Source organism: Platichthys flesus, chromosome 18, assembly GCF_949316205.1.
Source record: "Platichthys flesus chromosome 18, fPlaFle2.1, whole genome shotgun sequence".
NCBI lineage: Eukaryota > Metazoa > Chordata > Actinopteri > Pleuronectiformes > Pleuronectidae > Platichthys > Platichthys flesus.
Genome location: NC_084962.1, coordinates 770,617 through 914,795, shown reverse-complemented (window position 1 = coordinate 914,795; position 144,179 = coordinate 770,617). Strand labels below are relative to the sequence as shown.

The 144,179-nt window shown below is 40.8% G+C and overlaps 7 protein-coding genes across 7 annotated transcripts; 2 read left to right on the top strand and 5 right to left on the bottom strand.

Moving 5' to 3' along the window:
* Positions 1-5,284: 5,284 nt before the first annotated feature.
* On the top strand, positions 5,285-8,008 carry gjd2b (gap junction protein delta 2b). Its single transcript, XM_062410803.1, has 2 exons — positions 5,285-5,701; positions 6,953-8,008. Exons 1-2 carry the CDS (start codon positions 5,631-5,633, stop codon positions 7,794-7,796), a joined length of 915 nt encoding a protein of 304 aa, XP_062266787.1. The 5' UTR covers positions 5,285-5,630; the 3' UTR covers positions 7,797-8,008.
* Positions 8,009-27,043: 19,035 nt separating this feature from the next.
* On the bottom strand, positions 27,044-35,658 carry stxbp6l (syntaxin binding protein 6 (amisyn), like). Its single transcript, XM_062412116.1, has 7 exons — positions 35,466-35,658; positions 34,248-34,415; positions 32,400-32,530; positions 31,485-31,812; positions 31,313-31,411; positions 28,662-28,819; positions 27,044-28,540 (listed from the first exon to the last, which is right to left on the bottom strand). Exons 2-7 carry the CDS (start codon positions 34,399-34,401, stop codon positions 28,517-28,519), a joined length of 894 nt encoding a protein of 297 aa, XP_062268100.1. The 5' UTR covers positions 34,402-34,415; positions 35,466-35,658; the 3' UTR covers positions 27,044-28,516.
* Positions 35,659-42,208: 6,550 nt separating this feature from the next.
* Positions 42,209-68,747, bottom strand: ddhd1b (DDHD domain containing 1b). Its single transcript, XM_062411959.1, has 13 exons — positions 67,416-68,747; positions 57,640-57,834; positions 57,236-57,364; positions 56,407-56,554; positions 56,199-56,308; positions 53,975-54,081; positions 53,377-53,633; positions 49,486-49,561; positions 48,717-48,866; positions 48,372-48,436; positions 47,644-47,822; positions 46,100-46,357; positions 42,209-44,857 (listed from the first exon to the last, which is right to left on the bottom strand). Exons 1-13 carry the CDS (start codon positions 68,218-68,220, stop codon positions 44,673-44,675), a joined length of 2,664 nt encoding a protein of 887 aa, XP_062267943.1. The 5' UTR covers positions 68,221-68,747; the 3' UTR covers positions 42,209-44,672.
* A 183-nt stretch (positions 68,748-68,930) lies between these two features.
* Positions 68,931-80,109, top strand: cgrrf1 (cell growth regulator with ring finger domain 1). The gene is made up of 6 exons (XM_062411961.1): positions 68,931-69,119; positions 69,806-69,942; positions 71,292-71,469; positions 72,327-72,474; positions 72,708-72,815; positions 76,897-80,109. Exons 1-6 carry the CDS (start codon positions 69,016-69,018, stop codon positions 77,230-77,232), a joined length of 1,011 nt encoding a protein of 336 aa, XP_062267945.1. The 5' UTR covers positions 68,931-69,015; the 3' UTR covers positions 77,233-80,109.
* psmc6 (proteasome 26S subunit, ATPase 6) lies at positions 79,170-87,488 on the bottom strand. Its single transcript, XM_062411960.1, has 14 exons — positions 87,331-87,488; positions 86,822-86,901; positions 85,662-85,701; positions 85,494-85,546; positions 83,748-83,815; positions 83,164-83,278; positions 82,805-82,892; positions 82,591-82,652; positions 82,368-82,491; positions 81,968-82,029; positions 80,724-80,844; positions 80,555-80,635; positions 79,643-79,714; positions 79,170-79,558 (listed from the first exon to the last, which is right to left on the bottom strand). Exons 1-14 carry the CDS (start codon positions 87,413-87,415, stop codon positions 79,440-79,442), a joined length of 1,170 nt encoding a protein of 389 aa, XP_062267944.1. The 5' UTR covers positions 87,416-87,488; the 3' UTR covers positions 79,170-79,439.
* Positions 87,489-94,664: 7,176 nt separating this feature from the next.
* serinc1 (serine incorporator 1) lies at positions 94,665-114,427 on the bottom strand. Its single transcript, XM_062410844.1, has 10 exons — positions 114,276-114,427; positions 113,641-113,802; positions 111,352-111,545; positions 111,112-111,191; positions 110,478-110,615; positions 104,972-105,141; positions 104,539-104,629; positions 103,970-104,111; positions 96,468-96,692; positions 94,665-95,743 (listed from the first exon to the last, which is right to left on the bottom strand). The coding sequence occupies exons 1-10, from the start codon at positions 114,312-114,314 to the stop codon at positions 95,605-95,607; spliced, it is 1,380 nt and encodes a 459-aa protein (XP_062266828.1). The 5' UTR covers positions 114,315-114,427; the 3' UTR covers positions 94,665-95,604.
* Positions 114,428-114,903: 476 nt separating this feature from the next.
* hsf2 (heat shock transcription factor 2) lies at positions 114,904-142,723 on the bottom strand. Its single transcript, XM_062411265.1, has 12 exons — positions 142,559-142,723; positions 142,097-142,205; positions 141,266-141,393; positions 135,040-135,164; positions 134,389-134,464; positions 133,585-133,646; positions 132,765-132,843; positions 132,452-132,585; positions 127,648-127,929; positions 123,259-123,361; positions 121,114-121,180; positions 114,904-119,567 (listed from the first exon to the last, which is right to left on the bottom strand). Exons 1-12 carry the CDS (start codon positions 142,649-142,651, stop codon positions 119,224-119,226), a joined length of 1,602 nt encoding a protein of 533 aa, XP_062267249.1. The 5' UTR covers positions 142,652-142,723; the 3' UTR covers positions 114,904-119,223.
* Positions 142,724-144,179: the final 1,456 nt, after the last annotated feature.

Here is a 144,179-nt window from a genome sequence, read left to right as displayed (position 1 = left end):
CATCAGATCAACTTCAAATTCAGATGAGTGTCATCACAACAAGATGGAGATAAAAAATGATTGAGGGATTTTTTTTTTATCACACCGTGTGACCGTGGCATGGCGTTAAAAATTGGTTACACGCCATCAAAACACGGGCATCTGTATCTCGGACATACATGTTCCAATCAAGTCCAAACTAGACATGTAAGACAATAGTCCCCGCCTGATGACATCTATGCATAAATGATGACTTAAAACCGCAGCGCCCCCTGGTGGCAACAGGAAATGTCTTGTTTTTTGCTTGTCTTACACTTGGATGAATTTCTCCTCATCCACTGACCTCAACCATGTCAAACTGTATCAAATGGGTCCCAAGACATTGACAATGAAGACATAAGATTACCGTGACTTTTCGTCAAACGCCATATGAATGGCGTGGCATTAAAGTTCATCAACTCGCCGTGAAACACGAAATTGCTGTAACTTCAGTGTTCATGATTCTATCTCTCTCAAACTACATGTGTGTAACAGAAGCCCCCCCCTGAAGATATTCATATGGTTTTAAGAAATGGGCGTGGCAAAAAAACTGACCAGCGCCCCCTATAGGGCAACCCCGGCACTACGATGGCCGACATTTATACAAATCTATCGGGACATGTGTCGTTTCATAACAAACAAAAAAATATCTTGGATAGGTATGCTTGACCAAACAGGGAGGCCGCCATTTTGGATTAAGTGGCCATTTTTTTTCCATATTCCACATTTTTACTTGATGCACTTGTCCCAGGGCTTTCATCAGATTAACTTCAAATTAAGATCAGTGCCATCACAACAAGATGGAGATAAAAAGTGATTAAGAGATTGACCTTTCGTCACACCGTGTGACCGTGGCGTGGTGTCTTGAGTTTGATTAAACGCCATCAAAACACGAGGTTCTGTATCTCGGACATACATTGTCCAATCGAGTCCAAACTAGACATGTAAGACAAGGGTGCCATCCTGATGACATCTACACAGAAATTATGACTTGAAATTACAGCGCCCCCTGGTGGCTACAGGAAGTGACATGTTTTATACTTTGATGAACTGCTCCTGGCTGATTTACAATATACAGCTCAAATCAGATCAGTCAAGTCATTAGATCATGGTCAGAATTGTGACGTTTCCTCAAACCGTGTAAACATTGATGTGCGGCGAAGGATTTTCCTTCGCCAAAGGACACGATGTTATCATAACTCCACTGTGCATTGTCCTATCACTACAAAACTTCTGTCACATGGTCAGAGTCCAAGCCTGAACAGCTCTATGTGTCAATATTTCCTCAGTGTCATAGCGCCACCTACTGATTCGCCAGGAAACAGGAAGTACTTTGTTAATCCACTCTGCATTATCCAACCGGCTCCAAACTACTGACCTATGATCACAATCCTGAATAGAACAGCTCCACATATAAATATTAGTTCAGGGTCATAGCGCCACCTACTGATCAGTGTGAAAATTAAGTTGTGTTAACATTGTCCAATTGACACAAAATTGCTCACGCTACATCAGAGCGCCTACATGAACAGATATATATGTCTGTGCGTAATAATAGTGATGGCGCCACCTACTGGCAAACCTACTGCCGCAGAGCGCAAAACGCATGCAACGTGGAGAAGTGCATGCTCGATCGATGATGTGCGCTTGGTCATCGACCGCTCTCTCCACCGACCGCAACAGGCTTCAACGTGCGGGTGCTCGGGCCCGCAAGTGCTACAACGTAGCCCTAGTTATTATTATTTCCCTTTGGGGGGCTTTTTCAGGGTCTAGACATGCTCAAAAAGTTATGAAACTTTGCAGGAAATTCAAGGTCTGCGGATATTTTAGTATTCTGGAGTAATTGGAATTGGGCGTGGCAAAATGGCTCTACAGCGCCCCCTGGAACCAGCCCCTAGGTTTCCACATAACGGATTTTCATCAAAATCTGGATATAGGTGTATCGTGACCAGTCATGAAAAAAAGTCTCATGGAGCATTATGAAAAACGCAACAGGAAGTCCGCCATTTTGCTTTTAGTGGCCATTTTGGCAATATCCCACATTTTTACTTTTACGTACTTGTCCCAGGGCTTTCATCAGATCAACTTCAAATTCAGATGAGTGTCATCACAACAAGATGGAGATAAAAAATGATTGAGGGATTTTTTTTTTATCACACCGTGTGACCGTGGCATGGCGTTAAAAATTGGTTACACGCCATCAAAACACGGGCATCTGTATCTCGGACATACATGTTCCAATCAAGTCCAAACTAGACATGTAAGACAATAGTCCCCGCCTGATGACATCTATGCATAAATGATGACTTAAAACCGCAGCGCCCCCTGGTGGCAACAGGAAATGTCTTGTTTTTTGCTTGTCTTACACTTGGATGAATTTCTCCTCATCCACTGACCTCAACCATGTCAAACTGTATCAAATGGGTCCCAAGACATTGACAATGAAGACATAAGATTACCGTGACTTTTCGTCAAACGCCATATGAATGGCGTGGCATTAAAGTTCATCAACTCGCCGTGAAACACGAAATTGCTGTAACTTCAGTGTTCATGATTCTATCTCTCTCAAACTACATGTGTGTAACAACAGCCCCCCCCTGAAGATATTCATATGGTTTTAAGAAATGGGCGTGGCAAAAAAACTGACCAGCGCCCCCTATAGGGCAACCCCGGCACTACGATGGCCGACATTTATACAAATCTATCGGGACATGTGTCGTTTCATAACAAACAAAAAAATATCTTGGATAGGTATGCTTGACCAAACAGGGAGGCCGCCATTTTGGATTAAGTGGCCATTTTTTTTCCATATTCCACATTTTTACTTGATGCACTTGTCCCAGGGCTTTCATCAGATTAACTTCAAATTAAGATCAGTGCCATCACAACAAGATGGAGATAAAAAGTGATTAAGAGATTGACCTTTCGTCACACCGTGTGACCGTGGCGTGGCGTCTTGAGTTTGATTAATCGCCATCAAAACACGAGGTTCTGTATTTCGGACATACATTGTCCAATCGAGTCCAAACTAGACATGTAAGACAAGGGTGCCATCCTGATGACATCTACACAGAAATCATGACTTGAAATCACAGTGCCCCCTGGTGGCAACAGGAAATGTCTTTTTTTTTGCATGTCTTACACTTGGATGTATTTCTCCTCATCCATTGACCTCAACCATGTCAAACTTTATCAAATGGGTCTCAAGACATTGATAATGAAGGCATAAGATAACTATAACTTTTCGTCAAACGCCATATTAATGGCGGGGCATCAAAGTTCATCAACTCGCCGTGAAACACGAAATTGCTGTAACATCAGTGTTAATGGTTTTATCTCACTCAAACTACATGTTTTTATCAAAATCCCCCCCCCTGAAGATATTCAAATGGTTTTAAGGAATGGGCGTGGCAAAACAACTGACTAGCGCCCCCTAATGGGCAGCCCCGACACTACGATTGGCCGACATGTACAAACATCGTTTTGGGCATGTGTCTTTTTATAACAAACAAAAAAGTCTCTTGGATAGATATGCTAGACCAAACAGGAAGCCCGCCATTTTGAATTCAGTGGCCATTTTAGCCATATTCCACATTTTTTCTTTGATGTACTTGTCGTAGAGCTTTCATCTGATCAACTTCAAATTCAGATGAGTGTCATCAAAACAAGATTAAGAAAAAAAGTCACTAAGGGATTTTTTTCCATCACACCGTTTGACCGTAGTGTGGCGTCAAAGTTTGATTAAATGCCATCAAAACACGAGCATCTGTATCTTGAACATACATGGTCAAATCAAGTCCAAACTAGACATGTAAGACAAGACTCCCGGCCTAATGACATCTACAAAGAAATCATGATTTGAAATAACAGTGCCCCCTGGTGACTACAGGAAGTGACATGTTTTATATTTTGATGAACTGCTCCTGGCTGCTTTACAATATACAGCTCAAATGACCTCAGTCAAGTCATTGGATCAAGGTCAGAATTGTGACATTTCCTCAAACCATGTAAACATTGATGTTTGGCGAAGGATCATCCTTCGCCAAACATAATTAAAGTTTATTTAGGATAATTAAAGTTTATTTAGGAAAAATATTTCCCATATGGTTGCTGTGGCTATATAGGTTGTGCTAACTTTAATATCGACATCCCCGTTGTAAAGTTTTAGGGAAATGAGGACTTATGGGAACCAATGAATTTGGGTCTGTACTGAACTCCTGACAGCTTTTCACATAAAAAATAGTGATTAAATAAAAATGGAATTGTCCTTGAAACATACTTGAAGTTGAGACACAACCCATCGGATCATTACTCATCGTTAGTGTAAGTCCTCAGTGTGGATGGCTGTGGTCTCTTACCACTTTCCAGCAGCGATGGATCAAAAAAAATCAATTGATTGATTGATCAACCAACCAATCATCAATCATCACATTTTATTTGTATAGCCCATATTCACAAATCACTATAATGAAACAAGCAGGAGTGTGAGATGGCAGGGACCTCCCTCAACAAGAATTACCAGAATCAATCAAAATAACTCCTGCACGTGCTGTGTCCTGTGCCTGTGGCGGCACAAAGTCTGTCTTGTCTGTGTGTGCACATGCAGTTTCTATGTGTTGGATTTACTGGATGCTGGAATGTATGTATATGTTAATATTTAATGTTTATTGGTTATATATAATAGAACTTATCTAAACAAAGTTTCAAAGTGCTTCAAACAAAAGTCCATGGCAACAATGAATAATCTATTGTTATAAAATATATTCATAGACATACAATGTCATTCCTTGATGCATAGACAGGTATTTGTATGTGTCCTTACCAAACAGGCAACTGTGAGTAGTGTATTAATGGGATTGGCGTTGACTGATTTATAATACAGGTTGTCCTCTAAGTTGTTCTATATTTGGAAATGAAGTGAGACAGTTAAAGAGATTACTTTCTGGAACTGAGTTTATCCAATACACCTCAACCTACAGCCAGCTGGAACAAATAGCTGTGTAAAGAAAGTCTGTCCTCTCTACGGAGCCCTGAAAGGTGATGTTTTCATCTGGTTCTCAGAATATATTTATTTAAATCATCTTATATTGGTGGTGTAGGGGCTCTGTGCTTCTCTGGTAACTAGAATTAGTCTAAATTATTTATTCGGACATAATCAGGCTAGGGCGTGGATATGAGCTGACATTTCTTGTTCATTATGTTACATTTTACAGCGCAGTTTTCCTCTCGGGGGTTGGGGAAGCGGTGGATGGATGGATGGATGATGGATCAGGATGGATGAATGAATGGGTAGCTGTGCGTCCCTGGCCTCCACAACACACGAACCAGTGTGCGTGTGACGCAAAGGACTCTACTTAAAGCGGGATTAGCGCTGAGCCGTGCGCTCCACATTGCGCTCAGTCTCACACGAGCCTGCACAGGCGCAGTGAGGTCGGCGCTTTTCAGATCCTGGAGAGGGTGAAGGACAGGAGCGCTCGGGCGACCCGCAGAGCTGAACAGTGGGACACACACATGCCTATAGTGGATAATCTCGGCGCTCCCGGACTCTGAGAGGTAAAATTAATAAAATCATCCTTTTTTTATTGGGTGAGATCCTCTCCGAATGAGCAGCCATGGGGGAATGGACCATATTAGAGCGTCTCTTGGAGGCGGCTGTCCAGCAGCACTCTACTATGATCGGAAGGTAAGACAGAGACAGAAACTTTCTCTCTTCATGAACAAGTCAAGTGATACAATTCAGCACAGTGTCAGCCGAGTGAGGAAAAGCGCAATCAACATCAACCCCATGTAGTTTTTCAAACCAATGGTTGAACAACATGAATTGAAAGCAGCAGGGAATGCGCCTATTTCAGCACCGGACAGCTCAGTCCCGGATTAGACAGCCCGATACCTGCTCTCCGGTCTGCCTGTTGTTTAGACGAAGTGGCTTCATAGGGTTCATAAAGCATTACTGCTTGTTAGACAATTTACAACACATACATTTGGTTTGGGAATTAACCTTTTTGCTGGTCAAACGGTTGAGGAAGTGAAAAGTATTTATTATATCACTGGTTAATGAGTGATTTATGAACCATTTTGTGAAGTGATATATAAGCCTTTGTTTAGGACTGATAATGTCTATTTTCCAAGGTCTGAAACTTTTTCAAATCTTGTCCTGATTTTTAGACTTCAGTGCAACACAGAGAGCAACATGTCTTCTTGTGTGAATGACCACATAATGCTTTGGTAATACAGTTAGAGTACAGCCTGCACTCAGCAATGACACAACACTAAAAGCAGAAATAATGTTCACTGAGATGAATAATCTCTGTTAGGGCCAACACAGGTAACACTTGTTATTGGGTTATTCTCAGCACACACATGCTAATTATTATGAGCTAAACATGCTAAAGCACCAAATCCTACCAAACCAGTGATCTTTAACTTTGTGTCTCTGCCTTCATCTACTGTCATGGCAACTCTATCCTTGTTGGAGCTCTAAAACCAAATTATGTCTGTACTTGAAAACCCTACATGATTCATTTATTTTTGTTTCTGTGACAAAATCAACTAAGAGATAACAAAATATATAAATGTCACCCTTTTTTCTGCATTGCTGTTCTGTCATCGCCTCCTGGTAATACTGACACGAGACAAAAACTTGCAATTGTAGAATTGTCAATTTTAGTATTAACCTACCTCCATTTGAAAAATAAGGTCCTGCCTTTCAGCTGCACTCCCATTGAAGCTCACCAGGTAGCTACAGTCATAAAGCAAAACCATGCTTGTGACATATGACAGGGCTTAGCTAGTGACCAGAAGAGACAGGTTCACATGTATATTCAAAAACATTATATAACATTTCTGGGGGGCTTGTGTCTTTGAGGGTGATCTACAACAATAATAAAAACTACTGTAAAAGTAAATGTGTTTTTGCTGCTGATTTTTTCCTCAGGATCTTGTTGACTGTGGTGGTGATCTTCCGGATTCTGATTGTGGCAATAGTTGGAGAGACCGTGTACAACGATGAGCAGTCAATGTTTGTGTGTAACACCTTACAGCCAGGCTGCAACCAGGCCTGTTACGACAGAGCTTTCCCCATCTCCCACATAAGGTACTGGGTATTCCAGATCATTATGGTGTGCTGCCCCAGCCTCTGCTTCATCACCTACTCTGTGCATCAGTCTGCCAAGCAGAAAGAGCGGCGCTTCTCCACAGTTTACCTCTCACTGGACAGGGAGCACGATTCTATGAAACGAGATGACAGCAAGAAGATCAAGAACACCATTGTGAATGGAGTGCTGCAGAACACTGAAAACTCCAATAAAGAGGTAGAACCCGACTGCCTTGAGGTCAAAGACATCCCCCACTCAATCCTGCGAACTACAAAATCAAAAATGAGAAGGCAGGAGGGCATCTCCAGGTTTTACATCATTCAAGTGGTTTTCAGAAATGCACTAGAGATAGGGTTTCTGGTTGGTCAATACTTCCTTTATGGATTCAACGTCCCTGCAGTGTATGAATGTGATCGATACCCTTGCATAAAAGATGTAGAGTGCTATGTTTCCAGGCCCACAGAGAAGACTGTGTTTCTGGTTTTCATGTTTGCAGTCAGTGGTGTTTGCGTGGTTTTCAACTTGGCAGAGCTCAACCATCTCGGCTGGAGGAAGATCAAAGCTGCTGTGAGAGGAGTGCAGGCCAGGAGGAAGTCTATTTATGAGATCCGGAACAAGGACTTACCCAGGATGAGTATGCCAAACTTTGGGCGAACTCAGTCCAGTGACTCTGCATATGTGTAATTGTCTGCCACACAAACTGCACATGAGGAGGCTGCAGGACAGCTGGTTGGAAACTAGTTATGGAGAATGGCAAACAAACACATTCGATTTAACAATTCATGTTATTAATAACACATTAATGTGAGAGAGGTGAGATAAGAGGTGAGAGATTTCCCAAAAATATGTGATGTCTTTCAAAACTCTTTGGATTAAAGCAAACTGCTTGAGATGAACATGTGGATCTCTCCCCTGATTGCAGACGGTTACATTTTGTATGGTGATTCATTAAGACTGGATAACCAACATCATGTTGAGCTTGGCCGGATATCAATTTTATTGACACTCTGTCTGTTGTTAAGAGATATACACAAATGTTTGTCAGTTTTCAGCAGAGTCCCTGATAACTTGGTGTTTTCTTTCTTTGTAAAGTGCTTCTTTAAAACTGCTACTCTGCAGGGTCAACGCTATGTTGACACCCTGATATTCCGATTTACAGTCGTCATTCTAGTTTATTCTCAAATGTTCTGGATAGGAAAGAGCTCAGTCAAAAACTTCACAGTGAACCAATAATTTAGACAACTGGGTACTGCACTGGAAAATGATGCACCTTTTTGAAAGTTGGGGATCACATGATAAACTAAAGAAGGTCAAGAAGGTAAAAATCTGCACAGCAGATGATATCATGTCTTTTACTCCATATTATCATTCATATACTATGATATATTCTGCCTCCAATGCAACTTGACACTGTCTTTACCAATTCCATGTTCACATAGTGCTTGTAAACTGGTAATATCAGTAAGTGACAAAAGCTATGATGGTTTACTATACCTACCGACCACTGTCAAAACTCCACACTCACTATATTTAACGCAGGTATTTGATAAATGTCTCGGACATGGCAGAGTTCCTAAAGACCCACCTGCCATGATAAAGCTATTGGGGTAGAATTCATTCAGGTCAATGAACTAAGGTTCATGTGTAGAGTAGTTGAGGTGCTCTTTGAGCTGGAATATAGGATCTGACCCCAAACCATGGAATACATGCTTTTGGCCATGTATTGTATCAGAGTAGTTTTCTGACACTGAGTATAGTCTTGCACTAATAAGCCAAATGAAAATGCCTATCCACTCTGAGCTTAGATGGTGTTTTAGTCACATTCCAGCAGTTCCCAACACTGCTTTCACAGTAAAGCACACAATCTTGTAGTTGAAGGGTTAGACTGTCCTTTGGATATAATACATTACGCACATGATCTGTCTCATCTGAAATATCTATCTCTCATTGTTCTGGATGCCTGTTATCACACCACTGACCTTAACCCTAATAATCACTGTTTTGGTGGTGCGTGGAAACTAGTCATCACTTTTTCTTTTCTGTCTTTCATTTGTGATGTTAATTATTTTCATGTCATCAAGTGCCATAAATGTAGATAGATATATAGACACCTTTATCCAGAGATGTGAGAAAAGACATAGTTCCACTGTGGATTATCATGATATCCTCTTCCATCTGAACAGATGTATGGAAATGGTTTGTTACTGTCATCTTGAATTTCTGTTTCCAGCCCAAATTCTTACCATGATTACATAATCCAGGGTATTATTTTAATCTGGACCCGATTATGATGAAGTAAAGCATAACAAGTCAGGCAACGCTTTACTGAAACTGGTGCTACCAAGTTGAAGTTTTATCTAAAGTATGTTTAACAACTATGAAAGAATCTGTAATAAAGACCAAGACATACGAACAAGATTGTGTGGTGTTTAGTGCAGTCGCCTACAAGGTCAGAAGTTGAGCATAAATAAGACAGCCTACACTTACATGGAGAGATTAAGTTTTTGACATTCTGAGCTGAAGTGGCCATGTTGTTCTTGTCAACAAATTACTTTATGGCTTCTCTAGTCTGTCTGCGGATCTCAGTTCCAAGCCCACTGAACACATAAATATGTAAAGGCACCTTACAAATATATAGTTTCACTTCAAATAGACGCTCAGTGATGTTTTTATCAAACAGGAGGAAAACAACGCCTGTGCTGATGCTTCTAGGAAGTTGGACATACACAATGTAGGATATACATTGTATGTGAATGTGTGCACGTGAGTGATGTACCATGCAGGGTGAGTGGATAACTTAGCAACTTTAAAAAGAAAAACTGGAGGACAGATGCTGACATGTCAGTCTGAGCTCCAGCAAACATGCAACACACCCATTCACACACATTGTTTGATTGATGGTTTAGAAAAAAAAGTATTAAATTGGGGTTTATCTTCAACAGTTTTACGACTGTCAGATTGGATTATCAATTTCTAATATTTCCATGATGACACAGGAATATAGGCTACACTGGTACCGATACGTCCTGCTAAAAATAACACTCACATTCTCTCCTTACACTTTGAGACGCAGATTCTTTATATCCAAAGTAGTAAGACAGAAGTGAAGGCTAAAGCCAGGAGTGATCCACTGTGACAAGTCTGGATTTGATGTCAGCACTTTGTTCTCTTTGTACTTTTATTTCTATTTATATCATCAGGACTGAATAAAGAAATTGTTCACTGACATTCTGTTGTAATTTATTTATTTCTGTTCTGTTTGTTCAAACAGAACAAACAGAACAGATGTCTGAAGACAGCACATTTGGTAGATGTAGATGTGCATGTGGGTGTGTATGGCTTGCGTGTCAGTTCTATGGCTACAGGGAAACCTGTGTGTCAGCACTGTGGATGGATGGATGAATTGATATTTAATTTGTCCTTTTCTACTTCACTTGTACTTGTGCTTTATCTGTCTGTTTGTGACTCTTCTCCCTTCGCAGACACTCATCATCATCACATTTACAATTTAAAAGCACCTGTATCTGTATGTGTATGTGTGCGTGTGTCTGTACAAACCATCTTTTGAGACAAAGCCACTGAGCATAAATATTCATGTCCAACAGCAGCTACAATATACATTCAGAATCAGTGGCTGTGCCTCTCAAAAACAGCATGGAACTGCGTTGAGTGGTCAACTGGTTTTGCAAGAAGCTGTTAAACCACCTTAGCTCTCAGTTGAATTCACCAAGTTGAAATTATGAACTTGACTTTGAATTTGAGCATGCTTCTCTGAATGGGCTGCCAGTGACCTGCACTTTATGTCTGCGAGTTGCTGGTGTGGAACAGGCCTCAGTACAGCTATCTGTCTCTAAAACCACAGCTGAACAATATATCTCTCAAACAGCAAGAACTTATAACCAATGTTTTGCAACCCACTGTCATAGATTCACACAGGGTAATCTTTTTTTATCTCTTTAGTAATGCGGACAAGGTTGTGATAACTCTTTGTGTGCTTTAAAATGTGTCTGAGTTGACCACTGTCGAACACTAAAGTGGTAACCTGGTTGCACTGTAGAAAGGCTGTAGGTTAGCATCTTAACCACACATACCAAGCCAACACAACCCCCCAAACACATCCTACGAGCCAGGCAGGTTAGTGGCTGTTCCAGCGATGCTGCTAGCGGTAGCACCTGCTACCTATTGTGGAGCAATGGCGGTAGTTGTGCTAGCAGTCTCTTGGCTCGATGGTTCATCATCCTCCTTGCTGACACTCACAGGATCAATCTATTTTAAAAGAGAATCTCCTCGGTTTTTGGGAATGCTTGTCAATTTCATTCGTTTAGACCTGCTGCAGTATCCTCTCAGTGATTTTTTTCTCTCAAAGACAATCTCTGATAAAGTTAAACAAAGGTAAATTAATTCACACATTGTCTCTTGAGAGCTGGCAGCAGAAAGCGGTGAAAGAGGCAGCTGCAGGTGCAGATCGACACTTTCCTCAACAATTCACAATTCGCCACCCTAGCCAAATTGCCGCCTAGGCAATCAACTAGTTCAGGGTTCTGCCACCTTTACTATCAAAAGAGCCATTTTGCCCCCTCTTCCACCAAATAAAATTTGTCTGGGGCCGCAAATCATTATTAATAAAACAGATTATGAAGTGATATATAAAGTCATTCTCAGTGTTGTGCCAATTCACTGCTAAAATGACCAACGTTCATTGGTTCAATTTTTTGTTGGGATGATTTAGGTGACAAACTTACGATCATATGTTCATTTATAAATCAATGGTGTCGGATCATGTCTGCGTGTCGCTCTGCTCATTTTAACACTGACTCCTGGCTGTGATCATCACGTCTCGTGGTGTACTGAGCACGAAATGTTGACAAGTAATTGTTCATGATATTTAAATGCAGTCTATTATACTCTGGAGCGAATCGTACAAACACTAAGTTGCTTTATGTACTGACCAGGTCCTGATAACTAGTGATGAGTGTTTATTAGTTCAAGTGAGAGCAGAGTGGAGGAGAAGGATAAAACTCCAGCTTGGTGCAAACAAGCCCTAGCCCTGCCCTAGTTTACCTATATGGATACGCCGGCAGTGCCGCCCCCTCTTGTTTTTTTCCCTTACTGTTGAATACACTATCACTGCTAACCTTATCCATGGTTATTCAATCATTTAAGTTCAATCTATCATTTAAGTTCTTCCTGTCAACTACAACATACATACATACCTACTTCATAGATTTTGTGACAGAGAGCTTTGTTCCATTGGCAATATGTTTGTCTATGTGTGTGTGTGTGAGTGTGTGTGTGTGTGTGTGTGTAATTGTCTGTGTTTGTGTGTGTGTGTGTGGGTATGTGTGTGTGTGTGTATGTACTGTATGTGGAGGACAGGGAGGTGTGTTGCAATACGTGGTCTCGTGTTGTATCCTCTGTATCAGACCAGAACGGTGGCCTCCACAGAAGCACAGGCATGACTCATTATACCGCGGAGCTCAGAACTTCACACCAGGAGCATGAGTGCTCACACGGTGACCTACTGCACCTCCAGCCACCTGGCAGAAGAATTATCCCTCTGTAGCTTTGGATTACAGGTTGCAGAGGATTTGTGAACACTTAAGGTTAAGGGGAATAAAAGGTGATAGTATTTTTCTATATTTGATTGGTCTATAAAATGCTGAAAATAAGTTCATGTAAAACTCAATGTACAAAACAATGAAAACTAGTTTCCGTGTAAACAGACAGGACATTTCTCAGAAGACAAGGTTATTCAGAGATTCTAATCCTGATTGAGCAACACTAAATGGATTAGAAAGCACTTTAGGCTACTACTAATATTGATAATGTCACACTAACATCCTATCTTAACCACACACAGGTCTTATTGGGCTTGGCGTGTGTGTGTGTGTGTGTGTGTGCGTGCGTGTGTATGTGTGTGTGTGTTTGTGGGCATTATGATATTACTTTCAAACTGTTTCACAAATAAAGGTGCAGCATGAAGGATTTAAGGGGATCAATCAGCACAACTTTTGTATTTGTGTTTTCAGCAGTGCATAATCAGTTAAAACTAGGAATCATGGTTTTTGTAACACTACAATGACCCTTTATACCTACATCAGGACAGGGTCAAAGCATAGCCTGCCAACCTCCTATCAATGCCATTATATATAAAAATTGGCTGCAGTTCATGCAGAGGGCAGCCTCAAATTAGTCCTCAAAGAATTGTGGTGAGTGAAGTTATTTGTGCAGCTATTTATATAAACCTGTATATACATAGGCACATATTTTTTTTCTGTCAGGATGAGTTATGCAGGTGTACCCAAAATATAGAAGCAGAGTTCAGGTAGCAAAACAAACGGTATTTTAATAAACCAAAGGGTCTTGCGGAGTCCAGAATATTCACAAATAGAAAGACACTGGGTACCAGAAAAGACCGAAAAGGGGAACAAGGTGATGGGATCAACAGGAAATAAGATGAACCACAGAAAGAAGATGTTTCAGAAAAAGACATTGATGAGTCAAAGACAGTGACTAGAGATTGACCACAAACTGTCAAAGACAAAGGGAAGCAAAGAGCCTTAAATACACAGGAAACAAGGGACTTAGGGGCAAAACAATTAAATTACACACACAAACCAGGTTCAGTCTTCAGGTTCAGGCCAGAACCATGACGTTTTATATTTAAGTATTGATTATATATCAAAATTATATGTAAAATACGAGTGTCCAAAAGGTAATTTAAACTGTGTTTTAAGCCTAAAAGACAACAAGAAGTGGCAAAGCTAGGGGCATAAGCATTCCAGACACTCCCTGAATGCACCTCGTCAGAAGATATCAGAGGAGTTTTAAGCTTTGCAGAGCACATAAACCAAATAACAATGTTACATGCATCTATTGCATCTGTCCATCCTGGGAGAGGGATCCCTCAGTAATCCTCATAAGCTCATTCAGCTGGTAACATACAGCTAAAGTGGAGGACTGACAATGATGTTATTCTACCATTCTTTTATTACATAATTATCATTGAATTTAAACAAAATCAAAAAGTTTAATATTTAAGCGTGGTCAGACTTGACCTCTGGAGGAACTCAAGAGAATTGGGACCTGACTTTCTCCACAGGTTTCCTTTCACAAATTGAGAATGCAGCATGAGATTATCCACCCAGACAAGCGCACGACAGCAGTAAATCCTCCAGAGGATTCAAGTGAGGGGTGGTGCACCAAGCAGAGGTAGAACAATACATATTAATTCTGCTGCAGAGATAAAAGGTTTTTATTTGCAGCACATCGACACCAGCGTCACTTCTTATATCCACAAACTCTATCAACATCTTTGTTGGTGTCTGCAATCAGTATGCCACCAGCTCTTCATCCTGAAATGTTTTTATTGAATTTTTTTCATTTATGCATCTGTTACATATGTTAGAAATTCAACCCCTCCACTCACTCACAGTGAATCCTGCAGAGAAGGTTTGCAGGAACTCGGGAGGCTCCCAATCAGACATTTGCTTCAGATATGACAGAGTATATGCTGAATCATAACATATTACGGTGGAGACCTTAAAATTATACAGAAAACAAGCAGTTCCCACAATCAGCAAGCACTTCGGTCATTGAAAATAAATTAGTCATTAGTTAATTCATTAATTAATTAATTACTATACTGATTGGGGTTAGGAAGAGAGGACAGTTGGGTGGAATAGAAGGTAGAGAATTGTAAGGGGTAAGGGCAAAAACAGTTGTGTTATCATCATATTAAATGCATTTTTGGAGCATTTACTCTCAGTAATTACTTGAATTATTCCGCAGACTTTTTCACTCAGTCCATTCTAAGAAATATGTTATTGAAACTTCTCTTTTCCTACTTCCTGGGCCGTATGAATCTTCTCTCAGCCCCACCAAGCTGATACCAGTGCAGCCGCCCCAACACCCCCGCCGCTCTCTTATCAGAGAAGCCTGCTCAGTGAAGGTCTTTTAGAGAAAACTTAAACATCTCTTTGCTTCATCCTTAAATAGATTTTGCACTCCTGCATGTTACCAGTCTTTTCCTAAATTTCTGAGTCTGTTTTTATGCATTATTAAAATCAATTTTAAGTCCTTTTCTTTTAAATGTAATTTAACCTAATATGTTTTATAAAATCTTCTCTTATATTAAATCCATTTTAACACTTGATTTTTTAAATATCTATTATACATGTAAAGCAATTTGAGCACATTTTTGTATTTCTATACAAATTAAGATGTATTATTATCTATGAAATTATCTACCAGTATAGTCGGAGCCTTAAAGGCCCATATTCAGCCCCATAAATGTGTGCATTTTGCAGAGAGCAGACTGTCAAGCACATAGTTTCCAGGATAGGATGCTCTGTCATGTCGTTTGTGGGGGCCTGAAGCTGCTTCTTTCTCCTAAGAACCTGATGAGCAGAAAAAATAAGAAACTGGAACCACTACGGCCAGCTGTGGCTGAAGGGTAGAGTGGTCGTCCTCCAACCTGAAGGTCGCAATTTGATCCCCAGTCTGACCCATCTACATGCCGAAGTGTCCTTGGGCAAGATGCTGAACCCCGAATGGCCCCCCAATTGAATAACAAAGCACTGTATGAATGTGTTTGTGAATGGGTGTAAAAACTGTACTGTAAAGCACTTTGAGTTGTCCTCAAGACTAGAAAAGCGCTATATAAATACAAAGCCATTTAATATTGCAGCATAAAGGTTTTGGCTACAGTGAAGATTATTTGATGATCTACCTTGTGTGTCTCCCTGCAGAACATTTTCTGTTGTCAGCATGGCACCATTACCAAAGCTGCACCTGTGGAGGAAAAAGTCACATTAGTGAAATAACAGCATGAAAACTTGTAATGTGTATGTGACGACAACAATAGGAAATCACTTATTATGTAACCACACGATTATACACATAATGCAATTAGCGTTATGTTTAAACCATATAAAGCAAATGGCATCATATCAAATACAGTAACTAAGCGTTTTGTTACATAAACTGAGCTTTTAAACCAAACATTATTAGGAACTGAGTGAACTATACCTGCATGCAGCAGTTTCAGAACTTCGTACTGAAACCCGGGACATACTCCTACATTAGCCGACTGTCCTGCTAAAACGTCAACAAACATGAGACAGTGTAATTTACCGTTCAGAAACATTGTTTTGTAACCAACTGTAAATATGTGGCTGGCCTTCCATAGCTGTATCCGAACAATAACAATGTGACTCTCAGCTGTTGTCGTCGCCATTCTTGTTTACCGGGGAGTTCGTCAATGCTCCAGAATGAGACCAATGATAGGCCTGGTCATGTCTCACTCAAATTGTAGTCAGCCAATCAGAAAATGGGCTCATGAATATATAATGAGGCAGGCGAAAACAGCCTGTTCTGTCTGCAGCTCCAGAGAGAGGCATAGGACAGGACATGGAAATACACATTGCAGCAGTCCTAGGGGAACCAATAGTTCCAATTAAGTCCCAGAAAGGAGTAAAATATAGTCCCTTTTAACAGTTTAACCATTGCAGGTTAAAACTCCCTGACAGGACAAACTAACTAATTCAAGAGAACAAATAAAGGTGAGCCATGAAAGGACTGTCTGATGTCCCTTTCATGGCTAACCCTAACCCTAACCCTTACCTTGTTCCCTGGTTTTCTGAATTTTCCTGCACCCCAGCTGATTTCTTTCCTTCTTGGACTGACTTTATGTGTGACCCCTTAGATTCCGAGAAGAGGATGTAAACTGCCTCATCTTAACCTAAAACAGCGTCTCTGAGTTTTCAGAACTGTTGCACAAACACCATACTTATTTTAAGTCACTACTCATTATATAATAGGTTTCAGTGGTGCACCGCATCCTGTATCACATTGTAGCAAGCGACTTTGCCACTGGGGTCCCCCAACAACTAGACTCAACTGTGACAATTAACTCTCCCTAAAGCTGGAGGTGCTCTACGAATCACCACCATGGCCACACATTATATTACAAAGACTGGATATTGGCTCTAGCTGCTGTTCAATTGATTTGGGTTCAAATAATTATAAAAGGAGATCATTTCAATTTTAACTCGTCCTCTTTAAAAACCATGGTTTCATATGATGGCCACACACAGACAGACGAACAAAGAGTGACTGTGTTTGTATTTGTTGTTGCGGCAGCACATGTCCTCATCCCAGAGTCTGTGTGACATCACAAGTCATCCTGTTGACACTTTAGTTTCGAGGTCACTCCTCAATGAGATGGGCTGTCTCACAATGAGATATCTTCAGTGACATCCCAAGGTGCAATGTGCTGACACCTGCACATAACAGTCGTCTTTTCTATTGTGTCTTTTATGTTTAAAGGCGTAATACCATTTATTTCAATTGTATTGGATTTTATTGCAGCACTGTTTATCCCTGAAACTCCCAAAATGTTTTGTGGACTCAAAGGCTTCACCCACCCCTCCAACGGTATAGTCCCTTTAAGTTCATATCAATACAGACTGTCTGAAAATATATTAACACGTTTGTTTGTTTTCTGTCCTCTGTGAAATTTGGGCGATTTAAACATTAAATATTTCTATCATATTAACATTATGTTTTAGGCATCTTTAATACTCTAGGTCAGGGGTATTCACCTAAAATTGAAATAGGTCCAGTTAGAGAACATTTCTTGAAGCAAAGGTCCGGAAGATCATAATGTCTTACTATTTAGTGTGATATTTATATTAAGTAGCCTAGTAGTTGTATCAACATCTGCAAGTACTCATTACCTGACTGTGAAATCAAATGAATTCAGTACGATTCAAAAACTTTTTGAAAATAAGTTTTGGTACGTAGCGTAGAACTAAACATATATGTATGATTGCAGATATTATTAATGTTCTCTCATTAACTAAATTAAAGTAGGTCTGCATTTAGAAATAAGAGAAACTAAATAAAATGTTAAAATTGTGCATTTTCAAATAAAGGGCTTAACGTCAGAAAAACCAAATAAAGGGAGCAAAAGGTATAATTTCAGTTTTTCTGTTTCACATCTCGTCAGGTTTTAAATCATAACCTCATGACAGGTTAGTGCTAGGCAGACTAGTGCTAGGCAGACTATCACAAACCCCAGTGCTGACAAACTTAAAATGATAAAACTTATTTTAGCATTTTCACAATTTTTAATGAAATCTGATCAAAAGAGGTGTATTGCTGCCCAGTGGTTAACAGCCTAAAAGTCAGTTTTGGTGAAATTCCTCTGTAACAGGCTTTGTCCTTGTTTCATCTGGCTCTGTCCCTAGATAGCGGGACCATTAGACGTATTTGGGATTGATGTTATTCAAAGCACAGAGTGGGATTGTGTCTGGCCTCTTTAATCTTCCAGCAGCCAGCAGCATGTGTGGATTATGGGATTTACTATCATTGTTTTCAGGTGAAGTAGGACAGTGGTTTGGGACACTGGGACAAAAGCCTGCATGATGGAACACTGTGCAGTCGTTTTATTTGCTGTCTTCGCTCTGTGGCTTTTTCTCCTCAGTATGATAAAAACTCAGAATTAATGATATCTGTTTTAATATCTGCCAGCTGCTGATTTCAAACATAAAATCCTTTTTATTTTTTATTTTTTTGTGATCTCACCGTCAAACAAATAAGATGAATTTCTTTGGGAAAACTTGGTGTAATATGTTGATTTACTTTTTCTGATTAGGATTAGTAGACATTATTCGGTATGTTAAGTACAGGGCAGGTTAGGGTAGGGTTTATCTAGCCTGGCATAAAGACCGTAAGGATCCAGCAACAGCAGGCAGGCACATCCCTGTCTATCCATTATACTTCACTATTTCCATCTGTCTCCCTCTCTCGCCCCTCCTCCATTCCCTCTTTCCCTTCAATCCACATCCCTTTGCCTCTCTGTGTTTGTGTGTGACTGTTGGAAATGGCATTCTGGCTTCTTGTTGCCTTTGCAAAAGAGCTTGTTTCTGATCAGCTTATCAGCTCTCCTATACTCTGAAGTATATAAAGGATGGCTCATCAACACGATTGATCATTAACCCATGTGGTACAATGCCTAAGCCAAGCTGTGAACCCATATTTATGTTTGGTAAAAACACAAAAGTAGCTGAATAGCATGTGATTGTATTGACATTTACAGGAGCATATACCTATAGTGTATGCATACACTTTTGACCTTTTTTCTTTTTCCTAATTTCTCTCTCATCCTTCTTCTCTGACTTTGTTTTTTCATTTGCAGTGTTGGATGAATGTCAGGCTCGGATAGTTACTCAATGTGCAGGTTACTCAATGTGCTCTTAAAAAACATGATGGTGCCGTGGACAGCTGCTTCGGTATGTTGGTGGTAATTCAGTGTTTTGCCTAAGAACCGGGAGCTCTTTCACTAGAGAGATGCTCATGCACATCAGGGTTATACCTCTCCTGTTTTGCATTTTATTTTACTTTACTTTTTAAATCTTTTTATTTTATGTATTGTTTTTTTCTTATGTGTAGTACTTATTGTGTTTTAATGTTCCATGTTCATTGTATGCACCTTCAACCCAAACATATTCCAGGTAGGTGTGAACCTACTTGGCAATAAAATACATTCTGATTCTGATTCTAATTTATTCAGAAGTTTATTTTTCCTCGTTGTCACTAAGTACTTAGTGTGCCCTCCTGGTATTGGCCTCAGGGTGGACCTCATCTGATCCTAAACCAACTAAGTTTAAGCAGTGTTCCTGCTGTCTGCTCTGAAAAACATACACAATTGTAGTTTGTGTGTGCGTGTGTGCGCATGTGGGTGCACGTGTGTGTCTGTGCATTCACATCACATGTTGTTGGTTAATTTTCGGTAGCAGTAGCAGCTTGGCCAAACTGCCTCTATCACAAGCAGGCTGGTGTTGTTATTCATCCTTTATAACAACATGAAATCTACTATAAGTTGGGCTATTGAAATAATACTTGTATAAATATATGGAATTATTTATAGAGCCAGAGTTAAAATAATTAAAGTTAAGTTGAGAGTTTAACACCATGGGCACTTTTATTTAAAGTTGTTCACGATATATTTTTTTTAGTAGACATTAATATGGGCGGCTGTGTCTCACGGGTTAGAGCAGTCGTCCTTTAACACAGTGATTTTCATCCAGTGTGCCACGGCACACTAGTGTGCCGTGAGAGATCGTCAGGTGTGCCGTGGGAAATTATCTAATATCACTGAATTAACCATTGTCTAGTGTCTGTGCTGTAATAAAGAGTGGCAGATAATGTAATACTCTTCTATTCCAGTGGGTGGCAGCATACATCCTATTGCCTGTAAAAAGACCATAGAGTTATTGCTGCACGGTACAGGTGGCAGTGACAGTGATAGTGATGGAGAAGTTTTTGTGAAGGGAAAATGCCACTGCCGAACAGGGCCTAGACAAAATACTGACCCAGATGAAGGCCCCAGTATGATTGGTAGACAAAAGAAAAAAGACAAGACAGTGAACTCGAGGCAATACAGCGAAAGCTATCTTTCATTCAGATTTACTTTCACCGGGGATGCGACGGCACAGACTCCGCTGTGCTTGGTGTGTGGTGAGAAGTGTGATGGAAATTAATCTTGAGATTTGAAATAATGAATTTCTCAGACTGGAGTTGCCATTGAGTCTTTATAATAGTAACCTCTGCAGAGTTTACACAACAAGCACGGGTGCTCAGGATGGAACAACTGGCTGCAAGTGTGAAAAAGCCAGGAATTATACAGAGAGGCGTTTCACAAGACAATATGAAAAACAGAAGACATGCCAGAACTAATACAAAGAGGTGCTTCATAAAACGTAATAAGAAAAAAGATATGAAATCCTCCCCTGTGTCTATCTGCTGTGTCCGTCCGCTGTAGCAAACTCCCTGTTTGCCAAGGCCACAGCAGTGGGAAACCTGGTCAGTTGAATTTTCCCTTACACTCCCCCATTTGTCAAAATAAAGTATATCTAAGGTTGAAAATATCCAGTAAAAGCGTTTAAAATGAATGCTAGGAAGTAAAATTGATAAGTCCATAAAACAATCAAATTTCATTTTTATAGACCATTCACAAATCACAATATGTCTCATAGGCCTTTAACATGGTGTGACATCTTCTGCCCTTAACCCTCATAAAGTGTAAGGAAGAAAACTACTAAAAAAATAAACCTTTTCACAGGGCAAAAAATAAGTAGAAACCTTAAGGAGAGCCACATGTGAGGGATTCCTCACCCAGGATGGACTGAAGTGGTATGTATATATTATTAAGTATGTACAAACTTCATAAAGTAACACATCAATCTTAAAAATTCACAGAGACTTAAATGAATGCATCATAAAATATGAAGTTGAAAGGATAATTGCAGTAGTTGTTTTTGTCTAGTGAAATCACTAAGAAACACATAAGCAAGCTTGAGGGAGAAAATAACATAAAAATAAAATAAAAATGAAATATAAAAAGAGTAAAATAAAATTTGAGTATCGTCATCAGAATCATCTGTGCTGTCAGTGTCCAGGTAGGGAGGGATGGGGAATAAGTTACAGATCAAGGGGACCTGAATCCCTTTTATGGGTCTGAGAGGACACTGTAGGAAAAGAGGACTTTGTTAGATCTTCAGATACATTTACAGGAGTGTGCTTAGACAAATGAATGGGCAAAACACTAATCAAGGAGATCATGAGTAACACGAAAAGTGAGCCTCTGAGGCCACACAACCCTGGATGTCAAAATGGATGCCATGGTTGTGTCCTTGTTTTCAAAATTATAAGCAAACCAGTACTGGCTGTCCTTGTGGACAGGAACACAAAAAAAGTCTACAACGGAAAACCACGCTGCATAAGGCGCAATTTGGGAAAGCGGCGTGTATGGTTGGGAACAGCCTTCAAATCCTGCACAGACCGCCACTCAGTAGATGGACCTTTGTCTCTGATCTTCTTAACTGGGAACAGTGGAGTGCGGACCAGTGAATCAGGGCAGGGGACATTTACACCAACCTGCAAAAATTCAAACCCAGGACGTATCCCCTCCACTGCTTATTGTCTGAGTGGATATTGTCGTTTGTATGGCCTATAATTTGATTTTGCAGTGATTTTGTCAATGGATAACAATTTCTGATGAGGCCCACATCATATTTGTCCTTTGCCTACATTGTTTCAGGCAGATCTGAAAGTAAAGGAGAAACATCAGAGGAGCTGAACAACATTGCATAAGAATGAAGGTGATTTTCAGAAATGAGCGTGTGGCTGGAGAACAGTAGGTTTGACACATTTTTAGATCAAATGCACTCAGACTGGGGTAATACATTACGTCAGGCGTGGTTGTGGGTTGCCAATCAACGGCAGCCTGGCATGATCTGACAAATGGGCCTATGTCTTGCCACTGGTCATCGTGGGACTTGGAGAGCGAGATGTGAGGGCTTGAATTTGAGATGCAAATCAGTGCCAACTGCTGGTCAGTAAGTGAGACGGTAGCTGCACTTCTGGAACCAGACCAAAAAACATTGGACACTTTCAGAGAATCATCAGAAACAGGCAAAAACAGAGATTCATAAACAAGATCTGCTGTGTCTGTCCCATGTGAGGTGCAATGCAATGAATCAGTGTGCATGAAATCAGAAAAAGTGGTGACAAGAGAGTGTGACGTGGAGAGCAGATCAGTGAAGGCATTTATAGGAAGTTGCAACTGATATGCAAACAGCTGCTCATGTCTGGTCTATGACATTGTGAAGATGGGTGAAAAATAATTGTGTGTGACCGTCACTCCATCAGAGGAGGATACTGAATTGAGGCCTAACATAATCATCAAATCTCTTCCTAATATATTAATTGGGCAACAGGTAGACAACAGAAAATCATGTTCAAACCTTATGGGATGTTTGTCTAGCTGAGCGGCGCATTTGAAAGAATATAAAGCAACCACTCATCTCAGAAGATGTGGGATAATCTGACATCCTAAAACACAGAATAACCTGCACCAGAGTCAACCATTACATTAAGTTTGTGACCGTTAACTTGGAGTTGAGGCATTTCTTAAAGGCATTACTATTGTACTTAACATAAAAAACACAAAGTTGTGTGTAATCTGGTGTGTGTGTGTGTGTGTGTGTGTATATGTGTGTGTGTGTGTGTGTGTGTGTGTGTGTGCGGCTAGTAATGCAAGCTGATACTTCTTTGCAGTGGCATGTATTTGAGTGTGTGCTGGAGCTGCTGTGTGTTTTTCACTTCCATTTCTCTGATCCTCGGCGGGTAGGCTGGATGTCTCCTCCCCGTCTGCCCCCTCCTCACTTTCTGCAAAGTTCAGTCGGCAGTGAAAGTTATTGTCTCCCCGTCTCCTCACCGTTGGGGGCAGTTCGTTGCCCAGTGTCCTTTTTCTCTGCAGATGAAACACTCATCTTTGGGAATTTTTGGTTGTCGAGAGAAGCTTCTCCCACGGCCACGTCCACGCCCCTCTCTTCCTGGTTCAGTGAAGTTGGCTCTGCTATCAGTGTTATCTTGTCTGCTTGGCCTTGACAGGGTGGACACAGCCTGCATCATAATGCTGTGTTGATTAAACAGGACAGTCAGACTTGTGAGGAAATCTCCTACGATTTCGTCTGGTTGTTGTTTGCACCCCGTTATTTTGGACATTTTATTATGGAAGGCGGTCCTCAGGGCGTTGAGGAGTGTATTGAGAGCCTTGAAGTATGTTGCATTACCCGCATCATCCCAGTCTGGTGGAGTCAGACGGATATCTCCCCCACAGTGCGGACACATCTTTGCAAAGTCAGTAGGGCCTAAAGATGAGGAAGAGGTGGCGTCATCATTCAGTCCTCCTGCTGCCCCGTCTCCATAGACTGGGAGAGCGGTGGGTGACGTCTGAGAGGGGTCTGAGCGTTTATTGGTGGAGTCTGGTCTCTGCATATCATGTGGAGGAGGGTTTTGTCGTTGGTGAGGAGAAAGGCAGGCGTTGAGAAGAGGACTGCCACACCCTTTCAAAAGGAGAATACAGAGATCTATATGATTACTTTTCAACATTATTTTCAACATTATCACTTTCCTTCTTGTCAACCTTAGCCATCTGTTTAAATGATCGTTTTCTGTCCCTACACTCTGCCTCTTTTTTATGTTATGTTTTGTTTTCTCGAGGAGTTTCTCTCTTAAAAGTAAAAAAATTAAATGTCAACGCTAAATGACCCGTTATGAGGAAAAGCAAAGTCTCTTGACAATATTGGAAGAAATGTCACACTTTCCCATCCGTGTCTTGCAACCACAGAGTCCACAATAGGACCCTCTGGGCTTTGGGGTCCTTGACTTCCTTTGTTACCCTTCCTATCTGGTCTATGAAATTGGCTTATCAACAAAATTCATAACCTTATTAATTAGCTGTGTGAAAATGGACTTATCAACAGTTTTCACAACACTCTAATTTAAGACGTGGACGTCTCCACGAATCCTTTTGTCTTTCTCCGGCAAAAAAAGAAAAAATGCCTTTAACTAGAATGATTGCCACGAGATAGGTCAGATTAACATTAATAATCCACAATAATCCAGAGAGAATGACTAATAAACACGTTTCAAATAAAACCATTTAAATGTATTATTTCTTATGTTTGATTTCGTATTTGAGAAATCATCTAAACAGTCGTGAAAATCAGAATTTCAACATCTCACCCGATTAAAGATGACCAAAGAGAGGTCTTTGGATCCCTGTGAAGAAGGTCCAGAACCCCAGTCCCTTCGGTCCTCTTGTCTCTTAAATGTTAGAGGTAGAGGGAAAGAAGATTTCTCTCCCGGGTGGCCAGCCACTGAAGACTTCTGGGGTCCAGACGATCTTTCAAGGGATCCTGTTCGTGAAGCCAATTTGTGATGGAAATTAATCCTGAGATTTGAAATTATGAATTTCTCAGACTGGAGTTGCCATTGAGTCTTTATAATAGTAAGCTCTGCAGAGTTTACACAACAAGCACGAGTGCTCAGGATGGAACAACTGGCTGCAAGTGTGAAAAAGCCAGGACTTATACAGAGAGGCGTTTCACAAGACAATATGAAAAACAGAAGACATGCCAGAACTAATACAAAGAGGTGCTTCATAAAACGTAATAAGAAAAAATATATGAAATCCTCCCCTGTGTCTATCTGCTGTGTCAGTCCGCTGTAGCAAACTCCCTGTTTGCCAAGGCCACAGCAGTGAGAAACCTGGACTGTTGAATTTTCCCTCACAGAAGCTATCCAATAGCGCCATGGTGCCGAGCAAGCTTAAACGCCATCTCCAAACGAAACACCCGTCCGTTCAAAACAAGCCGATGGACAATTTTTTATGCCTACGTAAAAACAATGAGAAACAGGCAACTAGTTTGAGAAAAACCACGAAGGTAAACGAGAGAGCCCTCAAAGCTAGGTACATTGTCGCTGAATTCGTAGCTAAAACAAAAAAGTCCCACACTGTGGCAGAAACATTAATACTGCCAGCTTGTAAAGCCATTGTAAATGAGATGCTCTGCCCTGACGCGGTCAAGGATATGGCTAAAGTGCCTCTCTCAGATAACACAATTGCCAGACGTATTGATGACATGTCTGCAGACATCGAAATTGTTGTTTTGGAAAAGATGCACATCAGTAAGAAATTTGCATTGCAACTTGATGAGTCGACGGATATTAGTGGACATTGTCAGCTCTTGGCCAACGTGCGATTTGTGGATGGAGAAGCCATCATAGAAAACTTCCTCTTGAAATCTTTCGGGTCACATCGGAATATCTGGACAAAGGAGGACTTATGTGGGAAAACTGCACAGGTGTCTGCACTGATGATCGGGCACACCAAAGGCTTCATAAGTAGGGTCAAAGAAGAAACCCAGATGTTATTGTTACGCACTGTTTTTTGCACCGTGAGGCCCTCGTTGCAAAGACCTTACCAGCAGCTCTAGCTCCTGTGCTGGATGATGTTGTGCGCATAGATAGATAGATAGATAGATAGATTACTTTATTCATCCCCGAAGGGAAATTAAGTCGTCATAGCAGACGGTATATTTGAATACAATAAAATACAATACAATAGAATAAAATAAAAAATAAAAATATTGAGGTAGGTAGAAAGAATAAAAACAGAAACACAAGATAAATAGGTAGATAAGGTGCAGTGGCAAGATGATGGTTATAGTACTGATGATATGATGGTAATGTTATTGTTAGACAGTATATAAAATTGTACAGTATATATAGTATATAATATAACATAATACATATTTATATATGATAGTAATTATACCAATATAATAGCAGTATATAATAGTAATGGCAGCAACAGTATATATATATATATATAAAAATAATAGTAAATATAATTATAATAATAACATGTACACATGCATAAATATGTAGATATAGACTTATATATACAACAAATATACAAAGAGTATGATATAATATGATATGATATTTAGTAGGGGTATAAATATTAGTATTTGACTATACAATAGATAATATAATATACTATGAGTGTAAGAATATATTGACAAAGTGTGCAAAAGACAATATTATTGTATAAAATGATATATAGTATAAAAATGGTTTATATTAACACATATCACATATGATGTGGAGTAAGTGTTCCAGTATATGGAGCGGAGTGTTGTACAGGGTACACAGTGCAAGGAGACAGGTATATTTAGTGCAGTTCTGTGAACTTTGTGAAGAACTTTCTGTGAACTTTTCAAAGACGCAAAATGCGACTTTGAAATGTCGCATTTTGTGTCTTTGTGTGAGGAAAATGGGAGCGGTGCATAAAGTCTTATTGCTCCACACGGAGGTCCGTCGGTTGTCGCGCGGCAAGGTGCTGGCCCATGTGTATGAGCTGCAAGAGGAACTTAAAGTATTTCTGACAAATGAGAGGTCTGATTACTTTGCTGCTTGCAACTGATGAGTGGTGTGCAAAGCTGGCATACCTGGCTGATATATTTCATCATCTGAATGAACTGAACACAGAAGAGAAGTTGTCATTTTATTTCTCTTCAACGTTCACAGAATGCCTTGACTGGGTTAGGGACCCATACAGCTCAGCATCAGTTGCTGGAAAGGACATGACTTTGAGCAAGAGGAACTCATTGAACTGAAACAAGATCATGGTTTAAAGCTAAACGTTTGCTGATCTTCCTTTGAACAGTTTTTGGTTATCTGCTGCCAAGGAGTCCCCCAATCTGGCCAACAAAGCTATTTGGACATTGCTCCTGTTTTCCACAACATATCTGTGTGAGCTGAGCTTTTCAAGCTTGACTGCGATAAAAACTAAAAACAGAGAGAGACTGAGAGCTGTTGAGGAAGAGCTTTGTGAACTAATCTGTTCAAATCTAGTCTATTGAGTGATTGGATTAAAGTCACATTTTTAAAACTGTTCATTAAACAAAATAATTTAATGAAACTTCATCAGTCACATTTCAACGATGTTTCTGTCAGTTGCTTTGGGATTGTGTATTTTTAGCTGCTTCAGCAGCTCCTGGTGGCCTCAACAAGAACAGCCAATATACAAGTCCAGTCTTATATAACTGGGTCAATGAAAGGAGTGAGATAATTATAAATAGGTTAATAGATCAGAGACATATACATTATGAGCATTAAAACTGTATCCAAAAGCAATGAAAAAACCACAAAAGAGAGGTTTGGTTAGAATATATTCCCCTTTATCAGAATACCAAGGGACAAAAAGTTAAAATCCCAAATACACCACTCACTGTTTGGATCAGATGTGAATACAAGGAGATTCAATGTTTCAACCTCACTTTTCTAGGCAGACCATCTCCACTCACACTTCTCAATATGGAACTCCCCTAAATAAACACTCAGAAAAATACACACCCAAAAACAGTGATGACATGTACAAAGTGGACGACACAGTACAACATACAAACATATAAAGTGATGCTTTGACATTCAGGATACATAAATAGGAACTTAAAGGACAAAACAAGTTTGACTTCATGACACTGAACACGATATTGTTCACTGAAACATCCAAACACACAAACACATACATACATGAGGAACACATAATAATGGCAACATGTGGTTATAAGAGTTGCAGGATAATTATCAAATCAAACATTTAGTGCAATTTAATCATTTACACACATTACCAACAATTTACAATTCCCTCTGATAAATTTGATAAATTTCCACTTATCATTACACAACATAATGTTTAATAACTGTAGCTTCATCTGATAGTAGGATAAAGACAAACGCTGAACACAGATGATCCTCAGATCGAGGAAAAGCAAAGATTAGAATAACAGACTATTTGTCTCTGCTGTACTCAGGTTAAAAGGAAGTAGTTTTGGGACAGTCTATAATGCCTGAGAGTCGCTCTTCTCCGGTTGCCTCCACACAAACAGACTAAGCCCAGAGCGCATCAGACAGTGTTATTGCCCATGTTACAAGACTCATCTTCAACATCCTGTAGAATTCATCCTCCTCCTTTAAAGACTCTACTTTGAATACTTCAGGGCCAGCTGCATGGAAAAAGAAAAAACCTTCAACCCATAATCAAATATGAACTATAACGTATATATATCATATATTATTAATTACTTGTCTTGTAGAAAATATGTAATAGCTGTATTTTAATGTCACCTGGTGAGCAGTGTCCCCAAACTGCTGAGCTTTTTGCATCAGCTCCACAGTCTTGTCCTCAGCACGAGTCAGTCTGTCTCCACGCTCCCCCAGAGCCACGTTCACCCTCTGGACTACATCACCCACAGTGCTGCCTGTGACACGCTGCCCAGGCTGACCTATTCATATATATATATATATACACACACACACATACACACACATAACACATACACATAGTGTCAAAAGAAGTGTTAGAGGAAAGGTCTGTGGGTCACGGGGGGGGGGGGGTTCTTCTGGAGTAATATCTGCTGTAAGCAGTTTGACCTGGCAACCCAAATGTGTCGACAATCTGGTCCAGAGATTGATATCTTAACAACCAGAGGCCAAATTGTTGATAGATGGACAGACAGAGTGAAAGAGATCACTGAACAATCACAGCCCAGGATGGTGTGTATGGATAGACAGACTCACAAATACTATTACTATATTACCTTTCATGATCTCAGGATGTCCCAGCTGTTACTTGAACCTCTATTTGAACTTACTTGCAAATTCCCTGCTGCAGATTCAAATACATAGAGGCACAGTCAAACTGGGAATATTACTCAAACCTAACTACAAAGGCAAAATAATCTACCCTGCAAAATGTCAGCAAGGTGGGCACACAACTAAAGACAACATACTTGAAGTCAAGGGATATATCAGCACACACATTTCTAGGCAAGCCATGAAGTCCTGCAGGACACTTATTCTCCTGTGATCCTGTACGAAAGCAGAAACAGATTTGTCCTTCTAATTACCCATGTTTTCACATCTGTCTGTTTGTTGGTTGGTTGGTTTGATTGCAAGCAAGATTAAACAAAAATAACGATAACTAAATAAATAATTATACAGTACATGGGTCAGGGACGAACCCATGAGACTTTGGTGCAGATCCTAAACAGGGCGCATATGAATGGTAAATTGTAAATGGTTTTGTATTTATATATGGCTTTTCTAGTCTTTATGACCAGTTAAATCTCTTTACAGTACAGTTTTTCTTTCACCCATTCACACACACATTCATACAGTGCATCTATTAGCAGCACTTTGTTGTTCTATGTGGGGCAGTTCGGGGTTCAGCATCTTGCCCAAGGACACTTCAGCATGCAGATGGGGAAGACTGGGGATCGAACTGCCTACCTTCAGGTTGGAGGACTACCGCTCTACCTCTCAGCCACAGCCGCGAAGACATTTTATTTTTTCATTTACTTTAACATTGCGATGGAGAGGGGGTTTTAAACGTTTTCCCAAGATACAATTCTAGAGAAATCATATTTAGAGAACTGATATCTATCAATGTGTGAAATTTGGTAAAGGTTTCATTGGATTTAAGGAGCTCGCTCTAGTTTATGCTGCAATTTTCATCTGAAATTCAGAAATCCTAAAGTTGTTTTGTACCCGTTTGGTAAAGTTGATGATGATTTTCAGAACTGATGGCAAGTCTGAAGCGTCATACTGAACTATCATTATCAATAACGCCACTTAAAACAGGTCGACTGAGGCTACACATGAAGCACTGCTGAACGGTATCTTGGTGCTTTGCTGCAGCCTGGCACGTCTCCCACACATTACACTGCCCCTGTCAGCGGGTTCAATGGTGCACTGGGCACCCTCTCAGTCTCTTCCTAAAGAATGGCTATTGTATTCACCTCCCCGGAATAGACAAAGTGTCCTCTCATCTGACCGCCACATCACAGGGAGGCCTTTCTGCTGCAGCAGAGGTGCAGCACAGTGCGGACAATAGACAAAAAGACAGAGGATAAAATGACCCAGAGTGACACAAGGACCAAGATGATTTGACCTGATTGGTCCTGGTGACTACAGTAAAGGTAAGGAGGGAACCTGTGACAGGATGTTTGTTGTTTTGACTAAATATCCCTGGTAAGAGGAAACTGAGTCAAAAGCGGTCTTCCGGTTGGGTGATGAAAATGGGAGGTGTATTACAGGATCTTGACAAAGACTTCTCTTGCTGCCCATATTCACCCTCTGTCTATTGACGACGAATGAATAAGCCAGAGCCCACCTCCAACATGACTATGATAGATGTATTTTCATTCATTCATAAGTCTTTCATCCATTGCAGCTGTGGATCAGGAAGTAGACAAAGTAATCAGTCCACATGTCTATGTGTCGTTGGTCTTTGACAGTGAACCTAAAAATAGTCCGTGATTTTTACCCATCACTGTGACAGTGTGTGTGTGAATGTGACCTTTGAGTGGCCCTTAATACTATATGAAAGCAGTAAATAAATGCAGTTATTTCAATTACACAATACAACACAAAGACGGGGACCTCTGAAGACGTCTGGGCATAACCCATCTTGTCATGTGCCATGACTCTGGCAGTGGTAGCAGTTTTAACAAACAGCAAAAGAGGCTGAGATGTCCTGACTTTTATCCCCAGTATTTTTCTCACTCCAAATAATGAACCCTACATTTTCCATAGAGCATCAAATACCATCTTTCAATCGTCAAACCCCCTCTTTATCACACAGGAGTCAACTAACATGTATAGCACCCTGATGACAGCACTTACATCCCCAGGGCTATTTTCCCTGACTCACAGAAGACATTAAACAACAGGCTCCTGAGCACATGATGCAATTTCCCATGTCATCACAGTCTTACCTCGACCTGCTGATCGGTTTTGATTTGCAACCATCCTTTTCTTCATATGGTTCAAGAAGGCTTTGCAGCGATAGATCACCAGATTCATGGTGCAGGCATCTAAATGAACAAGTCCATTTCATTATACATCGGGTCATTCACATATAAACAAAACTTAATGGTGTGGCACTACCTCTTGTGAGTTTGGACTGGCAGTTGATGAACTCTGTCTGTTTGGGAGGACTGTAGCTTTTCCGTCTGGCCTGCAGGGTTCTGGATGCAGAGCGAGGTGAGGATCCACTAGGACCAGCTCTGATCTCATCCTGGGTGCCCTGAATAGCACTCCCCTGGCGACCCATCTTGCCCACCTTACCAGTCTTTCCCATATCCCCTGCTTTTTCCACCCAGTAGGTTTGGCAGGCATGGTACAGGATCTGGATAAAGATACACTTTTCTGCTGATGAGTTGGCCACCCACTGATCCACACCATTGTCAAACCCCAGGTCAAACTCCGGGGTTTCCTAGAATTGCAGGGTACAGGAGACCAAAATACACCCACTGAGCACTGAAGGAACACCATACTGACTAATACTGACTATAATGACACTACAAACATCCTCATATTTTCTGATGGATACTTCCCTTCGAGATTCAGCTCCATGTTAAAATGACTGCATAGCAAATTTATCAACTGCACCTTCATGCTCCCAATCTCCTGTTCCACGACATCCCAAAGGTGTTCTCTTATCTGGTGACTAGGGAGTACGCTGAAGTGCAGTGAACTCCCTTTCATGCTCATGAAACCAGTTTGAGAATTTGGTATTGTAACATGGAGCATTATCCTGCCAGAAGTAAACATTAGAAGATTGTGGGGTTAGGGTTAGGGTTAACGTAAACCCATTTCATAAATATCCAAACCCAGAAGCCCAGAATCAGGCCATTCTTACTATCAAATAAGAGCCTGACTTGTATCTGCAGGATTTTATATCCCCAGTTTTGTACTGGCGCCAGGCCTATCAGGACAAATCCTGATGGGCCACTATATCGGTAAGTGAGTGTGTCCAAGATTGATTAAGTTTCCACCGGCTCATGTCTGGGTGCTACTGACCTTGTTTGGGTTGATGCCATTGACCTGTCGGAGCTGCTCAACCGTCCACTTGGACCTCCTAGTGAAGGAGGACGATCCACTGAATCGCTTCACCTTTGTTATGAGGAGCTGATGTGGCCTCCTGTTAGTCACTATGTAAAGAGATCATGTACAAAAAAATTTGAATTTTTACATAAAGAAAATAATAATTTCAATGGAAGAATCAATTTACTGCTAAATGTAACGTAATGTAATGTAATTTAGGTAGAATTACAAAAAAAAACTGGAGGTTTCCACAAAATGTGGTGAAAGAATGGGACATGGACCAGGGAAGCAGCCTTTAAACATTGGTGCGGATCTGTAAAAACAGGCGTGTCCATTGACTGCTTTCTAGCGTAGTTAGCATGCTTCGTAGCAAAGTGATGGCTGATGTTGTTCTCCTAAAAAACTGGGACAGTTTCTCGGCATATCAGGCATACAGCCTTCGATTGGACTTCAGTGAAAACTTATTTTGTTGTCCACTCCGTGTTAAACACTCATTGTCCACATTTCGTTTCCTTGATCCGCTCATTTTACAGAAGGGTTCACAGGGCAAAGCGAAAAAGTGAAGGGAGATTATGTGCCCTTTCCAGCCCTATACACAACACTCCCGGTCAAATTTAATTTAGCTGACGCTTTTATCCAAAGTGACTTACAATAAGTGCATTCAACACCGAGGGTACAATCCCAGATCAACAAGAGGCAAGAAAGTACAATTTCCTCAAAAATTAAGTAAAACTACAAAGTGCTATAAGTAAGTGCCATTCAAGTGCTACTAAATTGTTAGTTTAATTTACTTGTAACCTTTTAAAATATTCTTATGTGTGGAGACATTTCACCCCAGCCAATGTAGAAGGAAAGGCTGTGTATATTTGCAAATACTGTGCAAAGACCTATGTTAAGAATGACACAAAGATACAGGAGCATATAGTCAAGTGCCCAAAGTTTCCTCAGGGCTCAAATCAGCCTATGACAAAACAAAATGTTTATATATATGTCTGTATATTAAAGGTAAATACAGTTAGTATAAATTACCCACACAATTTCCAGTTTATTCCCGTTAATTCCCGTTAATTCCCATGGCAAGTTATTATAATATTCCCGGAATTTTGCAACCCTACTTGCAACACTTTGCAGGTGTGTCACAATAGAAAGGCAAACAGTGATGCTTCTCTGTAACATGTGAGCCATGCAAGGCATGTCCTCGAAGGGAAGTTTTATTTGCTGCAGCTTTCATGTTAGCGCTTTTCTAGTGTTGATGAAAACTCAAAGCGCTTTACTTTACAGTTTGCAATTCACCCATTCACACACACATTCCCTAATTTCAACTCCAGACCGAACTGGTGGCAGTTTATCTTCCTCTCAAACAACGTAACAGTGGACAGTGCACCAGCAGTGGCCATAGGCTGATGTGTACTGTGCCATGTTAGTATATCCAGGCACTGAATTTTGCCGGATAAATTAAACCTCAATTTAGTTGATGCATTCAAAAGAGATACATCTTTTATTCTTGTAAACATAAACTCAAGTTGATTTTTTCTCTGCTTTACTTTTCACTGTTTCTGTTTGCACCATGGTTAGAAGGTTAGACAGCTCACTTCACATAAATTAACTGCAGCTCACCAGTGTTCACACGTAGGAGGAATATGAGAAGTTCCAGCTGATCAGATAACAGGACAATCTCTCTCTGACAAGATGCAATTGGAAACTGACCAATCACAGCTCATGTTACTTATCTGAGGGTTGAATCTCCTTTCAATTAAATTTTCTTTGTGTGTAAATTACATGACTGCTTAGCCAAAAAAACAAGTCTACAGCTTCAGACTTTACCTGACACACAGATGAATGTTGCATACTCTGCTTTGGCTCCACTTAGTAGGATGGATAGTCTCTTCCTTTTCCGCCTCCACACCTCCACTGCCACCAGCATCCGCTCATCACGAGGGATGAATACCTCTTTGTTGATGGCAGACTGAATGTTCATTGTGCTTCTGTGACCTAGACAGGTGATGAATGGATTTGAATGTGTTTGTTATGCCTGTTGGACTAATGTTCAGTGTATGTTTGAAAAGAGCAACAAGACAACGTTTTTTAGCAGCAAGACTCAAAATCAGCTGATCAGAGAAACCAACTCATCTGATATCAGAGCATTGGACATTATCCTCCAATATCTTTTCTTAAATTTGTTCCTAAGATAGTTACTGGAAATGTCTGGGGAAACAATCAATAAGCATCTGTGTTTGGGGGACAGGGGTACACAAGTTAATTTTCTTTCAGGCTTGGACGTGTTCAGACAGAGAAATGTGTCTTGAGCCTCATGTCAGGTCTGGATCGTTTTGGATACAGACCTGGACACAGTGTGGTGTGATTGCATCTCCTGGGTCATCTCTCTTGACAGGCTACACTTGGATGGAACATTTTACTAAACACTCTAGCAGGAAACCCATGCAACATTGGGTAGGTTTAATTTGTAGATATCGGAGTGTAAAACCGAGGAGTGCTTATGTCTGCTTTTGAGTGCAAGTAGATTCTGTTTCTATCTCAGAACCAATAAAGTGAATGTGTGAAAAAGCTAAAAAGAATTTTTGTAAATTTAGGTGAATGAGGCCAATAGTTCTCTAAGAACTTGATATGAGATCAATAAAACAATTTCCATGAACTCTATAATTGTTGAAGTCACCCCACTGTGAGGACGTATCACAGTAAACTGAACACCTTTGAGCTTTGCTCTGTCATATCAAAAAAACAAGACAACTGAATGTGTCATCTCAGGCTCTGGGATTATTAATATTTCTCCTCATGTCAATTTTTGCATTACAAATCCTATATCCACTTTTGATAACAGTTATATTAATTCCAACTGCTTATTTTAGAAAGATAATATATATATATATATATATATATATACTGTTTGTATAAATATTTTGTCTGGTGACCACATGATCAACAGCCATAGTAAAACTCACCTTTCAATACACTTACGATGTCCTACACTTGCATGGGTCATGTTTGACAAATGTAGGTAAAAAGGCTTTTAGGATGGCTTACCTGTCCTTGTTCTGTTCTCTACTAAAAAGCTAGACTCTTGCTTCTTGCCGTGGTTCCAAGTTGAGGAGGTTGTTCCGTTAGTTTAAGTGTTTAGTCAGTAGCCTGTTAACTCAGAATTTCCAAGGTTTCACTCATGAATTAATACCCCAGCACACCAAATGGCGTGCCTTGCTGGGAAGGCACGGATTCACCACAGTCAACCCCATTTCAAGAGGTTGACATGCACGTGGTTAAAGGCTAGAAAAGAGAGAACAATCAGTGGCTGTGTCATGGACAGAGCCAGGGGGGGGGGGCATCAGCAGGGGATGGTGGATGTTTACTGATCTTCTATGGAAACTAAAATTGTTTCTTATAATGAAAACATCTGAATGAATGGAGAAAAAAACTCAAACCTAATAATAATAATAGTGACCTACTATATTATTTACTGTAAAGTATAGTATCTAATCTTTCGGTGTAGGTATGTCATTTGTTGAGGCACATGTTGGTTTTGGTTTAAAACTATGTAAAGTGTAAAAATAGGGAAAAATAGCTTAATGAGAAGGTGTTAGTGTATGTGTGTGTGTGTGTGTTAGTGTGTGAGTGTATTTATACAGAGGGCTGTTTCATAAGCAGGGCTTCCTACGAAAAGTCTGTCTTGTAAGTGCCTCCCAGAGCTGGAGTAAACATATGAGATCGGACAAAATTAAGGAATGGAGACCAGAGGGTGTAGGGGAGTTCCCCTTTTATTTGGGTAAAAAAAAAAAGCAAAGGTCTATCAAGGTAAAGTACCTCATCATGTAGTAATAGTACAGAGGGCTGGGAGGGTGAGAATGACAATAGACAAAGCAGGACTCATTTATTTCCGTCCACTCAGCTGAGGAAGCTAACCTGTCTCCAGAACGTCTCAGTCTTCACTCTGATCAGCAGCAAAGTAACATTTCATTTGAGAAAGAGGGATTTAGAAACAGAATGGCAATAACTTCAACAACAAATAAACAGTGTATTGTCATATCCTATCACAAAAGATACATATATTTTCGCCATATGTGAATTTACAGAACAGTAAAACTTTACTTTCAGGCTTTTTTGAAACTTTATTTTATTTAGATTCTTTCCCCTGTTTATTTTTTTTTTTTTTTGGGGGGGGGGGGTAGATTTTCCTTACTCTAGTTGAGGGTTAAGGACTCAAGAGGTCACAACATTTTAAGCCCAATGAGATATACAAATAAAATGTGAGTAATAAAAGTGGATCACATCACCAGTACACCACACATGGGGTTGCTGACATTTGGCACAGGTAACGGTAGGGTGCTCCACAGAAGAAGATGTAAGCCCTGGGGGAGGGGGTAACCACCAGCTGCCAACTCAAAAGTTCTTCTCAATTACTAATCAATGCAGGCCAGTCCCAATCATTTAGGGTTAGGGTTTTGAATGCCTCATTCATCCTTGTGGCACTTTTTATCTATAACTGTATGTGGCTTAGAGCGGTACTATTTTTCTAGCTTTTACAATTCATTAAATTTCATTGATGATAGCTTTTACCACTGTAAACATATTATGTGAGCTGATCAGTTTATACATGCTGCTGTATAGAAGGAGAGATCATTTAATCAGAGAAGAATGTCAGTTCTTAGGAACATCTTCATATTGATGCAAAAATCATATCAAATCCATAACTCGTTTCTAGTCTTTGGTGCCCCCACTAAGATAGTAAAACAACATTATAAAGTAGAGTCTGATTGGTAAATCTCTTTGAATGTATTCACTTGATATTTCACTTTTTTCAAATATTTGTAAGAAACAATGATAGTCACAGAAAATGACCTATGAAATTGCAGGTACTGAATAACAGTCAATGAACAAACAACACATACAATCAATAACTAAACAGAACTGTTACTGCAAAATAGTAGAGGTAGAGGGGGAAAAAAGCAGAACAAGAGAATAACTACCTATTCTCTGAAGCAGAGCTGTTCTGGATTCAGAAATAATGTAACTGTCAAGGCCTGTCTTCTTTGCAACTGCAAATTTTACAGTCTAAACTATGTACATCGAATATGAGAAAATCTAAATAACAGGATTTTAAGTGTATCACAACATAACAATGAACACAAATTTAAAAACATTCACTTAGAAGCTTCATGTATGGCAGGCTTGAATGTTTAATTTTCTACAACACACAGAATCTGCATGTTCAGTGTTGGTCTGTGTTCTCATGTCTCCATGTCTCAGCCATAATTAATCAAAGCCAATAATCTATGTACATGGCACATATCCAAAATCAAGCTTTAGTTTTTTAGCAAAAGTTTGATTTCACTTCCTTAAAAAGTTCCAATGATAAAAGATCAATAAATAAATGTTAAAAACTATTCTCTGATGTAATTATTTTGTCATGGATATCTTATCTCCTATCACCACTGAATCATAGCAACATGAGCTTCTCCTCCAGACCACATGTCAAAGTGTACATGGGCTAATGGGCTGCATGAATGTGTGTGAATATGATTCACAGTGTAAAGCACTTTGATTGGCCATTGAGACTACAAAATGTATGTTAATCCTATCCATTTATTGTTTAGTTGTCGCATTACTGAACTATGTGTGTCGACTGAATCCGGTCTGCAAGATAGGTGAGGATAGGGAAGATGCCCACGTCAAATGAGCAACACATATGTAGTAGTTTGTGTTGCTATTTGACTGTGGTGACAATCATCTGTCAATGAGCACAACAAAATCGATTAGAGTAAACACGCCACAGGGTAAAAAATCCCCTGATGCTGCTTTAACTCAGATACTGACTGTTTTTGTGAGTATTCCGGATTTAAGATTCAATAGGTATGTGTAGGGAAACCTGTTAGCAGTCATTTGTTATACTTAAAGAAATTCTGCCCCTAATTTATAGTTTGTTACTTAATTCAATCAATCTGTCATTATCATCAGGTAATGTACCACAGGCTTTTAAAAAAGCTGTAATCAAACCCTTTCTCAAAAAACTCTCCCTAGAACCAGAGGTTTTAGCCAATTACAGACCAATATCTAATCCCCCCTTCATGTCTAAAATCTTAGAAAAAGTTGTAGCCAATCAGCTGTGTGAGTTTTCCTGTTTTCTTGCCACTGGTGGTGGTCGCTCTGCGAATTAGCTCCGCTGCTAAACACAACTGTTTCTCTGTAGCACTACGGCTAAAATCACCGGTCTGTAGTTAAACACTCACACATACCAACCCTTATTCTATCGTGCTTAGTGATTCTGTGTTCTGTCTGAGCTCACCCTCGTAGCTCTATAGCAGCGATGTCTTCTCTCTCTCCCTGTTGCTCCACTGCTCTCTCTTGCTCCGAGTGTCTAATGTTTACCTACTCCTCTACCTCCCTTAACAGTAGTGGTACATGTAATAAATGTAGTGTGTTGATAGCGATGGAGGCTCGGCTAAGCGACTTAGAAGCTCGGCTCAGCAGCTTAGAAACTCCGTTAGCTGTAGTTAGCCGGCTCCCGCTAGCCGCGGAGCCACGTTGTTTAGCACGTAGCTTAGCCTCAACGAGCAGTCCCCAGACTAGTCCCCTGCAGCCAGGAGCCCAGGGCAGATGGGTGACGTTCCAGAGGGGGCATAGTGCTAGACTTAAAAAGCCCATGATTAAAGAGCCACCAGCTCACGTTTCAAATAGATTCTCTCCTCACAGCGAGGCACCCGCTGATAAACAAACTCAGATTATTGGCGACTCGGTTCTGAGAAACGTCAGGTTAGCGATACCAGCGACTATAGTTAATTGTATCCCAGGTGCCAGAGCCGGCGACATCAAATCTAAACTTAAGTTAATGGCTAAAACTAAAAAAGGTAAATAAAATAAAATCGTAATTCACGTCGGCAGCAACGACTCCCGGCTTCGTATGTCGGAGGTCACTAAATTGAATGTTGAGTCGTTGTGTGCTTTTGCTAAAGCGATGTCGGACACAGTAGTTTTCATTGGCCCGCTCCCTAATACAACAGGTGATGACATGTTTAGCCGCATGTTGTCTTTTAACAGCTGGCTGTCGAGGTGGTGTCCTGTAAACGGTGTGGGCTTTATAGATAATTGGCTAACTTTTTTGAGAAAACCTGGTCTTGCTAGGAGAGACGGCGTTCATCCCACTTGGGATGGAGCAGCTCTCTTATCTAGGAATATTACTAAGTTTATAACATGACAACCCATAGTTGGGACCAGGAAGCAGAGCTGCAGTGCTAAACACTTCTCTGCGCTCCCTCTGGATCAGTCGCAAAACCCCATAGAGATTGTGTCTGTTCACCGTCCGATTAAATTATTGAAATTAAACAATAATAGAGCGAGAACTCCACACCAAAATTTAATACAAATTAAAACAACCTCTGAAACAATACAGGAAACCCAGACTTTTAAATGTGGTGTTTTAAACATTAGATCACTGGCAAAAAAGGCTCTTTTAGTTAATGAAATAGTCTCCGATTACAACATAGATTTATTGTCCCTCACTGAGACGTGGCTGCATCCAGATGAATATGTCAGTCTAAATGAATCTACTCCCCCCCAGTCATATCAATTCACAGGTTCCTAGAGAAATTGGGCGAGGAGGTGGAGTTGCTGCTATTTTTAACTCCAGTCTATCAATTAATCCTAAACCTAAACTCAGCTACAAATCATTTGAATGTCTGGTTCTTAGTCTTCCACGCCAATCGAGGAACCACCAACAGCCAATCATATTTGCCGTAGTTTACCATGCACCCATTGCTTATACTGAATTTTTAAAGGAATTCCCTGAGTTTTTATCAAACTTAGTCCTAAAGACTGATAAAATTATTATTGTTGGTGACTTTAATATTCATGTTGATAATAATAAAGATTGCCTTAGAAATGTCAAACATAGAAAATTAGCTCCGTGGTATAATTCCCAGACAAATGAGTTAAAACGATTATCAAGAAAACTAGAAAGGAAGTGGCGCTCCATCAACAATGTTGAAAATCTAATAGTCTGGAAGAATAGTGTTAAAGAATATAAAAAGGCTCTCCACAAAGCAAGAGCCGCCTACTATTCAAAACTAATAGAAGAGAATAAAAACAACCCCAGGTTTCTCTTCAGCACTGTAGCCAGGCTGACAGAGAGTCACACCTCCACCGAACCCAGTATTCCTCGATCCCTAAATAGCAATATCTTTATGACCTTTTTTAATGATAAAATTCAAACTATTAGAAATAAAATCAACCATCTCCTGCCCTCAATTGGCACTAATACCCTCCCAACAACAGAGAAGGAGGGTATTAGAACTCCTTCTCTGTTGGAGAAGGAACGGCTGAGGGTTCTACCCATTACTTAGACAGCTTCTCTCTGATCACCCGTGATCAGTTTACCAAATTAATCTCAGGTTCTAAACCAACAACCTGTATCTTAGATCCCATTCCTACAAAATTACTTAAAGAAATTCTGCCCCTAATTGATAGTTCGTTACTTAACATTATCAATCTGTCATTATCATCAGGTTATGTACCACAGTTTTTTAAAATAGCTGTCATCAAACCCCTACTCAAAAAAACCACCCTAGACCCAGAGGTTTTAGCCAATCTAAAATCTTAGAAAAAGTTGTTGCCAATCAGCTGTGTGAGTTTCTCCAGATAAAATAATATATATGAAGACTTTCAGTCTGGGTTCAGAGCCAATCACAGCACAGAGACAGCCTTAACAAAAGTCACTAATGACCTTTTAATAGCTTCAGATCAGGGATTTGTGTCTGTCCTTGTTCTGTTAGATCTCAGTGCAGCATTCAACATAATTGACCATCAAATTTTATTACAAAGACTTAAACAGTTAATTAACATTAATGGAACTGCCCTTAACTGGTTTAAATCTTATTTTTCTGATCGCTCCCAATACGTGCAAATTAATGATGAGTCATCTGTGCGCACCAAAGTTCACCATGGTGTTCCACAGGGCTCTGTGCTCAGCCCAACTTTATTCTCATTATATATGCTTCCACTAGGAAACATTATCAGGACACACTCTGTAAATTTCCACTGCTATGCGGATGACACCCAGTTATATTTGTCAAAACCTGAACAAAGTAATCAATTAACTAAACTTCGAACATGTCTCAAGGACATAAAAACCTGGATGACCCGCAATTTTCTATTATTAAACTCAGACAAAACAGAGGTTATAATACTTGGCCCCAAACACCTTAGAGATGCATTATCTAATGATATAGCTGCGCTAGACGACATTGCCCTTGCTTCCAATGAAACAGTCAGGAACTTGGGGGTGATCTTTGAATCTGATTTATCCTTTAATAGTCACTTAAAACAAATTTCTAGGACCGCTTTTTTCCACTTGCGTAATATTTTAAAAATTAGACATGTCCTTTCACAAAAAGATGCAGAAAAACTAGTCCACGCCTTTGTTACATCGAGACTGGACTATTGTAGTTCATTATTATCAGGCTCCAGCAGTAAGTCGTTAAAGACTCTACAGCTTGTCCAAAATGCCGCAGCACGTGTCCTGACGAGAATAAAGAGAAGAGAGCACATTTCTCCAATATTAGCATCGCTATAGTGGCTTCCAGTTAAATCTAGAATAGAATTTAAAATTCTCCTCCTCACCTTCAAGGCCCTTAATAATATAGCGCCTTTTTACCTTAAAGAGCTGTTAGTACCTTATAAACCCGCTAGAGCACTCCGCTCCCAGAATTCAAGCCTACTTGTCGTCCCTAAATTGTCTAAAAGTAGAGTAGGAGCCAGAGCCTTTAGCCATCAAGCCCCTCGGCTGTGGAATAATCTACCACTTTCAGTTCGGGAGGCAGTCACCATCTTTTCGTTTAAAAGTAGGCTCAAAACCTTCCTTTTTGATAAAGCTTATAGTTAGAGCTAATTAGTGCGCCAGAACGTTACTTGTTCTATTTTATGACACATGACACACAGAGCTTTTCTTTCCAGCTTCTCCTTCCTCTTCTCCATCCCTATCCCCCTTCCCCGGAATCCCTTTGCTTTATCACCCGCAGATCCAGGGCCTCTGTGGCCGCACCATGGATTGCAGTTTGTGAGATTTACCTTGAGCCTCAGTGTACCCGGCCTGTATCATTGTATCATTGATTACAAGGCAAAAACCCCTGATGACGCTAAGACGCAAAGGGAATTTATGACACATGACACACAGAGCTTCTCTTTCCAGCTTCTCCTTCCTCTTCTTCATCCCTATCACATCGAAGTATGTCACATCTCATCAGTACATATAACTGACTAGACCCCTTCCCCGAGTCCCTTTGCTTTATCGCCCGCAGATCCGGGCCCGCTGTGGCCGCCCCATGGATTACGATTTGTGGATCGCGCATCAGAGGTCGCAATGGTGGATCCAGTATGGCGGATTCTATATCGTGCGGGCTGATCGTAGTCGTAATGGCGGATCCTGAGTCGGGTTGGCATCATATAATGGTGGTGGACCACGACGAGACGGCAGCTGATGATGGATCCTAATAAGCGGAAATGGACAATGACTGTGGACTATAGTGGCAGCTGATCTGGATGGCGGATCATGATCTTGCTGGCTGCTGACCATAGACTATGATTGCAGCTGGACTGCTTGACATATAGTATTGAAGTTATCATTCAAAATGTTTACCCTCATCAATGCTGCTAAAAAATTTAATCTTGATGATGTTTTCCTACAGCTGACATCTATTGCACTTCTGTCCGTCCTGGGATAGGGATCCCTCAGATGTGGCTCTCTCTGAGGTTTCTACGTATTTTGACCCTGTTAAAAGGGTTTTTAGTAGTTTTTCCTTACTCTTGCTGAGGGTTAAGGACAGAGGATGTCACACAATGTTAAAGCCCTATGAGACAAATTGTGATTAGTGAATATGGGCTATACAAATAAAATTTATGATTGATTTGAGTTTTCTATCTATTTCACTTCATGTTGATTATGTATTACTGTCAAAGTTAACTGTTGTATCTTGTGCAGCACATAGCCTCCATCATTTTTATCAGAATTATATCCTCTTTATGCCTGGTGGACACTAGAGGATTTTCCACTATTAAAGTTTCAGTGTGTAGTGACATCTAGCGGTGAAGTTGTATGTTGCAGCTCAATACCCCTCAACTCAACCTCCCCTTCCAAACATACATGAGAACCTGTGGTAGCCTTCTGTTGTCATTAAAACTCAAAAGGTGTTTAATTTAGACAATTCAAGAAATTTATATTAGTACACACCAGTGAAAACATCACTAGGAGTATTTTATATAACATTTTTGCCATTAAATCCCCTTGACCTAAATCTTACACACTTGACCCTTGACCTAAATCTTACACACTTGACCTTTAACCAATTTGAAAAAACGTTGGAGACCACAGACATAATAGATTTGACCAATTTTCAATATTATAATAAAGTCAGACAGCAAACACTAGTCAATTTGGCCAGAATGTAAGACCATACACAAATATTTTCACAGTGGTGATTCCACAGACTTCCATAGGCAAACAACTTTTAGGAGCATTACCACCACCTTCTTATTTTAAGTGTGGAAAACTTGTGTGGTTATACGTGACTTCAGAAGAAAAGCAAATATGAGGTTGTGTGTTCAGAGGTCAGTTGCAAATGTATTGTTTTTATCTGCAGCTAAGTACTAAATATTCGCTTGGTTTCGCTACCCAGTAAGCTCGCTCTCATTGGCTATTGCGGGTTTGCGCACAGTAATGGAGCGACGCCTGCGAGCTAGTTTAGGCAGCCAACTTGAGCTGCGCTGCTTCATCCTGTGACATACATCATGTGACATACATCATGTGACATACCTCAATCCCCACAACCATCTATAATGCACACCCACCTTATCAGGTGGTCTATTTAAGCAGAAAGACATTTCCCATCACCACCTTGCTCGCACTGCTGCTGCAGTATTGCTACCAGTTGCTCCGCACTCTCAAATCGGCCCAATTATCCTCTAGTGTACAACAGCCCTTTAGTGCCATTCATATTAAGTTAACATAATAACATGATATTAGAAAACAGAAGAGATTTACCTGTTGTTAAAATGAAAACATCTTTTAAAATAAGAATTGGTCTTCAAGTATTCCACATTTTATATTAAATAGTGTATCATTATTTTAAAATCAAATTAATGTATAAAGAAAATTGTAAAATGAGGAATGAAGTCAGTCAGACTTCAAGAGGCATCTATAGAAAGTGAATTGACCAGAGTGTTAATGATTCCATGCGTCACTCTGCTACTATGTTACGAGGCATCTGGGTTATCTTCTGGAGATTGAAGTGGTTCCTGTGGTCTGTACATGAAGGTAAGGAGGAAAAGAGCCACATCATAAGAGCACCAATAGGCCGTGTGTGAGGTCACTGCTGACCAATAGCGGCTCTCAACCATGCCCTCCCGTAGCTCGAAATCTATGCGCTTCTCCAATTCCACTGCAACAGAGAAAATGACACATTAGTATCCAGCATGTAAGTGTTAAAAGGAAGAAAGTAGTTATCTTTGCCCTGACGGGCAGCTCTGCATTGTCCACTGTCAACCTATTAAGTCTGTTTAATTTACTCAACAGGTCTTAACAGTACCGGCACTGGTCATTTCTGCTAATATTCCCATCGATAGCACACTATTTTGGGACCACTATGGTTGACAGGACCTAAGCGTTTGACACTTTAGGAGTATCAGGGCTAAGAAGTTCTTCAGCCAAGGCGACAATGAAGGTGAGGGGGCTGGGAGGGCGCAGAGGATGAATCAGCACAGGTGAGATTTGTTACCTGATTGGTCCTCGTGCTTAAAAGGCAGCGTCTGCGCTGCCTCACAGAGGAACTCAGAGACTCAGAGACTGGACAGACTCCCAGACAGACTCCGAGAGATGCCCAGACTGAGCTATAAAGCTAGTCTGCTTTATGTTTGATTTAAGTTTATGTTCGGTGATAAATAAAGTATGCTGAAAAGCAACACTTCTGTCTCTGGCTGTGTGTGGGAGAGCCCAGTGGCAAGGTCTACTGCCAGAGTGACCTATTCGTAAGACGTGATAAAACAACAGGAAAAAAACTTAACTTGCCTCCATACTGCTCGTGTGGTGACATCCAAGTGTCCGCAAGCCCCGATATTCACATTCGACTCAGCGTTTTTAGGCCTAAAATTCCACTCCCAGAAGTGGCACATGCCCTTGGGCAAGAGTGTATGTGGTTTTCCGGTGTGCCTGTCTTAACCTGAACGCGATATCAGAGGACCTTTAGGCTAAAACATGGTGTACATGGCGCTGTTTCGAGTTGAATATGAGTGTCAGGGCTTGCGGATACCTGGATACCACAGGAGCAGTATTGAGGCATGTTATGTTTGTTGGCTTATTATGTCTGGAAAAGGGGTTCCATTTCCCTCATTCGCATTTGATGTGGCTGCAACACTGTTTACCCCTGAGATTCCTGAAGTGTTTTGTGAACTCAACACTTCATCCGTCACGTCATAGTGGTGAGTAGATAGAGTGAATTAAAATTTTCACTCTAAACTATCCATTTAAGTTATTTTTTAAAGTGAAATCAGTAAAGTAAAATGTTTTGACCATAATATGAATGTGACAATGGCTCAAACCTCACTACAACTCACTTGGATTTTCACTTTCTGTTCACACAGCAAGTGAGTTCACCTGTGTCTCACACCAAACACAAAGTACTTACACGAGGTGCTGTCCATTACAGCTGAGGTGGACTGAGACATGGTCGGCTCCACCTCTCTCCTTTCCTCCTCTACGTGTTTCTCCTTCTCTTCACTGTCTACCACTGTGGCTCCTTCCTCTCCCGATGCAATGTTTTCCACCTCAGAAGCTCCCCCGTCGCAGTCTGACGGCTCCTCCTCCACTCCACCCACCTGGCTGCTTGTACGGGAAAAGTGGGAAAAGAGGATTCCTCCAATTCCTTTCCCAAGACTTGCAGCACCTGAGAGGTAGCAAGATTCATGCATCAAAAAAAGCATTCATTTGAAAAACAGTAGATTGTACATCACTTTTATCAAGCTGTAATTTATGTATAGCATATAAATGGTTCACCAGCTCTGAGAGAAAAGGTTACAGCAGACTGGACAGCAGTGTTTCACTGACCTCATCATGATGGATGAAGTCACAGGTTTGTGTGTTCTCAGCCTGCAGTGCCTTTGATTGTGGCAGCAAACTTACTGCTAGTGGCAAGGAATACACTTCCTGGCCAATTAAGGAGCTTAAAAGGTTGGTAGATATTATCTTCAGACTGAACCAGACTAGCAGCTAACCAGCTGATGAATGCGCTTGTATATTATATGTATAGATATCAGATCGTAATCCATCTGAGCGTCAGACACTCAGAAAGAAAAATGGATGTGTGTATTTCCCAGAATATCCTTCAAGAGAATTCTCAGCTGCCTACCTTAGCAAGAATAGATTAAATATTCACTAAACAACAATGTCCTATAAGTGTCATTAGTAAAGGCAGTTTATCCATAGTAATAGCTTATGGCCTAGAAATCTTTGTGACGAGGTTGACGAATAAAGAGTTGGGCTGAAGAGTGGTTCAGTGGTTAGAAGCCTCTTGATATTTTACATTTTCTCCCTTAGTCTGTGTAGGTTCTCTCCAAGGTAGACTCGCGTACCTGAAGCTATGAATTTGTCTGTATGAGTTATTCGCGTAATATACAGCTGCCCTGATCAGAGACTACCCCGTTTCTTAACCAATGATGCTTGGAATGGCAACAGCCCCGTCAATAAGCTTTATATTCAGTCCATGTTGGTAAACTTTGTGTTTTATTACTGTTCATGTGAGTGGTTTAGACATGAGTTTGAATGATTGTCTCAACTGTTATTATTTTTTCATGCATTGAGTTTGATTCAGCAGCTGACCACTGCTGTGGTTTATCTGAGGATGTAGAAGAAGACATATTCAACATACAGACAGACATTTGTGGAATTAGTAGGGAAAATATTCACAAATCATAATTTGCCTTACACGGCTTAACAGGATATAAAGTTTGAAAAATGGATTACGCAGAACAGTTCTCACAAATTAATTTAGTTATTCAGAAAGAGCTTTTTATGTCTGCTGTGTAGAGTAGGGGCCTTTTTTGGGAAGAGTGACAGCAGCTGAACATGCCTTAAAGACAAGTTACATCATGTTGTCAATCCAGGACAGAAGCTAATTTCTTCTATTGATTTCCATGTAGCCATCCATGTACACAACCCTCTTTATGTACTCACCCATGATGCTGGCCTTGCCCAAGCTGGTAATAGACTCTCCGTAGTGCCTTCTGGCCTGGGGCGGAGAGGTGCATGGGCTGGGGATGCTCTCGGAGTCTGAGACAGATGCAGTCTCCTTTGGGGGGTTGAGCAGCATTGGCCTGATCTGGTTGTACGGTGTGGGACTGGTGGTGTTGTACCTGCACATGAAATCCTTATCAACCTCAGGTCCCTGACACATACACTGCAGTCCTCATTCTGTCTTCAGCTCTGATTTCATTAAAGTGAAGAGACTGTAGCTTAAGTCACATCACAACAGACAGAATGAACCATGATCATATGATTTATATTTCTCATGATATCTCAGATGGAAACTGTGGATGAAGACATGTCGGCTTCGGCTGAGGGGTAGAGTGGTCGTCCTCCAACCTGAAGGTCGGCGGTTCGATCCCCAGTCTGAACAATCTGCATGCCGAAGTGTCCTTGGGCAAGATGCTGAACCCTGAATGCCCCCCATAGAATAACAAAGTGCTGGGATAGATGCACTGTATGAATGTGTGTGTGATTGGGTGAATGTGAACTGTAGTGTAAAGCGCTTTGAGTGGTCATCAAGACTAGAAAAGCGCTATATAAATACAAATCCATTTACCATTTACCATGTCAGCCTCGACGTATTTGATAAATTCACTAGAAAATGTCTAAATATACAGCATTTTATTTCACATATGCTGTATAACCTCAAGACTTACCAGTGGATTTGAAGCGGGCTAATGTTACTGTAGTGTTTTAAGATCAGAGGCTCCAATCTGTAGGCCTGAAACAAACAGATGCAAATGCTGGAGGAGATGAGGGTATCTCACAACATTAATTCTCAGGAAGGTTCTTTTGGCACATTTAAATGAAATAGTCACCATTACACCTAATTTTGTTATTCTGTGGTGTAATATAACATCATAACATACATACATCAAGTGAAAGGATTTCTCATTATCACAAGCTATAATGATCTATAAAACTCATTATACAGATGAGTGGGAGATGATAGTGATCTGAGCAGAATAGGGACAAAATCAGTTGAGGACACTGTAATTCACCACAGGGTCTGTGGGATGGAATATGTTGAAGAGGCGTTTGCAGATAGATGTCGGGAGGATGTGGTCCTGTACAGTATTGTTTCCTGGCCGGATCCCTCGTAATGCCAAGAAAACCGCCAGAGGGGAACCCATGCAGAAGAAATTTTCTACCTGCAACATAGAAAATAGGGTTGAAATTCCTCAACTGAAAAACTGTCAGACCATAGCTGCTCCAAGATGCTTGTTGGCCACTTATAAATAACTGCAGCTGCAGAACTGCTGTGTTAAGTCAACTTAAGGTTTCACTGTAGGTGCACATGCAAACTAATAAAATCCTCTTATATATAAGTCTGATTGCATCCCTCTGTTGATGGATTTCTGCTCTCTCTTCACTCAAGCTACATATATTGTAAAGCTCTTTGAGTGGTCAATCATCTGATATAATTGTTATGCTTCTGGGACAATGTTTATAATTTGAATCAGAAGTTTGTAGTTTGAATCAGAAGTTTGTAGTTTGCACCAGTTTTGTAGTTTGAATCATAGGGTCTGAAGTTTGAATCTGAGGTTTTGTGGTTTAAACAGAAGATCAGTAGTCAATACCTTGTAATTGGAATTGGATGGTGTAAAGTTTGAATCAGAAGGTTTGTAGCTTTAATTAGAAGGTTTTAAGTGTAAATCAGAGGGTTTGAATCAGGTTTATAGGTGTCATCATATCTAGGACATGTGCAGAATAGAAATAGATGGTGACCACTGGTGAAGGATATAGTACAATCCAATGTGTCGGTGTTACCTTGAATTTCAAGGCCGGCACTGCAACACAAGATGAGGTCTGTAGACCTTGGAACTGATCCTCCAAGTCCCTCAACCTGGTGGGATGATAAATATTCAGAGTAACTCTAATGCATGGTCTTATGGAAGGTTTCTGGAAGCTGGTGTAAGGAGAACTCGGGCAGCAGCTGATGTGGTACGCAGAAGATTTTAATGTAGACTTGATGCAGAAGGTGCAACTTACAAACACTAACAGAGTAAGATGAGCAATTGACACTACCAAGTCTGACGATGTCTCCCACAGCATCCCCATATACAGTGGGGCAAAAAAGTATTTAGTCAGCCACCAATTGTGCAAGTTCTCCCACTTAAAAAGATGAGAGAGGCCTGTCATTTTTCATCATAGGTATACCTAAACTATGAGATCCATAAAATCTGATTTTTAAAGAATTTATTTGCAAATTATGGTGGAAAATAAGTATTTGGTCAATAACAAAAGTTCATCTCAATACTTTGTTATATACCCTTTGTTGGCAATGACAGAGGTCAAACGTTTTCTGTAAGTCTCCACAAGCTTTTCACATACTGTTGCTGGTATTTTGGCCCACTCCTCCATGCACATCTCCTCTAGAGCAGTGATATTTTTGGGCTGTCGCTGGGGAACACAGACTTTCAACTCCCTCCACAAATTTTCCATGGGGTTGAGATCTGGAGACTGGCTAGGCCACTCCAGGACCTTGGACTGCTTCTTATGAAGCCACTCCTTCGTTGCCCGGGCGGTGTGATGGGGATCATTGTCATGCTGAAAGACCCAGCCACGTCTCATCTTCAATGCCCTTGCTGATGGAAGGAGGTTTTCACTCAAATCTCACGATACATGGCCCCATTCATTCTTTCCTTTACAGGGATCAGTCGTCCTGGTCCCCTTGCAGAAAAACAGCCCCAAAGCATGATGTTTCCACCCTCATGCTTCACAGTAGGTATGGTGTTCTTTGGATGCAACTCGGCATTCTTTCTCCTCCAACACGACGAGTTGAGTTTTTTCCAAAAAGTTATATTTTGGTTTCATCTGACCATATGACATTCTCCCAATCCTCTTCTGGATCATCCAAATGCTCTCTAGCAAACTTCAGACGGGCCTGGACATGTACTGGCTTAAGCAGAGGGACACGTCTGGCACTGCAGGATGTGAGTCCCTGGCGGCGTAGTATGTTACTGACGGTAGCCTTTGTTACTTTGGTCCCAGCTCTCTGCAGGTTATTAACTAGGTCCCCCCGTGTGGTTCTGGGATTTTTGTTCACCGTTCTTGTGATCATTTTGACCCCGCGGGTGAGGTTGTGCATGGAGCCCCAGATCGAAGGAGATTATCAGTGGTCTTGTATGTCTTCCATTTTCTAATAACTGCTCCAACAGTTGATTTCTTCACACCAAGCTGCTTACCTATTGAAGATTCAGTCTTCCCAGCTTGGTGCAGGTCAACAATTTTGTTTCTGGTGTCCTTTGACAGCTCTTTGGTCTTGGCCATAGTGGAGTTTGGAGTGTGACTGTTTGAGGTTGTGGACAGGTGTCTTTTATACTGATAACGAGTTCAAACCGGTGCCATTAATACAGGTAACAAGTGGAGGACCGAGGAGCCTCTTAAAGAAGAAGTTACAGGTCTGTGAGAGCCAGAAATCTTGCTTGTTTGTAGGTGACCAAATACTTATTTTACCGAGGAATTTACCAATTAATTCATTAAAAATCCTACAATGTGATTTCCTGAATTCTTTTCCCCCATTCTGTCTCTCATAGTTGAAGTGAACCTATGGAGATAATTACAGGCATCTCTCATCTTTTTAAGTGGGAGAACTTGCGCAATTGGTGGCTGACTAAATACTTTTTTTCCCCACTGTATCTTCCTCTACTTGTATCACCCATTCTAACAGCAAATCCCTAAATGCCTAAAATTGCAGCCACTCTCCATGTGACATGTAGGTGTTTGCAATCCTATTTGATAGTTAAGCCTAAAGTATGCATAGCTTAATCCTGCCCACCCCAATCAGGGGACTAAGGAAATTAATGGAGGGGTGAGGCTATGGTTTCTGAGAGAGTGAGGAAAACTGTTCACAAGCATGTAAACCTATGACCACAAATAACAAATCCACAGCCCCAGGTGTATTGTATACTATTTCTTTAGCGAAATGGGAAACTCATTATAAGCTAAACAAAACCATTAATAAGAATTTATTATTAATCTAACTAAAAGTTGTGTTTAAATATATATATATATATATATATTCATTTTTACAAAAAATTAAAAAAAAAAAAGAGGTAGAACTCAGCATGCATGAAAAATGTTTTGTGAATCGCATCAGTCAAATGAAGAATCAAGAATCATGAACATTTTGAATCTAAAGGTGCTCTGAGCAGGCAAAATATTATGAAAGTCAAATTTTTATAAAGCAAAAAGTGAAAAGTTATATAAAAATACGTAACAAAATAGGCATTATTTAGTTGGACATTTTGCTTAAAATGTCAATAGTTTTTAATCGCCTTTCTTAGAGATTTTGTTGTTGTTCCTTTGTCATATAGCTTTCGGCACTGTTTTTTAAAGACAACATATCCCGAGCAGCTCTTCACTCTCGCAAGGATCCTGGAGGGGGCCTGGGAGTATGCCCATCCGGTCTACATGTGTTTTGTGGATCTGGAGAAGGCGTATGACCGGGTCCCCCGGGAGAAACTGTGGGAGGTGCTGCGGGAGTATGGGGTAAGGGGGTCTATCCTCAGGGCCATCCAATCCCTGTACTCCCAAAGCGAGAGCTGTGTTCGCGTCCTCGGCAGCCAGTCAGTTTCGTTCTCAGTGGATGCTGGTCTCCGGCAGGGCTGCGCCTTGTCACCAATCCTGTTTGTGATATACATGGACAGGATATCGAGGCGTAGTCGTGGTGGGGAGGGGTTGCAGTTCGGTGGTCTGAGGATCTCGTCACTGCTTTTTGCAGATGACGTGGTCCTCATTGGATCATCGGCCTGTGACCTTCAGCACTCACTGGATCGGCTGGAGGCCAAGTGTGAAGTGGCTGGGATGAGGATCAGCACCGCTAAATCTGAGGCCATGACTCTTAGCAGGAAACCGATGGAGTGCTTACTCCGGGTAGGAAATGAGTCCTTAGCCCAAGTGAAGGAGTTCAAGTACCTTGGGGTCTTGTTCGCGAGTGAGGGTACTATGGAGCGTGAGATTGGCCGGAGAATCGGAGCAGCGGGGGCGGTATTGCGTTCGCTTTACCGCACCGTTGTAACGAAAAGAGAGCTGAGCCGCAAGGCAAAGCTCTCGATCTACCAGTCGATCTTCGTTCCTATCCTCACCTATGGTCATGAGGGCTGGGTGATGACCGAAAGGACGAGATCACGGGTACAAGCGGCCGAGATGAGTTTTCTCAGAAGGGTGGCTGGCGTCTCCCTTAGGGATAGGGTGAGAAGCTCAGCCATCCGTGAGGAACTCGGATTAGAGCCGCTGCTCCTTTACTTAGAAAGGAGTCAGCTGAGGTGGTTCAGGCATCTGGTAAGGATGCCCACTGGGCGCCTTCCTTGGGAGGTGTTTCAGGCACGTCCAGTGGGGAGGAGACCTCGGGGAAGACCCAGGACTAGGTGGAGAGATTATATCTCAACACTGGCCTGGGAACGCCTCGGGATCCCCCCGTCAGAGTTGGTCAATGTGGGAAAGGGAAGTCTGGGGCCCCCTGCTTGAGCTGCTCCCCCCGCGACCCGACCCCGGATAAGCGGATGAAAATGAGATGAGAGAGATGAGATATCCCGAGCAGTTCTCTTCTGTAGTCAGCTTAACTGAAATGTTCTGTACCTTTAGGCAAATTTGATGTAAGAACAGACTTGGGTTGAAACTTCTCTCCTAAAAAAAAAATAAAAACCTTTGCAGTACCTGAGGCGTGTGAGTCTCAACTGCTCCTGAAGGTGGCGCTCTTCGTCACTTGGCCAGCGGGCTTTTGTTTCATCTGGGTCTGGCGCTTCTTGATGATGAAAGCGCACAGGGTCCCATCCTGTCATGATGTCAAACGTGATAACGCAGCCCAGCGAATGTGACACTATGGAAACTTTCCCATTTTTCTCAAAGTCTGGATTGCGCGAGCAGAAGAGTGAGTAGAGCCGATTCAGCTCCAGAGTCAAACCCCTGTTAATCTGAACACACACACACACACACACACACACACACACACACACACACACACACACACAATAATGACACGTATGTACACTTTACCTCTGTTGATTTTTTTAATTGGGTTAATAAAGAATGTTTGATTCTTCAGAGCAGTGATTATTCATCTATTATTTCCAAGGCAGGCAATCAACGATAATTCGGGGGTATAAAGCTGTGTTGGATAAAAACAGTTTAGCCAGGATTTCGTTGTGAATGAGGGGAACCCTTTAGACCTACGTTCCCAAACTGGCAGCTGGGTGACTAAGTGCAGCAGCACTGCTGTGAGGCGAAGTGGATGTAAGAGTGATCTTAGGCTCACCTCATCTCTGTACAGAGGGCTGGTGTAGTACATGATGTCCATGGCGCTGCTGTTCAGCATGTCTCTTAGACCTCTCACTTTGTCTGGAGTGATGGAGTCCACCGTGTCTTAAGGGAGAACATGAAAATACATCCAACCCTGCTTTTTAATACTGTTTCATATTCTAAAGATAAACTGTGATTCTTATTTCGGTACTTGCGTCCACATGGACTCTGTTTCCCCGAATCCTCCACCTCTCACCTTTCTGCTTGAAGTTCACCCTAAGGTGACCCATAATGTGAATTCCTCAACATAACCTGCAATCACAATAAATTATTTCTCCCTCTGCTGTTTTCCAAGAACAAAGAACTTTGTCTCTTATGTTACTACTGACCCTGCTTTTACAGGACGATAACCTTGTCTTGTGATCACACAAACACTGGACCAAGCCAGAGGCGCAAGGCTCTACTCACAAGTTTAAGGGATAGCACACCCAAAATCGAAAATGCAATCATTATCTACTCATCACTATGGCGATGGAGGGTTGGGTGAAGTAACAAAAGTGAGTCGAGCAAACACTTTTGGAGTCTCAAGGGTAAACAGGGTGCAGCCAAATCCACAAATCCAAAAATCTACAAATGGAAGAAATGGAACCCCTTCATCAGATGTAACCCTAAAACAACAGAAAAAGTCCTGTGATATCCTACTCAGAGGCACGTTCATGTACGCACGGACACACGTTTACACCGGTACTTCGCCAGTTAGCATCGCCAGTTCTGGTTATGGACTTTCAGGCTAAACATGGTGTAAATGACACCGTTTCAAGTTTTCTGTTATTACGTTTGACGAAGGAGTCACTTTGGCTGCAACACTGTTTGACCCTGAGACTTCTTAAGTGTTTTGTGGACTCAAACACTTCACCAACCCCTCCATCGGCTTAGTGGTGAGTAGATAATGAGTGAATTTAATTCTTCGATGAACTATCCCTTTAAAATGTAGCGAGTCAGAGATTTCAGTTGATTCTGAGGGTGAGTGAGTGAGTGAGTGAGAGAGAGAGAGAGATTTCCTTCAGATACTGGAAATATCATTAATGAGCTACGCAATTCTTTTATATAATCAACCGCTCATAGTGATGAATTTGTACAGGTGTAGCAGGCCAAATTAAACCCTGCCCAGATTAATCCTGAGTATACTTTGGCCTGGGCCAGAGTATACCTGGGTATACTTTGGCCCAGGCCGGAGTAGACCCCAGGGAATAAACTGTCCTAGGCCAAACTATACCTGGGGGTGTCAAATGGCATAGGCCAGACTATACCCCTCCAGGCAGGGCCAACCAATATATATATACAATAAAAAAATGTATAAATATTTTTTTCGAAACTTGCATGCACCTAGTGCAGTACATTCTTAATATCATTGGTTGAATGTTGCTTGGTTCTGTATCCCTCCTCCACTACCTGAGATGCCCAGACATACAAGAGACGTCCTAACAAACGTTCGATGATGGATGAAGTTCAAGCACTTTGGACTCTGGTACTGGAAGAAATAGAATAGATCTGGACACTCTTTTATTATAACTTGATAGAAAATAAAACACAATGGGGTATAAATTAGCCTAGGCCATAATATACCCGGGGTATAATCTAGTCTAGGCCCCTTTAACTCCAGGTATAGTCCTTACTGGGGGTATACTATGGCCTGTCACACCGGGACAAATGAGATTTGACGGAGCCCCCTAACAATTCTGTTCTCTCTCTGTACTCTTCCATCGACATGATTCCTTGAGCGAAAACCCGTCAATGATCTGAATTAGTTAATTTATCATCTAGGGCAGCAGGGCTCCATCTGATTGGCTTAATATATAGACACGCAGAGCTTAAATGCATGGCACATGGAATACCATTTATCGCAGTTCAACCTGTCTTTTGCGATAAGGATATCGCACAAATGATGATGACACATTTGTGTGTGTGTAAACCTTGTTTATAAACTATTTTAACTGTCGTGATCATTGTTGCTCCTTTAATATCATACAAAATGAAAAAAAATCCCAAATAACATGACACTGTGTGTTTAATTCTATCAATTACACTGTGTCCAAAATGTATAATTTTTATGTGCCATATAATGCTAACCATGGATAATATTTGGTCCTGCTTGTGTCTGATTAGTTCTGAACTAATCCAAGTTTAGATATATTTAGAATGTGGAGAGGTGGGTCAATATAAACTGAGCTGCAGCATACCTCCATCCAAAGCCAGTTTTGACCTCCACTCCACAGGAAGGAACTCTACATGCTCTGTGGTTCGATCAGAAAAGTGCTTCTCCTCCATCTTCCTGGCAGCATCTCTCATCCTGCACACCATCCAAGAGAAAATAGTGACTTCAAGAGTTCTCTGATTCAGTTCAGTTCTAGAGTAAGGTCTCCTGCCTCAAACTTCCCCATTACTCACATGCTGGTATTCCTGATGATGCGCCCTTGATCCATCTTCTGGCCAATGCCATGCACAACAAAGACAATGTGTGTGGTTTCAGGTGGGGTGTCTTCAGGTGCTGCCTCCTCCACATACCCCTGATGGAGACGTGTCCCACTGCTTGAGGCTGAGAACATGAGAAGGCACATTACTAGATTACTACACAGCATGTTATCGTGCTAATGACCACTTACCTAGAGTGACCAAAGCAAAAACAAACTCAGCAACAAGACATCACCTTTTCTCAGATACCCTTCTACACTAACATGCAACTAGAGTGGAGGAGAATGGAATTAGTCTGTGCTTCTCACAGCAAAGAAAAGTGACATGATGATTTGTAAAAAATTCCACAGCAACATGTTTTGTTTCCAGAAAGCATCCCTGTAATGTACACCTTACTAATAACTGCCGAAATCAATACACCTATTTGTCTTTAGATTTTCTCTACAACCATTTATCCCCTAACTTCAAACCTTACCACCGTGTGTCTCCGAGGGAAGTGCATCGTCAACTATGTAAGACCGTATTCAATGAGCGGTTGTTCAAACCCCAACCCAGACCTCCAATTTATTATAAACTGCACTTGCTGTGATGTCTACTTTGGTGGTGGGTGACATCACAATGAAGTCAGAGAATGCAGCTTGGCAAGCCCATTATCCCACAAGGATATCTATAGGAGGAAATGTCATGCCCTTTTAAGGCACATTTTGACAGACCTGATGTCCTGACCATTCTTCCTTGTCTACACTATAGTTTAAATGCTTCAGTGACTCAGGATCTTGCCTTTTACTCCTTTTTTTTCATCTACCTTTGGAGAAGCCCAGTTTCTGAGTGACGGTGCGTGCGATCTTGGAGGTGGTGGCGTCGCTGTACAGGTAAACCTCGTCCACACTGTGCCAGTCCACATGACTCCTGCTCAGCTTCAGACTGTGGATTGCTGCAATACAGTCACACTGTGATTAACATTAAGTGACATAGTTGTGCCAGCATAATTAATTTACCATTCCACATGAGGATGTGCATATGTTTGTGATGAGTCATTTCACAGACTTTAAACACTTTCAAATTAACATCCTGTTAGTTCAGCCAGTCTACTACATAAGACACTCCTTAAGCCTCCACACAAACACACGCACACCTCCAAATATGCTTTTCTCCTCTTTGCCACACACACACACACACATCTCACTGGGTTCACATTCATCTACACACCTGTTTCAGAGTCCTCACCATCCTTGCTGTCCACGGTGGTGGTCGCCGCCTCCATCTCATAGGTGTCCTTCATCTGTTGCCCCCGATAACAAGTGAGGTGCTCTAACTCAATAAGGTCACTCTCATCCTCCTCCAGGGGAAGCCACGTTCCGTCGATGAACCACTGACCCCTCATCACAGGAATACGGTCTTGCTCTGAGGGACACCACATGATAGTATTAAGTATTAACTGCTCTGTCAGAAAAAATACTACGTACCACGTAAACACAAAATTTGCCCCTGACAACTGTGCCAGTAGAGTATGAATGATGTATGATAAAGAAAGTGCTGCACATAGATGCACTGTATGAATGTGTGTGAGAATGGCAAAATTGTTCTTTGAGAGGTCATCAAGACGAAAAAAAGAGCTATATAAATACAGACCATGTACCATATACTCTATAGCAACTTTTTCAAAAAGTTCAAAACCTAGGAAATTAGCTCTTTGGTATAATTCCAGTTGCATGTATTAAATTTAATTTAAATAAAGCAAACTTTTAAAATACTAAAAAGGAAGTGGCCCTGCAACAATCTTAATGAAGTTCACTTAGCCTGAAAAGAAAGTCTTAAAATATAGAAGTAGACCCTCTACAATGCCAGATCTGCCTACTACTCTGCATCAATAAATGAAAATAAAAAACAAATCTAGGTTTCTCTTCAGCATTGAAGTCAGGCTGACAGACAGACACAGCTCAATTCAAACTCAGCACTATATCTATCTATCTTTCTAACCCAGGCTACTACAGAGACTGGGACAGTAAATTGGCATTAATTAAATCTTGTTTATCAGATCTATTCCAATTTGACCAAATTAACAATGAATCTGTACACACTAAAGCAAATCACTGGGGTCCTCAGGGTTCTGTGCTTAGCCAAATTTTGGATATGCTTGCATTTAATAACATAATTGTCAGTGATATAGCTTTTGATTTCTCTTGGTTAGGGTTAAATGTGAAGGATGTCTCCCCTTCTGAAGCCCTACGAGACAAATTGGGATTTATTATTAATATTTATGAATTCGGACTGTACAAATAACATTTCATTGTTATTAATCTAGAGCTGAAAAAAGTACTTGATTATTGAACAAATTAACACAAAATTAATGTTAAGCAATGTATAAAATCATTAAATGTCGATATTGGTTTTTTTAAGATAGAACAAATGAGGAAATAATTCTTTATCTCATTATGACTTAGTATCTCATAATTATGACTTAGCATCTCATTATTATGAGATAGTGTGTCATTATTATGACTTAGTATCTCATAATTATGACTAAGCATCTCATTATTATGAAATAGTATCTCATTATTATGACTTAGTATCTCATTATTATGACTTAGCATCTCATTATTATGAGATAGTATCTCATTATTATGACTTAGTATCTCATTATTATGAGATAGTATCTCATTATTATGACTTAGCATCTCATTATTATGAGATAGTTTGTCATTATTATGACTTAGTATCTCATAATTATGACTAAGCATCTCATTATTATGAGATAGTATCTCATTATTATGACTTAGTATCTCATTATTATGACTTAGCATCTCATTATTATGAGATAGTATCTCATTATTATGACTTAGTATCTCATTATTATGAGATAGTATCTCATTATTATGACTTAGTATCTCATTATTATGACTTAGCATCTCATTATTATGAGATACTGACTGCAGGGTCTGTCGTGCGAGTCTGTGTGTGTGTAAGTGTGTGTGTGTGTTTGTGTTTGTGTGTATGCTTGTCTCTGTTCCTCTTCACTAAAGCTGATAATCACATATCTTTTTTAGTTATTATTCGATGATGACCGATGATGACTCCGGATCGCTCTGTGACTTTAACCCGGACAGACCTGACTGTGTGCGTCACATTACCCTAACCCTAACCCATATTTGTTCTTCTATATCCTCCGTGATTTCCACTTATTGTGGGGCATGAAACCGGAAACTAGACTCCGGACGGGATGTAGTAAGTAGACCAGTAACAAGCCTTGCGGGCTGCGTGAGGCTCGCGTTGCTTTGTCGTATAGTTAGACAAATTGGCGGACGCACGCAAGCCGCCAGAGGGCATGAAAGGGGCGTGTTGCGTGTCTTGCGTGCATGCGTGCATCCGTACAACCCGACTATAATTCGGCCTTAAGGCGGCTGTCCCTGCAGCCATGCAGCCACGGCTTCCCTGCTCTGTTATGCCCCACCCACAATCCGTATCTCATAATTATGACTTACAATCTCTTAGTATATCATTATAATGACATGTGTTGCATAAGCCCAGTGTTGTCTACTCATATGCACCAAAGCAACAGAAGCAAGAGGATGAGACAAAGTTATGCAGGTCCAAATGGATACCATCATTGAAGACTACTTTAGACGTGGATTCACAAATCGTGAAATGTTTGTGGTTTTGGAGGAATCACATGATATCAAACTAAGCCTCTGTACCCTAGAGAGAAAGCTACAAAAGAACCAACTTTGGAGGAGATGGAATAAGACAGATGAAGCTGAGGTAACATCCTTCATTCACCAACAGCAACAAACATCTGGCAAACAGCATGGCTACAGATGGATGCACCAGAAATGTTGGATGGCCGGGATAATTACAGACAGAGAAACTGTGCGTCAATTGATGCGACTGTTGGCCAGCACTGGGGTAGATATGCGTGACCGAAACGTTTGAGACGTCGTGTGTATGTCAGCCGTGGGCCAAACTATGTATGGCATATAAACGGCTATGACAAATTAAAGCCTTATGGCATATGTATCAGTGGTTGCATAGATGGCTTCTCAAGAAAAATTATATGGCTAGAACCATACAAAACAAACAATGACCCTCGTTTTATCGCAGGTTACTTCTTAGATGCTGTGACCGAAAACAATGGATGCCCGCAAAAAATCCGGTTAGATCACAGTATGGAGAATACCCACATTGCAATAATGCAAAAGTTTCTGCACACCAATGAAGATGAGAATGGTACTGAGTGTGTAACTTTAGGTCCAAGTACTGGTAATTAAGATTAAGATGCATTTATTAGTCCCAAACACATGCAAAGACATTCATTCAGGTAGGCAAATGTAACCTCTGGTTTTGACCCATCTGGTGCAGGACACACAGAGCAGTGAGCGACCAAGTACGGCGCCCGGGGAGCATATGTTGGGGGAGTAAGGTGCCTTGATCAGGGGCACTAGACAGGGTAGGGAGAATCCTCGTGGATTTTTGGGCAGATCAATCCAGGTTTGTCTTTTGTTGTCTCTCCGTGGAGTCAAACCAGAGACGAACCAGAGACCTTTTCTGCCCATAGTCCAAGTTTCTGCCGTTTGTGGTGAACCTTGAGAAGTGAATGTGCCCAGTTTTGGATGGACCATTTCGTCCAGCTGAAAGCAGATGGCTTCCTTGAAAAATCGCTGATTTGACACTTCCAAAACACCATACAGGTACAGTAACCTTAAAACCTATTGATTACAGATGTAAGGAGACCGGGGATAAGTGTAAGACTTTTTTTTCCAAGCACCTATAACTAGCTGCACTCTTTTATTAGAGCTTTCAGATTTAAAACAAAGTACGCTTATTTTTCAACTACAAATAAGTATTTTGACAATATTTCTGACTTCTACAGATATTTCACAGAATAATTAATAATTAATAAGTTTCAAATATAAGGTGATCCACGGTTATAACCTTCCCAACTTCAGTTAATTTACCTTCCATTATGCTAAAAAGGGTTTATTCTAATCAATGCTGCAAATACCTGTCTGATGTTCTCCTTTACACATGACATCTATTGCACTGTCCGTCCTGGGAAGGGGATCCCTCACATGTGACTCTCTATGAGGTTTCTACTTTCTTTTTACCCTGTTAAAAGGGTTTTATAGTAGTTTTTCCTTACTCTTGTTGAGGGTTAAGGACAGAGGATGTCACAGCTTGTTAAAGCCCTATGAGACAAATTGTGATTTGTAAATATGGGCTATACAAATAAAATTTGATTGATTGATTGATTGACTTCCAAAGTAAGATTTAACACACCCTGAGTGAGTCTTAAAAAAAAACAAGGATCTAATTAGAAATTTAGATCACACCACAAAATATATTGTATAGTACATGTGTCAACACGCCAAGAGCAAAAACATAGCGCCACTGACTTTTAAGTCACTTTAAAAATGAGCAGTTGTTAATACTTTTAAAACATTTGAAAAACTTGCCACTTGAACGTATGTGCTAAATAAAGCACATTGCCATTATGTTTGTGTTTGCCTTTTATGGTGGCGCTGATTAGAATTTAGAAGAGAACAACATCTATTTAGTGAACAAAAAATATGTTTATGTGTGAAGTTGTCAATTCAGGTTTAATTAGATTAATAGAGTGTTACATCCATCCCCAGACCTGTCAGCCATGTACTGTATAGTTAGCTGTAGCATAATGGTGGTTTGATATAAGCATAGATGAAAACTTTCACGTTTTACCCAAGTGATTATTCTCTAAACTTAAACAATTATAACTTCAACAGTTCTAATCAAAATATAAACTTCACGTCACATATAAGAAATTACTGTCTTTCCTGAAAATCTGTGTTTTGGTTGTAAAAGCTGCATACATCTTCAAACAGCTCTAACATTTGACATTCCAGGTCAGGAAAGAAGTGGTCATAAATTAAATTGATGACATTCCTTCTTGGTGAAAGTGGTGTTGTTGAAATCCCTTTGATAAAAACCATCCCTTGTCTCCCTTAACTATATAGAGTCAAGGGCATACAACACGAATTATATCTTAACAAATTCACTCTTTTCTGTTCAATATTTAGGAGGAGCTTTATGAAGTTGTAACTGCCTGGAATGACCATCGCATAGGAACAACAAACAATCCTCGGGCTCCTAATGGTCGCCCCTCCATAATGTTTGCAGTTCCCAACCTTTACGGGGCTAAAAATGTCTTGCAGCCAGCTGATCAAATGAAAATAGAAATATGCAGAGATACTGTTGTTTTCAGGACTACCCTTGTGATGAGGATGTGTTTCACTTATGTATGGAACTTATGGCTGAACACAACCTGGCAATGTCTGATGATGTGTATGAAATTACAGACCTTTAATCTAAGACTTCGTCCAATGATTGCTGATGGACTGGGGGAATGAAGTATATGTGCTATGATAAACAGTGTCAGCCCGGCCTACCATTGTAAACAAATATGTTCTGAATTGTTTATTGTTCATGCCATCTGAAATACAGGCACATGAAAAATCGATCACTGTCAATTTTTGCTACAGTTTCACTATCAATCTGTAGAATATGTCATAGAAATGAATTGAAAAAATATATAAATCATTCTTTAAATCATTGTTTTTCATCCTTTTCAAATTAAAAGCCGTCCAGCATTTCTGATGATGGAATCCCTTCATTTGTTAACAATGCCTTTATTGATGGCCATCATCAAATCCAAACTCCATGTTCAAAGACAGGGCTGTCAGCAACAGCATCATATTTTTCATTTTGAGCATGTTCATGCTCAAATGTTACATCTGTTAGAGTTCCATTCTAGTCATTACTTTTATAATTATTATGTTGCTGATGTAGCCATTTTGTAAATAAGACTGTGCTATGTGTGAAGATTTAGCCTATAGGTGAATCCTTGCGTCACCTTGTGGGTTGAGGGAAAACTCAATCGTTGTTCGAAAGATGAGCGAGACGCAATAACACATGAATGACACACACGAGGGAAAAAACCTTTCAACTTCTTTTTCAAACCTGATTTTGAAATTCTTACAATGCAAGCATGTAATGAACACATTTTTAAGAAAAGTCTACAATGGTGGATGATGTTACTTGTTATTAACTAAATGTAATTAATTTATAAATGTGACTAGATTTCTAAATGTGACTAGATTAGGTTTCAGCGCTCCTGCTAAATGAAACAAAAGGAATAATATCACACCAGTGATTCCATTCTGAACGCACTTCAGGTGTCTGCGTTTGCAGGCCGCTGTCCATGGTGCTGAATGTTGTACACCGCAGGCTTTTCCAAAGTTGTATTACCTGAGCTGTCCATGTTGCTGATTGTCACTTGGCAAGCTGAAATAGACATCCTGTTATCGTATTATTCATTATTAATTCATACATAGACCTATAGTGCATTTTTGGGCTGGTTATTCACCACCCATGTGAGTTATCAGCTGTTATAAATCTATATGTTAATGTCAGTAGCACCCTGGTCTTAAATAGGTGAATAGCCACACAATGTCGTTATCTTGCACGGGGGGACTGATTCCAACTGACAGAGACAGAGAGCGGGCTGCCTCCTGCTTCTTAATTGAAAATGCAAAGAGCACAAAGAAGAGCATCATCGGCGTAACATATATATATCTACATATAGATTCATCTTTAAAAGTATGCACCATATGGTAACAGTACAGTACAACATTTGTCAAAACTTTGACAATAAAAGAACATGACTACACAGTACCAGTGAATTCACAGCTCCCAACTAATTTTGTGTAAATATTCGGACACATACTCCTATCTTCCCTTTATGCCTTTATGTGTCAACAAAAAATATTATTCAGTATCCAAACTGTGTAAGAACAAATGTACCGTATAAAATTATGATGACCATGCTGTAAGTGTGTAACTGGATTGAGTAAAATCAATAATAATTTCCCAGGAATCGATCTGACCCTGTGCAGAACCTTAGGAACCAAAACAGATGCTGCATATCAGCATTCCTCAAATATGTTGTAAGGTACTTTTGAATGTCCTTCTGGTGGACATTCATTGTCTCTGGGAAGGTGAGAGACTTAACAACCTTTCTCACAGTTGGTTGTAGGGCTTCGTAAACAGTTGTAAGGTCCTAACCCTCCATCATCATACCCCATCTCATGTGTTCCATCCTTGAAGTCCATCATCAAGGAAATGTGCCATGAGCTCTGGCAGTACCTGCCCTCTATGAACAACCAATACTCAATTCACTCTTTCACTGGATGGCGTGGTTTGTGGTGTAACAGGCAGTGTGTCATCAAAATTCTGTTGCTCATTTTCAGAAAAGTCTCCTACAAAAACAACGTCGCTGCTCTCAAAAACATCCTCACGCCCATCCTGTGTGGAATATAATACAAAGTCAATATTGTCATCACTTGTAGTGTTTCCAACAAATATTACTGAGAGAAGAATTGGAGGACTGATTCTGAGAGCTCTCTGGTTTCTCCAAAGATCGCCAAACTTGTGCTGTGTGGACTGTTGATCTGTTGATAACACTGCTAGGAGATCCACATATGATGGCAAATATGTCTTTAATTCTTCATCTGTCATCAGCTGTATGGTGCTGGTATCAATCTAAACATGGAAAAAGGAATTGTTTAAAAATGAGTAATCATGATTAGAAAACCCAATCATTTTTGATAATATTTAGATTATATGCTAAAATGCTAAAAAAGCTCATGGTGATTTTCAGAGACAATAATTTAGAAGCAATAGAAATTGTCATGTAAACAACAGTTGTTTGACTCGAATATTCTGCTTTTGAAGTTAGGTACCTTCTCATGCTCAAGGTTCTCTATTGTTTCCTCAGGAACATTTCTCTCTCTCTCAATAAGTCACTTAGATCATCCATCCTGTGAGCATGCATTACAAGGAAAGTTATGGAGGATATCATCATACATATATTATATATACACAAGAAAAGTCTTTCGCTGTAGATGAGCTATATGATTTTTGGTAGGGTAGGTACATTGTAACTTTGCATTTGTACTTTTTTTTAATCAAATCGGTGACACCACTACTGTGTTCTGCAAAGCACCATGGATAATATTGATATGAATTTCAAAGGCACCGGAACATACAGATGTATCCCGAAATTTAGCTTAGGTAAAAGACAGGTCACAAAATATTTTTTTGACATTTGAGGCACTGGCTCTAACTAGTAGGATTCAGGACACACTGAATCTGTAACTGTAACTGTAGTAAAGTCTTGGTCGAATACATTTTTGTAACAGTAAGTTTCATAATCTCTGTGTCTTTTTGTACGAATAACTTTCACCTTTCAATTAAAAAAATTCCATGCAATTTTGTATTGCTCATGATAGTTCCATTTACATTTGCAAGCATGAACAACCATCTCCTAAACCTGAAAACAAGCTAGGGATGATTGTATAAAAAAGACTAAATTCATAACTGGATGAGATCCAAAGAATATCTAACCAACACTTCCTAGAGCAGCAACAATATAAACGTAGTAATATCTTACCGGAAACAAATCAAAAATGTCAATATAATAACAAAAACTGTTTAGCAAAATTTACAAGAATTTACCATGTTCTAATGTTACAAACTGTTAGCTTAACAGGAAGGATTCAAACATAACATAACTGATTCATGTTTTCTGCTCCATTGATTGTCTTAGCAATTTGCTGCCGCTGTATAATTACAACCAGCGCTGCTCCAGGATCAGAGCAGACGCTCATTAAAAGTCGAGTCGTCCTGTATGTGTCGGAGTCTGCTTCCGCTTCACTTCCCCTCTGTCCTGCACTCACTTTGCACTTTAACAATAAACCCCAGCACTGATCACAAGTTATAAGGACACGTACAGGACTCATGTTTACTTTATGTTTGTTTGAGTTCATGAAACACATTAAACACTGTGTGCACGTAGTCCTCCGCTCAGTTTTAGTGAAGAGGAACAGAGACCAGCATATACACACACCCACACACCAACACCAACACACGCGAACACAAACACACACACACACACACAGACTCGCACAACAGAGCCTGCAGTCAGTATCTCATAATTATGAGATATTAAGTCATAATTATGAGATACTAAGTCATAATAATGAGATACTATCTCATAATAATGAGATGCTAAGTCATAATTATGAGATCCTAACTCATAATAATGAGATACTATCTCATAATAATGAGATACTAAGTCATAGTAAAAGATACTAAGTCATAATAATGAGATACTATCTCATAATAATGAGATACTCAGTCATAATAATGAGATACTAACTCATAATAATGAGATGCTAAGTCATAATTATGAGATATTAAGTCATAACAATGAGACGGTGGTCTAGTGGCAGAAACTTGGACTATGGGCAGAGAAGGTCTCTGGTTCGTCTCTGGTTCGACTCCACGGAGAGACAACAAAAGACGAACCTGGATTGATCTGTCCAAAAATCCAAGAGTCTCCCTACCCTGTCTAGTGCCCCTGAGCAAGGCACCTTACTCCCCCAACATCTGCTCCCCGAGCGCCGTACATGGTCGCTCACTGCTCTGTGTGTCCTGCACCAGATGGGTCAAAAGCAGAAGTTAAATTTCCCTACCTGCATGAGTGTGCCTTTGCATGTCTGTGCATGTGTGTGGGACTAATAAATGCATCTTAATAATAATGAGATGGTAAGTCATAATTATGAGATACTTAGTCATAATAATGAGATATTATCTCATAATAATGAGATACTATCTCATAATAATAATGAGCTGCTAAGTCATAATAATGAGATACTATCTCATAATAATGAGATGGTAAGTCATAATAATGAGATACTATCTCATAATAATGAGATGCTAAGTCATAATTATGAGATACACATTTTTTTTTCTTCATCAATGTGTAGGAAATGGGCTTCCATAGATAATGGGACTTGTTATTATAGTTAAAGAAACTGAGTTGGGCCAGCAGTGTGCCAGCATTGCCACTAACAGTGAGTTACTCATGATAAATAAAACATTGGCATACTCACGGTTCCAGTAAACGGGGTAGCATTCCTTCTCTCTGATGTCCACTTCATAGAGCCCCCCTCTGACACACACTGCCTCCACACTGATGTCGTCCTGATCCTTCACCTCATCTGACGCCGAGCGCCGCTGCCCACCGCCCCGATTCACCGGCGGCTCCGCCTGGACACCTCCATCGTCCCCGGCCCCGCTTTTCGACTCGATCTCGTTGGACATGCTCGTCTCCTTCCCCTCGGCCTCGGTGGGATCGACGGGACGTTTGACTTTGTTTGGGTTTTGCTCGCAGAATCTCCGATAAACAATCTCGATTTTTAAAGAGTCGTGCCCCACGAATGGCTTCCACATCCGCTTGTCCTCTTTGTAAAACCAGCGGACCTCCTCTGGCCCCAGCTCCGTGACGATGTCACCGCGGTTCCTGGAGCTGTTGGACCGTATGCGCTTATGGGTTGCGACGTTCCCATCACTTTCAGTATAGTTTGGGTCCATATCCAGATAAGATGAGGCCGGATATTCCTCCCCGGGCAGGTCCAGCATCATGCCACCCTGGGATAACAGCGGCAGGTGTCTTTGCAAGACGGGCTGCGCTGGATCCTGGTCCTCAGCAGCAGCACTGTCCTCGTAGCTTGACAAAAACACATCATTTGCCATGTCCCACTCGCTGCTGCTCACGGAGTTATTCTCCGAGCTCTGCTGGCGGATAGTCGCTTCCTCCGTCATGTCGCCCACTGTCCGGCCGCAGCTCGTTAGATCCAGTACATTGATACAACGATGCTCCGACGTCAGACTATTACACCGGATTAGCGGATTCATCCTGCACAGCTGCGAACATCTGTATACCGGACCGTTCTGAGCACGAGTATGGTCCGTAACAAAGCAGCTTCAGGTTGACTAGCTCTGGTCCGGACTGTTCAAAGACACACCGCTGCGGCTGTGCACTCTGCCGTGCCCGGGCTCCGTGTTGACTGCTGCTGGGATGATCATAAACGGTACTGGGCTGGCTGGCATGTAATCTCAGCTGCCCCATGCTGTCAAATCAATTTCCTGTTCGCACTTTCAAAATATAGTCCACACCAAGATAATGTAGCTATTATAGTATAATGCTGAAAATTGTGCAAAGGACTATATTGAATTAAAATACAACAGTCCGTGGAGTTTTATGTTGTGTTTTTCAGAGCTGAGCAAGATAACAGCTCCATTAAGTCTATTTCCACAGACGGGATTTTATTGTGAGGCCGGATCTGAGATGAATTGTAATTTGTGAATATGGGCTATACAAATAAAATTTGATTGAAATTTGATTGATCTGTTGCCGTGGCTTTCTGCCGCGCTTTAATCATCGAGGTTTTTAACGTGAACACAACGACCTCAAGTTGTGGAACGGATTTCGGTCAAATATTTCACACCAGCGTGTTATATTGAAGCAACTATTGAGTTACTTTGCGTTCAAACTAAAACATGTAAACTAATACAGTGAAGCCCAGTGTTTTGTTCCTATTTTGTGACATCCAGGCCACCGTAGTTGTTGTTGTGGTGTTAGAGTCATGGCCGCGATGGAGCGAGTTTACCTTTAATAAATTAATTTTTCTCGGACTCAAATAATGTAAAATGGCAGCCGTTTTCCTGGTCACGCTGTATGAGTACTCTCCTCTGTTCTACATCAGTGTGGTCTCCTTGTGTTTCGTTGTTACCGCTGCCGTCGTGCTCGGCTGGTAAGTGATATCTAGCCAAGTTAGCTTAGCCACAGTTCTGGCAGCAGCAGCTGGATGTTTATCTTTACAGTTTTTGATTACCAATTTCTCTTAAAGACACCACGATCTTCAACTGCCACATTCTTCAAAATCACATTCAAATCAACTGAGTTGACAACGAAAGTTTAGGATTAGGTGCCCCTGCTACCTACCATTGATTTTGTGCTGGTGAAATGTGATTCTGTTGGATATAGCAACGAGTAATACAAGAGTCAGGATCCCAAAGAAGCATGTTTACTGTCCTGTTAAAGAGAATACAATATCTGGTTTAAAGAGGTGAATCATGAGCAGGTTCTAGATTTGTTGCCTGAATATACGGCAGACTGCTCCTTACTACAGAGCTGATCACTGAACACAGCAAGGCAGGGACAGTGCAGCACTTACTATCATTAAAAGTTGACACATTGAATGTAAGGTGGTGCAAGATTAAACCTCTTCGATAGTTAAGTTATAGATGATACTGCATTTCATGGCAGTATCTAGTTTGGATGTGAGGGGTGTGCAGAGGAGAGTGATCCACAGTGTTTCAGTAAAGTCAGTAAAGTGGGTCTGACTTCTGATATCTGAACACCTTTTTCCTTTATTGAAGATGAAGAGAGAAAGGACGTTTACTTTTGTGCTGTGCTTACTGGCTCTCGGTCCAACAGGTTTGGTTTCGATGTCCCTGCGATTCTTCGCAGCTCAGATGAGGCAGAGTCCATCCTTCCAACCCCTGAGAAGCAAATGGTCCAGGTGACGAATCCCTTCGGCTTGGCGATGAGCTATGGGACAGCATCTGTCATTGGTGAGGACCATCATCATCAATAATATAGGATGGTGACTGGGAATGGTAGATTTATCATAAAACTAATTTTTCTGGTCTGGGATGTGAAATGCTCTCGCTATCCACCAAATGTAACGAAGACATTAAAGGGGATGAGTTACCCCGTCTTGTACCGCATGTGTAAAAGAGGTTTTGTGAGGCTCCCATATGTGTATGTCTGTACCCCAACAATGTAAACTACAGCAAGTACCCAAGGCTGGATTTATTGGCCAGGGGGCCTCAGGCCGAGCACGGTGTGTGACCCACGACTAACTAAGAACATTGAACACGAGGGCCCTCAGTCACCCAGCGCAAGCTGGCCACTTGGCCACTGGGTGCTAATATCATTAGCTTACCCTTACAACCAAAAAGCTATTACCAATTTAATTATTGGAGCTATTAGTTCAAAACATGGGATGGCTGTGGAAATAAAAACCAGCCTGAGACCTTATTAGCTAGCCCAAATTAACAAGTGTGCTAAATGGACGTTGTTACAGACTAGCACACTGTGGTTGTCATTTAATATAGTTGTTTTAAATGCGTGTAGAATTGCCTAATCTTTATGTAATCTGATTATATATGTGGACAGATGTTTGATATTGTCTGGAGCAATACAAAAATACAAGGCAAGATAAAACAGATTAAAAGTACTAAAATTGCTTATTTTTGAAGTTGATGTATATGTAATCAATGATTCAAAACCAACCAAAACATTGAGCATGTAATTTACGACACCGTCTGTTCAAGCTTGGCTGATACTATTATGCTAGCAGTTTGGCTCTTAAAGCACTTCCAACTTATACAAGAAAGGATGTCAAAAACACAATTTGTTCTCCCATTAGTATATCATTTCTCCCTTGATTTTAGCTACAATCTCCCCAGTATGTCAGTATCTTAAGCATGTGCCAAACATGTCTCAGCTCATTGTCACTTATTTCAAAAGACTCTGACCTTGTCAGACAGCTAGATTTTGACAATCTAGTTGATGATTTTTTGAGGGGGAAGGCAAGAAAGACGCCAATATAGCAAGAGGCGGCCTCCAAAAGACATGTGCCCATGGGCCTCACGGACCATGATCTGGCCCTGTAAGTACCCCTTAGGTAATCTTTTCTGGTTACTGAATAATTATACAATATCTGTTCTGGGTCCATTGTGGAGTTGAAAGCATTTGTATGATCTGAGAATCTCCAATGAACCAGTTGGACAGCTATGAATATGTACAGTAATAATTCTTCAAGCCTCCAGATGTCTTTTGTTATTTCTACCTTTGCGTTGTTTCCTTTCCTGTCATATCCTGGTCCATCGTGACATTAGCAAACTTTCCCTTGCAGATGGTGCATCAGTGAGGCCTTTTTGTCTGGAGCCCTGCATCCTGAGCTGTTTCTGGGGATGTGAGGTCATCACAGTCCAGGGAGCTCTGCAATCTCACCAGCACGGGTCGAGGCTCAGCACCCCCCAACATTTTCAGGAGGCCTTCCACCTACGTTACCACCACAGCCAGAGTTTCCAGTATCCTTTACAGTCCTAACAAAGACTTAGCAGAAACTGACTGTTTCTGTTGCTGCATGGGTTAACACAAAATGTCCTGATGGGAGAAGAGGGTTCTGTTTACGAACACACTGTGCTACATTCTGTGATGTCCCAGATTAAATCATCAAAGGGTTTAAATATGGGTACCAGCAAGTGCAGTTTACATATTTAGACATCCTCAGAAATACACAGCCAAGTCTGAAGTCGAACCTTTGTTCCCATATCCCCCTTCTAATGAACACATTCAATTTTTTTATCTTGTTTTTTCCTTTTATCCAAAGTATCTGTGAGTACATAAAAAAATCACATGATTCATGATGAATTCATTATTTCTGCAAACAAACTATTTTTCATTCTGTGTCTGTCTGCCCATCCTTTGATTTTCTCAACAACAACTCATTTGATCAACTCTAACCTTGGCACAAGTGTTTCTGAGGAGCCGAGGAAGTGCATTGTAGACTATGAGCGGTTGTTGAGACCTCAACCCTAACTTTAACACCCCATTTTTATCAGCCTGCACTTAGTCTGACAATGGTAATCATGTTTAAATTGAGACACAACCCTTCCATCATGTCATCAGTGGTTTTCTGTTCTTGACTTCACCATAGCTGCAGTGGAATTATCCTGAGGTGATATCCCATCCATGTTTGGCCCCTTATCTGTGGAAACATGTCTCCAATATGTATTGGCACAGCACAAAAGCATTTTCCTCACAGCAGTGAGTGCTGTCATTCTATCATAGTGACATATTATATATGCCCCTGATTACTGAGGCAGTTATCTTTTTGGCTGATAAACATTCTTCCTGGTCATCCTCTTTGACTCCCCCCTCCCAGTGTCAGCAGTGACAACAACGAGGAACACCACACTCAGATTCCTGCTGAACAGGGGATCACAGACTTTGGATTGTTGCCAAGGGCACACTACCCTCTTGTGGCTGTGCTGACGCTGGCAGAGCCAGAAGCCAGGGACGTGTACAACATTGTGAGTCCATCTACACATGTTGGGAGGTGTCTGTTGAGGAGAGTGAAGGAGGCGGAATTGTATACATATTATACATTATACACATATATCTTCCTCACTTTGCACTGAGACTAGAGGCAAATGCAAGTCAGGAGCTTTGTTTTGTCTACACACACCCACACCTGATCACAGCAAAAAAAACTATTGAAAATACACATTTGAAGGGACTCTTTTTGCTGTCTCTCCTCTTTCAGGTGGCCAGTGTGACCGTTATTCATGTTCCTGATGACAAATACAGCCTTTCTGCTCGGATTCTTTTTCAATACCTTCTCACCTCACAGGGGAACATGTTCGAGTTAAAGGTACAGTACCTTTTGGTTTAAGCATTGTAAAAATATACCATCCTCATGTTGAATATTAATATTATTGTAGTCTAATATTTTTCTCAGCCCAACATATCGGGTTCATTTTTGTGCCCTTACAGTGCAGCTTAGAGGGAATTTAGCACTAAAAACCCTAACTTTGGAAGATGACTGCATCTTTACACAAAACATGCTGCTGTCCCATTTAACCTGTATTTTTTGCCTCAGACAAACTGGTTTGTTTGCCCATTAGGTCCCTTTCCTGCTGTGACAGCTATTAGTTGAGTTCAGCTGCAGTTTGTTTGTGGTCAGAAAGCAAAGAAACCACCCACAAGATTTTGTAATAGATATGAATGAATTGAAAAGCAAATAAACTACCGGGAACTGTGATCCATTAATATATATAATTCAACTATAGGAATTGATTTTCCAGATCAGAACTTCACAAAGCTTCATAATTATGTTAATATTTTGTCATTATAATGAGAGAAATCACAAAAATGTAGGGCACTTTGATAGCAACAAATTCTCTTCTCTTTCAAGTTTTAAAGCTTTCAAGATATGCTGTAAAACTGAAAGGTTACCTCAGTAAAAGTTATGAATGCAGGTATAACATATGACGTTACACTTTCGTTTCTGTGAACCTTCAAAGAACCAGGGGCTTCATTTATAACGGTTGTGTACGCACATACTGGGGCCTGAAAGTGGCATACACCACTTTTAAGCAAACATTGGGATTTATAAAAACAAACTTGACGGGAGAATGTGCGCACTTCCAAGCTAGCTCTGACCCATGCGTATGAACATTTAGGAGACAGTAAAATGACGATGCAACCTTGAGTTGTGAACTGTAGCCAGATTATTGATCCAGTGAACGTGCAGTGCCATCAGGCGCAGAGATGAGTTGGAGATCACTCAGAACAAAAAGAAAAAAAAATGTTTGCTTTCAAACTTCTATTTCTAAACAGTATTCTTGAGTTGAGGTTAGGATCCACTGATATGAGTTATTCGGTCCGATTGCTCTAAATATCTAATTAATGCGTCGACACTCGTGCCTAGTGCTGAGGGATGGATGCATGCACATGGAAGGATGAGGAGGACACAAGTGTTTCGCGATCACAAAGATTTTTTGTACCATGATGATGACTGATCAGCTGATATACACTGTAAACAATTGACAGTAAACTGCTGGCAGCAGGGCTGTAGTGTTGCATTTCTTAAAATGTACAGTTTACGATTAGCATCAGACTGTAAAATTTTGTTTTAAATGGAAATTTAACATTATCTCCAATACATTACAATGTAATTTAATGTAATAGCACCATGGATGACCGACAATTCCAATAAATTGAACTCCTCTTTACCAAAACCTTGGTTCGCTATTTTAAAGTGATATTCTGTACAACAAATACTGAATGATTAAGGAAACTAAAATGCAGAAACCAAAATATTCTAAAGAAAAGGGGAGACTTAGAAATTACAAGATTAGTTGAGTAACCACACATTTATTTATAAAAGGCAACACCAATTGAAACACTATTTTGTTAATAGAAACAAAGTTGTGTATTACAGTTGGAGATTTCACCGATTCATAACAGAACATGACAATTATCAGTATGTTCATTAAATTTGATAAAACCAATATACCTTGTAAAACACTAAAATAAATTATGCATCTTGATACTACAAATACAATCTATAACCAGTGATACTGAAATATAAACTGAAAAATATGAAAAATAAAAAAACTACTTAGCCAGTCAGACTTGAATGGTACTGGTAAAGTAAGAGTGCCTTAATCAGATTAATCTCTTAAACTATTAATTTGACATCACAATGGCAAGATGCATCGTCCTTTAAACACTGACATATTTAGAACAATGCTTTTTCAGGTCTTTTTGGTGAAACATAGACAGCGGGAGCTCTGAAATCTCATTGCATGGAAGACCAACAAGTGACATTCATGAAGTAAATACATCCAATAACTGATCCGAATTTCTAACAGAGGGAAATAAAGTAGAGGATATAGGGTCTGCTCAGGTACTGCCCTGAGAGAGAGCTCTCATTGACCTTTGAAATTCCAAGTCTATAAGGTTGATTTTGAAAGATTTCATCTGAATGACTGAATTTGAACACTGTAAACAGAGCATCAAGCCCTGTCACAAAAGTTGGGTGTATGCCCCACATATGATCCTCAAGGCTGATCAAACAGTATCCAACTGTCACAGGCACCTTTCCACCTGAAACATCAATCAAGAGTCATCTCAAAAAGCATCTTGACTTTTGCAAACATCTCTAATAGGAAGAAAATCCATGGTTTATTTATTACTGATACAGATAACTTAAAAAAACACATCTGAAATGCAATATAAGATGTATTATGAATACATGGCGAGCAATATTAGACGAGGAGTCAAAATTGGGTGGAATATCCTTTTGCCAATACTGTGGAAGACGGCTGTAGAAGACAGACACAAAAGATGTGGTGAAAACATTAGCTGTACTACATGAGGATTAATAAGGCAAAATTTCAAAAATGAAAATAGAAGCAAAACAAAATAGATGAATGTGTCCATCTTAAGTCTTTGTAAAGTGGTTCCTTCGGCAGCTGGACAACGTGCTAATATTACACACTAATATGAGTTCAACTTCAATACCAAATAAGATGTAACATTATCAAAGCTGCATTGCAGTTAGGTTGAAAATGTACAAAAGAGGGCAAACTCTCAGTAATGCTGCTAGCTGCAAACCATGCAAAAGCCAATAAGATTAACTTTTAATTACTATTAAGAGAGTTAGGGTTAACACTCAAAATAATAATCAAATCGAATACTCAAATGTCACTGCATGGCTAATGCAGAGGAACCCATGCATGTGCTTCAAGCTAGCTAAGACAGATAACGTTTATTTCCGCTTACCGAAGACTTATAAAAATGCAGGATTCAGATGGATAATTCTCTAAAAGAGTTGGCTTCACGATTTTGTGTTCCACATGTCTTCTAGATAGAAGTATAGTAGAATTCATTTTTGCGGGACCTCTCTGCCATTGATTCTGACATCCTACCAGAATGCAATGCTGTTCACAGTATAATGTGATATTTTAAGGAAAAAAGCAAGCTGCTCATAAATATTTCCCAGAATGAATTGTTTTTTACAGCACAATACTGTTTTAATGGAAAACAGAATGTTACTGTCGGAATTTGGTCGGTTTCCTACAGCAGTAAACTATAGTGTAGATTCTGACCCGACGGAACCGAACCATCCCAGAACGAGCATAAGCATATAAATATAATTCTGGTAAATCCTATAGATTAGGGACATCACAGCTGTCTCTGAATTTAATAATCCTGCAGTCCTGTAGTTTAATTTGAATAGCAGGTAAATGAGCATGTGTTCTCTGTGAGTGACCCTCAAAGCTTAACTATAGTAATAAACAAATCAAGTTTTATATATTACCCATATTCGCCAATCACACTTTGCCTCATAGGGCTTAGCAGTTAGTGACAACAAAATAGTATTTACAACATTCACAATAAAGACAGCTTCTAACATAAATTGAGAGATGTATCAAGTATTTATACAAGAGAAAATGTGTGACAGACATGAAGGGAGCAGCAATGTAATTTCTTTCCAGGTTTTTGTCAACAGACCGCTGCTAACATAAGGAAAAAGTCAGTGGCCTTGTTGTTCTTGTCTTTAGGGTTCTATGTGAGGGGCAGATTTAAGGCTGCTGAATTTTGAACCTTGTATTAGTCGGGCTCCAAAAACACCTCAATCCTTCATCACTCATTTACCGTGGAGAGCATCTTTTCATTTGTCTCTGTCAGTCTGATAATTCTATTATGTGTGTTTTCTGTGTGATACTTGTCTCTGCGCTTTATACAAGGTAACCTTGGGGTCTATTCTCAGTGACAATTAAAGTGAAATCTACACATCATTTGAACCATGTGAGGGGTTGTACCACTTCTATAATCCTGTGTCGATGAAATGTTTATGCGATACAATTGTTAGCAACACGTTTTCTCTACTATGACATTTAAAGTACCTACTGTGATTAAGTTATGCCTCCTGTCTCCTGCAGCCTCTGTTCATGTCAGCTGACAGCGGGGGGGTGCCGGGGCCTCCTGACAAAGAGCAGAGCACCTCTCCCTATCAACCGACAGAGGAGGCACACAGACTGGAGCAGAGTTCTATGCTGGAGGAGGAGGACTGGTCGGAAGGGACAGGCAGAGACTGTGTGATCTGTCAGAATGCAGCAGTGAACAGGGTGCTGCTGCCCTGCAGACACGCCTGTGTGTGTGACCGCTGTATGTCACACTTCCAGCACTGCCCAATTTGCAGGGCATTTGTCCTGGAGTCGTTCGCACTGACACAAGAGCCAGTTGTCAGTGTGGGATGCGTCAGTGTCACTTATTAGATAAAATGCAGTTTGGCAGTGCTCACTAAAGAAACTCTAGATTTACATGTTACACCCAGTTTCCATAAATGGAATCATTATTGGAAAAGTTCAGCTGGACTGTAGACATGTATTGGGAGTAAAATCAGGGAGTTACACTGCAGCAGCTGTAAACAGTATTGACCACTCCATTAGACTGCCTCCAGCATACTCAGTGTGTGTGTCCATACTGTGGGGCGGTTGGGCTGAGGGGTTGAATGGTCGCCTCCAACCAGAGGGTTGGCAGTTAGATCCCCTTCGGCTAAGTGTCCTTGGGCAAGATTCTGAACCTTGAATGGCCCCATAATAAAAAGTGCTGCCCATAAATGCACTGTATGAATGTAAAACTGTACTGTAAAGCACTTTGAGTGGTCATCAAGAAAAGAAAGCTCTATATGAATACAGACCATTTGCTGTTTTCCAGTTAGACTGTGAACTGACTACTGAATGAATAGTGTTTTCAGTGTGACAGCGACCGGATTTAGAGCAAACGTAGTGTCATACATTAGCCTCAACCTAAGTTGAGGCAAACACTTGTCAAAGATCACCAATTCTGTCTAACGGATAATGGAGCTGTAACACAATCATTCTGCTGCTGTGCCACCACAAACATTTATATTCATCATTACATGTACTGACTCTTAGCAGGAAACCGATGGATTGCTTACTCCGGGTAGGAAATGAGTTCTTAGCCCGAGTGAAGGAGTTCAAGTACCTCGGGGTCTTGTTCGCGAGTGAGGGTACTATGGAGCGTGAGATTGGCCAGAGAATCGGAGCAGCGGGGGCGGTATTGCATTCGCTTTACCGCACCGTTGTAACGAAAAGAGAGCTGAGCCGCAAGGCAAAGCTCTCGATCTACCGGTCGATCTTCGTTCCTATCCTCACCTATGGTCATGAGGGCTGGGTGATGACCGAAAGGACGAGATCGCGGGTACAAGCGGCCGAGATGAGTTTTCTCAGAAGGGTGGCTGGCGTCTCCCTTAGGGATAGGGTGAGAAGCTCAGTCATCCGTGAGGAACTCGGATTAGAGCCGCTGCTCCTTTACTTAGAAAGGAGTCAGCTGAGGTGGTTCGGGCATCTGTTAAGGATGCCCACTGGGCGCCTCCCTTGGGAGGTTTTTCAGGCACGTCCAGTGGGGAGGAGACCTCGGGGAAGACCCAGGACTAGGTGGAGAGATTATATCTCAACACTGGCCTGGGAACGCCTCGGGATCCCCCCATCAGAGCTGGTCAATGTGGCCCGGGAAATGGAAGTCTGGGGCCCCCTGCTTGAGCTGATCCCCCCGCGACCCGACCCCGGATAAGTGGATGACGATGAGATGAGATTACATGTACTGTGGTTCTATCTGTACTGAACCAGTCCAGCTGAAATGGTAGCTTGAAATATTTGAATAATATAACATGTTAGGAATGGGACTGATGATTTTAGTAGATAGGTATTTTATGAACTACATAGTATACAAAAAATATTGTATATGTCGTGGCTAAACAAAGCTACATGATGTTAATTCCGTAGATTTAAATATCATCCATGATATAAATGTCTATTTGTACAAGATTGTTAGTTTGACTTCACAGCAGCACTGCAGTATTTATTAACCACAGCCAATACAAATGTTTCATCTGACTCATTGTACATGGTGATGTAAACCAGGAGCTTTAAGATCAATTTGACATGCATGTATGTGTTGTATTCCTGCGTATGGATTGAATTACAATCAGCAGAGGGCGCTACTAGGTCCATAAACAATGACACGACTAGGGTTTAATGGGCCATGTAGCTTATACTCTTCATAACTTTTCATTTGAAATTGTTAAGTGATGTCAGCCTTAGCTAGTAAGTTCACATTAAGTCAAGAATACCTTCTGTCCATTACTATTTGCAAGATCGGGAACAAAACTTCACACTCAAACACCAGGTGTTAAATCAGTACTGAACACTCAGCAGACATTGTTGAGACATGAGAAAAACTTACAACTTACAATAGTTTGTTATATTTCAGTACATGGAAGTTATTTTATATAAGTAGAAACAGAAAAGAAGATAATGAGTGAAACTAATTTGTTGGCAAATGTTGCTTCCCAAAAACAAAAACCTGTCGTCTCTGGCCTTGTCGCATAGAGCACAGCAAATCCATGACAATGTAATGAAGAAGATCAGGTGGAGAAAATGTCTGACACACTTAGGGTTTATACAGGCTTGTAGTCCAGTTTGGACTCAAGCTTCTTTGAATCAGCCACTTTACGCACAGCTTTCATGAAGTCTTCCTGAGTGACGTACTCCCGGTCAGCACGGATGGCAAATAGACCTGAAGCCACAACAGATGTTATTGGACAACACGAATTGGGAATAATCTAATTATTGATTGCACTGAAAGAAAGATTCGTCCCACCTGCTTCTGTGCACACGTTTCTCAGATCAGCTCCATTGAAGCCATCCGACAGCTTCACTATGGCTTCATAATCTGAAAACAATCACAAGCAAAAGTTCTTCTATGCGAGTTCACCATTGAGAGGAGTAATGATCACTGCTGCTGCAATTACAAATGGTTCCTTATGATTAAATTAATTAGTAACACCTGTGAGGCTATGCATTAACATCATTCCTTCATAACATCTGTGTCATATCATGTCTGTATGTGAAAACAGACACTGTGGAGAAGCCCAGAAAATGGTGTCAGGACAGTTGGAGGTAAAACCTTTGATGAGTACACAGAAATAATAAACAACAGGTATGCATTTGATGATTATTTTCCAATCATTTCATGACCTATGTGGTTTTGTAATCAAAACATTTGTTCTGTGAAATATCAAAGAAAAGAGTCAAACTAATGAATGAAAAATAAAGCAATTAATTCTGTCCAATTGTCTTATTACAAAATGGAACAATTGTGCAAAATGTGTATATCATATATGATCAAAGTGCATGTGAAAAACTGTAATACACAGCAGCGTGCACCAGGACTTCTGAAGTGACCTAAGCAGCAGAATGTTACAGAATGCAGATTTAACTGCTTAACTCTAGTTAAATTCAGCTCGTAAAGTACACGCACACATACATTGTGCTTTTAATTTATAGACAGGATAACAGAGATCGCCATCCGCGAACGTCACTCAGATATTTTTATTTTTCTCACAATTTCAGCCAGGTCAGATATCATTGCTACAGATTGTAATTAAATTAAATATCTGTGTAACCAGTTAGTAAGAAAGAAAATCACTTATTCAAGACACCAATTGTTTCTGTGTTGAATCAGCACATAATTCTCTTATTCAGGGACTACAGAGGAGGTTGGCTCACTGACCTATTTCTCCGTGCTTGGTGATGGGACTTGCGTGGATCTTTAGGATGTCCAGGCGAGCCTGTTCATTGGGTAGCTCAATGTCTGAAGAAAACACAAAGAAATTTGTTTTGCTGTGTGTCTTCATACAGCTGACAAACACATCATCAACAGGGACAGAAGAAGATCTTACGGATTTTACGGTCCAGTCTGCCAGGTCGTAGCAGGGCGGGATCTAGGGTGTCAGGTCTGTTGGTGGCCATGATCATCTTGACTCTGTGCAGCGTGTCAAAGCCGTCCATCTGGTTAAGCAGCTGAGGAAACACATATGGTCCATTAAACAAATCAATCAATGCCTTTAATTTATTTATCTATTGCACTGACTTTCATGGTTTCACTTACGATTACTAATAAGTAACAGCACCTTTCAAGACAATGGTCAAGCTGTGCAGTTTTAAGTTTACAGACACACACACACGATCAAAATGATCCCTATACATACTCTGAAGGGGTGGGACTTAAATCGAAAGTGGGCAGGGTTCAAACCGGAAGTTTTTTTTTTTATTATTGATTATTAGAACTATTTACAGAACAGCCTTAGAATTGAGTAAGAGAACTATTCACAACAATGATCAAAGCATGTGTATTTCTTAGTTCTACACAAAGTAAAACACAATGAACACCTTCTAAATATGTGCGCTGAAATTATCTTACTCTCCGCAGAAAATAAGTGCGTGCGCAAAATCACTGCCGGATTCATGATAAGTGCGCACCAGTGTTATTCTCACCACCATGCGTATGTTTGTGAATCAGAATCATTCAGAATTGACAGACGCGTGACCGCTCTCTGCAATTACCATACTGCCCCACCTCTAACTTATAACTTTAATTTCAAAGAAAAGATACATTTTATTCCATTTCATTAATGTGCACCTATCCTGATCTTACCCTAATAAGATTAAGATTAAAGATTAAGATTAAGATCCATTTATTCATCCCAAACACATGCACAGACATGCAGAGGCACACTCATGCAGGTAGGGAAATGTAATCTCTGCTTTTTACCCATCTGGTGCAGGACACACAGAGCAGTGAGCGACCATGTACGGCGCTCGGGGAGCAGATGTTAGGGGAGTAAGGTGCCTTGCTCAGGGGCACTAGACAGGGTAGGGAGACGCTTGGATTTTTGGACAGATCAATCCAGGTTCGTCTTTTGTTGTCTCTCCGTGGAGTCGAACCAGAGACGAACCAGAGACCTTCTCTGCCCATAGTCCAAGTTTCTGCCACTAGACCACCGTTATAATTATACAGCAGTGGAAAAATGACTTAAACAATGACTGTAACAGAGAACTAGAATCGATTATGTTCAGTCACTGCATCAATGCAGTCTTTTGAATTAAGTCACGTATTGTACCACCACCATAGTGTCTTTGTTACCTCCATCAGTGTCCTTTGAATCTCTCTGTCAGCAGAGGTTCCCTCAGAGAAACGACGGCCACCTACATGGAATAACGCACATACATGACAAAACATGTGGTCAAGATTCGGGGAACACAAGGTTTTTGGTTTCGAGGCAAAACAGTCATATACTAAATGTTGTTTAGTATATATAATTTAGCTTATCCAAATTATCAATATTTACTGACAAAAGAAACCTTTAGACATATTTATTTTTGTAACTCATTAGCAATCAATATAATCAGCTAGTATGTAAGGCTGTGAGTGCACCGGCAAGCAGAGTAGATGAGAAAATGTACATTGCCTTTAGTAACAATTTAACCTAAATAAAAAATGCATAAGCCCCAGGAAAGACAAGTAGATTGTAGGCATCACTCACCGATGGCATCAATTTCATCCATAAAGATGATGCATGGTTGGTGGTCCCTGGCATAGTTGAACATCTCTCTTATCAACCTGGCACTCTCACCAATGTACTTGTCCACAATTGAGCTGGAAACCACCTGCATTGTACACACGTCAGTACACAAAAACACACAAAATCACCTGACCTACTGCACCGCAGTATGGCACCACTCTCTGAGAATGGAGCTGATACGTACCTTGAGGAAGTTACAGTCCAGCTGACTGGCTACTGCTCTGGCAAGAAGAGTCTTTCCAGTACCTGTTGTAGAGAAATCTCAGTAAGTTACTTTTTATCATCATCATAAACATACCTGCATTCTTTGCAAAAACAAATGTGATGTGTATTCATAGAAGTCACTTGTAAGTGATGTAGCTTAATACAGATGGGAGTGTCCTTAGTGAACTTCTAACCTGGAGGCCCATAGAGCAGGCAGCCTTTAGGGGGGATGATTCCCACTCTCAGGAAGAGCTCAGGGTTGGTCAGAGGCAGCTCAATAACCTGCCACAAACCAGCAGTTTTGTTAAAGCCTCAATGACCAGAAAATAAACAATTGTCATAATTTCATTATCTACTACAAAATCTATTCACCCAAAGCCCAGCAGTACAATTTTCATCTCATAAAAGACACTCTACAAGAGCCTCTGTTTAATAACAACAGATACTACAAATTCTGCCAAAGTATGCATTAGAAATTGATCAACACATTCGAAAACCCTGCCAAACAGGAAGTTTGCATCCTGAGTGATACAATTGCAGGTTGTTGTTATACCTCTCTCAGCTCACGGATCTGTTCAGACAAGCCTCCAATTTCAGAGTAGGAGACGCTGCCAGGGTCCTCATGAGACATGTTGTACACCAGAGGGTCCACCTCTCTGGGAAGGTACCTTTTCAAGAACAGGAAACAAATGGTGAGAAAATAAGCATTACCAGCTGTGCATTTGTTTTGAACAATTTCTATATCAAACCTTTGCGACATATTTAAAGCTTGATGGTTTAAACTGTCAACAATAAGACATACTACATATCACTAGGGCTACAACAACATGTAAAAGTAGTGGGTGTGTAAGGGGAAAATGTCCATGTTTTAAACACCAATATTTAGAACAGTAAAGAGAAGAACAGTAAAGAACATGTTGGACTGGACTCGACTTCACATGAAACTTTTTTTAAATTGAAAAGGGGGTGCATGTGTGCTTTTGTGTCTCTCCCACAGTCTTGACGTCAAGAGTTTAATCTGTATACCTGCACTGAATGCCAGAGATTCAAGGTCCAGAATAACACATGCACCGTTAGAAGCTCATTAGCCCCTGAGACAGTTTCACAGATTCAAAGTGATGATCACATCCAGCCTACCTCATTATAGTGAGCGTGGTCATGTCCAAAGCCACTCTGGTGCCTGGCTTCAGCTGCGACTTATCCAACTAAGATGAAAGATTTTATCAATTAGTTTACAAGCCAGCATTTACTGAGACTACTTTGTATGTCAGACCTACAAGTTTATGGAGGACCATACATGACATAAGTAAAAATAAATACATAAATAAATGTATAAATAAATACATAAATAAATGAATAAATAAAAATGGAAATAAATAAATAAATACAGAAATAAATAAATAAATATGTTAATACCAAAAGAAATGTCAAAAGAAATGTCTTAAATATATTTTAACGTTTATTTTTTCCCTGATACATTTCCTTTGCATTTGCAGTGTCCTTATGCTAATGAGAAAGGCGGGCCTAACCGCAGTCTCATGCAGGATTGGTCACAGGAGTGTAATGATCCAGCCCTACTACTTCTGCCTTTCAATGCTGGTGTCCAGTAGCTGTTTGCAGCGTTGAGCCAGTTCACACTTAAAATGAACTAGTTCAAGTTCAGAGGGTTAGTTAAGGTTATATTTTATTGGGATGATTTAGCTGTCAGTAGTCCTGACTGTGAGCGTCACGTCTCGTGTTGTAATGAGCACAATGAGCGAGCTGAGAGGAGGAGGAGGAAACAGAAACTCCAGCTCGGTACAAACCACCTGCCGCCTCTGCTCTGATCATGAAGCCGCTGATCTCTGAGCAGATGTGACCAGAGAAACTCTGTGTTTCCACTGTTTCCACTGTTCCACAGAGTCACTAACTGGCTGTTTCACGGTGAAGAGATCAAGTCTCAGTCACTGCCCGTGTCTCTGAGCGAGTGTGTGACGGAGCGCAGGGGCTGTGTGTGTGTGTGTAGCTCAGTTGACCAATCCTGCTCGAGACTGAGGTTAGGCATTTTAAGTGTGAACTGGCTCAACGCTGCAAACAGCTACTGGACACCAGCATTGAAAGGCAGAAGTAGTAGGGCTGGATCATTACACTCCTGTGACCAATCCTGCATGAGACTGTGGTTAGGCCCGCCTTTCTCATTAGCATAAGGACACTGCAAATGCAAAGGAAATGTATCAGGGAAAAAATAAATGTTAAAATATATTTAAGACATTTCTTTTGACATTTCTTTTGGTATTAACATATTTATTTATTTATTTCTGTATTTATTTATTTATTTCCATTTTTATTTATTCATTTATTTATTTATTTCTGTATTTATTTATACATTTATTTATTTATTTATTTTTACTTATGTCATGTATGGTCCTCCATACAAGTTTGAGAAAATTCCTGTGCATTTACAACAAACAGATTTAAAACATACCCTACAATTGAATAATGCAACCTAACAAGAAAAGACAGTCAACACAGTGGTAAGTGGTAGGTATTATCATGTCACTTCTATATTTTCCAAGCTGTTCAGAGACTGGGCTGTGTTGGGTTTGTAGTTGCTTATGTATGCTGGTGCCTGTAGCCTGCAGCAGAGATGAGTAAGGGACTGCAGCAGTCCTGTCAGCGTTCTTCTTTCTAACTCCAGACATTTGTTACCTTTCTAACTTGTACATGCAGATTTGTTTTGTCTATTTCATTTTTTGTTTGACTAACATGTTTTTAGTCTCAAACAAAGATTATATGGTGTAATAAAAGTTGTGTCCTGGATCAGAATGGGCTCAGAAACCCCAGAGAAATTGATAAATAAAAGTACAGGATTCTATATGCCATGAGCACTGGTTCAGCACGTACCTGTCTGCGGCATCCAACCACATATCGGGGGCCATTGGTAGCCTTGACAATGACTGAAATTTCACACACAAAAATTCACATTAGCATCAAGTGTCTAGGTGAAACAATAGAATAATGTAATTGATACAATCTGTGATATGACATGTATAGAGAGGTGGCAGAACTTACATTTCTCTTCGGTGAGCTGTTTCAGCACTTCTCCAACAATCTACAAGGAACAAGGCAAAGCTTTGATTGGTAACGACAGAGTGAACTACCATGGCACTCAATGAGCGCATACCCAACAGTACCCTTAATCCAGCTCCACCAACTAACACAGACATCAGGCCCTGAAACATGCCTCCTTTATTTTTATTTATAAAGACCCATGAATTATTCTGAGAAAACAGCAAAAATCCCTAGCCCTAATCTCGCAAGGAAAGAAAACAAATTATTCCAGGATCTGCCTTCTGATTCAGATCTGCATAAAAAAATGGTTGATATTACCCTGACCCATGCCACATTTTTCCACCTAGTTTCCTGGTACCAATCCAGTAGTTAAAACCAGAAGGGAGCCCCACTACCAAGGCAAATGCCAATCTTGACCTCCCAAAGTAGTGTAATAAAATAATAAACTTTTCTGTAACCATATGTTCAACTCCTGGAACCATATCAGAATTCAATGGATTATTTACAGATCCATCCCAGAACCTACCAAGTTCATTGATAATCACCAATAGTTAAGTAATACAACACACTAACAGACCAAAAAAATAATCCTTGAAAGAGGTAAATGGCTGGGTGTTTTGCAGTAAGAAAATAGACTGCCTGCCCTGCCTTACTTTACATTACATTTCACTTAGCTGACGCTTTTATCCAAAGCAACTTACAATAAGTGCTTTCAACCCAGAGGGTACAGACCCAGAACAACAAGAATCAAGAAAGCCTTAGTCTCTTTACTGATGGCTGAAGGATATGGCTGAGGGAGCACAGAACATCTAATTCTTGGTTAAATAAATAGTTATCTTTTCTTTAATCAACAATATAGATTGATACTCAGAACCTAAATATATAAACCATGCATACCTAACAATGAATCCTCAGGCTCCAATGGTGTCATGAATTTCAGGCATAATCATTCTAAGTGTTTAAACTTACCCAGTGCTATCTCAACACAATATCAAAATTGCGTCAACAACGTGATCCCTAGAGTCTATGTACTTTGTTTTCGAGAATGGTCATGGTTCTTTTCCGACTATCTGATATCGTTTGTGTTTCGTGTTGGAACCACGAAGACCAAGGGGTTCGCTGCCCCGGGGCCGACATGAAGAAATGACATATCTTATTACCTGTCCGACACTCTGCAGAGCCTTCAAGTCGTTCTCTGACTTCTCATATTGTTTGGTTTGTTCTCTCAGTTGCTCTCTCACTGGAAAAGAAACACAAAATTCAACACAAACTCACATTCAACGCTTCGTACCACAAACAACAAACACTGTTCGCTGAGTTCACATTAGCTTACCAAACTTAGCTTAGCCCAAGCCCCTCATAGCCTTGACAACACAAGTGCAACCCTTCAAACCAGTGAATGGCAGCAAAGACTGACGTTAATTTAGTTTTCAATGACCAGCTTATGACTGTCTGGTGAGTGTCGAGTATGTCTGTTCGAAATAAGCTAGCTCTGCTAGCGCTGACCGATCCACTTCCATTCATTTCCACGAAGTTGCTAACTGCATGACAAAGCACTAACTACCTGCCCGGCTAGCTGATGCTAGCTACACAGTTATATGGACCTATCCACATCAGATACGATGTCTAACTGCTAAATGACCAACGATCGAGTTAAAACGTTTCTTACATTCTTTTAACCGCCCGTCAACTTCTTTGTGCTCGAGTAATTTTTTTCTGTAATCCTGCAGTCCTTTCTCTCTACCGTCCGCCATGATGCCCAACTGAATTATGGGGAAGTCTTCTTCTTATTTTACTGCGTTTCCGTCAGGTTTGGTACGGCACACTGCTGCCTCCCACAGGTTGGGTTTGATTTGTAGATCGCTCAGGGGAATATAAGGACAAATATAATACCGACTAACCAAGTAGTACTTTTAAATCCAGAGAGATTTGTGGTTATTATCTTTTGAAATGGCAAAATATGCTTCATAGTCCTCAATGAACAAATCACTGTGCAAAACCCCTTACTTTAAATCCAGAAAGCAGAATTTGGTTTTAAAAAGATAATTGGAAATTTAAGGCAGACCTTTAAAGTGACAAAGGCTATGTTAAAATCATCAGAGTGTGAACATAAATAATATAAAATGATCAACCAAATTGAATCCAATTTGATTTGTATAGCCCATATTCACAAATCACAATTTGTCTCATAGGGCTTAACATGGTGTTACATCCTCTGCCCTTAACCCTCAACAAGAGTGAGGATCTTAGCTTCTCTGGGGGTCTGTGAGTGAAGATAGTATGGAAACAGAACTCTAAACAAATGAAAGGAGGGTGGGGGCAGGAGCCGATTGGGCCGGATTTAAGGCCTTTATACAAATCATTAATAATAACCTTTTACTCTCAGAGTTAAATATTTGGATTTAGCTAGAAATGTTTGTGCGTCAAAAACGCTGGTTAGTCTCACACCTGTCTTCATAAAAGGTCTGCTAAGAGCTGCTGCCTGTTATGAAGACTGTGAATTTGTGACATTCAATATACTGTACTTTAACCAGATCTCATTTCTAACTTTTACATATTAAGGCATAATTTCCTTAAGATTCATTCAACATCACGTAGAGTTTCGAGCACTGAACCAAATTGATTTGGGGTGACACCCCTCCAATCTTTTTTCACCAATCACATTAAATCTACTGTTATAATTATATCAAACGCCTTCTGTTCAGGGCCATTATTGACTACCTATTGCTAACTGATTTAGCTTAGGCTGTGATAATTGTCCATAGCTATGTAATGTTAAACTTTCATTGCGTCTTAATAAATACTTGATTGAACCCAACCATTGGATCGGCTATTCTCATATTTTATATACACAAACACACCAACAAAACCCTTTTAACAGAATAAAAAGAACTTAGAAACCTCAGAGAAAGCCACATGTGATGGATCCTTCTCCCAGGACGGACAGAAGTGCAATAGATGTCAAGTGTAGAACATATTCAAGATATAGGTTTTAGCAGCATTGATAAGGTTAAACATTTTGAAGGATAACTGAAGGTCAATGAATTAATGGATTATTATCAGTTATGGTCAAGTATCTGAGTAGAAATACTATATATCAAGCAGTCCTGCTCCAATCATAGTCTATGGTCAGCAGCCAGCAAGATCATGATCCAACATCAAGATCGGATGCCACTATAGTCCACTGCCGCCAATTAGGATCCATTATCAGCTGCCACCTTGGTCGTGCCTCCCCACCATTATCAGATGCCAAAACGATAAAGTATCCGCCATTATTATCACGATCAGCCAGCACGATACAGAATACGCCAAACTGGATCCACCATTACGATCTCTGATAGGCGATCGAAATATCCTAATCCTTGATGTGGTCAAAGCTGCGGCCCTGGAATAAGGCAAAGGGACTCTGGGGAACATATCAATTTAAAGATGCAGTACTTTAAATTTAACGCGAGTATATATTCAACAACATGTAATAAATCTAAAAGTGGACAATACAGGGAATATGAAAATCTGAGTTGATCAAACCATTTCTTCAGCCTACATGCCTAGTTGGATAACTTATATGTCAAAAAAGCACAAGGTGTCTTATATAAGATCTCGGGCGTAAAGGATTCAAGAGGGGGAGAAAGGTATGTCTTATTTCATTGGATAAGAAAAAGGGAGACAGGAGAGAAAAGACAATATTTTCATTATTGATTCATGATGTTAAATGTACAGCTCAAAGAGTAATTTCAGAAGAAATCTATAGATTTTACCCTAAAGGCTATTCATCTGAATATTATGTTGAAGATTCACCTACAAGGGGTATGACTTTTAAAGCACTTGTCAGGAATATCAGAATTAGGCGAATTACAGCAATAGAGAAAATTGCACTCGGAAAGGTTCCAGGTCAAAACAGACTGGCATCAAATTCTTATACATTGCAAGGAATCAAAAGGGTTGCTATTGACACTATAAATACCATTATTTATAGTAGGACATAGATACCAACAATGAAATAGGGATTGATATATGTTATACCCCAAAATGGTAAGGATAAGTGCTATATTGACAAACTTCGACCTACTTCTTTATTGATTACTGACTATGAATTGTTTACACATATGATGTTGGATGGTTTGACCAATCTGCTTAGAAATACCCAATCTGGTTTTATTATATTCGTAACAATTTCTGATGTGACGGTGGTAGATTAGTTGGATTTGAAAAGAGAGAGATTTTTTGTTTGGGGACATTTACAAGGCAGTTGAACATCGATTTATCATAAAATCTTCAAAATACTTTCTTTGTTAAAGGAAAGTGCATACAGATAATTTAATTGCTCTGTGAAAACATTAATAGTTCGGTTTCTTATTTGGAAATTCAGGACATTTATATAAATTGAGGTATTCACCAAGGTTGCCTAACCTCTCTAATATTCATGAATCTGTCTGAGTAATAAATCCATGAAAAAATAGTCAAAACATCCAACTTTCAAATGTCATGGGAAGTTATTGGTGATGAATCAGAAAGCACTTGATACCACTCTATTATTGATAAAGCATCTGCACAAAGGGATCCTTTCAAACAATAAAAATGTTCGAGAAACATCCAATATAGAATATAACATAAAACTTGATTGACAAAATAAGCATCATTGTGATATTGTGAAATCTGCTGAAGAAAGAGAGTCTAAATATATGAGCATCCTGATGTATGAACACATATCCCACTGAATGCAGTTTCACAGATATGTGAGACTGAGTTGAGACCATGTGTGTGAATTGGTGCAAGAGCCTTGGCACTGTCCAGTAGCATAGCCTGTTGTTGTGCCACAGACCAAGGGACTGTGGTGACAGGAACAAAGCCGCAGGGCCAAAAAAAAACAACTCTGCAGATGAAGCTTGCAGGTCCTCCTTAGGGGTGGTCCTAAGCCCCATCATGACCAACAGAAGCCTGTCGACCCAGTTACCATCCTTGAGGCTGGCGTGGAGAGCTGAAACAGATAGAAAAGCTTCCGGCCAACGAGTGATCCTGTCCCCCATGGTGAGAGGGTGTGTTAACTCCTGAGAGGGGGACAAAGGCCCAACCAGCATGGTTGAACTTTTTCTTGGGTACTAAGAACTGTGCCTGGGGGGCTTTATCTGTGGTTGACTTGGCCAGTAGACCAAAGCTCAGCCACTTTTGCCATGGTCAATTTCAAGGTTTGTGTTCCACGTATGCTGCTAAACATCGGCCCTCCAGCATGAATCAAAAGTGTTGAAATAGAGGCCAAGCAACTTCCATCTTAAGGTACTGTACTTTCACCCACTGGGGTGCAGCTGTCTGCTGAAAAAAGCGAGCAGCTGCCACAGCCTTTGATCCACTGCTCGTGTACTGCCCCAACTGCATAGTCAGAAGTGTCCGTGGTGATGTTAATCATAACATTGGGTGCAGGGTTAGTCAGCATTATTGAATTAGGCTGCCTTGGCAATAAAAAAATGCCTTATTTCTTTCCTCAGTCTTATTTACTGCATGCCTGGCAGCTTTGCCCTTCAGAGCCTCATACAGAAGTTCCATCAGCTTTGCCCCCTTCTGAATAAAGCAGTGGTAAAGGTTCACCATACTCCTGCAGAGACTTCATTAGTGAGTAGGCATGGGAAGTTTTTATGACAGCCTCTACCTTTGAAGGGAGAGGGACTGCCCCATCCTTAATGCGTGGAGCTATGAAGGAACAGGGCCTGTCCTCTGTGATCCTGAAGTATTTGCTCAGTGGATGAGCTGAAAATGAAGGTGCTCTTTCCCAGGGACACCACAGTGGGAGCAATGCTGTTGGAACATTCCACGGTTGTTGATTCCTCCCTGTCCCATGGGTGTAACCCTCCTCCATTAAAGGAACATCCTTGTCTTGTCTGGTTCCTCTCATTCTGCAACCTGCAAGGAAGTGTTCACTACTATTGCATCGGTAGCAATGGGGGCAATATTCACTTCCACTTTCCTTGCAGCCAATCATTTTCTTAGTTTTGCACGATTCGGAGCAGGGTACTGATGCTGTGGTGCAAACCTTTGTTGATATTGAGCTGTTTCTTCTCTTCTTCCTGGTCCTGGGGGGGGGCAGCAGTTTTGTGGCGGGTACTGGAACTGGGGAGGGGGGCTGCATTTCTGCGATAGAGCTGAGGCAAGATACTGTTTCTGTGCAGGGTTAGGCCGGCGAATTGGCTCTCTTAATTGTGCAACTTTAGCTCCTAGATTTTCCAATAATGCCATGTTTGAAAAAATGTGTTCAGTTCATCTATTATCAGCACATTCATTTATTATCTGGCCGAATTTTATTTGGCTGCTGTTTTCTGAATTAGTTTTTCATCCTTTTTTTCTCTGCAGGTGTGTTATCAGTCTGAACTAAGTGCATAGTGTTGGCCGCTGTTGAGTAAGTTGATTATTTTTATTTAGTTTTTGTGCTTACTTTGCGCAAGCAATGTTTTGTTTTTCGAGAAGCAGCTCATCACTTGTTGATTGTTGCAGGTACGGCTGGAGGTCGCTTCTAATGTTAGAGTTCTGCAAGTCTGTCAGAACGGTATGGCGAAACATACAATGCCGTTCGCCTTCAGCTGCCTCGGACCATGAAGAAACACTACACGTTGCGCATCTCTCGTTAGAAGCCAGCTAGAGAAAGCCCTTTTGTCTCTGCCTCCAAACCCACACCATCTGCCCGGCTCTTTAAGGGAGTTCACTGTACACCGTAAGGAGGCTGCTGGATGTGCATTATTGAGGGTATGGCCGCCAATATTTGGTGTGCTGGGAGGTCTATGGCTCTGAGGAACGATGCTAGGTCGCTGCCAGCAAAATCTGCGACCCCACTCTCAACCATGACTTCCATTATCGTCATCCTGATCAGCCTGAGCCGCCTGGTGCCGTCCCTAGGGGGTTACTGTCATGACTCGTTGTGGCAGATAGAGCCTGCCTCTGCTTCCCGCTCTGATTAGACTCACCTGCATCTTGTCATCTCCTGATCATCTGTTTATTAACCCTGTGTCCTCCCTCAGGTTGACAGTTCGTTGTGTGTTTCTCGTGACGCCTCGAACCAGCATCATTTCCTCTGTTTCTCTGTGCATGACCATCGCCTGTTTTTCCTTCTGTGACTCTTTTTTTCCTGCTCCTTTCTTCAAAAAATATTTGTTCACGCCTCCCAAGAAGCCATCCCTAATAGCCTTGCCCCAAGTACTTTCTAAGCCTATTTGACTGGCTGGAATTGTGTCACGGCATATTATATCACATACAACCTGCCCGTCTTTGGGGTCCCGACCGAATCCCCACAATAAGGCACCAGTCCCCAGCATATCCTCCCAGACCAGCCTAAGGGAGACATTCTTCATCCATCTTCATCCGAGCCCTTCACACCCAGTCATCCGTCCACATAATCCAATACAACCTGAATTTCCATCAAAAGATTTAATAATACATATTTTTGGCATGGTCCATGCTAGTGCATGTGGCCCTAGCTGGTCTTCCATTTGAGTGCTGTAATGATATGAGTGCCAAAAAAGGCAGATATTCAGCATGACCCACTGTGTGAGAGAATTTTTGACCATCCTCACACATAACACCTGTTCACCACTAAGAGAATAGACCAGATAGCTCGTCAGGATGACTTTTAATGCTTCCTTTATTTCTGTCTGCAGTCAGATAAATACAAATATACGCTGTCTCTCATGCCAGTCATTGTCTCCTTCTTCTCTGGAGCTCCATTACCTAGTGCATCCGGCACCAATCCCAGAACCCCATCCCCACTCTCTCCCTCCTGCAGCCGACGCTGCTCGCACCCACCACACACACATACTCCCTTCTTTCCAAGCAATACCCAAGGTCAGGTTATAAATGAAGGGCCAACAAGCAGTACATTATAGTGTCTATAAGGAATTACTTTACTTACTTACTCTTTTCTGACTGCGAAGGGATTTACTCTTTTCCTCCACCTATAACCTGATATTACCCCTTTTTGATTTCAGACACAGTCCTCTGTCGTCCTCACTCGCAGCACCACGTTACCAGAGGAACTGATTGACTTACACTCCACTACATTTGAGAAGATTTTTTGTGTCTCTTATATTTGAGTTTTACCTATTTACCTTAAAGATAAAGATTGTATATACTAGATCTAATAAACACCTCTTAATATACTTCACATTTTTAATCAGAGGTTTAGGTTTCTGATGTTTTTATAAATCTATGACTTGTTAAAAGTTCTGTGAAGGTTTCTCTCTTTAAACTACACTAATATTCTTTAATTACAATAAATAATCAAATAGCTATGTATCTCATCACACCAGTAATGCTGACCTTTTGTCGAGGCATGTTAAGGTGTGGCGGCGGCTGCACTTCAGAGATTAAGTAAAGAATAAATTCAGCAGGAACCGCAATCAAATCCCCATCCCATCAGACTTTACTTTATTTGGCCGGTTTCACATTGACAGTGTTAGCTCTTTTCTAAATAAACCTTTGTGCTATGACTAATTGATTTTTATTTTGTGGTGGACAAAGTTTCAGATCCTTTACTTAAGCTATGGGAGAATATCCACAATATATTATATGAAAAGTCAAGTATGAAAAATCATTGAGTACAAGAACACATTTTAGCATCAAAACTAGTACGAAGTTATAAAGTACAATTACTGGATTGATCCCTCAGAATTTGATGCAGAACTAAAATATGCCAGCTGGTATGTCAGTTCTTCCAACTGAAATAGCTGATATGCCAACAGAAGGCATAGCATGAACCGCAGATCTGGGGGTCGTTGCTGACGTTACATTTCCTTGTTTAGATGAATAAAGTATTTCCTCAGATTTCTGTCAGGAGCTAGAGCTTAGCAGATAAACTTGTGTTCAGCTGTATAAAGGAAGAACCCACACAGCTCTGTATCTTCTTTAGTCCGTTCCACGTTTTCAGTGTCATCACTGCCAGGTTTATCTGCACTGTTGCTGCTCTCTGTCAGAACTGCTACAGCACAAAGTGCAGCTACTCAGACAAAAAACTGAATACACTGCTTATTTTTCCTTTGTTTTATTAATCCGGATACAATGTACTTTTACATGTCAAGAGAAACAAAATCTACTTAGGATAAAGCACAGGGGAGAAAATGAAACAAATATATAACCACAATCTCTATGAAGAGCTACATGCTAAGGTTTAACGTACAAGTCATCTAGAGGTTTTCAAATAAATGCTCATTTTTGCATATACAGTCAAATTAAATGGTTTTGTTGTGTATGTGCTAAGGAGAGTAAGATGCAAAGTGAAAACTGATGGTAGAGCTGTAACACAACAAACACAATGCTACACAGCACTGCTAATGGTACGAGTTAGAGAACTATAATAAGCTGCTCTCCTGCTTCAATGTGCTTGTGCCACAGCTGGAGTCCTGCTCACACACAACTCTAATCCACAAATGTAAAGCACTTCCTCTAATTTTTTACACATACAATTATTTCCATACGTAATACCACACAATACAACTGTCACTGTCTATGGTGGGGACACACTGACCAAAGCCATTGTCCTGCTTGTCTTAAAAGTTTCATATACAGCTACTGTTATTGTCACATCAACTTTCAAAGGAAAAGCATGCAGCTCTGTCTTTATAGAAAGAAAACTAAATAATTCACCAGTACTACACAGAATATATTTACAATGATGGCAGCATGGGGGAGCACTACAACAGGCTGCTGAGGGGGTCACAATGACATTACACTGGATGAGGCTGGGCTGCAGTCAGAGCTGGGACACCATACAGTAAATCCAGTCATCAGCCCTGCAGTGAGGAAGCTGCAACAGTCAGCACAGATGAGCCGAAACCACCTTACAAAACACCCAACCTGAGTGCAGCCACGGCCCCTCCAGCAATAACTGATGCATGGTTAGCTACCTGGTGTTTTACTGAAACAAAACATGTGTGATGCAGAGCATGGGTGTGTATTGTAAGCAGTTTCAGTCAAAGTCTCTGTTGACCAGGACCAGCGGAGCAACCAGGGTCCACACGTAGAGGGCAATGCAGATCCAGCTGGAGGAGATCTTCACCCATACTGATGGCCACTTGCTGGTCATGGCCTGGTAGTTGATGTCAGGGCTGCAAGGAGAGTATTCAGATTAAAGATCTGCAGCAACTAGTCTGGATTCCGAAAAATATTACAGTGTTTCAAAACTGTAGTTTATCACAGAAAGATGAGGAGCAATAACCAGACATCCACACTAATTTCATGCACACTTTACCAACTCACAATAAACAACAAAACTAATCAGAAGCTTTTATCAAACGTTCAGTATTTTAAGTGTACTTTGTGTTTGTTTGATTCGCTTGGTTCAAGTGGCAGGACAATCTGGATTCATGATCCGACATTCCTGATTAATTACTCAATAAATGTGATATACTTTGTTTGTGTAAAGAGTGCCTGAGACGGGCAGACACACACACTTGCAGACAGGATAGATATTCTTCCAGTAGATTATGAAACACAGTATTTAAACGTCATTGTTAAAGATTAGTTCAACGTGTAAGTGATTAGAAAAGAGCAGAGGAGTCTCTGATTGATGTGAAAAAGTAGTGGCTCAAATATGAAGCCATAAGACTTTTGCTAGGGTTGAGTACATATATATTTGTCTCTCCAGACTTGTAGATTATTATGCTGTTGAAAATGGTGCCCAACAAATCCATCACTTCCTCATATTTGACTGTTATTTGATAAAAACGACATTGAATTTGTCGACAATTATATTAAAACCATAGACTATTATTGAATCCCTGTTTACAGTTTGTTAGTTCTCCCTGCAGCTCCAAGCCTTGTGTGGCCTACCTGTACCAGTTGGTGAGCGTCATCATAATGTAGAGAGAAGCCAGGAATAGCATGAAGTGGAAGAAAGAGTACGAGTAGGTGACACCGTCCTTCTCGTTGTCCACAGCTCTGTTGTGGCCGCTGCCCTCCTCGAAACTGTCAGCCTGAGGCCCATCCTCGATAAGCGCTGACTCGTCACTGGTCAGAGTCAGCTTGTTAACACTGGCGTTGGATGAGTTACGAATACTTATGGAAAAACAAAGGAACAGAACGAAAGTCAGCATAGAATATCAACCTGCCAGTTGGTTCTTCAGTTCATATAGCGTCCGTTTTCCTATAAAAGGCCGCTAAGAGGCTTAAGTGGGCTCCAGGCTGTTACGCGTCGTACAATGAATCCAAGTGCGGTGATGAATATAGTTTGAGCATTTTATTGCTGCAGACCGAATGACAATTGATGAATGAAAACATGGTTGTTTGACGATGAAGACGACGACGACAACGACGGTAAACAGAAAATATAATCAGGTGCGCCACTAACCCCCTTTCTCCCCCCCCCCCCTCCGCTGATCTGACTGCCCAGGTATATAGATTAAGCCACACCCATGTGTCAATCAAACGGAAGTGACATGATCCCAAACAGTGTGACTAACCTTTCAAAATAAACAATAAACAAACAGACCAAATATGCATTTTGGCCCCTACAATTCCGGCCCCTAATTATTATGTTTCAAATAATAATTACAAATTTACTAACCCTAACCCTAACCCAAAGTCAAGTGTTCAGGAACAAAGTCAAGGGTCAAAAGTCAGTTTGCGTCAGTCAATGATCCGCTGCCTCCAGTAGTAGGCAGACTTTGGTGATGGGCCTGGTCAGAAATCCGGTCTTTGACTTGATCCGAAGCTGACGTACAAGTCCCTTTTTGTCCATAATGGTCTCCACAATCCTTCCAGTCAACCAGGAGTTGCGAGGCGCTGAATCATCCACAATGATGACGATGTCTCCTGGTGTGAAGTTGCGTCTTATGTTGGACCATTTCTGTAGTTCTTGCAGTTGGGGAAGATACTCCTTAATCCACCTTTTCCAAAATAAGTCAGACATATATTGAACTTGCCTCCACCTGCGGTGAGCATATAGGTCTTCCTTCTGAAACTGTCCTGGTGGCAGGGATGGCGTGCTTTTGAGAAGCAGAAGGTGATTTGGTGTGAGTGCTTCAAGGTCGTTGGGATCTATAGAAGCCTTTGTGATTGGACGACTGTTGAGAATAGCTTCGGCTTCACATAAGACTGTGTGGAGTCCCTCCTCATCCAGACTTTGCACATTTAGTGTTGAGTTGAGAACCTTCCGCACTGATCTGATTAATCTTTCCCAAACACCTCCATGGTGTGAGCCAGCAGGGGGATTGAATATCCAGTTTATTCCCTTTTGAAGCAGTATGTCATGGATCTGACCTGGATTCCATCCTTCAATAGCTTCCTTCAACTCGCGCTGTGCTCCCACAAAATTGGTTCCATTGTCTGATCGTATTTCCTTTACCTTGGCCTTGTCTGGCTATGAAGCGCCGAAGGGCATGGATGAAAGTCTGTGTCAAGCGATGAGGCCATTTCAAGGTGAATTGCTCTTGTAGCCAAACAGGTGAAAATAACACCATATCGCTTCACGACACTTCTGCAACGCTTCACTCCAAAGGGTCCAAAGTAATCGACTCCAACGTTTGTGAATGGTGGTTCATCTGGAGAGACTCTATCCAGGGGTAGATCAGCCATCTGCTGTTGTCCAGGAATAGCATTTATACGCCGACAGACAACACATTTAGACAGGATTTTCCTGATCAATACTGTGGCACCAGGAATCCAATATTTCTGACGCAGTCTGGATAGCATATGGTTGCGAACACCATGTCCCACCTCCCCATGAATATGTCGTAAAAGGAGGTCAGCAATGTGAAAGTCTTTGGCCAGAATGACAGGATGTTTCATTTCTTCTGGCATTGCTGCTCTGCTTAGGCGACCACCAACTCTTAACACATCTTTGTCCAGAATGGGGTTGAGTTTATGAATGTGGCTTGTCCTTTTAACATTCATTCCCTTTTTCAGATTTGAGATTTCATCTCCAAATCTCTTCTTTTGGCAGAAGCGGATTATCTCCTTCTCTGCACTCTCCAATTCGCCGATTGTGAGACGGATTTCCTGAGTGTCAAGATTTCCTTGCAAAGAGAGAACACCGCTTGCTGTTTTCCTCTTCCTGATTCGTTGCAGAAGCACTCCTTTGATTCTGAGCATCCATGCTACTGCCCTTTTCAACTGATTCCAGGATGAGAAGTAATGGATGAAGTTGGTTGTTGGATCCACTGCTTCAGGTCTTATTTGAGCAGCATTTACGGTTATGCTCTTGACTTCAGAGTCCTTCGGTGAAATTGCATCCAATCCATCAGGGTTCTGAGGCCACTCTTCCTGAGGACCATGAAGAAACGGAGGTCCGTACACCCACATTTTCTTCTTTAGGAAAGCTTTGACTTTCAGACCTCTGGAAGCCATGTCTGCTGGATTGTCATTTGTGTTGACGTACCTCCACTGATGTTCATCTGAGGCTTTGGCAATTTCAGTCACTCTGTTAGCCACGAATGTTCGAAATCGTGTGGTCCTGTTCTTTATGTACTTGAGCACAGAGGTGCTATCAGTCCAAAATGTAGATTCTGCTAGTTCCATCTGCAGCTCTTTCCTCAATATTGTGTCCATTCTGCTCGCCATGGTAGCAGCAGTCAACTCCATGCGAGGGATAGTGACTGGCTTCAAAGGAGCCACTCTGGCCTTTCCCATCACAAATGCACAATGCGTTTGGCCATGGTTGTTATGCATTAACAAATAACTCACAGTTCCATAACCATCCTGACATGCATCAGCAAAATGGAGTAGCTGGGCAGATGTTACCGCTCCGAAGTTTGTAGGTTTGAAGCATCTGTTGACTTTGAAGTCTTTCAGGTTATGGAGTTCCTGAATCCAGCTCATCCATTCTTTCACAATAGAGTCTGCTATCACATCATCCCAACCAGTCTTTTTCCGACACAATTCCTGTAGGGTCCTTTTTGCAGTCAGGACTACTGGTGCCAACATTCCAAAGGGATCATATACAGAACTGACAGTCTACAAAATCCCCCGTCTTGTGAGTGGTCTGTCTTTGAGGATGATTTTGAACTTGAAGACGTCAGACTGAACCCACCATTGTACACCTAACATCCTCTCAACAGGCAGTTTGTCATGGTCCAAATCCAGATCCTTCATTTCTTTTGCTCTTTCCGTTTCAGGTATGGCAGCCAATACATGACGACTATTGCTTATCCACTTGGTGAGTACAAAGCCTCCCTTGAAGCAAATGGCTCTTAACTCGTGATAAAGAGCTATTGCGTCCTCTTCTGAAGCTGCTGAAGCGAGGCAGTCATCCACATAAAAGTTGTTCAAGATGGTGTTGATAGCTTGTGGGCTGAACTGGCCAGTGTTGTCTTCAGCACATTTTCTCAGGGCAAAATTTGCACAACTTGGAGATGATGTTGCTCCAAATAAATTCACCGTCATTCTGTATTCCACCATGTTCTGACAGTAATCTCCAGCAGGCAACCAGACGAACCGTAGCAGGTCGCGATCTTCATTTGGTACTTGTACTTGGAGGAACATTGCTTCGATATCCGCAGCGATGACAACAGGTTCTTTACGGAATCTAGATATGACTCCAATCAAGGTGCTGGTGAGGTCTGGTCCCTGTAAGAGCTGAGAGTTCAGTGAAACTCCTTGATATGTTGCTCCACAGTCGAACACCACTCTAAGTTTTTTCTTTTGTGGATGCAAAACTCCATGGTGTGGTAGATACCATTTTCTGCCATCACTACATTCCAAGATTCCTTCTGGTACTTCCTCTGCATAGCCCTTGGATATCATGTCAGACATGAAGTTGGTGTACTCCAAGTGATAGCATGGATCTCTCTGGAAATGCCCTTTTAAGTTTAGTGTCCTCTGTTCAACGCAGTTCTTATTGTCAGGCAAGCAGATTTCCCTGTCCTTCAATGGTAAACCAAAGCAGTAATGTCCATTAACTAGCTTTGCAGATGTTGATACCAAATCCAAGAACTGCTGATCTTCTTTTGAAGGTTCTTGGTCATCTTTGACACACTCAGGAAAGTCAATCTTGAACTGCTGCTCCCATTGCTCATCAAGTGTAACAACTGATATCCTGTTAACACTGATTTCTGACTGCTCCTGAGCATAATCTCTTTTTCCTCCCAGGGGTCCGTTAACTGTCCAGCCGAGCATTGTTTTGACGGCATATGGTCCATCTCCCACACTCCTGATGACTTGAAGTGGTTTCAGAGCCTTTGGTACATCGGCGCCAATCAGCAACTCAATCTCACAGTCCAGTTCAGGTAAGTGAATATTCTTTAAATGATGCCACTGATTGATGTCATTTTGATGTGGGATGTTCCCTTTGTGCACAGGCATAGTCTTCTGAGTGTACACACATGGGAGATCACAGAAATCAGCGCCATGAAGTCCTGTAACCTCTAGGCCTGAAACAATGCTGGTTTCAACGACCTTCCTTTGACCCATTGTTCTCAGAAGAATATTTGATTTTCTTCCCTGGAGATTGAGCTTATTCATTAGCCCTAATGTGCAAAATGACGCAGTGCTTCCCGGGTCAAGGAATGCATATGTATGCACTGTTGTATTCCCCTTCTTGGCCTTTACTTTCACAGGCACTATGGAGAGTTTGCAATTGTCTTTACCGGCCCCAGTAAGACCACTTGTCTGTATCGAGGCTATGGCTCTGATGTCAGCTTCTTCCTTTGTTTGAGCTTGATGTTTGTCCATTTCAAATCTTCTTTGGTGGATATGCAGCATCTGAGGATGCTTCAAATTGCATATTTTGCAGCTGAGTCTCACAAATACTGGATCTGTTGCAATCCTCACCTGTTTTTCAAGGTAATTTACCAGATCCCTGAAGGTAGCTCTTTGGTTGTACCTTTCCTGAAAATCACATGCCACAGATCTCCATTTATCCCTCAATCGATATGGCAGCTTCTTAATTATAATTAGCAGGTTAGCAGACATGTTGAGCTCTTGCATGTTGTTGACATCTTCCATGGCATTGCAACATCCTCTTAGAAACAGAGTGTATGCTTGTAGTGTTTTTGTGTCATCTGGTCTAATTGACGACCATGAAAGAGCCTTCTCCATGTAGGCTGTAGCAATTTTATGCTCATTGCCAAAGTGCTCCTGCAGTAAGGATTTTGCCTTCCTGAATCCTCTATCTGCGGTCATATGAAGGCAGCTCCTCACCATTTCTCTTGGTTGTGCTTCAGTATATTGTTCCAGATAATAAAGACAATCTGTGGGGTTTGGGTTCTTGCTTTCGATGTTGTGTTCAAAGGATTTTATGAATGTTTGAAATTGAAGTTGGTCACCATCAAAACGACGAATCTCCTTCTTGGGCATTAAAGAGAGAGACTGTTGTTGAACTATTAATGCAGTGATGTCATTTTGCTTTTCCATGATGTTAAGCATGTTGCTCTGTTCACCATTGCTTGGAGCAGGCAATGTTGTTGGTATTGTAACATGTGCATCCATAGTTAATGTATTTGACTGAATTGTCACTGGCACTGTGGGGAGAGATTGGGTTTGATTAATGTCTCAGTCAGCAGTGGCCATTTGTGTTTTCTTTTCACGTTGTTTTTTCTCCATATACAAGTTCATACCATCTGACACTCTTGATCTGTGGCTACGCACACCAGATCTACTTGAGGCTCCAAGAATCTTCATTTTTGCCATTGTAGCAGCAAGATTTCCATCCAGTTCAAGTTGCTCTTTTTTCCTCCTTAGCTCCTCCTCTTGTGCTTCTATGGCATGTTTATCTTTTAGCATTTGTTGTATTACAATAAGAGCAGCCATTTCAGCCTCAGCCTTGATGCATGCAGATGAGGTGGTGGAAAATCTTGAGCATGAAGAATGTGATTTGTGACTCCTGTTGGTAATATTTGACACACTGTCACTTGGCTTTATTTCATCCTGCATGTCAGATATTGCTTTATTCTGTTGGGAAGGAATGGCAGCTGGAACATCAGAGTGTGGTATATTTTCCTTTAATTCAACAGGTGCAACAGGTGGTCCCTCTTCAGGTGGAGTGGGAGAGATGACTGATTGTGCAGCAAACACATCTTCAGTCACCTTTCTTGCTTGTGGAAAGTGTCTTTCAATCTCAGAGAGCCATGTCTTTACACCATCAATGAAGTCTGTGTTGTGTTTTATTATGCGTCCAAACCACTCCTTTTGGGTTACCTTTTCCTCTTTGGGAAGTAAAAAAATCACTGACTCATGTGCTGCATTTGCATTTTCATACAGTTGTTTGAGTTCATTCAGTTTGAATTGCACTTTCTTTGCATTTTCATCATTTTTCATGAGCCCTTTAATTTCACGTGAGAGCTCTTTCATTTTTTTCACATTAGATTGACATTGCTTTTGAAGAGTTTCCATTTTGCAAGCCAGTGCTTTGGCTGTAAGCTTGACCGTTCTCTTCTCCGTAATTTCCATTTCATTTGAGTCACTCATTATGTGAACTTTCAACGTGCACAATTCACCAAAGCACAGAGCAACACACACAATGCAATCCGCAATGACATTGATTCAGACACAATGCGATTTTCAACACAACAGCACAGCTCAGCAAACGGCGGCCACTGCTCATCACGCAGTCCTCCAATCAGCCCCTACAATTGCCGATCGCGACAAACCAAGCACGCGCAACACAAGCCCAAACAAACAGTCCCCAATGGACAAAACGGCAGTCTTTCCAAACTGTGTTCAACTTCAAACAACTACACAGAAGGATCAACAAACATACCGATTCTGATGGCTGTGATACGCTGCTGTCACTTCCGCGTTACACCGCTGCTGCAGTCAATCATGTGTCTCTGAGCCCAGGCGTCCGCAGAAGGGTCCCCTGTTGCATAGTTCGTTCAGTCCAAAACATCGAGATCCAAGCGATATGAGCAACGTTGAATCCCGTGGTGTTTTGATTATTTTCTGTTTAAATTATAGTGTCCGTTTTCCTATAAAAGGCTGCTAAGAGGCTTAAGTGGGCTCCAGGCTGTTACGCGTCGTACAATGAATCCAAGTGCGGTGATGAATATAGTTTGAGCATTTTATTGCTGCAGACCGAATGACAATTGATGAATGAAAACATGGTTGTTTGACGATGAAGACGACGACGACAACGACGGTAAACAGAAAATATAATCAGGTGCGCCACTAACCCCCTTTCTACCCCCCCCCCCCTCCGCTGATCTGACTGCCCAGGTATATAGATTAAGCCACACCCATGTGTCAATCAAACGGAAGTGACATGATCCCAAACAGTGTGACTAACCTTTCAAAATAAACAATAAACAAACAGACCAAATATGCATTTTGGCCCCTACAGTTCATGTGGGTGTTTCCACATATGTTTGTGACTGCAAAGATGTGTTAAAGGATAACCTCACCTGGAGTAGAGGACACACATGAGGAAAAGGATCAATCCCACAATCCCTTGGGCATCCCACCACTGAACCACATGGTCCTGAGTTGCAGGACTGGTACTGTTTAGCCCAATAATACCCAGAAGGCTTGGGTTACATTTCCTGTCTGTGAGAAATAAAAAAACAGATGCACTGCTGCGGTCATTACATGACCATGGTGTCTACTGATTTTAAAAAACAGGCTTTCTTATCCTAATTAGCATCAATGATCCAGATTGAAACTGGGTCTCACAGTGAATAGATGTATGCATGAGCAGGGCAATGACTGCAGACAGTATCACTGGGAGAGTAAGACAATAGAGATGTGTTTTTAAGGTTAGTTCATCCAGTATACTTACTTATATGATTGTTAAGTTTTTTTTACATCACATGTACATCAGTTAACTCTCAGTGCACTGTGAGGAGAAGCTGTGCTCTGGCTGACCTCAATACACCATCAGACTTGCAGTATTTTCAGTGACTGTCCTTACGCCCAGATTTCTGCATGTCAATTTTAACATTTCTACAAAATCACTCAAAAAACATGATCTTACCAGGCTCATTGGTCATGGCAGACCAGGTCAGGTACATAGTGTATAGGGTAACCAGGGAAGACTGCAGCAGGCCAGACCTTGGCTGGGACTCCTTTATCCAGAAAACACCGGGAATTAGTATGAGAATTATATAACACTAACTAATAAAAAAAGGAAAGCTTCAGCTCACCTGCTGAGCTTCATGTACGAAGTGACATATGACCCACAGACCCAAAACCCCAAATACAGATTGTATAATGAGCATTCTTAAATCATATAAAGTGGCAGGTCTCCCTCTAAAACGGCAGTCTTTCAAACCTACTTCGCCATCACCACTGACGATCTTCCTCTCACCTGACATTTACATTCTACAGTATAAGACATCTGGTCATATTTTCTCAGTCACAGACATCCCTGCTCAGACATGGATGGAAAAAAAAGAACATCTGCGAACCTGGATCTGGGGCAGGATTGACAGGACAGAGGCAGTGATGCAGAGGAGCATGTTGATGCTAATGAAGACCTTGTTCTCAGTGCAGCCATCGGAGTGGGTGTAGTAGATGTAGAACATGATCAGAGATACCAGAGACAACAGGTAGTTGACTGCAGTGACTGAAAGAAGAGCTATGGACAAAGTAATTTCAAGTTTTATTATGTGTTATACTGTTACACGGCATAAATGAAAACACATGATAACAAGTGTCCTTTGGCAAGATGCTGCACACCAAAATGGCCCCTCGTAGATGTTGAATGCACTGATTGAAAGTTGCTTTGGATAAGAGCGTCAACTAAATGTAATGTAATGTATATTGTGTTTATATTGTACAAATTATTTTTAATTTATTCAACTTAATATGATCATATTATTTTATGATATAAATAACTAGAAAACAAGCTTATTGATAAACCTGTTCTCAATCAGATCTGTTTGGTTGTCAATGGGATACCATTGAACACTAGACAAGTTTAGGATGTCAGGATGGGGCAGGGCAGCTCCTGGCTAAAGGCCGAATTATACTCGTGTTGCACGGACGCACGCAAGCACGCAAGACACGCAACACGCCCCTTTCGTGCACTCTGGCGTCTTGCGTGCGTCTGTTTATTTTTCTAACTATACGACAAAACGACGCGAGCCTCACGCAGCCCGCAAGGCTTGTGATTGGTCGGCTTACTACATCCCGTCCAGAGTCTAGTTTCCGGTTTCATGCCCCACAATACGCGGAAATCACGGAAGATTTAGAAGAACGAATATGGACCAAATAGATGAGCACTTGGCAGAAGAGATCCGAAAGTATGACCACTTGTATAACCCGTCACTGACTGGCCGATTTGTCTGCCAGAAATAGGCTATGAGGAGCCGGAGTGGCGATGTAAATAAACATTCGACGAAGAAGAAGACGTCTCTTCTTTGTGTGTTTTGTCTTTGAAAAAAAACGTTACTCCGCCTAGTGTTCTGGCGGTGAATTGCGTTGCAACACGCGCAGCACATTAGAGAAGCATAAACCAAAACGGATCCTTCGATGCAGCTGCGTGGCCTTCCGCGGTTGCAGTCGCAGGACTATAATTACGCCTTAAAGGCCAAATTATACTCGTGTTGCACAGACGCACGCAAGCACACAAGACACGCAACACGGCCCTTTCGAGCCCTCTGGCGGCTTGCGTCCGTCCGCCAATTTTTCTAAAGGCCTAATTATAGTCCTGCGACTGCAACCGCGGAAGGCCACGCAGCTGCATCGACGGATCCGTTTTTGGTCTATGCTTCCTAAACGTGTTGCGCGTGTTGCAACGCAATTCACCGCCAGAACACTAGGCGGAGTAACGTTTTTTTCAAAGACAAAACACACATTGTAACTAAACAGTTTCATTGTTGGACATGAAACCGGAAACTAGACTCCGGACGGGATGTAGTCAGCCGACCAATCACAAGCCTTACGGGCTGCGTGAGGCTCGCGTCATTTGGTCGTATAGTTAGAAAAATTGGCGGACGCACGCAAGCCGCCAGAGGGCTCGAAAGGGGCGTGTGTCGTGTCTTGCGTGCGTCCGTGCAACACGAGTATAATTTGGCCTTAACTATACGACAAAACGACGCGAGCCTCACGCAGCCCACAAGGCTTGTGATTGGTCGGCTTACTACATCCCGTCCGGAGTCTAGTTTCCAGTTTCATGCCCCACAATACGCGGAAATCACGGAAGATTTAGAAGAACGAATATGGACCAAATAGATGAGCACTTGGCAGAAGAGATCCGAAAGTATGACCACTTGTATAACCCGTCACTGACTGGCCGATTTGTCCGCCAGAAATAGGCTATGAGGAGTCGGAGTGGCGATGTAAATAAACATTCGACGAAGAAGAAGACGTCTCTTCTTTGTGTGTTTTGTCTTTGAAAAAAACGTTACTCCGCCTAGTGTTCTGGCGGTGAATTGCGTTGCAACACGCGCAGCACATTAGAGAAGCATAAACCAAAACGGATCCTTCGATGCAGCTGCGTGGCCTTCCGCGGTTGCAGTCGCAGGACTATAATTACGCCTTAAAGGCCAAATTATACTTGTGTTGCACGGACGCACGCAAGCACACAAGACACGCAACACGGCCCTTTCGAGCCCTCTGGCGGCTTGCGTCCGTCCGCCAATTTTTCTAAAGGCCTAATTATAGTCCTGCGACTGCAACCGCGGAAGGCCACGCAGCTGCATCGACGGATCCGTTTTTGGTCTATGCTTCCTAAACGTGTTGCGCGTGTTGCAACGCAATTCACCGCCAGAACACTAGGCGGAGTAACGTTTTTTTTCAAAGACAAAACACACATTGTAACTAAACAGTTTCATTGTGGGACATGAAACCGGAAACTAGACTCCGGACGGGATGTAGTCAGCCGACCAATCACAAGCCTTACGGGCTGCGTGAGGCTCGCGTCATTTGGTCGTATAGTTAGAAAAATTGGCGGACGCACGCAAGCCGCCAGAGGGCTCGAAAGGGGCATGTGTCGTGTCTTGCGTGCGTCCGTGCAACACGAGTATAATTTGGCCTTAACTATACGACAAAACGACGCGAGCCTCACGCAGCCCACAAGGCTTGTGATTGGTCGGCTTACTACATCCCGTCCGGAGTCTAGTTTCCGGTTTCATGCCCCACAATACGCGGAAATCACGGAAGATTTAGAAGAACGAATATGGACCAAAAAGATGAGCACTTGGCAGAAGAGATCCGAAAGTATGACCACTTGTATAACCCGTCACTGACCCGCCAGAAATAGGCTATGAGGAGCCGGAGAGGCGATGTAAATAAACATTAGACGAAGAAGAAGACGTCTCTTCTTTGTGTGTTTTGTTTTCGAAAAAAAAAGTTACTACGCCTAGTGTTCTGCCGGTGAATTGCGTTGCAACACGCACAACACGTTTAGGAAGCATAAACCAAAACGGATCCGTCGATGCAGCTGCGTGGCCTTCCGCGGTTGCAGTCGCAGGACTATAATTAGGCCTTAAGATGGGGCAGGCCTCAGTATGCTTCTCCGAGTCCGTTGCGGACTGACGGACGGACGGATCGGACGGACCCTTTTTGATTTATAGTTCTACGAGCCTTTTTGTTGTGAAAACAATTCACCGCCAGAACAGTAGATGGCGCAACGGAAGTCGAGCTTAGAGAAGCCTACATCATGAGGTATATAGAAGAAGTCCACGCTGGTTTATTTACGTCCTCCCGACTCCTCACACACAGTGAACGATGGCAACTAACAAAAAAAGGATGTTGATGACGCGACAGTTTTTGCTGAATAAAGTGACACCCAGCGGGTCAAAATGCTTATGTTATCGTGTCTTAACGCAGCGGTTCCCCGGTCTTGTTTCCAAACTGCGTTGCTAATTCAACAGCTGCAACAGCTTGAAGCTACACAGAGGCAGCTAGCTTCCCCCCAGCTTCCACACACAGTCAGCACGGACACCCGATACTAACTACTACCAAGTGTTTGCCTAACCTGACGGTGTTTGAGAAACAGTGTCATAACAGCCGTGGGATTAAAGTCAGCGGGTTTTTGCGCTGTTCCCACCGCAGTTAGCATGGTGACTAGCCCGCTAGCCCAGTTATGAAAGTTCGTTATAACCGTATGTGACCGTACACACATGCCGTAAGTGCTCTAACCAGCCACCGTCAGCCGGACAACGCCACTGGCTTAACACACTTGTCACATTAATCATAGAGTCGTAGTTGTGATTTTGGTTTATTGTGATGTAGGGAATGGAACAGGAAGTTTCCAGGTAGCGGACCAATCACAGCCAAGGGCTATCCGTGGGCTCTCCGCCATTTCGACGTGTAGTTAGAAAAATGAGAGCTGCACGAAAAGCTCTCCGAGGAGCCGCGTTGGAGAAGGCGGTCCTATCTGTCCGTGTCCGTCAAAACGGAGAAGTATACATTGGCCTTTAAGCGACACAGGTAGTTGCCTAGGACGCAAAATGCAGAGAGGGTGCCAGTAGAGGCTGATTTATCATGACGTGATACATGCAATGTTAACCAATGCAGTAACGTCACACCATCATCCTCTAACCCCGGGGACACCGCGGAGGCAGAAGCACTGCGAAAGCCGTCCGACTCATCTCCTACCCATTATAAATCAATTGGGGTGTTCACACCGGCAGTGAATGTGCATTTTATTCATATCTAGTATTTCATTTTGTAAACAATTTTTTTGTTAACTTGTTTTGCTAATGAATGTAGCCTCTGGAGTGAAGGAAGGAATTTGCATTTGTGTTTGTGCTTGTGTGTGTGTGTGTGTGGTGGGGGGCGCATGCAGTTTTGCTTGTGTTTGTTGGGGGGGACAATCTGAAATCTCGCCTAGGGCTCCAACATTTATCTATCAACTAATTTACAGATTAGTCGATTAATCTTAACGAAAAATTTTCCTAAAAAAAAAAATCTAATTGACCAATCGTGCCTTTTATTTCGCTCACCGCGAGCGTATCACACCAGGAAACACACTGAAAAATAATTTTAAACGATGTTAATGACATTTTATATAAATGATCAGATATGCATTCAATACTTTAGATTCCCCTTCAGTAGTCCTGGAGTTTTAATTTCCCAAATTTCCCAATCACATAATTAAATATCCCCCTCGGCCCATCATCACAAGCACACAAGCAGATAGACAGAGATAGAGAAAGAGAGGGTTGAGGGGGGCTATGAAGACCATCATCATTTACCCCCAAACCAGTACATTAAAACGGGTTACATACAACAACATGCGGAGAAAGCAGAATCATGGGCTGACTGGTGCGGAGAAATGCGGCGGCGTGCTTGAGAATGGCGCTGGGCTGCGCGCCGCTTTGGTGTCCGGTGTAAACCCGCCGTTACGTAGTGATATTGAAGAAGATCATTTGTTATAATTAATTGAAATGAAACGTTTTAGAAATCGAAAAGGTAAATTCATAAAATAAAAAAAACGATTGTCAGTTTAAAATATTGATATCGACGTCGACTAATCGCGGCAACACAAAGTAAACGTCAGTCCTGTACTTGTGATCAGTGATGGTGTTTATTGTTAAAGTGTAAAGTGAGCGCAGTTCAGAGGAGTGAGGAATAAGAAGACAGGATGAGCGGACCTTTAATGTGAGTCTGTCCTGAAGCAGCAGTGTTATAATTTATCAGCAGTGGAAATCAGCTGAATCAATGAACATAGCTGAAATGCAGTCAATCCTCCTCTCTACAGGAGCCCAAACATTAACACCTGTCTCGCTGCTGCTCCTATGCTCTTTGCGTCAACCTATCTTGATGTGGGTGTGTCTCTCATCCAGCCACATGATTGGTTTGGGTTTGCACGATTCTTATTCTCATTAGCTGTTCATGGTGTCTTTGTTATATAGGTTAAGTTATATAGCTATAATTATCGATATCGTGTTATCCCCAAGCCCTACGTGCAACATAAGACTGTACATCAATACATTTAGCCCCATGATAACACTGTAACCATACCTGCATACCAGCAGCGAGAGTTGCCCTCCTCCATCTTCTCCACCCAAGACTCATTCCAGGAATGTGCAAAGTCAATGAGTAAAACCAGCTGGATGAGGATGAAGCAGAATGCTCCAGCCATTCCAATATAGAACCACACTGTGGAACAAAGAGAGAAAAAAACTCTACCTTACAACATCTGTGGGTTAATTTAAATCAAAACTCTGACATTTGAGGACCTTACAAGTGTCACCACAAACTGAACTCAGAACCACAATGAAGGCTAACTGGCTGAGCACGCACTGACTGTTAGCTGTAATTTCACTCACCATGTGTAATGAATAAATACAATCTCAACTGCCTTGTAAACTAGAATTACCGTAATGCAGGTGTATGCCTCCACCAGTAAGTGCAGTTTCAGTGACTGTTACCTTTACCTTTGACCACTAAAACTAAATTAGTTTATTATTGCGCTGAAGAACCACTGGTTCAGAATTTAGATATCCAAGCCAGTGGTGTCCAAAGACACCACTGGCTGTATTTATGCGAACGCATAAAATAAGATGCTTGAGTGCTCACACAATTACAGGTACATTTGACAGCTACATTGGATTTTTTCAAGAGGCAAATTATAACAATGAAATAGAATAGGTACCAGTTGTGAAGGGACCTTCTGAGATGAAAAATGATCCAATCGTGATGGCAGTAGCTGCCGCAAACTTGAAGAGCCAAAACCTGAAAGCGAGACAAACATCTAGTTATTAGTGCCTTTTAAATCACTTCCACTTGTCTCACATCAGTCTAAGATGCATGCATGTATGCATGTATGGTAAGTGGGTATGTTGGCTTAGAAAGATGGATGGATGGGTGGGTGGAAAGATGGATGCTGCCTCACCCGTTGTGTAGCGCAGCCCGGGGGTCTTGGCTGCTCTTGACTTTGATCATGAGCAGAGAGAAGAGCAGGTAGAACATGGCCATCCCGAAGCAAACACGGTAAACAGCCTTATAGCCAACCAGCACATCACAGTTCACATGACCCTCCACACCAGGAATAGACGAACCCGTCCCTCCTTCACAGAAACCTGGAATCTATAGCATCAAAGAGCAGAAGCTAATATACTGCACCACAAAGAAGGACTTCTAATCAGAAAGGTCAAAAGCAGCAAATAAAGGGTTGGGTGATATGCTGCAATTTTCCAATCATCCACCATCAGACCAATCATTTTGTTCGATGATATATAAGTGCATGCATATGTGCCTTTGTTTGGCTTTGTGTGTTATTATCAGCAAATTATGGTAAAGAGCTTGTTGAATTTAAGAAAACAAAATTACTTATGATTGTTTTGGCTTTAAATCTGACGCAACCGGTAAACAGAAAGACCTATGTGAAGTAATTTGACATCTTGTAATTTGTGGGAACTGTTGGTTATCTCTACAAACTTAAGGTCTTGACCTTATTATGTTTATTATTAGGCTCTTAAATTTGACTGAACAGAATATATTTTATTGCAATCGATTCTTCATTTTTGCCAAGGACATTTGTGTGTAGCACTTTGTAACCTTGTTTAGATAAGTGCTATACAAATAAAGTTAATATTATTTTATCTTCATATACAAGTACAGCAAAATATTCTAACTAATAAATTCCCGAACTCTATTACTTAAGACATATTGTTTTCAGGAGGAGCTGAGTGAACAAAATAATGGAGGCAGCTAGGAACACTTTACTAATTTAAGGAAAGTATCAGTCATTATGTAGTGATCACTGTTGATATTATGGTGTTGGCTACCAGCAAAATGACATATGGAAGTTAAAAATAGGTTTGAACTGTAGTTGAGTAGGTGTGCATTTGAGTGTCTGTGTGTCAGCCAGAAAAGAAGAGAAATTGTAAGTGATATACATAATATACAATGCTCAAAGAAATTAAAGGAACACTTAATCGTCACAGTATAACAGCAAGTCAGTGAAATTTTAGGGACTTCAATGTGTCCATTTAGGAATCTGTTTCATCTGCTTTGAAGCAAGTTTAAAATAAAAAAAAATAGATGCAATGGAGAAGCAAAATCAAGACAACCCCCCCAAAAGAGAATGGTTTTGCATTCTGATACTATAGGCCTTGCACTCGTTCACACCATTACCGTAACCAGCTCTGTGGTTGTCTTACTCAGTGCGCGCCGACAGAGCCACTACGCAAATATCATGTGAACATGAAAACATGTGAAAATGTGAACACCCTGATGACCTGCTCACTTATCAATCTCTGCCACTATTACTGCAGCCAAAAGCTCCTTTTACCAAACAAAAATTCATCCCTCATTTTCCAATCCCCCCAAAAAACACCTTCTGTAACTCGGTTCCATTAACTTCATCTTCATCTCCTTTGCTTTCCTCTTTCATCCCCCTGTCTCCCAATCAAGTTTTAACCTCGGTAACCTCTGCCTGCCCAGCCACCTGCCCCCTTGACCCCATCCCATCTCAAATTCTCCAGTCTATTGCTCCTGACCTTCTTCCTTTTCTCACCCATCTTTTCTACACTTCCATGTCAACTGGCTGTTCTCACAAACCCCAGAAGGAGGTAAGAGTAAACCCTCCTGAAGAAACCCACCCTTGACCCGTCTGAAGTTATCCACTACAGACCTGTCTCTCTTCTTCCCTTTCTTGCCAAAACTCTGAAGCGAGCTATCTTTAATCAACTCTCCTCCTATCTTCACTATATCAATATTTTTGATCTGCACCAGTCTGGTTAAGGCAGACTGGTGCGGACTCACATGGCTTTTCCTACCAAAGCTACTCCCATGACGCCCAACTAATCCTCTCTTTTCCCTAATCTGAAACACAGGTAGCAGCATGAATCTCGGCCTGTCTGACTGTCATCTCTCAGTGGATATCTGCACACCACCTTTACAAGACCGGACTACTTTTCACTAGAAACCTGGGTGTGACGCTCGACAGTCAACTCTTCCTTACTGTGAACATTATTACAAAAACCTGCTCCTGTAGATACATGCAGCGAAACATCGGGAGACTATATCCCCCTTCTCACTCAGAAGACAGCGCAGGTTTTGGTCTGTAAAGTAACATCAGGGCAAAAAATGGACATTGACAATAATCCCTGTATACACACCGTGCTCTTTCCTGTGTTGTAATATTAAATAACTTTGGTGTTGTAGGTGAAAATCGTACCTTCTTGAGCTGGCCCTCCATGCCCGGCATCAACATGATACAGGCAATGCCGACTCCAAACAGCAGGAAGAAGGCGTAGATGAGCCGGGTCACCGTCGAGTTGTTCCCACTGGGGCAGCAACGACACAGCAGGCAGGGGGCGCTGCCGCACAGGCACGGGATCTACACAAACACACAAACAGCGAGGGCCAGTTGTTTACTGGAACTGGACGGGGAGGGGAGGGGAGGTGATATGAGACAGGCCCGTGTGCGTCTACAGCTGATACCGGACACTGTTTTTATATACACGCGGCGGTGTCGCAACATTTCTGTTGACATCATCAAAAGCTGTTTGTTCCCACTATTTTCTAACACAAACATTTAGCGTCCAGCGCCACCCAGCAGATAAAAGAGGCTAGTTATACAATAACGCAGGCTGATCCAAACATAGACGGAAGCCGTGTGATTTATTTCAAGGCCGCAGGAGCCAGGTCCTGCAATCCCTGCTTGTCTTTTGTTTTGTTTACTGTCCGCAGCCTCGGCCCGTTGCTCCGTGTTGCACAGTCATGGCAGCTGAGTGAAGACGGAGCAGCTGAAAATAAATAAACACACAGCAGCTGCCAATGTCACCGTCAGTACGAAGGCGCTGTACTCACCCAGCTCGCCATGGAGCACAGTCCCAGAACGGCTCCCATAATGTCTGATGCCTATCCTTCAGTCTGGCGTTAGATTTCTCGCTAACCGTGTCCCAGAAGATGGAGGATGTTCTGCCTTTCTTCTTCTGATGAAGCAGGGTCTGGGTAGTTCAAATGTATATCTGTATTTTGCTGCCCTCCACTGGACGCTCTCTCTCTCTCCCTCCCTCCCTATGAGGTTGCAGAGATGCTCCAATTCCCCCAGTCGCAATAACGTTAGCTGTGTGTCCCAGCACAGTCTCAAGAGCTTAGAGGGGATACAAGGGTATCCCCAGCTCACGAGGCGAGCTGGACGGGGTTGAGATTGAGAAGGGCATCTACCGAGCAGCAGGGCCGTATCTGCTCCTTTGTTAGAGGGGGAACAGGTAGCACTAAAGAATAACCTCCAACGCGTTACTGGCAGAGGTGGGGCCAAGTCATTTTTTTGCAAGTCCCAAGTAAGTCTCAAGTCTTTGCCCTCAAGTCCCGAGTCAAGTCCCAAGTCAAGACAGGCAAGTCTCAAGTCAAGTCCAAGTCCTGCAGTTTGAGTCTCGAGTCTTTTCGAGTCCTTTTGATCACTGATTAATAATATATTTACACAGATCATGTATGCTTTTAAAATCTGTATTTATTTATTAAAACAAGTGCAATTGAAATTGCAGAAAAAAAATTGTGCCAACATTGCACTTCCCTATTGCACTATTAACCAGTCATTTTTAACATTTAACTCATATTTTGCAAGAATATTCTTCATTTTAAACCACTCCTACAGAATGAACACATTTGAAAAAAAACAAGTGCAACTGTAATTATTTGTACAAAAGTGCTAACATTGTATTTTGCATTTTAACTAGTTCCACAGCAGTTTCTGTCCTGTCCTGTGTTGATCTCATCTCATTTATATCACCTCATATTGTCTGTGTGTGTGTGTAGATGTGAGAAACATAACAAATACTTGAACATAATAATGAACAGGGTTGTGCTTTTTATATGTCAGGGCCCTATGCTGCATTGCATTTGCAAAAGACCAAATTGGCCAAAAGTCTGTCAGTTATTTGTGCACGATGGGGACGTAGTATGATTCCACCAAGTGCCGCTGCGAGCCATTTTGGTGCCCTAAGCATAACTCCTCTATGATTACGTTAAATAATCATCAATAATAGTCAATCTTCTTTAACTTTTTTTGAGCAATTTAATATATCTCTTGTTCTGCCTTTTTTGTGATAAACATGGCTAAAAGGTACCTAATATTTCTATACTGAAATAATATCGGCATTATAATTGTAAGCTAATTTATTTAATGACGTTATTGTTGAGGGTTGATTTGTATTTCCGGTTTTAAGTGGGTTGTTGGTAGTGACTCTTATTTTGAAAGGGGGGTTTAAAGGAAGTTGGTGCTGTGAATAGTGAAGTTGTAAAATGAACGGAGAATAAACGGGTGTGCTTTCACGAGCGCATGACCTGCTCTCGTGTCCTTTGTCGGCTGAAGCCGTACCTATGATACAACCAAACGCTCGGCTACATAATTATTATAACTATGATGATTTTTCAGTTGCCTATTTTTTGGTGCCCCATCAGGACTTGGTGCCCAACGCACAGCGCGTAGTGCGCGTTTTGGAGCGGCGGCGCTGCACACACAGACGCACACAAACACGATGAAAGATTCAGAGCGTTCCTTAATAACATACTTTTTAATCTTTGTGTTTTGGGGACAGGAGCAAGTCTTATCAAGTCAAAAGGCTCAAGTCCAAGTAAAGTCACGAGTCATTGATGTTGAAGTCCAAGTCGAGTTGCAAGTCTCTTTACATTTTGTCAAGTCGAGTCTAAAGTCATCAAATTCATGACTCGAGTCTGACTCGAGTCCAAGTCATGTGACTCGAGTCCACACCTCTGAGTTACTGGTATACATGTTTCTGCCAGTGTTCCCAGGGGTGGAGTTACAAAACATGGACAAAGAACAAAGAATACAATGAACAAGAAGTTGACTGAGAACAGCTGAAAAAAAAAACATCTTTGGAGATATAGAGAACAGCTCATTAGAAATAAAAAGTAAGACCCACGTGAAATATCAACTACAGAAATAAAGACAAACCAACAGATATGCACTTCCAGTGATTGTATATGGAGGGAATATTTAATAGTGTCATAATCATATATGTATATATCATTACATATAATATATACGCCTATAGTTTCAATACGAGGAGAGGTAGACCAGGAACAGTTGTTTACCATCAGGTTTCAGCTCTGACTAGTAATAATTATGGAGGTAATCAATCAAAGCAGAGTTGTGACATCATAGAGGTAGCCCGTAGGAGCTGTAGCTGGAGAAGGTCAAATGCACGGTCTGACTGCAGCCGGGTCACTGCCACGATGCTTTAAGGTCACTTGACTTGGTGATGTTTTGCAGTGCTACAAGAAATGTAGTCAGACAAAAAATGCTAGCGTTAGCTCGCTCGTCCAAGGCCATGTAGCAAGACTCCCTACATGGGCATGGTGTGACTATGACGTTTATTTCGGTCGTAATCCCATTAGACGCACTCTAACGTATCGTTTCTGAAATAGAGGAACTACAACGAATTGCGGGAGTTGTTATTTTCCAGAGTTTTTGGGACAGTAGACTTGCAAGATACCCAAATTAACGTGTAGAAGCACTACAAAAATTTAATTTTCATAATATGTCCCCTTTAAAATTTAGATGAGTGTCATCACAACAAGATGGAGATCAAAACTTACTCGAATTGTAACTTTTCGTCATGCGATTTCTGCAGTGTGACCGTGGCGTGTCGTCAAATTTTGATTACACGCCATCAAAACATGAGCTTCTGTATCTCAGACATATTTGGTCCAACTGAGTCCAAACTAGACATGTAAGACATGAGTCGCGACCTGATGACATCTACACAGAAATCGTGACTGAAAACCAAAGCCTGCTGGCAAATTGCTGTAACTTCCGTGTTTAAGGGTCTATCTCCCTCAAACTACATTTGTGTAGCATGAGCCCCCCCCCTGAAGACATTCAGATGATTTTTAGGAATGGGCGTGGCAAAATAACTGACTAGCGCCCCCGAAAAAGGCAGCACAGGCACTTCGATTGGCCTACACCTACAAAAATCGATAGGGACATTTATCTTCACATTACAAAGAAATAAGTCTGTTAAATAGATATGCTAGACCAAACAGGAAGCCGACCATTTTGGATTTGTTCGACATTTTGGCCACTTTCTACAATTTTAATCGGATGAACTTGTCCTTGGGCTTTCATCAGATCAACTTCAACTTCTGGGAATGTCACCTAAACAAGAGGAGATATAAACTGACTGGGTCTATTTGATTTCATCACCGATGTGACCGTGGCCTGGTGTCAAAGTTTGATTACACGCCATCAAAACACAAGCTTCTGTATCTCTGACATATTTTGTCCAATCAAGTGCAAACTAGAAAGACTAGACTCGCGAACTGATGACACTAACAAAGAAATCATGACTTAAAATCACAGCGCCACCTGCTGGCTACAGGGAGTGAAGCGCTTATCCTTGCCGCAGAGCGCAAAATGAATGCAACGCAGAGACGTGAGCTTGGTCATTGATCGCTCTATCTTCACCGACCGCAACAGGCATGAAATCGGGCCCGTTAGTGCTACAACGTAGCTCTAGTTCGTTTTACATCCGAGACCTTTGCTTTAAAGAAAACATTCGTAGTTGTAAAAATAAAGTACTGGAACCATCAAAAAGAAGCAGGTTTCATTTCCAGACAGGAAATTTCTCTTCAGATTATTCTGTTTCTGCCCAGATACCGATCTATTTCAGGAACAGTAACAGTTGCTCAACATGTTGATATACGGTAGTTATTCTCAGTATATGAAGGGCATCTCAAAGATCTATTTGGTTTGAAGGTCAGTAAAAGTATATATTGTTCAGGGCAGTTTATATGACAATTTATACTTCTTGCCTGTATATGCACAGGTTTACACAAATGGCTGTTTCCGAAGAGTGAGTGGGTTCCAGGGATGCAAGAAACTGATGAATAGAATGTTCTGAACCTTGAACATAGTTTACTCTGCTTCTAAAAGGCTTGTTGGAAACCCTCTTAGGATGTTGGATTAAGGAGGTCTGTGTCCAACCAGTTCAGTAACCTTCTTAAGCATTCAACCCAGATCCACGCTATAACTTTAGTGTGACCTCTTTCTAATGTGAGAGGACACAGAGGCTGGACATTTTTCATTAGCTCGTGGTAGATATATGTGAACTACCAACTAACAGTATGAATGACTTCCTGGAAACTGAAATGTTCACCATGAACCCCTTATTTAAACCATATCACCCCCCCTCCTTACAATGATGGCTGGCTTCTCACTCCACCTTCTAGTGTGGCTGTTCTGAAACCATATACCATTGTAATAACAACATAGAACGAAGCTACTGTTTTTTAATGGTTTTAATTTGAGATTCAAGGTTTCTATAATTCCCATCATTTTTGATGGGTGATATAATTGAATCTATAGTACTTTCAATGGGTCCAGATGTTACCATGGATTTGCAGACAACAATTAGCTGGAATATTGCTGACACATAAGTCAAAATGTTTACCTAAGGATATAGGAGACCTTTTATCTCGATGTCTTTTAAGAAATTAATACATATTTGTCCTTCATACATGTTTTCTGTTTTGATCGAGTGATAAAATCATATCTGTAAAAGTATAGATTTCTCTTGAACTCTAGTCTTGCATGGAAAAATGTGGAACATGGTACAAACTGCAGTAGTTCTTACACTAGCCTAGTGCTGCCTTCCCTTTGGTTGCTGGTTCTCAACCAAAACACACATGCCAGAGAGGTGAGGAAGATTATCACACAATGTCAGCATTATCTGGAAGATGGAAGGGGCACAGTCAGTGAACCAATATCAGTGTGACTAGCATCAGTGTCTGCTCACACTCTTTCAAGCTGGGTGGAGTCGACCTCCAATCCAACAGGACTCAGTTCACACAAGTAAAAGAGTGTGTCCTCGCTGGCCTCCGCTTCTGTCAGAGGCTCCAGGCGGACAAAAGAGTTGCGGACTGGATGTTTTGACTCCAGGCTGGTGTCCAGCAGCTCTGAGGGGGAATCAGTCTCCACAGAAGCACTTGAGCTGGAGGAGGGCTGAAGCTGGATGATGGCGAAATCAGAGGAGCTGCTGCTGCTGGCACTGGTGCCTGGGTCCAACTCTGGAGAAGGGGTACAGCCATCTAGGATGGCCAGCAGGGGGCAGGAGGTGTACTGGATTAACTGCTTATCTGGAAAAGGAAAAAAAATGGTCAAAAATCGAACATAATCGATAATCACCATTTGCCTGACTGTTATCATGCAAAAAATGTCACCATATGTGTTGTAAAGAGAACTACTAATTACACTTTGTGCTGATGTAACACTGCGGACGGCCAACCAACTGATAGACACATGCTGCTTCCATTCAGTTTACAGGGCTCACTGAAAGCTCTGATGAGGATTAAATTGATGTATCCTCACTGTCTCCGCACCTCAACTCAAACTAACACAATGAAGTGAGGGATCATGTTGGAACAGTAACTAACACACATATTGTCTTCTTAAAGGGGACATATTATGCCCATTTTTCCACAGTTCGGATTGACCTGTTTTGAGTGCCCCGCCCAGTGTTGCCAACTTAGCAACTTTCTCGCTAGCCGGGCTCCACCAGCCCGGTAGCTAGCGAGCCGGGGGGGAGCCCCTAGGGAACTACGGGAGCGATGGCTCGCGAGCTAACCGGGCCGGTTGCTCGTCCAAGCCATGTAGCTTCCTACATGGGCATGATTTGAATATGACGTTTATTTCGGTTGTAATCCCATTCGACGCACTCTGGCGCATCGTTTCTGAAATAGAGGAACCACAACAAATCGCGGGAGTTGTTTTTGTCCAGAGTATTTTGGACGGTAGACATGCCAGATACCAAAATTAATGTGTAGAAGCACTACAAAAGTGGAATTTTCATAATATGTCCCCTTTAAAATCTTTCACTGATGTAAAAAGTACAATAAACTGGTGCCTAATGTAATTTATGAATGTATCTGTTATGGATCTGGGCCAACATTCTGGACTATAGGGCTACAGTAGGGTAAGATCTGGCTGCCTGTGCAGCACGTGACAACTGGGTTGCTGCACTGCTGTGTATCACTGGCGTCTGTTGCTCACACAGAGGGAGTGCCTGCTATGTGTTCAAGTATGACTTGTGTATTCCTCTAATAAAAGTATTGCTATGTAATCAAATAATTGCCATGACACTGCAACATTTCCATTATTTCGCAGATTACACCCAGCTGTAATTATCTGTGAGGCCTGAATCACATAATTTAAACTTCAGGAATGTCTTTAAGACATTAAAGCCTGGATGACGCATAACATTTTACATCTAAATTCAGACAAAACTGAAGTCAATGAACTTCAAAGAAACATTATTTGGAGTTATGTTTTGAGTGTGTCAATTGACTCAGACATAAAACAAGTCTCTAGGACAGCCTTCTTTCACCTGGATGCTGAGAAACTGGTCAATGCTTTTGTTACCTCTAATCAGCATTACTGTAATTCTTTATTATCGAGATGTCCTAGTAAGTCTGAGAAAAGCTAGAAGAAGAGAGCCAATACTCCAGGCTTAGCTTCTCTGCATTGGCTGTCTGTAAAAGTATCACTATGGATTATTTAGTGTACATTTTCTTCATTGAAAATGAAACCTACAGCACAATGAAGTATGCAAAGAGTGAATACTTTCTAATTCCACTGTATGTCAATGGAGGTTAGGCTGTTAGTGTGCAAGTATTCTGAACTTACCAATGTTTTCTTCTTCTGTCCTGTCTCTGTTCAGCTGTGCAGTGTTCTCTTTGGAGGGCACACTCTCCTATAAAACACATAACAGCTTAAAAAAACCCCAAAATAAAAAGTTTACATTTTTTTTTGTCTGTTATGGACAACAATAGTGACATGTCTACAAGTGCAGTCTGTATTATTCGCAGGCAGCTCCACTATAAATACAATGAGAGAAGAGTTTTTCTACAAAAATCTTTCTTACTTGTAATACTTGGAGTACATATGCTCCCCTGGACTTGTATTGTTCCAATGAAGTTTCTTTCCTTTGTAAACCTCAACCATTACAAAAGGCAACACACTTAAAATACACCCCCAGAGAAAATTTGTATCTGTTGTCAACATGACTGAGCAGTGAACCTCCTGCATGTGTGAAAGGAAAACTGGAAAAAATCTGGACCCAAATCTCTAGATTGTCCAAATGAGCAGCCAAACTGATCAATTAAAACGTCAAAAGTAGCATATAATAGAGATAAGTAAAGTGTCAAAACAAGATGGGGATAGCGTGGCAGCCACAAGAGAAAAAATTACCCCACAGTTTCTGGGTCAGGGCAAAAGCACATTTGGCCTGGTCACATTTTACCATGTGTGTGGTAGAGTTACCTCCCTTTCCACTCAGCCAGTGCTCATTTTACACTTTTAACAGTAAAGACCAAAGCCTGCCCAGTTTCAATTTGTCCCATCAAAGTTTTATATGGAACCATATATTTTTTACACTTTTTGTAATAACAGATTATTAAGAGATATCCAAATATAATCTCTAAAAGCCACATGCGCACTTGCGCGGTCTGATTCCTTGTCCTCTACTCCTGAGGCCGGGCTGTACACACATACACATTTACAAGTATACTGATTAGTTGCTGTGCTGCAAAAAAGTAATAAGCAGAACAAGAACTTAATCAAACCAACTGTTCAACAAACATGTAAAATAGCAATAGTTTACCTGTGTAACAAAATCACATTGCAGTGATTAAGCGAATAGCTAACTGTTACAGAGAGGCAAAAAAAAAAACCTTCAATCTCAAGTGGGGCTGGGCAATAAAACAATAAATAATTATAACCATTTGCCAGTAATAACAATAGCAATATATCACAAGACCAATATATATCAATGTAATGCTTGTGCATTTTTCAAGCATAGTAATGAGGTACAACACATAATTGATTTACTTTGGATTTTTAAAATCTGAATATGGCAGGTGCCACATCCTAGACAATTAATGGGAAACTCTGGGCAGCTGAAGACAGCGAGGAAAAAGGAAAGAACAGGAGGAAGGACTGATTCTGACTCATAACTTAATACAGTATCTACAGGAGTGACATGAGACAGATGGTCAGATTCTCCTAACCATAATTTCATAAAATAAATACAGTGACAATATGCTTCTCAACATCATACATATGATCAAAGTAGGCTTAAAACCTTCCTTTTTGATAAAGCTTTTAGTTAGAGCTGGTCCAGGCTTGTCTTAGACCTGCTCTTAGCTATGCTGCTATAGGTCTAGAACAGGGGTGTCCAAAAGCACTTAAATGGCACCTACTTATAGCACTTTGTTTTGGTTTATTTTTGAAGAAATTTTACTTTCTTGATTCTTGTTGTTCTGGGTTTGTACCCTCGGGGTTGATGCACTTAAGGCCGGCCGTGCTTCTGCGTTTTCAGAGACATGAAAGAGGGGTTCGCACAGGCTAAAGTCGCTTTGCAGGTCGACGAAGGTATGAAGCTGTGGAGAAAGATCAGGGACAAATTTGTCCTCCAGAAAAAGTAATAAACAGTCGACGATGACTGCCACACACAAAGAAGGCGTCTTTAAGGTTGTCTTTGACAAAAAACTTTACTCCACCTAGTGTTCTGGCGGTGAATTGCTTTGCAACGCGCGCAAACCTTGGAGAACCATAAATTAAAACAAGTCCATCGACACAACTTCGTGAAAAGTGATTTTCTGTATGTGGCCCTCGGGACAGAAAGGTTGGACACCCCTGGTCTAGAAGGGTGGCACATGCGTTCTACAACAGTGCTATCTTTATCGCAGTAAATTTGTGAAAATTGTCAAAACAATTATATAAGGTATTGATCATCTTTATGTTTTTGTGTGAATGGGATTTCATTTTTACCTCTATGGCATCAAAATCAATTCCAAATTGCTTTCCATATAGCATGGACTGGAAATCCTCCAGACTGCAGTCAATACTGTCCAGATAGTCCATCAGCTCCACCCTGACAACACACACAGACATACAGACACACACAAACAATGCTCCATTACTAACACATAATCGGGGACATGCACAGACATTTTGCAGGGCAGGGGCTCAAGTGACAACAAGGGAACCTCTTATAATTATTTATTGATTTTGACAATACCAAATCTAAGCAGTGGGCTTGGCAATGCACATACAGAGCCTTGTCATTGTGTTGCAGTATTGTTCACTGCAGTCCTGTGAATTGACCACTCATATTGGCAGCACTTCATAGCCTTGACCAGTTTTTGGATCTGTAGGCCATTGCTCTTTAGCAAGTAAATTGTTTTGTATTTATATAGCCCTTTTCTAGTCTTGATGATCACTCAAAGCTATTTATTATACAGTTTAACATTCACCTATTCACACACACACACAGTGCAACTATAAGCAGCACTTAGTTGTTCTATGATGGCAATTCGGGGTTCAGCATCTTGCCCAAGGACACTTCGGCATGCAGATGTGGAAGACTTAGGATCGAACTGCCAACCTTCAGGTTGGAGGTCAACCGCTCTACCCCTCAGCCACAGTCAATACGTTTTTTCTCCATCTCCTCATTTGTTTTAGTTTTTTTAGACATTGAAGAAATGGAGGAAGCCCTCCTTGACTTCTATTTCAAACACATAACGCACGACAAATGAGAGACCTGCCTGAAAATATATTGGCCACCTTTATTTCTTTCCTTATATCTCTTTTTGTGAATGGGGCCAGAGCTTGTATGAAATAATTTTGTGTTCTGTTGAGAGGAGTGGTAATGGTAAATGGATTTTTTTTTCAAATAGCGCTTTTCTAGTCTTGATGACCACTCAAAGCGCTTTACACTACAGTTTCACATTCACCCAATCACACAAACATTCTTACAGTGCATCTATCCCAGCACTTTGTTATTCTATGGGGGCCATTCAGGGTTCAGCATCTTGCCCAAGGACACTTCGGCATGCAGATTGTTCAGACTGGGGATCGAACCGCCGACCTTCAGGTTGGAGGACGACCACTCTACCCCTCAGCCACAGCCGCCCAAAACCTCTTCTTACCCTTTTTCTGGTCATTCTCCAAATGTAGCCTGAGTACACTGTCGTACGGGCTAAACATTTGAACAAGTCACCACTGAAAGCCTCCCCTGTCATGCAAGATATAAAATGATGTCACTTAATCAGCTCAAAATGTCTGTTTCTTGTTTTTTTTTTCCTCTCTCTAATTGCCTCGCCTTGACCACCTGATACTTTAAAAGCTGCTTCTAAAGCATTCTTTTTGTATGTGTTCCATCGCCCCATGCTTGTTAAGAGGGCCTCTGAGTCTGCATGCTCTTGCATTTTTCAAGTCCCTTATACCAGTCGTTTACCAAAGCGACTCTCCAAGCACTGTTGCTGTACCTTTATTCATTAAGAAAAAGCCGACAACTGAGGCAGCACATACTGTCCATGTCAGGCAAATACTCCAACCATGGCTTATTATCATTCCACTTCTTTTTAAATGATTGGCCTTCAGTATTTTGGGGAAATCTGAAGACAGGTTGGCATGGTCCTCTATCAACACATATTTTCAAATAGAAAATGATCACCCTTGAAATCAAAAGCTTGGTTGTGGGTGGTATCTGTTGGATTCTTTAAGGATGCAATTTTTCCTCAACAGTTTCTGTTTCCTCAAGCTCACCTTCTTCTATAACTTCCTCAAACTGAACATTATCCACCTCGCTAACAGTGATTTCCTGATCGTCTTTGGTCTCTTTGTGAGGTGTTGCCTTACAAGCCTTCTTCCGAATCATCTGTTATCTCTTCTGGTGTTGCTGCTGGTACTTGTTTTTAACCATTAATTTAGAGATTTGCTAATCTAGGCTGTTTCCTGGTGCTCCTTCTCCTTCCTTTTCTGAATGCAAACAGGAATATAAATCAAATTTAAGCTCAAGCCCCCTTTGATGTCTATGTGTGGATTAGCCAGAACATAATATAAAAGTATTACAAAAATCCTCAAAAAGTGGGCCTGAATGAATTAACCCAGGGAATATTCCTTACAGATTGGCTAATAGCCTACATTGGTGAACGGCTTTCTTTCCCTACAGAGGGTGTGCAGATCAAACAACAGCCTTACAGATTTCTGGAACATCCCTACCATGTTAACATGACCCACTTAAAGCTGGTGCAAGAAAGGATTTTCAACTCTTAACCAATTATACAAAATTGGGAGGCCACAGACTTAATGACAGATTTACCCTATTTTTAATCTTATAATCACCAGAGCACAACACAAGACGATTTGGCCACAACGCAAGACCACACACTTGCGATTTGTAGGAAACAATTTCACAGTGGCGAGTCCAGAGACTTGGAATATAACAGAAACTTGCATGATTCTTCAGGTTTTTTATTGCAGTTGGAAACTGCCTTACCGCCAACTACTGAGCTGGAGTGGGGAAAACTTGCATGATTAAACTAGACAACAGAAGAAAATCAAACATGGAGGGCCAACATTTTTTAGCCAAAAAAAATATCTATTAATTAGTTATTTGTAGCCATTAGTTGTCCAATATTCTGTTATCCTGTTGCTCAATTGCTACTGAATTTGAATGGCCCTGATATGGAATAAGAAGCTCTTGAAAAAAAGGGAGAAATTATTCACTTATACTACCGTTCAAAAGTTTGGGGTCACCCAGACAATTTAGTGTTTTCCATGAAAACTCACACTTTATCAAATGAGTTGCAAAATTAATAGAAAATATAGTCAAGACATTGAAAGGGTTAGAAATAATTATATTTATTTTAAATATTAATTTTGATCTTCAAACGTTTTTTCCGTCAAAGAATGCTCAATTTGCATAAATTACAGCATTGCAGACCTTTGGCATTCTAGCTGTTCATTTGTTGAGGTAATCTGTAGAAATTTCACCCCACGCTTCCTGAAGCATCTCCCACAAGTTGGATTGGCTTGATGAGCATTTCTTGCGTACCATACGGTCAAGCTGCTCCCACAACAGCTCAAGGGGGTTGAGATCTGGTGACTGCGCTGGCCACTCCATTACAGACAGCTTACCAGCTGCCTGCTTCTTCCCTAAATAGTTCTTGCATAATTTGGAGGTGTGCTTTGGGTCATTGTCCTGTTGTAGGAGGAAATTGGCTCCAATCAAGCGTTGTCCACAGGGTATGGCATGGCGTTGCAAAATGGAGTGATAGCCTTCGTTATTTATAATCCGTTTTACCTTGTACGAATCTCCCAGTTTACTAGAAACAAAGCAGCCACTGCCCATCACATTACCTCCACCATGCTTGGCAGATGGCGTCAGGCACTCTTCCAGCAGCTTTTCACCTGTGCTGCGTCTCACAAATGTTCTTCTGTGTGATCCAAACACCTCAAACTTAGATTCTTCTGTCCATAACAATTTTTTCCAATCTTTGTTTGTCTATGTCTGTGTTCCTTGACCATATCAATCTTTTATTTTTATTGGCCAGTCTCAGATATGGCTTATTCTTTGCCACTCTGCCTAGAAGGCCAGCATCCCGGAGTCGCCTCTTCACTGTAAACGTTGACACTGGCGCTTTGCGTGTACCATTTAAAGAAGCTGCCAGTTGAGGACCTTTGAGGTGTCAATTTCTATAACTAGAGACTCTAATATACTTGTATTCTTGCTGAGTTGTGCACCGGGGCCTCTCATTTCTCTTTCTACTCTGGTTAGTGCCCGTTTGGGCTGTTCTCTGAAGGGAGTAGTACACACCGTTGTAGAAAATGTTCAGTTTCTTCGCAATTTCTCTCATGGAGTAGCCTTAATTTGTAAGAACAAGAATAGACTGGCGAGTTTCACATGAAAGTTCTCATTTTCTGGCCATTTTGAGAGTATAATCAAACCCACAAATGTGATGCTCGGGATACTCAACCAGCTCAAAGGAAGGCCAGTTTTCTAGCTTATCTTACCAGCTAAACAGTTTTCAGCTGTGCTAACATAATTGCACAAGGGTTTTTCAAGGGTTTTCTAATCATCAATTAGTCTTCTAAGGTGATTAGCAAACACAATGTACCATAAGAACACTGGAGTGATAGTTGCTGGAAATGGGCCTCTATACACCTATGTAGATATTTTATTAAAAAACAGATGTTTCCACATAGAATAGTCATTAACCACAGCAACAATGTAAAGAGTGTATTTCTGATTACTTTAATGTTATTTTCATTGAAAAAAACTGTGCTTTTCTCTGAATAATAAGGACATTTCGACGTGACCCCAAAATTTTGAACGGTAGTGTATATATATATAAAGAGCAGGTTGCCACATACTTGCCAAGCAGGTTGATGTTCTGTGATATAGCTCCGTTTTCGTTCAATATGGAGTCCATCATCTTGAAGGGGTCCTCCAGACTGAGGCCTGAGGCTTTATTGAGCTGCAGGGCACTGCTGGTCGGGCAACTGCTGTCTAAAATGCTGCTCCTCTGGGCATCCTCTGATGATGCTGGCACACCAGCCTCTGTCTGTTTGTTATCTGTGCAGCTGGTGCTGACCTCCGTCTCCGCTGGCAAGACTGCACAGCTGTTCAGCTGTACTTCCACGATTTCTACATCACTGGGAAGGGTAGTTTCAAACAGCATGTCATTAACCAAGACAATCCTGACAAGTACTGTCATGTGCAAAAATTTGGATATTTAATTAAAGATTCAGTTATATATTAAGAAATATCAATGTGAATATTTATGTTTTTCTAACATTTTTGAGGATGTGGCCGTAACACCTGGAAACATGCATATGTGAATCTGCCTCATATCCCACTCTACATGCCCACTTTCAAGCATAAATAGTCAATGAAAAGTACTGCTGATCTATAATTTTGATGGCAAATGGTAAAATCATACAAGGAGACGACTTTCTGGCACCTGAATCGCATAGCTCATGAGCGACACATTGTTTGGTTGCCACAGCAGTGTTATCACTTACAAATGAAAATGCAACAAGTTTCAAGGCGTTGCAGCTGATAATATGCAGTGAGGGTGACAGAGAGGACAGTGTATGAATTAAAAAAGCAATATTTAAAGAAAAATATTTAAAACCTAAAGCTTCTAAATTATTATTATTATTTGGAAATGGAAATATTATAGGTGAACACAACATACACTCTACAAAAAAATGAAAGAACACCTAAATCACACCTCAGACCTTGATGAACAAATTATTGAAAGTTGAAAATATTTCCTGATGCAAATGTACAGCAATGGTCAAATTCAACCAAAATCATTCAAACCACACCGAAAATCTGAGTAAAAAATTGCATCATGGCAACTCAGTAGTGTGTATGGCCTCTGCTTTTCATTATGCATTCCCAACAATTCCTAGGCATGCTACTGATGAGATGGCAGATGGTGTCCTCAGGGATCTCTTCCCAGACCTGGACCAGGGCACCATTGAGCTCCTGGACAGTCTGTGGCTGAATTTAGCAGCGTTGGGTACACGATACATAACGTCCCATAGGTGCTCAATTGGATTTAGGACAGGGGAATGTGAGGGCCAGTCATTGGCCTCAACGCCTTCATCATCCAGGAACTTCCTACACACTCTGGCCACATGAGGCTGGGCATTGTTCCTGCACCAGGAGGAACCCAGGGCCCACTGCACAAGCATAAGGTCTGACAATAACACTGAGGATTTCATCCCAGTACCGAACAACAGTCAGGTTCATGGCTACGACATGGAGGTCTGTGCGACCCTCCAAGGATATGCCTCCCCAGATCATCAATGACCCACCGCTGAACTGGTCCTGCTGGATAATGTTACAGGCAGCATAACATTCACCACGGCGTGTCCAGACAATTTACGCCTGTCACATGTGCTCAGTGCGAACCTTCTCTCATCTTTGAAGAGAACGCGGCCCCAGTGGCGGACCGTCCAATTCTGGCGTTCTCTGGCGAATGCCAATCGAGCTGCACGGTGCTCGGCTGTGAGCACAGGTCCCACAAGAAGACGTCGGGCCCTCCGTCATGGAGTCTGTTTCTGGACAGTTTGGTCAGAAACATGCAAACCAGTAGCTTGCTGGAGGTTATTTTGTAGGGCTCTGTAGTGCTCCTCCTGTTCCTCCTCATACAAAGGAGCTGATGCCTGTCCTGTTGCTGGGTTGATGCCCCTCTACGGCCTTGTCCAGCTTTTCTAATGTAACAGCCTGTCTCCTTATATCTCCTCTATGCTCTTGAGACTGTGCTGCAGACACAGCAAACCTTCTTGTGAACGGATGAATGGATGTGCCATCCTTGAAGAGCTGGGCTACCTGTGCAACCTGATTGGTCTGCAGATACCGCCTCATGCTAACAGTAGTGACAAGGACACTAGCAGATCACAAAAATAGAGAATAATAAGTCAGGAGGGACAAGGAGAGAGCAGCGGTCTGTGGCCACCACATGTAAAACTATTCCCTTGCACCAAAGAAGGTGAAATGGATTCAATCACTTGTGTGTCCTAAATGGACAGATTGATGTCCCTGAAGTTTAACTGACTTGGTTTTATACTGTGATGATTAAGTGTTCCCTTCATTTTTTTGAGAATTGCATTTATTTATGTGGTCTCCATTCTGCATTCTGTGCACCTGATAGCGGTCATGTTCACTTCAGCGAATTTATACAAAAATCTAAAAGTTGTAGACGCACACAGTGTTATATATTATTAAAAACTATTAAACGCTCAGTTGTGTAACTCTACAATGCCATTTAATGGTTCCTGGTGTAATATGCTTTGAGTTGGCATAAAACTTCTCTTAAAGTCGATTTATAATATGGTTTCAATTCACTACCCCATGTCTGTGTTGCCTATTTATCTTCTAAAAAAATGTTTGTGTGCATGAGCCAGAGTTCGTTTTCAGTTGCACACATTCTCCCAGCAAGTTTGTTTTTATAGATCCCAACTTCTGCATGGAAAGTGACTAATGAAAATCAAACTTGCGCCGTCGCTGATTATGTAATTTAACGCCTGTGACAGGAGCTTCTTGTCGGTCCTCTGATGACATTTAAGTATTTCTGTTGGAAACTTCTTAAAGCATCCTGCCGTTTACTCTTTGACTGAATTGTCACTGATGGCCTAACCTGATTTAAATGTTATCCACTTGTAATAACTTCCGAGGCAGTGGGATGGCTGATTTGAAATTATTTTAAAACTATTTATATCACTACCCAGAGTCATATGCATGTAGAGTCTACAGACCTCAGATAGCTCTTTGAATCTTACCATGGTGATACCACTCACTTCAGCAATCAAGAGCAAACTAAATGTTCCTCCAAAATGATCTGTAACAATATTCTATCATTTGCACATTAATCAAATTTTTGGCATTTGAAATAGTAATAGTAATGAATGTTGGGGCATCCAACCTCTACCCTTACAATAAATTGCTTTCCACAATTACATTTTATAAATCATGACATTTCAAAAGGCAAATATTTAGTTTTATTTGATTATTTATAATACCTTAATCTCTCAAATTAACCTAAAATATCCATATGTTTAACTATGTAAAAAAAAAACTGATTAACATGGTGAGTCAATATACTAAGCTCCTTCACCTGCATGATATTATATTTTTTCCTTTGAAATTATTCAAAAATAAAACGCACAATGTATTTGCATGAGGGCATAGAATAATGCATATGAGACTTTTGTTAAGTACAGAAAAGGAAAACAATTGGCTCACAGACTAAAGAATGATCAACAGTATATATACAATGCTATAAAGAAAAGTATTTGCCCCCTTCCTGGTTTCTTATTTTTTGGCATATTTGTCACACTTAAATGCAGTTTTGAAATGGTAATTTCATTTATTTAGGGAAAAAAGCTATCCAAATCTAACCACATTCTTTGGAAAGCTGAATTCAATTTTACTAGCCACACCCAGGCCTGATTACTGCCAGACCTGTTGAATCAAGAAATCCCTTAAATAGAAACTGTCTGACAAAGTGAAGTAGGCTAAAAGATCTCCAAACCTTCACATCGTGCTAAAGAAATTCAAGGACAGATGAAAAAAAAGTAATTGACATATATCAGTCTGGAAAGGGTTACAAAGCCATCTCTAAGGCTTTGGGACTTCAGCGAACCACGATGAGAGCCATCGACAACTCATCCAGAAGGTCATAAAAAAACCCAGAACAACATCTAAGGAACTGCAGACCTCACTTGCCTCAGTTAAGGTCAGTGTTCATGAATCAACGATAAGAAAGCCACTGGGCAAAAATGGCATCCATGGGAGAGTTCCAAGGCGAAAGCCACTGCTGACCAAAAAGAACACTAAGGCTCGTCTCACATTTGCCAAAAAACATCTTGATGATCCCCAAGACTTTTGGGCAAATATTCTGTGGACTGACGAAACAAAAGTTGAACTTTTTGGAAGGTGTGGTCCTGTTACATCTGGCGTAAAACTAACACAGCATTTCAGAAAAACAACATCATACCAACAGTCAAACATGGTGGTGGTATTGTGATGTTCTGAGGCTGCTTGCAGCTTCAGGACTTGGACGACTTGCCATAATTGATCGAACCATGAATTCTGCTCTCTACCAGAAAATCCTGAAGTAGAATGTCCGGACATCAGTTTGTGACCTCAAGCTCAAGCGCACTTGGGTTATGCAGCAGGACAATGATCCAAAGCACACCAGCAAGTCCACCTCTAAATGGCTCCATAAAAGCAAAATGAAGGTTTTGGAGTGGCCTAGTCAAAGTCTGGACTTAAAACTCGATTGAGATGCTATGGCATGACCTCAAACAAGCCGTTAATGCTCGAAAACCATATATTGTGGCTGAATTAAAACAATTCTGCAAAGAAGAGTGGGCATTTTTACCCTGTTTAAAGGGTTTTTAGTAGTTTTTCCTTAGTCTTGCTGAGGGTTAAGGACAGAGGATGTCACACCAATGTTAAAGCCCTATGAAACGAATTTCGATTTGTGAATATGGGCTATACAAATACAATTTGATTGATTGATTGATGATTTGCACTGCTGCATATCAGAAACTATTTGTTTAACAGCCGTTATCAGTTACCACATCATCTATGAGAAAGCATTTTTCAAAGCAGTAGAATAATGTGAAGTTCACTTAAGTAAAATGTGACTTGTCTTACCCTTCTTCATAGTCTGTATGTGACCCCTCTGTGATCTCCGCCATAACCTCTGCATCATTCTCAGTCAAGTCACAGATGATAACATCATCCAATATCTCAGAGCCCTTCACACCATTCAGACTGTTGACAGATGGCTTTACGGGACACAAAGATCACATCATTCAACAAGATGTATCGATAAAAAAAAAAATAGCCACAAAGGCTTGAAAATATATTTTTTTATAAATGATCGATATTAAAAAAAATTGATTCATAAGTTTTCATTATAAGCAATACCTACCATGTTGTATCACAAGTTATTTTATTTACTGACCTGTTCCACACACACTTTGTCATCATAGATCTGATGAATATATTTGGGCTTCTTTCCATTGTTGTTAATAAGAATTGGCCTGTTGACAAGACCGTGACACATTATCAAAGTTCACATTATGAGAGTGCGGAAATGGTTAGTTGATTTACCTGCGTTATTGAGAAAGATATCATGGTAATTTAAATTAATAAAATCATCCATGTTATTCAAACAAATAATGTAATGTTCTACTGATTAATCTTTTAACATAGAGATTGGGTTTCATTGTTAATTTATCATGCATGATCAGTTAAAACACTGATCATTACAAGTTGACAGGAAAAATAAAATAATTATAGTTACATAACAATTTGAAGAATAAAATTCTTCTTCAATAAATTCACATTCTGAGTCACCATAAACAGTTACACCACTGGCTGGGAAATGTTGTTAAACAGATGATATCCCATTTCCATTATCTACATATTAAAGTGTATCCACAAATTAAAGTGTATCTGAAAATGAGCATTGTAAAAACAACCAATCAAAAGTGGGGTAGGTAGTGGGAGTGAATCAGCAGTTATTCCAAATCTAACCATGACATGTTCGATCACCACAAGACAGTCTGATAATATAGGCAACAACACTCTAACCACATTGTAAGAAATTATACACAAGTTCACATTCATTTTATAGAAACATATTTCATTCATGAGGCACCTCATTCAGTGGGTCATTCACGACTCACTAATCAGGTCATCTGTGCCTCTTTAACAGCTGCAGGGACCCTGTTTGTAGGATCAGTGCTCTAACTATGATACCAGTTGAAGGATGAACTCACCTCTTACGCTTTAAATTCAGGATGTGGTTGTTTTGTACTAATGTGACGATGAAATGTATCAGCTGAAAAAAAAATATATATCATGAGATACAACAGAAATGCTGATAGATTAATAGCACAGACACTAGTGCCACAGTTCTACTTAGCTCTGTGTCCATACGTGGACCAGAAAGATATTCATTCTGAGTGCAACCCTTTTGATCTCCGATGTGTTGCAAAACTTCTCCTTTCCAGTATTATTCAGTCTCAAATTTCCCAATATTGAAATTGAAAAGATTGCAATGAATTTTGGACATACCATATTTGCTTTTGCCACAGGAAGATAACGTAAAAAAATAATTAGCTAGAAGGCTATTTCATTCAAGCTTATAATAAATTACAAATTTACTCAACTAACTGTTTTAATAGCTTGACTGCCAACAATATTTAAATAGAGGGTTTATCAGTACATAAGAGTGGTTAGGATACTACAAAAACATTGTATTCCGTTTATCCCACTGAAATAATTACAGCACATATTCAAAGATGATTCTCCTGGTAAAGATGCACCACTCACAGGACTGCTGATGATGACTCAAGCTAGCATGTGCAGAATATGAACAGTAGTAATAAAAACTGATATCTGTTTAGATACAAATACTCTTGAATGGATGAATGATTAACTAATGTACTATGAACTGCAATCAAATTGTCCTCAGAAATATGCAGTTGTGCAAATTAATGTGATAGAGCTCACAGAAGGCATGTGTTGTATGTGAAAACAGCTTCAGCTAGTGTAAACTGATGGTCCCGTATAGTGCTCACCTTTTTAATGAGCTGTTGTTGGTGGGCATGTTTCTGTCTCAGATCTGAGATCTCCCTCCAGAGAGCTTCATTCTCCCTAAAAAACAAAACAAGTTTCACTTAGAGATAATCTACTGAACAACCAACCTTTCTCCTGTGTCTTCCTACAATTTTTGTTTCCATACAATGTGATAATGTCGGAAGTTGTTTCTGACATTTCAACAGAAAGTTTTTTTGGGATACACATTTAGACTGTTAGTGACCAGGACATATTATTAAAATACTTTTTTTTGGTGATCTATCGCTATAATTTTGCAGCAATACATAGCAGTAAAACACTGATGTTCCACACATGCATGCAAACAGTAAGTTTTTTTCAAAACGGTGAAAAAGAAACAAAGAAGAGAAAAAAAAATCTTAAAAGGAATAGCACCTAGAATAAAGTAATGCACAGTCACATCCAGAAAGTTTGTAGTGCTGACCATCTGCAAAGATATCCAGATGAACTTGATATTGGGGAAACAATTCAATACAGTAAATAACAGGCAGACCCTCACAGCCACAAAACCCATAAATCGTCCTTAAGTTAGTTCTAAAATTATGGAATTTTCTAAAAGGTATGTTTTGGTTGTTATCATTATATATTTTTTTTGCACATAGCTTAACACATACCTCTTGAGTGTTGACAGCCTGGCATCAAGGTTCTCTTGTTTGCTGTGAACACTGTGAACACTGGCCAAGACTTTTGTCAGGTCTTCCTGTCGTATCTTATTGTCCTCCGGCCGAGCATTAGAAACCTAAAAATACAATCAAGTCTTAGGTTTACAGTATTTCAACAATAGTAGCATACAAGTTGACTGCACAAAACATGCAAATGAAAGGGAGAGGGGTTGACGGTATCTATCTTGTCGAGCAATTCGTTAAAATTACTTTCTTTGTCCTTAATCTAAAAAAAAAAACTTTGTACATTGATTACATAATTTGCAGTAACCTCCATAGAAACAACTTTGTCCTTTTTTACACTTATCATAACATAAGTGTTATGAGTGTTTTTGGTCGTTGCTTCATTGTGGAGCTGTGTAATGGATTCTCTGCCCAAAAAAACCCATGACCGGTCTGTCAGTTGGATTGACCATGTGTCAAGCCTGTACATAGCCTTACCCTGAATGTGGAAGGGTGAACCTTTTCATGACCGAAATTTTCAAAATAAATATCAATATCAAAGAACTGCTGACTCAGCACTTTATTTTTTGTGGAAAATGTTTAATGTAATTGAAAATTATCATATTGTGGTTAGAGAAGTTAGGTAAACCCTAACGAATAACCAGAGGTGTAAAAAGTACTGAAATATTTTACTCACGTAAAAGTATCTTTACTTTGATGAAATTTTACTTAAGTACAAGTAAAAGTACCCATCTAAAAATCTACTAAAGTAAAATAAAAAGTAGTTAATTTCAAAATGTACTTTAAGTAAAAGTTACTTAGTTACTTCCAACAAATTGATGGGGGCCGCACCTATACAGTTCAAAAAAGGGGTCAAATCCAATCCAAAACCATTTATTTTCAATTAAAGGAGAATCTTTACAAAAAAATAGTCAACATGTCAACACAACATTTAAGAACTTTTGGGAGGACATGTCAAGACATGAACCACATGACAGCTAAAATAAAAAGTTAAAATGCCATTGTCCCACTGTATATTTAAACTTTTGGTTAAACTTTGGTCCACCTTTAGAGCACTAGTCTACAAACTTCTTGTTGAGTTTGAGCAGCAGCTGATTTTCAAGGTGAGAAGAGCTCATCCGGGCTCCCTTTGCAGGGAACAGCAATCCAGCACAGCTGAAGAGTCGCTCGCAGGTGGCCAAGGCAGGTAGGCCAGTATTTAGTTTCAGGCAGTGTTGTGCATGAACAATTTCAAAAGAACATGTTCATTGAACACGTTCATTCTAATGAGAAAGTTGAACTGAACGCAACTTAATGAGAAATAATGAATTTGAACGGTGAACACCTTCATGTGAGGTCTAGCTAAAACGTTACGGAATGTTTTCCTTCTCCTGAGGAGAGACACCGTCTAATCGAATGCTTGCATCATGTCGTTGCTATCTTTGTTGTGTTTGAAAAGAAATGCAGTCTTACAGGGCAAAATACAATCTGTAAGTTGCAGTTCCGTTTTTGTGGAAAATCGTTTTGGGGGGGGAGTGAAGCTTGCATAGAGCGCCAAATGTGCTAGGGCCAGCCCTGTGTAGTGCAGTGATTCTCAAACTGTGTGGTGCGCGGAGTCATAACAGGTGGGGCTGGCGACCAGGAGGTGGAAATGCGAGGCAGAACTAATATTACAGCCGAACTAATGTTTTGACGTCCGCATCTGTTGAACAGCGGAGCAGTTAACAAATCGCTCTTTCTCCGGAGCCAGGCGTCGGCAACCAGCTGCTCTGCAGGGGCTCCATGTGCAGTGTTGTGCATGTTGCGCATATTTTTCGCAAACAGTGCACGTGAGGGAACGTCATCCACTCTGCAGGATCTACCACTGTAGTGAGAATTGCCTTGCGCCTTTTTGTTTTTTACTCAGTAACGGATGTAATTCCAATGTAGCGAAGTACAATACTTCAGTCAAAACCTACTTAAGTAAAAGTAAAATTACCCATTTCAAAAACTACTCAAAAAATTACAAAGTACAAAAAAAACTACTCAATTACAGTAACGTGAGTAAATGTAATTTGTTACTTTACACCTCTGTGAATAACAAGGATTTAATTGTTGAATAGATCTGATTTCAATCCAAGTACAAAGAAACATTTCAACATTTATTACACAAACGTGTGAAGTATTTTGTGTCATTGCTGAACACACAAATTAAATATTCACAGTGCTGGCAAAAAAGTAGGTGATCGCTTGGATCTAAGAATTTGTTGGAGCTCCTTTGGCAGCAATAACCTCAAACCAGGATCAGAGCAGAGATCAGAGAGAGTTTTAGACATTTCCTCCAACAAAGCTGCTCAGACATATTATTAAGATGTTTTACTATCCAAACCACAAAACTAAAATACTGAGTTCTGTTTTTGAAAATGAATTATTAACAGGCCGGTACAGAGTTACATGTAACAAAATTATGTTTAATATTTTTTTATTTTAACAATTTCTCTCTTATCTGACTTTATAAGTCATGCACAACTATAAAACAGAACAAACATGTTCTTCAGACAAACTGAAAAAAAATAATGACATACACATATAAAGCCCTTAATTAAGCTCCTTCATTATCCAAGAGCTCATAACCCCATTTTTTCCCCAATAGATCACTTCAAACACAATACACAGGCTCTCTTGTTTTTCAAAAAAACTGTAAGAGTAGAATGAGAGATAGAGCCTTCAGCCAACAGGCTCCTCTCCCTTGAAACCAACTCCCACTCTGGGTTCAGGAGTTTGACACCATCTCTAAATTTATGGTAACACTTAAATAGTTCACCGTAATCAACTCTTGAAACTTGAACTCTTTTCTCCCCTCTTTTACATCCATTTCTCCCTGCTCAGCCCAGCCAGTCGAGATGGCCACCCAGATTGAGTATTGTTCTGCTAGAGCAGGGGTCTCAAACTCGCGGGGCGATATTTTGTGGCCCCCACCTTAATATGAAAGTTTAATGTTAGTGCGGCCCGCGAGTTTTATATTGTAGCAACCCCGCTGGTAGCTTCTGTGTGGGACAATGTTATGATGTTCTGGTTTCCTACTGTGTGCCTGTCCAGTGAATGCAGCATGCATGTGAGTGACATGGGGGGCGGGTCGTGTGTGTGTGTGTGTGAGAGTGAGTGCGAGAGAGAGCCGGGAAGAGAAAAGAGTGGCTTTGGATGTGCGGAGAGCAGGAAGGTGAAAGTCAAAGTTTTCCGCCCTCTTTCGCACAGGTCATGATGTATCCAGTGCTTCATTTGTAAATCACAAGGTGCCGGAACGCTAAGTACATATGGCCGCGCAAGTACGACGAGCACAGGTCCCGGAACGCACATAAAACTACGCTTAAGATAAGCACACACATGCCAGTTACAATGCAGTGGGACTTATTTAGGCTATACTGCAGTGACGGTATCAGTCTTTGTGTCAGTGATTAATAAAGTGGCATCTTGAGCAAAGGCGACTTCTGTGTCCAGCGGAGAAAACGAACGGAACACACACACACACACACACACACACACACACACACACACACACACACACACACACACACACACACACACACACACACACACACACACACACACACACACACACACACACACACACACACACACACACACACACACACACACACACACACACACACACACACACACACACACACACACACACACACACACACTCTCTCTTAAATTGAAGGCAAATTCAAGGGACACCAAGGCTCCTTTGCGCACACGCTGCACTGTGAGGTTTTGGGAGCTTCTTTACGCAGACGGATTCATCTTAGAAGTCTGCATTTGTTATCATTTTATAAAATTGTGATGCTGTTGTTAAGAAAGCTTTATATATAACTTATTAGATTATCTTGTTATTGCGTGGCCACAAATTAGTAATTTATCCACCGATGTCAACAGGGGCTCCGTAATTTTCTAGTGATTAAATTATATTGTTATATTTTATTTTAATTATTTCTTTAAAAACTTTTTTTAATATTCATATTAATATAATTCATTTTTTTTTTTTCAATACGAGAGGTACCAGATCTGGCAGAAAGAAGTAGGCAAGAAAAAGCATGTTCAGAAGAACCGTTCATGCTCTTCAATATTCTATTCATGTTCAGAAGAACCCATTGAAGCTTAATAACTGTTAATAAGGACATTTGAGAAGTTTGGATTTTTTTAGCAAAGTTTTTTTTGTGGAATACATGATGCAGCCCAGCCTCACCCAGATACTGCATCCAGTGGCCCCCAGGTAATTTGAGTTTGAGACCCCTGTGCTAGAGGTTTCTTCCAGTTAATGGTGGGAGTTTTTTCTCCCACCAAATGTTTGCTCATTCTGGGAAATGTTCGATTTCTCTATACTTATATTTTTTAAGCCAAGACCTTCATAATAAAGTGTCTTGAGATAATATGTATTATGATTTGGCAATATGAAAAGATGTGGATAAACAGGATTATGATGCAAAAAAAAGATAGCTAGCATGCTAAGGATCTTTTTTTTTATATTGTAAAAAAGAATATTACAATACACTAAAATGATATTAAAGTAAGACATTACAATCATTATCGTAATTTTTAAATCCTTATTAATGGAGAAAATACTATATTTGTGGGTCTCTCTCCCCGCTTGCCGTTGATTCGCAAGGTATTTTGGCTACTCCTAGGTTTGAAGTGATGGGCAGAAAAATCTCAGTTTCCAGGGCTATAAAGTCCTACCGCTTGGACCTACCCGTCCGTCCCAACAGGTAATATATAGGACAGCCTACCCCTCCATGAGGATATGCAAAATGAAGGGGAGGACTAAGGGATAGGGCCAAGGTGGGAGAGGGATGGGCCCAAGTCAATTCAAACTTCCACTATGAATCTGTCCATTTAGGAAGCACAAGTGATTGTGAATCAATATCAACTGCTTAATCATTTAATCATTGTCTGAAGAAGATAATAAGAAGAGAATAGAGAATTTGAAAACAGAGGTTTGAAAGAGCCCCCTCGCCTGTGGACTACTGACTGTTTAACCCTCTTCGGCTGTATGGAAATCATCATTTCAATCATCATTTTGTGCATGTTAACACCGTAGTAACATATCCAAAGACAGTTATTTGACAGTAGTTTTTGTACGACAAATTGAATAACAGTGGTGGTAATAACCAATAAAACTAACACTTTCACTACCGTTGATACAAGGCGCAGCCATCTTTGATTTAAAAGCGGGGGTTGCTGAGGTTTTCGATTTTAGATGTTCATTGCTCTTCGACAGGCAGTACTTGCATTATTCAGTGGTTTAAAATGATTCACAATGATAGCAATAATATAATTTATCGCAATGACTTTTGGGACAATTTATCATCCAATTAAATTTGGTAGTGTGACAGGCCTACCTTAATATTTTGAAGAATGCACCAAGTTAGAGGTTTATTTGTTCAGTTTACAGCTTCAATTCTCTGAGAATTGATTTTGGTTTTGTCTCCTTTATATAAAAGTATGATTTTAAGTGTAAAAGTAGCCTTTTTAGCCTAGTTCGTTACCATGGTTACAAAGGGTCCTTTGGACTCTCCAAATGGCCTTTGTGGAAAACACCTAGTCATGACCTTAGGAAAAATCTGTAAAATATTATTTTTCTGTGGTATTGTTACCAAAGCTGAACTTGGGCTATTCAAGGCTACATGCTAGGGTCCCATTGTGTTTTCCAGGTCATGAGTCCCAGCTAGAGTCATCTGCAGGCCTCTGTTTACCAAAAATATTCATGCGGAAATAAAGACCTCTACTTCACTGTGTTCCAAAGCTATTACTCAATGCCAGAAGCACTTAGAGGGATTCTGGTCCTAAATTGTGTGACGGTGCAACTACAATTTAGGCGCAACCAATGTAAAAGTTAAGTCCAGAGCCCTGTTTTTAATAAAAAATATTCAGTAGCTATAAAAACACACCTCTTGTCTGGTATGATAAACTAGATTCAAGGCTTACTATCTCCTGACTCCATTTTTTTCATTAGCTGAAGAGATCACATGCCTTTTCCAACCTAAATCAAATGAGAACAATGCTTTGATTTGTGTTATAAGGGATTAAGTAAAATAAAAAATAAATGTTTCAAATTTTTTTGCCACCGTACTTATATGAATAGATTTTGTGGTGTATCTGCTTGTCGAGCACTACTGGAGCCTATTTAAGTCTTAATGTCATTGGCAGCATTCTGCTGACTGATGAACAGAGAAATAACAAAAGATGCCTCTACCTTCCTCTTGATTTTCTCCAGCAGGTCGTCCTGTCCATGTTTGAAGTACGGGTGCTGAAATGCCACTGGACCGTCTCTCTCCTGTTTTACAATGCCTGTGTCAATCTGTATAACCTTACGGAATCCATCTGCATGCACATAAACACACAGGTATAAACAACCCAAAAAAACATGAAATAACACACCCTACTATATGTATACAGTATATGCATATATGTATATTTTTAAGCAGTCTGAGTTTAAAGATGTGTCTGTGAGTGCACAGGGCTTCGGAGTGCGGCTATTTAAGTCACAGAGTGCGTAAATGTAGAGAAAACGCTGCAATCGACCCTGGTTCTGCCAAAGATTTGTTAGTAGCAGCTGCTACAATGTCAGGATTTGACACTTTCCAAAGTCCTATATGATAGGGAACTGAACACATTTAGAGTTTGGACTGTTTTCTGAATCAAACAAGCTATCTACTCCTTTTATTTTCTCTGTTTGTGGACAAACACTGATTGGGAAAATATCACCAGATTTGTCAATAGTCTAAGCAGCTTCTGATTGCAAACTTGGTCCCGGCCCTGCTTTTGCTTGTGTGTGTGTGTGTGTGTGGGGGGGGGGGGGGGGGGGGGAATCAATACTAGAACAATTACCTAACCAGGCCTAACTGGCTGCTCATCACAGTTCAGTTGCATTGAAACTAATTCTAAAAGTACAGGTTACAGCCTGGGATAAATATAGCCTGAATCAAACAGTTCCAGCCAGCAGACACTCAGGGTCACTTTACAACTACTGCAAAGAACCAACTTATGTCAGAAAGCGTGAACAAGGGAAATAATGCATTCTTACACATGTTGAGCTGCCTGATGAAACTGGCCATGTTGTTGTGCTTGAAGAACTTGGGGAGAATCTCCTTAGCAAAGCGCTGCTCTTCCAACACTCGGAAGCTGTTGCCCTCCTGCAAACAATCAGCAATGTCGGTCAAAACGGGCTAAAGGATTTATTTTAGATATATACACTCCACATGGGGAGAGTGAGCTTTTCGGTGACTTGGTATCAAAACCTCAATAAAGCAGTGATGCTGGCATGACGCAGATAGTGGGTAACCAAACAGCAGATATAGGATTTAGGAAACTTGCTGGCAGACAGAGTTGACAGTTAACGTATAATAATTGTTCCGTATGCTGACACGACTAGTTGGGTGGCACGAAGATGTAGGGCCGATGAACAATAAACTGTCAAATTAAGGCTGTCTAGTTGTGTACTTGGGGTTAGCATCCTAATGGGATAACGGCACTGCTTTAGCATCACCTGACTCCAGCAGATTAATTCATCGGTGTCTGCATCCTCGACCAGCGTCCACAGCTTGGCGAGGAATGCTGGGACGTTCGAGTTGTGCCTCATCTTCCAAATGAAACAACTGACCACGCAGTGAGTTCTTGTTGCTCTTGCTGTTCTTCTTCCTCTTGTTGTTGTTGTTCTTCTTCTGATGATAATGATGATTAATGGCGTGTGGCAAGCAACTTATCGGCGCTTTACCGCCACCGTCTGGAAAGGAGTGTGAGCCAGAATGGATATGAAAGATAGATAGATAGATATATTACTTAATCATCCCCGAAGTGAAATTAAGTCGTCATAGCAGCCGGTACATTTGAATACAATAAAATACAATACAATACAATAGAATAAAATAAAAAATATTGAGGTAGAAAGAATAAAAACAGAAACACAAGATAAATAGGTAGATAAGGTGCAGTGGCAGATGATGGTAATAGTACTGATGATATGATGGTAATGTTATTGTTAGACAGTATATAAAAAATAGTACAGTATATATAGTGTATAATATAACATAATATATATTTATATATGATAGTAATTATACCAATATAATATAATATAATAGCAGTATATAGTAATAATGGCAGCAACAGTATATATAATAATAATAGTAAATATAATAATAATAATAACATGTACACATGTATAAATATGTGTATATAGACTTATATATACAAAGAATATACAAAGAGTATGATATAATATATGATATATAGTACGGGTATAAATATAAGTATTTGACAACAATAGATACAATAGATAATATAATATACTATGAGTGTAAGAATATGTAGACAGAGTGTGCAAAAGACAGTATTATTGTATAAAATGATATAGTATCAATATGGTTTATTTTAACGCATATCACATATGATGTGAAGCAAGTGTTCCAGTATATGGAGCGGAGTGTTGTACAGGGTACACAGTGCAAGGAGACAGGTATATTTACCTAACCTCATTGTTATCATAGCCTGTATTTAATGATTCCAATGTTTTTTAGAAACCTGAAGAGAATCCTTTATCCTATATATAATAGACTTTTTGTTAACTTTTTCTTTGGAGTTACTTTTTAAGCATCTGTCTCTGGTATTATAGATAGATCAAGAATATATGCTCCACTTTTCCAGCTGATTTAAACGGTAACATCTGCCTGTTCATTATCTTAAAGGTGCTGTTTAGACCTGTATTACCAAACCTCCTTCTTGATACTATAACATCTTCCTTGGTGTATTTCTGGCTCAGTTCATCTATTTTCTTTTGAGTACTATGCAAGTATCTGCCCTTATTTCCTCTGTCCCATTTTTCCTGCCATTTCTGTTTCCTTTTCCTTGCTATAATGTACTAACATATCGACATAACTTTTCGTTGTTGATCCTTTTGCGTATTTATATTTTCATCCACCCAGATGTATCCATATAAACTTAATTTCAATCCCTATTCTCTTTATTAATATTACAGTATGTGCTCTCTCTAAAATTATGTCTTGTCTTGTGTCTGAGTGGGGTTGCAGAAAGTGACACAGTGGAACTCAATTCCTTCGTCCTTTTCTCAATTGTCCAGCCAAAGCACTTTCTTCTCTCCTTTTCCTGAA

Bases quoted from the DNA above. Each gene is read 5' to 3' on its own strand.
- stxbp6l (XM_062412116.1), bottom strand. From the start codon at position 34,401: ATGAACATTCAGTCTGCCATCAACAAAGAGGTATTCATCCCTCGTGAT. The intron at 31,813-32,399 runs GTCAGTAGCACC...CTGCAATTCTAG, and splicing joins ATGGCATCAACCCAAACAAG to GAAACCCCGGAGTTTGACCT. The intron at 28,820-31,312 runs GTAAGACTGTGA...ATATATGAATAG, and splicing joins AAACCGATCAGCAGGTCGAG to GTCAGCCTGGGCAGCGTGTC.
- cgrrf1 (XM_062411961.1), top strand. From the start codon at position 69,016: ATGGCAGCCGTTTTCCTGGTCACGCTGTATGAGTACTCTCCTCTGTTC. The intron at 69,120-69,805 runs GTAAGTGATATC...TCGGTCCAACAG, and splicing joins GCTGCCGTCGTGCTCGGCTG to GTTTGGTTTCGATGTCCCTG. The intron at 69,943-71,291 runs GTGAGGACCATC...TTTCCCTTGCAG, and splicing joins TGGGACAGCATCTGTCATTG to ATGGTGCATCAGTGAGGCCT.
- serinc1 (XM_062410844.1), bottom strand. From the start codon at position 114,314: ATGGGAGCCGTTCTGGGACTGTGCTCCATGGCGAGCTGG. The intron at 113,803-114,275 runs GTGAGTACAGCG...GTGTTTGTGTAG, and splicing joins TGTGCTCCATGGCGAGCTGG to ATCCCGTGCCTGTGCGGCAG. The intron at 95,744-96,467 runs GTAGGCCACACA...CTCTCCTTGCAG, and splicing joins ACGCTCACCAACTGGTACAG to CCCTGACATCAACTACCAGG.
- ddhd1b (XM_062411959.1), bottom strand. From the start codon at position 68,220: ATGAATCCGCTAATCCGGTGTAATAGTCTGACGTCGGAGCATCGTTGT. The intron at 57,365-57,639 runs GTGTGTAGATGA...ACTGTATTGCAG, and splicing joins TGGTGAGGACTCTGAAACAG to CAATCCACAGTCTGAAGCTG. The intron at 56,555-57,235 runs GTAGATGAAAAA...TCATGTTCTCAG, and splicing joins GAAACTGGGCTTCTCCAAAG to CCTCAAGCAGTGGGACACGT.
- psmc6 (XM_062411960.1), bottom strand. From the start codon at position 87,415: ATGGCGGACGGTAGAGAGAAAGGACTGCAGGATTACAGAAAAAAATTA. The intron at 82,653-82,804 runs GTTAGAAGTTCA...TCTCTACAACAG, and splicing joins CCTGCTCTATGGGCCTCCAG to GTACTGGAAAGACTCTTCTT. The intron at 82,492-82,590 runs GTACGTATCAGC...TGTACAATGCAG, and splicing joins TGGACTGTAACTTCCTCAAG to GTGGTTTCCAGCTCAATTGT.
- gjd2b (XM_062410803.1), top strand. From the start codon at position 5,631: ATGGGGGAATGGACCATATTAGAGCGTCTCTTGGAGGCGGCTGTCCAG. The intron at 5,702-6,952 runs GTAAGACAGAGA...TTTTTTCCTCAG, and splicing joins CACTCTACTATGATCGGAAG to GATCTTGTTGACTGTGGTGG.
- hsf2 (XM_062411265.1), bottom strand. From the start codon at position 142,651: ATGAGGCACAACTCGAACGTCCCAGCATTCCTCGCCAAGCTGTGGACG. The intron at 134,465-135,039 runs GTATGTGTTAAG...TTTGTTTTTTAG, and splicing joins AGGCTGTCAACACTCAAGAG to GGAGAATGAAGCTCTCTGGA. The intron at 123,362-127,647 runs GTATGTGGCAAC...GTGTGTTGTCAG, and splicing joins AACATCAACCTGCTTGGCAA to GGTGGAGCTGATGGACTATC.